Raw genomic sequence first — 144,179 nt, 5'->3', positions numbered from 1 at the left:
GTTCCTTGATGAGTGGTTTAAACACTGTTTTTATGAGGAGTTCAACAAAAGGTTTTTAGTACTATTAGCCACATAAGATTAAAATGCTTATATTCTAAGGAAAAGAAGATGTTGCTTGGAGTATGGATAAAAAACAGTGTAGTGCTGAGAATGTATGCACAATGCCATTTCATTGTGTTAAAACTACAGGTGTGAAGGGGCGCCTGGGTGGCACAGCGGTTAAGCGTCTGCCTTCGGCTCAGGGCGTGATCCCGGCGTTATGGGATCGAGCCCCACATCAGGCTCCTATGCTATGAGCCTGCTTCTTCCTCTCCCACTCCCCCTGCTTGTGTTCCCTCTCTCGCTGGCTGTCTCTATCTCTGTCAAATAAATAAATAAATAAATAAATAAATAAATAAATAAATAACTACAGGTGTGAAAACACTTCTTAACTTTGTGAAACTCTGGTGTTTCTTGAAGAGGTTTCAAAGACATCATAGTTTCAAGGAATGAAGTACAAGGTCAATTTCTAGGGCTTACACACATAAGTTCATGAACATATATGCGAAAAAGAAAATTGTTACCTAACCGATGCTTTAAGCACAGAGTAGTTTCAAGAAGCTAGGCACATTTTTTGTTGTTGTTTTTAATGTGTCTTCACATAAGGTTCAAATGAAAAGAAGATGTGAACTCAAGGACACTTTAAGCAGGAGTGCCTGGGTGGCTCAGTCATTAAGCGTCTGCCTTCGGCTCAGGGCATGATCCCAGAGTCCTGGGATCAAGCCCCACATCAGGCTCTCTGCTCCACTGGGAACCTGCTTCTTCCTCTCCCACTCCCCCTGCTTGTGTTCCCTCTCTCGCTGACTATCTCTCTCTCTGTCAAATAAATAAATAAAATATATTTAAAAAAAAAAAAGGACACTTTAAGCAGAGTGTAGTTTCAAGGAGGTAAACACATGGATTTTTCCTAGTTGTTCTACACATGATATCACTTATATCACATTTCAACACTCATATCTTAATGAAGGGAACATGTTACTTGACACATAGTTTAAAGCAGAGTGCAGTTTCAACTAGATGCAAAGTCTAGGACTTCCAGTACTATGTTAAATAATATGCAAAGGAACGAAACTGGACTCTTTCTTACAACATACACAAAAAATGAACTGCAAATAGATGAACAACCTAAATGTGAGACAGAGATCCATCAAAATCCTAGAGGAGAACAGAGGCAGCAACTTCTTTGAGGCCACAGCAACCTCTTCCTAGACACAGCTCCAAGGCAAGCGAAACAAAAGCAGAAATGACCTACTGGGACTTCATCAGGATATGAAGCATTGGCACAGCAAAGGAAATAGTCAACCAAACTAAAGGGCAACATATGCAATGGAAGGAGATATTTGCAAATGACTTACCAGATAAATGGCTAGTATCCAAAACCGGTAAAGAACTAATCAGACTCAACACCCAAAACCCAAAAACTCTGTTGAAGAAATGGGCAGAACACAGGAAAAGGCATTTCTCCAAAGAAGACATACAAATGGCCAACAGACACATGAAAAATGCTCAACATCACTTGGCATCAGGGAGCTACAAATTAAAACCGCAATGAGATACCACCACACACCAGTCAGAATGGCTAAAATGAACAACTCAGGAACAACAGCTGTTGGCAAGGATGTGGAGAAAGGGGTATACTCCTACACTGTTGGTGGGAATGCAAACTGGTGCAGCCACTCTGGAAAACATCATAGACGTCCCTCAAAAACATAAAAATAAAACTAGTCTACAACAGAGTGATTGCACTACTAGGTATTTATCTGAAAGATACAAAAGTGCTGATTCAAAGAGCCACATATACCCTAGTGCTTAGATCAGGAATGTCTACAATAGCCAAACTATGGAAAGAGCCCAGATGTCCATCAACAGATGAATGGATAAAGAAATTGTGAGACACAAACACACACACACACACACACACACACACACACACACACACACACACTGGAATACTACTCAGCCATAAAAAGGAATGACATCTTCCCATTTTATGCTAAGCAAAATAAGTCAGTTGGAGAAAGACAAATACATATGATTTCACTCATATGTGTAATTAAAGAAACAAAACAGATGAACATGGGGGAAGGGAATTAAAAATAAAATAAGATGAAAACAGTGAAGCAAACAGTAAGAGAACTGTACGAAACAAAGAGGGCTTGCCGGAAGGGAGGTGGGTGGGGGATGGGATAATTGGGTGATGGGTATTAAGGAGAGCACTTGATGTAGTGAGTTCTGGGTGTTATATGCAACTGAGGAATCACTAAATTCTACTCCTGAAACTAAATTGAACTAAACTAAACTAAACTAAACTAAACTAAACCAAACTAAAATCATAGAGGAGAACACAGGCAGTAACTTCTTTGTCTTTGGCTGTAGGAAAATCTTAATAAGTATGTCTCCTGAGGTAAGGGAAACAGATTAAAAATAAAGTATTTGGGCTTCATCACAAGGAAAATCTTCTGCACGTTGAAGGAAACAATCAATAAAACTAAAAGGTAACCTTTGGGATAGGAGAAGACATTTGCAAATGACCTATCCAGTAAAGGATAAGATCCAAAATATATATAAAGAACTTATAAAATGAACTCTCAAAAGACAAATAATCCAGTTTAAAAAATGGGCAAAAAAGCATGAATAGACTTCTTTCCAAAGAAGACATCCAGATGACCAACAGACCCATTGAAAGATGCTCAACACCACTCATCATCAGGAAAATACAAATCAAAAGTACAAGGGGATTTCACCTCTCTCCAGTCACAATGGCTAAAATTAACAACATAGGAAACCACAGGTGTTCGTGAGGATGCAGAGAAAGGGCAACTCACTTATATTGTTGGTGGGAATGAAAACTGGTGCAGCCACACTGGAAAACAGTGTGGAAATTTCTCAAACATTTAAAAATGGAACTACCCTACAACTCAGCAATTGCACCTCTAGGTACTTACCCAACGGATACAAAAATATAGACTCAAAGGGGCATATGCACCCCAATGTTTATAGCAGGCTTATCAACAATAGCCAAATGATAGAAAGAGATCAACTGTCCATCAATTGAGGAATGGAGAAAAGAGTTGTGACATATATAGACATATCTATAGAGTTGTGACATATGGAGCTTGAGTGTTGTGCTAATGAAATAAGTCAGTCAGAGAAAGACAAATAACATATGACGCAGAATTTAAGAAACAAAACAGATGAACATGTGGGAAAGAAAAAAAGGAGAGGGGGAAGCAAACCATGAGACACTCAACAATAGAGAACAAATGGGGTAGGTGGAGGGAGCTACATGGGGGATGGTCTAAATGGGTGATGGGTGAGCACTTGTCAGGATGAGCACAGGGTGCTGTAGGTAAGTGAAGAATCACTAAATTCTACTCCTGACAGGAATATTACACTAAATATTAACTAATTAGAATTTAAATAAAAATCTAAATAAACAGGGGTGCCTTGGTGGCACGGTTGTTAAGCGTCTGCCTTCGGCTCAGGGCGTGATCCCAGCATTTTGGGATCGAGCCCCGCATCAGGCTCCCTGCTCCCCTGGGAGCCTGCTTCTTCCTCTCCCACTCCCTCTGCTTGTGTTCCCTCTCACTGGCTGTCTCTCTGTCAAATAAATAAATAAAATCTTTTTTAAAAATCTAAATAAACAACAAGAAAGAAACTTGGGGGCCTGGTCATGCTGTTGTGAGCATGGGACAAGTTAGGCCACTGGACCACTCCAAATTTGGCTTGAGCACTATCTTGACATCAGGAGGCCTAGGGCATTTGACATTGCCCAGCAGAGAATGTTTGTGTGTAGGCTGGGCCATCCCTTTGGGAAAAGAGCTGCCCTCATCTCTGGGGCAAATGGACATGAAGACCTCTCCCTGATATTTCCCATTCCTCTTTGAAATGTAGAACTTCACTCTTTTTGTAGCCATTGCCATATTATTGTGTAATTTCTAACAAGGCCTCATTCCCATTCAGGGGTGATGGGGCTCCCATACAGCCAGCACCCAAGGATTGGTGTCAAGTACCCACTCTGATCCAGTGGTAAGGGAGAGCAATCAGTGTCTGATATCCCAAAAGAACAATGGCATTTGTGTTCCTGAGCACTTGCTCGGCCGGCTGGTCTAAGCATAGTGCTCAATAAGCAGTTTGCTTCCCTCCCCTGGCTGACCCAGGTGCCTTCATTATGAAGAGCAGGTAAGTCGTGCATGTGTAGTATGCTCCAGGATCTAGTGAGTGCAGAAAATGCCCTTTCAAGGCATACTGCACCAAGGTCCCATTCTAAACACTTGAGAATCAGTGTCAAGCACACACATGGTATGGTTAAACCCCTGCTGTCTCTATGCACCCTTGAGATGGGTAGAGAAAACAGCCAAGTCCAGAAGCTTTCCCTCTCTTTCTGAGGGGACAATGTAGGTCTCTTGCTGACGGGGCTCCTATATGTAAACAATGGAGATTTCTCTCTGCTCAAGTTCACAGCTGTTAACTATTCTGGAGATGGACTACTTGCCAGGAGATGGTGCAGCTCCATTCACCACATTAGCCCATTCTCATCTCTCATAATGAACTTTAACCTTCTGTGTATCCATTTTGACTCTTTGATTCTTTTTCAGGGTTTATTTATTTATTTGAGAGAGAGGGATAGAGTGCACAGGAGTTGTGGGAGGGCCGAATGAGAGAATCTTCAAGTAGACTCCCTGCTGAGCACAGAGCTGGACACAGGGCTCCATCCCCCAACCCATGAGATCGTGACCTCAGCTGTAACCAAGAGTTGGATGTTTAACCCAACTGAGCCAACTGGGTACCCCTACCGTTTTCTTTGTATCTGAAACTAGATTAACCCAAGGGACCATTCCAAGCCAGTGTCTCAGAGCAATATTCTCTGCTTGAAAGTGGAGACTCATGCTGAGTTCTTAGATTGTGGAATCTGTTGTGCCAAGGGGGCCCTAAAAATTGGGTTTCAGAACTATTTGGACATCAGGAAACTTCAGGTGTTTGAAAGGGCTCAGCAGAAAATGTTTGTGTGTAGGCCCAACTCTAGTGCTTGGGTGGGAGGTGGCCTCATTCCTGGGGCAAGGGGAAACAAAGTTAGTCCTCTCCTACCCAGGTTTTTTTCCCCCATTCCTGTGTGAAATGTAGAACATGGATCCTCTTAGTAGGCATTGCCATAATTTTCCGTATTTCTAACGAGGTCTTTGCTCACATTCAGGGGTGATGGAGTTCTCACACTGCCATCATCCAGAGATTTTGATGAGTTCTCACTTTGTTTCTGTGTTAAGTAGCATAATTGGTGTCTGATATCCCCCCAAACGATGGCCCTCCTGTCCCTGTACAGTTGCTGCTTAAAGTACTGTGGTCAGGAGGAAAAAAAGATGGTGGAGGAGTAGGGGACCTTTTTTCAGCTGGTCCCCTGAATCGAGCTGGATATCTACCAGACCATCCTGAACACCCACAAAATCAGCCCAAGACAGGAAGATGCATCTGGATCTCTACAAACGAACATTACCAGTGCTGAGTATTGAGGTACGAAGCGGGGAGCCATGAATCCGTGCACAGATATTGGAAGATAAATGGAAGGGGGAGGAAACTGCCGCACTCGGGGAGCCGGGAAGTGGTAGTCACCTGCACTGGGGAGCAGGCCAGTGACCACTCATGGACCGGCACCCGCAAGAGAGCCAACCGAGACCGTGAGCCCGGGAATTTGCGCATGACCAGACTGAAAACCGGAGCTCCGGAGTGCACATGAACCGCACTGAAAGAGGGAGCTCAGGAGCGCGCACGGGACCGGGGGCGGCTGGTGGTGTTAGAAACACAAAGGACAGAGACGTGCCATCCCTGGAAGTGAGGGCTGGGAGAGTGGCTGTGCGGTGCACAAACCGGGATGCTGCAGGGTTTTTAGCAGCACCAACAGAAACAGAGTTAAAGTGGTCAAGAGAGCTCAGTGGAGAGTGGACACCGATCTCTCTGTTCTGAGACAAAGGCTAGGATACGGCCACTGCTGCTCTGTCTCTCAGAAGAGCCACAGAAAACCACCAGGGAAAGCCACCAGAGAACAAAAGCCTGGAAATACCAGCTCACATTGTGCCCATCCCCATCACCCCTCGTGGGGGACAGGGCGACTCTACCCAAACAGGTTGCCTGAATATCAGTGTGGCAGTCGCCTCCCCCAGAAGGCAGGTGAAAAATCAAGAAGCCCGTATCTCTAAGGTCCCTATAAAATGAGTGCACCTTGCTTGGGTCCTGGTCAATAATTTGGGCTCTGTACATCTCCGCAAGCACTCCTCATCAGAATGACAATGAGGAGGAACCGTCAATAACGGAAAGAAACAAAGACTGTGGCCTCTGCCACAGAACTGATGGATATGGATATAACCAAACTGTCAGAAATGGAGTTCAGAGTAACAATGGTCAAGATGATGTGTAGGCTTGAAAAAAGTATTAATGAAAATATTAACGAGAATATAGAATCTGTAAGGGCAGAAATGAGAGCGAATCTGGCAGAAATTAAGAATGCTATGAATCAGGGGCGCCTGGGTGGCACAGCGGTTAAGCGCCTGCCTTTGGCTCAGGGCGTGATCCCAGCGTTATGGGATCAAGCCCCACATCAGGCTCCTCTGCTATGAGCCTGCTTCTTCCTCTCCCACTCCCCCTGCTTGTGTTCCTTCTCTCGCTGGCTGTCTCTATCTCTGTCAAATAAATAAATAAAATCTTTAAAAAAAAAAAAGAATGCTATGAATCAAATGCAGTCTAAACTAGATGCTCTGATGGCCAGGGTAAATGAGGCAGAAGAACGAATTAGTGAGTTGGAAAATGAGATAATAGAAAAGAAGAAAAAAGTGGGAAATTGGCTTAAAAAACTCCAATTTCAAGAATGTAGAATACGGGAGATTACTGACTCAACGAAATGTTCCAATGTCAGAATCATTGGCATCCCCAAGCGGGTGGAGAAAGAGAGAGATCTAGAAGAGATATTTGAACAAATTGTAGCTGAGAACTTCCCTAATCTGGCAAAGGAAACAAGCATTCGTGTACAAGAGGCAGAGAGGACCCCTCCCAAAATCAATGAGAACAGACCAACACCATGTCACATAATAGTACAATTTGCAAATCTTAGATCCAAGGAAACAACCTTGAAAGTGGCCAGGGGGAAGAGAATCCTCACCTACAGAAGGAGGAACATCAGAATAATGTCAGACCTGTCTACAAGACACCTGGCAAGCCAGAAAAAGCTGGCAAGACATATTCTGAGCACTAAGTGAGAATAACATGCAGCCAAGGATCCTTTATCCAGCAAGGCTGTCCTTCAGAATGGATGGAAAGACAAGGACCTACCAAGACTGGCAGAAACTGAAGGAATTCGTAACCACCAAACTAGCCCTACAAGAAATATTAAGGGGGGGTTCTATAAAAGTAAAAAGGCCCCAAGAGTGATACAGAACAGAAATTTACAATCTATAGAAAGAAAGACTTCACAGGCAGCATGACATCATTAAAATCATATCTCTCAATAATCACTCTCAATGTGAATGGCCTAAACACTCTGATAAATGCCACAGGGTTGCAGATTGGTTAAATAGACATGACCCATCCATATGCTGTCTACAAGAGATTAATTTGAACCTAAAGATACATCCAGATTGAAAGTGAAGGGATGGAAAACCATTTTTCATGCCAATGGATCTCAAAAGAAAGCTGGGGTAGCAATTCTCATATCAGACAGATTAGATTTTAAACTAAAGACTGTAGTTAGAGATACAGAAGGACATTATATTATTCTTAAAGGGTGAATCCAAAAAGAAGATCTAACAATTATAAATATCTATGCCCCCAACAGGGGAGCAGCCACGTACACAAGCCAACTCTTAACCAGAATAAAGAGACATATAGATAATAATACGTTAATAGTAGGGGACCTCAACACTCCACTCTCAACAATAGACAGATCATCTAAGCAGAAAAATCAACAAAGAAACCAGAGCTTTGAATGACATACTGGACCAGATGGACCTCATAGATATATACAGAACACTACACCCATTCTCATACTCATTCTTTTTGAACGCACATGGAACTTTCTCCAGAATAGACCATATACTGGGTCACAAAACAGGTCTCAACCGATACCAAAAGACTGGGATTATTCCCTGCATATTCTCAGACCACAATGCTTTGAAATTGGAACCCAATCACAAGGAAAAATTTGGAAGAAACTCAAACACTTGGAAACTAAGAACCATCCTGCTCAAGAATGATTGGGTAAACCAGGAAATTAAAAATCAATTTAAACAATTTATGGAGACCAACGAGAATGAAAACACAATGGTCCAAAAACCCATGGGACACTGCAAAGGCAGTCCTAGGGGAAAATACAGAGCCATCCAAGCCTCACTAGAAGGAATAGAAAAATCTAAAATGCAGTCTTTATATTCTCACCTTAAGAAGCTGGAGCCGGAACAGAAGAACAGGCCTAACCCAGGCACAAGAAGGCAGTTGATCAAGATTAGAGCAGAGATCAATGAACTAGAAACCAGGAGCACAGTAGAGCAGATCAACAGAACTAGAAGCTGGTTCCTTGAAAGAATAAATAAGATCAGTAAGCCACGGGCAAGAATTATTCAAAAGATTAGAGAAAGGACCCAAATTAATAAAATTATGAATGAAAGGGGAGAGATCATGACCAACACCAAGGAAATAGAAACAATCATTAGAAACTATTATCAACAACTATATGCCAATGCCTTCCTGGAAACCTATAAACTACCAAGACTGAAACAGGAAGAAATTGATTATTTAAACAGATCGATTAATCATGAAGAGATTGAAGCAGTGACCTAAAACCTTCCCAAAAACAAGAGTCAAGGGCCTGACGGACTGCCTGGGGGAATTCTACCTAACATTCAAAGAAGAAATAATACCTATCCTTCTGAAGCTGTTTCAAAAAATAGAAACAGAAGGAAAACTACCAAACTCAATCTATGAGGCCAGTATTACCTTGATCCCTAAACCAGGCAAAGACCCCATCAAAAAGGAGAATTACAGACCGATATCCCTGATGAATATGGATGCCAAAATTCTCAACAAGATCCTAGCTAATAGGATCCAACAGTACATTAAAAGGATTATCCATCAAGACCAAGTGGGATTCATCCCTGGGATGCAAGGGTGGTTCGACATTCACAAATCGATCAGTGTGATAGATCATATCAACACGAAAAGAGTCAAAAACCATATGATCCTCTCAACTGATGCAGAAAAAGCATTTGACAAAATACGGCATCCTTTCCTGGTTAAAACCCTTCAGAGTGTAGGGATAGAAGGTACATTCCTCAAGTTCATAAAAACCATCTATGAAAAGCCTACAGTGAATATCATTCTCAATGGGGAAAAACTGAAAGCCTTTCCCTTAAGATCAGGAACACGACAAGGATGCCCACTCTCAACATTATTGTTCAACATAGTACTAGAAGTCCTTGCAACAGCAATCAGACAACAAAAATGGATAAAACGTATCCAAATCGGCAAAGAATAAGTCAAACTGTCTCTCTTCGCAGATGACATGATACTCTATATGGAAAGCCCAAAAGACTCTACCCCAAAATTACTAGAACTTATAGAGCAATTCAGTAATGTGGCGGGATACAAAATCAATGCTCAGAAATCAGTTGCATTTCTATACACGAACAATGAGACTGAAGAAAGAGAAATTAGGGAATCCATCCCATTTACAATAGCACCAAAAAGCATACGTTATCTCAGAACTAACTTCACCAGAGAGGTAAAGGATCTATACTCTAGAAACTATACAACACTGATGAAAGACATTGAAGAAGACACAAAAAGATGGAAAAACATTCCATGCTCATGGATAGGAAGAATAAACATAGTTAAAATGTCTATGCTACCCAGAGCAATCTACATGTTCAACGCCATCCCAATCAAAATACCAATGACATTTTTCAAAGAGCTGAAACAAATAATCCTACAATTTGTGTGGAACCAGAAAAGGCCCTGAATGGCCAAGGAAATGTTGAAAAAGAAAAACAAAGCTAGGGGCATCACGTTGCCTGATTTCAAGCTGTACTACAAAGCTGTGATCACAAAGACAGCATGGTACTGGCACAAAAACAGACACATAGACCAATGGAACAGAATAGAGACTCCAGAAATGGACCTTCAGCTCTATGGGCAACTATTCTTTGACAAAGCAGGAAAATACATCCAGTGGAAAAAAGACAGTCTCTTCAATAAATGGTGCTGGGAAAATTGGACAGCTATATGCAAAAGAATGAAACTTGACCACTCTCTCACACCATACACAAAGATAAACTCCAAGTGGATGAAAGACCTCAACGTGAGACAGGAATCCATCAAAATCCTAGAGGAGAACATAGGCAGCAACCTCTTTGACATCAGCCACAGCAACTTTTTTCATGACACATCTCCAAAGGCAAGAGAAACAAAAGAAAAAATGAACTTGTGGGACTTCATCAAGATCAAAAGCTTCTGCACAGCCAAGGAAATAGTCAAAAAAACTAAGAGGCAGCCCACGGAATGGGAGAAGATATTTGCAAATGACACTACAGATAAAAGACTGGTATCCAAGATCTACAAAGAACTTCTCAAACTCAATAGGTGAGAAACAAATAATCAAATCAAAAAATGGGCAGAAGAACAGACACTTTTCCAATGAAGACATACAAATGGCTAACAGACACATGAAAAAATGTTCAACATCATTAGCCATCAGGGAAATTCAAATCAAAACCACATTGAGATTACCACCTTACACCAGTTAGAATGGCAAAAATTGACAAGGCAAGAAACAACAATTGTTGGAGAGGATGTGGAGAAAGGGGATCCCTCCTACATTGTTGGTGGGAATGCAAGTCGGTACAGCCACTTTGGAAAACAGTGTGGAGGTCCCTTAAAAAGTTAAAAATTGAGCTACCCTATGATCCAGCCATTGCACTACTGGGTATTTACCCCAAAGATACTGACGTAGTGAAGAGAAGGGCCATATGCACCCCAATGTTCATAGCAGCATTGTCCACAATAGCTAAATCATGGAAGGTACTAAGATGCCCTTCAACAGATGACTGGATTAAGAAGATGTGGTCCATATATACAATGGACTATTACTCAGCCATCAAAGGAACGATTTCCAATATTTGCTGCAACATGGACGGGAATGGAGGAGATAATGCTAAGCAAAATAAGTCAAGCAGAGAAAGACAATTATCATATGGTTTCACTCATTTATGGAACATAAGAACTAGGATGATTGGTAGGAGAAGGAAGGTGGGGTAAACAGAAGGGGGAATGAACCACGAGAGACTATGGACTGTGGGAAACAAACTGAGGGCTTTGGGGGTGGGGGTTGGGATAGACCCGTGATGGGTATTAAAGAGGGCACGTATTGCATGGTGCACTGGGTGTTATATGCAAGTAATGAATCACGGAACACGACATCAAAAACTAGGGATGTACTGTATGGTGACTAACATAACATAATAAAAAAATAAAAATAGAAAAGAAAGTACTGTGGTCAGTGCACTGACGGTTAGCTGTACAATCACCACACACATGCCACTCACACCTGCATATACCACATACAAATGCACACCCCACAGACCCCACAAAAACAACAGACACTGACATGCTTCCATCACATGCAAACAGTACAAACTACATACACATACACACCATGCCCAACACACAGACTGCAGACACAGTACCAACACATCACACATACATCACACACACCAAATACCTGCACACTTCACATAGAGCACACCCATATGAGACAAACACCATACACACACCACTCATACACAGAACACATACATAGACAGTGCACTCACACTTCAAACATAAAACACAAAGAATATACATACACCACACACACCACACCTACACCACACACACATAAACACATTACCACACAATCCCCACATACACAGTGCACATATGCAACACACACCACGCATGTGCCACACACAAACCTCTCATACAACACATGCAGCACACACATATAACAGAAATACAGAACACATACCAAATTCACTACACACACCCCATGCCACATGCATGCCACACACCTACTATACACACACCAGCCAAAAATCACACACAGCAGACATACACCACACATACACATTTCATTTACCTCCTACACAACACAGTCACACCAAAAATGCCTAATATATCGAACACATATACATCGCCTACACAGAACACAGACGTTACACACACAAGGCACACACAGCCCATATCCTACAGAAACTCACACACACCACAGACACCACACTCATACCTTATAAACGACACATTCACCACTCCCATACCACACAAATATATCACATACACCTCACACACATAACACATAGGTAACACACATACACACTGCCAGACCCCCACACACTGCCTACAGACATGCACGCTACAAATACTAAATACACACCACACATACCACACACAGAGACATCACATATGCACCACACAATGACACAAACACACAGAAACCCCACAAACACCACACAAATGCCTAACACACATCCCACAAAGAAATCCAGAAACGGAACACACATTACCCATAATAGTCACACCACACATACAACACCGACACATGTAAATAACACACAGACAGGTACCACCCATATGCCACACTCACATTCACCATGAAAACACACGAACACCACACACAACACTCATAGTACACACACACCGAAAGGACACCAAACCTACACCACACCTCCATCACAGACACATCACACTTACATGACACCCATACAATGCAAACACACACTACACACCATACAAACAATACACAACGAAGACATCAAACACATCCTACATTGAAACCACTTGTAAAACACACACACAACAGATTCATACCACACATCATTGACCCATTTAACACATGTACATCAGAAACAACACAAACATGACATATACAACCACACACCTACCCTCATCATATACACCACACAAGCCACCCTGTACAACACATACACTACACATATTCCTCACATAACACATATCTCAAACACACACCACACATCTACAAAACACAAACCCACCACCACACCACAAATACACTACAAACACCTATACACAAATATGCCACATATTCCCCTCATGCACAAAACACATTCAACAAAAAATAACCACACATACTACAGCCACACACTCTGCATATACCGTCTACATGGCACAACTCTACCACTCACCCATGCCCCACGTCACCACACACTTGCCACAGAAATTCAACATATTTATCTCACACACACACCAGACATACACCAAGTGCACACACAGAAACCACACAAAAACCAACATGCACATAAATACTTTATACAATATAATGCACATTGCACATGCAATATAAACTGTATGTACATACTACATATGCACAGGTCACATAACAACACACACCACTTATATACCAGAAACTCACAACACTTATTCCACAGAAAAGCACGCCAAACATACACAACACACACAACAAACACAGAGCATAATACACCACGCATACCACGCATCTCCCACCAACAGACCCCACATAGACCACATAAAAAGGCACTACACACACACACACACACACACACACCATGCACACACCATGGATACAACACACTCAGTACACAGATACCACCCAAAACTATACCACATGTGCACCAAGTACATAGCACACAGATAACACACACAACACATATACCACAAACACATATATCAGACACACACACCACACGTACCCCCACCCATATACATCATGCAATCACCAACCATACACCATACAAAACACATCTCCACCACACACAAACCGCACATACATCACATGAAACACACACCACATACACACCACTCAAGAACGGCACACACACACCACACCTCTACCACACAGCTACACCCACATATTCAACATACCTACAGATACCACACATACACCACACAAGCCAGAACACTGATCAGACCGTCATACTCAAACAACACCATCTACACACACACATACACCACACCACACACTACTCCTATAATGTACACAGACACACACACACACACACACACCTGCTTAGTCCTTGGTTGGCTGGTGTCAGCCTGCTGATACGTACCCAGCTTGTCTCCCTCCCCTGGCTGATTGACACGCCTTCATCACGAAGAGAAGGTGGTTCACCCATGCACAGAACTCTTCACGGCATGGCCCGCACAGAAAAAGCCCTTGCATAGAATAGATCACCGAGGCCCAGTTACAAACACTGGAAATTTGCCCCCAAAGCACCCCTGCTATCCCCAAGCCATTGCTACCTGTATTCACTGATGGGAAGGACAGGAAAAAGAGCCAAGGCCAGAAACTTTCTGTCTCTTTCAGCAGGAAGAATTTAGGCCTCTTGTTGACAGGGCTCCCAGGTGTAGCCAACAGAGGTTCCTTTTGCCCAAGCCCACAGGTGTTCCTTATTCCTGATAGGGTTAGCTCGCTAGGAAATTGTGCCAGTCACTTCATTTTCAACATTATCACATTCCCATTTCTGTTGAAGAACTCTGGCCCTCTGTATCCATTTCCATCCATAGGTTCTTTCTCCATACTAGGTTCTGCCTTGAGACCATTCAGATCCTGTGTCTCAGAGCAATATGCTCTCCTTTCAGCTGGGAGTCTGGCTGAGTCCTTGGGCCTGTGCATTAGGTTGGGCCACAGGATCACTTGCAATTTGGTCTCAGAAATATGTGGACATTGGGAGGGATAGGGTGTTTTAATATGCCAGCATAGGATGTTAGTGTGTAGGCTGGGCCAGAGGTTTTGAGAGGCAACTGGTCCCATTTCTGTAGCAAAAGGGAAACAAAGTGAAACTCTTGCCAGGTTTAGTTCATTCCCATTGGAATTCCCTTTGGCCCTCCTGGTAGCCATTCTTATAAGGTGGCTGTATTTCCAACTAGACCTTGGTTCCCATTCTTGGGATATGCAGATGTCCCTCACATGGCCCCCACTCAGTGCTTGGTGGCAAGTTTCCGTTCTGGTCCTGTCCTAGATGAGAGCAATCGGGATCTGCCATCGCCAAGGAAACTGGCGCTCTTTGTTCTCATCGCCGGCTGCTTCACTGGATGGGGAGTCCGCCGGCTCTGTTCTCGGACTGACTGAGATGCCTGGGCTCCGAAGACCAGATGGTGTGGGCAGGGGGAGCGCAGCAAGAGCACATTCGGTAACCGTTGGCTCAAGGCCCAGTTCCAAACACGTGAGCTTCAGATCTCACGTGATCTTGGGGCAGATCTCACGTGATCTCAGTCCAAATGTCGTGAGATGTCATTCAAGCCCCGTGAGACGTCGGACCAGGCAGCAAGATCTAGGGTCAAAACTCGTGAGGCGTTGGGCGGAGCTCTCAGGCCCTCAGAGGGAACTGGCACTCCCTAGCAGAGGCTGCTTTGTGCCCGTCAGGCAGGGAGGGATGGCCCGTGAAGCAGTGGCTCTTCCGATAATGAATCAAACACCTACCACGTGCTGATCATGAAAATGAAGCGATCGTTAGGCTTTTCTGTCAGTTTCAGTTTCGCGAAGCAGGACAAACCTGTCCTCGCTTAGAGCAAAACAGAATCTCTCGGGAGCAGGAATCTGGCGAGCCACGTGACGCAAAGTTTGCAGGGGTTGAATTTTAGAAATGTAAACCGGCAATAATTCTGGGGCTGGTGGAACTGCTGAGAGGTTTCGTCTAACAACTGACATCTACGAGTGTGCATAAGCGCAGCTGCTGTCACCCGGGGGCCATGCCTCCGTCAGCTGACTGCTCCTCCCCTGAGTGTGGACCTCCCAGGGGCCTGTGTTACTATCCCAGACGGAGCAGGCTGCGGTGGCTGTGTGGTTTCTAACTATCCTACCTTTCCATAGCTGGAATCAGCACAGAATAGGGTACCTGCCCGACCGAAGAGGACGGGGTGCTCATTCCCAGGAGAGGACCGGCAGGGATCTGTTGATCCAAACGAGCTCCTTACTGCCTTGGAAATCCTAGTCCTCTGGAGTGGAACACACATGCATTTTAGGGGGCCTGGTGCATGAGTGGGGTGTGGCAAAAGCCTGCAGGGTGGGCACGCTGTGGTCAGCAGGCCCCAGGCAGTTGCGCAGCTGGGGGATCCCGGATAGCTGCACCCTCAGCAGGGACAGGAAGTTCAGAGCTGGGAGAGATGCCTCATGGTCGTCGCACCTCAACAACAAGCCAAGGGGCAAAACAGATTTCCTTCCTTGGACTGCCTTCTCACACTTTATTTTTTATTTTTTTAAAGATTTCATTTATTTGACAGAGAGAGACAGCCAGCGAGAAAGGGAACACAAGCAGGGGGAGTGGGAGAGGAAGAAGCAGGCTCCCAGCGGAGGAGCCTGATGTGGGGCTCGATCCCAGAACCCCAGGATTACGCCCTGAGCCAAAGGCAGACGCTTAATGACTGAGCCACCCAGGCACCCTATTCTTCTCACACTTTAAATATTTGAAAGAATTTCTGAGGACAGCTGACAGATAATTTAAAAAAATAATAATTTCATGCAAATGTTTTATGTGTTTCCCCAAGAGCCAACTCTAAACTTTTAACCGTGTGCAGATAATGATCTGGGAAGGTCTATAACAACGCAGGAAGATCTCTGTCACCATGTTGGCCCTGCAGCATCCGATCTCCCTTCCCACATCGGGGAACTTCCTACTTTAGAAGATCCCACCATAAACACTGAAGATGCTAGACGCTTATGTTTCCAGCCACCACGGCTGCTAGGATGTGAGAACGTGGTCTAGGCTCTGCCAATCCGATGGCCTTGCCCCAGACTTTGAATTGGAAGTTCTTGACTCGAGAAGCATGAACTGCACCATCTTATTCCAGAGAGAGAGATTCCCTTGCCCAACGCCCTTTGCAACCCCTTTCCCTCGCCTGCCCTGCTATAGAGGCTGGTCATGCCAAATGTGCTTTCTCAGCTTTCTTCACATCACTAGATGAGTGTATGGCACACTTCTGGCCAGGGGAATACAGGTGGTTTGTCTCGAGATCTCTGGGAACAACCTCTTGCCTTCCTGCTATGGGAGTCACCCTTTCCTTCTTCTCCTCATTTCTGCCTTGACCGCGAATGTCTTATCTAGGGCTGCAGCAGCATGTGGCACAACTCTGAAGAGTTGTTAGAGCCAATATGCTGAGGGTAGTAGAGCAGCTCAAACAGCCGCAGAGTCCTTGACAGATTTTTTGGACAGTGGAATCCATGTTTGGCAACAACTGACTTCTAGATACGTGGGAAAAAGCAGCATTTCTTTTTAACCTATTTATTAACCAGGCTTTCTGTTCTCTGCAACTGTTTCCATTCCCAGCTGATACAAGCAGTTCCAGCGTCCAGCGCTGGTGTCGTCTGTGATGCAAAGGACCAGGTCAGAGCTGGTGGTGGTAGCACTCGATTGTTCCACAGCATTGTTTGGGGCGTCATTCCTCTCTCTTAGCCTCCACATTCCTTCAGAAGTCCTGAAGATTTTGTAAGCTGCATAATGTGCCTTTTGATACATTCTTTTTCTGCTTACACTAGCCAACGGTTAATAACAAATAAAAAAGATGAGGTCTTAGCCTGGATCATAATCCAATATGACTGGCGTCCTCATAAAAGGAGGAAAATTGTACTGAGATGTCCATTATTTCTATTGCTTGCAATCAAGAACCCTGAGAAATACAGAAATTGACACCAGGAGGGTTGGCAACAACCCACTCTCAGGAAATGGGAGGAAATTTGAGCTTGATTATCTAGCCTGGCTGGATTTAATGACAATGAAAATCCAAGCAGTATTAAGATGGTTCTTGCACAAAAGATTACTTGTGGTCGCTTGTAGCAATCACCCTCTACAATGAAGGTCCCACTGACTTTAGGACATTGAGAAACCAAGCGATTTCTTCCAGAGCACAGCATGAAGGGCACAGAGAAGTCAAGAACTGTGGGGCGGAGTGGTGGATCCCAATGGCTGGAAAGATGAAGGAGTGAATGGTCGAGTCTTAAATGATAGTTCAAGGCACAGTCTGAAAACAAGGGGCTTTCAATGGCTACTGAAAGAATATCTTATCTTTTGCATGAGCAACTAAAACCAAAAGGCAGATTCTGTGGGTTCCTGATTCATATCTGTTAGATTCGCAACCTCCTCTCGTCTCTCGGTGGTGGTTAGGGGACTGACTGGAAAGAGTGAGAAATGGGACACACGGGACTGAGGATTCACAGTGCACAAAGCGTCCCTTGTTTTAGGAAGTAGCCCCTTCTCCCTGCTGTTCTGCACTTGCTTGAAGACCTATAATGTTCTGGCTAAGAAAATTGCTTTGCAAGGTGGGGTCCAAGTCCCTTTATACCTCTCCTCTCCTCATTGTCTTCAGACCAAAACCAGAGCTAAATGCCAACATGTCCCTCATGTAATAAAGCCAAACCTAGATGGGGGAGACTTACACACCAAGGTAAATGCAAGAGTTTGCTCTTTATACTGGCAAAGGTCTTAGGGGTACATGTGGGAATCAATTCTGAGGGTGCTAAACCAGGGAGAGAAGAACAGGATATTACTTCCCAAGAGATTCTAGCTCGATGAGCTTCCTGGAGTGGGGGAGTGGTTCTGTTTGCTTACTTGCTTGGTTGAAAGAAACCTGGTGGCCCACACCGAGAGAAGCTGAAATGCATGAATTCCTTTGGCCTAATGGAGAAGCAGGACCCAAGGAAATAGGAATGCTGGTGTGGATTGTGTATGACCCATTCACCAATCCCCTAACTCTGTTCCCTGAGAGGGACCGGAAAGATGTTCCTTTCATCAAGGCATTGAGAAATCCATTGTTGAGGGAAATGCCACCATCTCTCAAAAGCACCGTCATGGCTGTTTCGTGTACATCAGGGATGCTGTCGAGAGCTGCTAGGGTTAAACAGACTCCCTCATATTCGCCAGGATTCCAGGTGCCAGAGGTCAGTGGTGGCACAACCACTGGGAGAGGCAAGGCCCTCTCAGTGGAAAGCATGCTGACTGTCACCATTCTCAGGGACTGTCTGGGAATCAGAATTGTCTGCACACCAGATATCTTTGGCAGAAACTAGTCGATCATGAGCCCTAGCACCAAAATAGACAGGCAGTTCTCTATGGCCCTGCATGATCCATATGATATAAGCAAATCAAAATGCTCCAGATCTGACAAGTCATCAACAGACAACTTATACCCATGTGCAATTCTGAGGCCTGACCTTGAATGCTACAGAAGTAGTAACTTCCTACAATGTCCACATTTAACTGTCCAGTTGATGCAGAAGATGAATGGGTCTTGGAGAGTGACAGTGGATATTATAAACTTAATAGGGTGGTAACTTTGTACAGCAAATCCATGCAGCCTAGGGAGGAAATGCTCTTTTCTCATTTCCCATTAAACAAAGAACTCCAAAGCCAATGTTGTCTCATTTGGCAAGGATGGCTTCCCATCTTGCTCCACTTATATCAACTCTGATTCCATGTCCCAGTCTGGTCTATAGAAATTGTAATCATCTCACCGTTCTTTAGGACATCACAGTGACTACAACATTGATGAGATCATGCTTGAGGACCTAAAGAGCATGCACTGTAGTTATTCTAGATATGTTAGTAAGAAACATGCAAATCATGGTGTGGGATATAAGTTTCATGAACCAACAGGGGCTTGTGACCTTAGGAGACAATTTTAGAGAGTCTAGTGATCTAGGTAGGTTAAAATAGCTTCTCCAAAGGAGGAGCTGTTGCACCTCGCACGATCTCCTACAGGAAAGACAGAGACAATGCTTCAAAGTCCTCTATGGAAGCAACATTTGTGATATTAGGTGTGCTTCTCTGACCTACTTACTGGGTGACTCAAAGGGTGCCAATTTTGAGGAATGACCCAGAGATAGAGAAGACTCTCCAGTATGTTCATGCCGCAGTGCAATCTGTTCTCCACCCAGTGGATCCGATGGTGCTCCAAGTGTCAATGGCGATTGGAAGCATGTGACAAACCCTATTAGGAGAATCACAGTGTCAACCGTCAGTGTTTTGGAGCAACCCCATACCTTCTTTCTGAAGTAACTAGTTTCCTCTTGAGAAAAAGACTTGGCCTGCTACTGGGCCATGGAGTACACTGAATGCCTTATCAGGAAAGTCAGTTTACCATGCAGTCCGAGCTGCCCGTCTTGAGCCTGATGTTATTTTGATCCATCAAGCCATCAAGTCAGGTCACCAAAAGACCCAGTGACACTGGAGACTCTCAGTATTCAAGAGGATAGGTTAACTTGTCCCATGGGTGTAAGCCAACTTCTCTCCCCAGCTAGCCTACTGCTTATTCAGTGGGTTCATGGACACAGTGACCAATTAGACAGAGACTGAAATTATCTAGGTTTTTGTTTTGTTTTGTTTTAACAATTTAGACTTCCCCTTCCAAGGCTGCTCTGGCTTCTTTCCTGCATCACCAACCAACTGTGAGTGTTCCAAAAGGTACCAGATTCAGAGGAGGTCCTACACAGCCACCTGGAAGCAGATTATATAGACTTCTGTACTCATGGAGGGGATCAGTAATTTGTGCTCATTGGAATAGACAATGTTTCTGAACTTGGATTTACTTTCTTTGCCCACCATGCCTGTGTTATCATGCTCAGACTTTCTGACCGCCTTGTTCATCACCATGGTATTCCACACAATATTGCTTCTATGGACGTCACGTTACACCAAAAGAAGAAATGAGGTGGGCTAATATCTGTCCCTTAGTAGGAGCTGGCTTATAGAATAATAGAATGATCAATTGTAGACTAAGTGCCTGCTGGAAGACACCTGTAAAGGCAACATGACTGCCCTGTATTCATAGGATATCTTCTGATCTCAAGGCCAATATATGGTGTTTCTCCTGCAGCCAGGATCCATGGGTACAGGATCCAAGAGGTTTACATCTCTATTGTGCCAAATGACCCATTTGCAAAGTTTTCATTTCTGTTCCCTTCTCCTTTGGGCTTTGCTAGTTTGAAGGTCACAGCAACCAAGGAGGAATTCTTCTAGCAGGGGACTCAAGCATAGTTCCTTTGAGATTGAAATGGAGACACTGGCTCTTTCAGACTCTTCATACCAGTGGTTGAGGTCGCAAAAAGGGGGAGTTAGTGTTGACTTTGATGACAGTGACGCTCAAGGGAACATAAGGTTGCAGTTATATTGGCAAGAGGAAGCCAATAGAATCTAGCGGTGATGGGCTCTCTTATACTGGTATGTCCAATGTGTTTTGTTAAAAAAAAAAAATTAACATACACAGATCCCTCAGGCATGAGGGTTATCTCCTGATTAGCTGAGATGCTAAATAAAAGGGAGATTTTATAATATGCATTTAAGAGAGGAGTCATAAATTGGTATAATTTTATACCACTTATAGTCTTGTGACCACTTGCAAAAATAAGGACTCTAACTTCTACTTATATTTTCTTTCTTGCTGCGTCCTATGTATATTTATGTCTACTTTAATTGCTTTTTACTTTTAATTTTCTTCTGTTTATATAGGATAAATTAGTGATATATAACTTAATATAAGGATCAGAATATTGAGATGGGGTCATGGCAGAATTAAAGGAGGAAGGACTATCACCCACAGGTCCTGGACTTCAAGCTGGACTCAGGAAATGATCCTTCAGTGTTACCCCTTTGTGGGGAGGAGTGAAGGTATTTTGCATGCGTACAAGGTATATTGCATTATATTAAGTGGAAGCATTTTTGTATGGTTTTTATTTTCAAAAATGTAAGAATAGTAAAAAGCACATCTGATGCTGGTAAAGAATGCTAGTTCCTCCCCAAATCCACTCTCCTCTTTGTCCATAATAACGGAACCTTGACTTTCAGCCATATGGAACAAAAACTACATTTCCTAATCTCTCTTGCAGTTGTCTCATTAAGGTAACCAAGTTCCAACAATGAGGTGAAAGTGGATGCATTCTGTGGTATTTCTGCCTCCATAAACAGGAAAGGACAAGTGCCCGCTAGTTCTGTCCTGTCCTTCCTAATGTCAGCCTGGGAGGCGGATGCAATGGTTGGAGAGCCAGTAGCCATCTTGGTCATAAGGTGGTCTTTTGAATAGAGGTCTTACACATGAGGAGAAATATCAGGGCCTGGGCCTCTGATGACAAATTACATTCTCTCAGTATAATAAAACATAAACAGATACTTTTTGAATGCCCAGGCAAGCACAGGGAAGACACTGGTAAACAAGGCATAGTTTGTAGCCTAAGGAAACTTAGAAACAAGTCCTGTGGCTGGCCAATTATGCAAGGTTGCTCTGTGAACACACAGGCACTCTAACCTAATCCGGAGTAGATGGCGGGTGGTGTAACCTGGAAAAACTTTCTGGAGGAAGTAACCTCCTTATAGATGACTAGGATTTGGCTGGTTGTTGGAGGAAGGGGTGGAAAGAGTTTTCTAGGCGTAGGGGAGTTAAGAGGTGTTTAACAGTCTGTAACACCTCTTAAGAGAAAGAAGACAGGGAGGTAAGCTACGGTAGGAATGTGGACTTTATCCTCAGAACGATGAGGGGCAAGCGAAAGCTATGAAGCGTGGTAATGACATGGTCAGACTTACTCTTCAGAAAGATCACTCCAAAAATAAAAAATAAAAAAAAAAGAAAAAGAAAGAAAAGAAAAGAAAGATCACTCCAGCTGCTTTGTGCAGAAGGGATAGAGGGGAACAAGATCTGAGGTGGAGGGATGTTTTCTCTTGGCGTGAGAAGAAAAAGAGGAACGAGAAAAGGAGATTGACACCAAGGGCACACTTGGTCTTGATGAAGCACCTGAAATGTATTGGGAAAGTGTAAACACTAATTTGGAGGAAAAACAGGACTGGATCCAGGCTCCACTTGGCCCGTTTTAGAAAAAACACACAGGCACGAAGCTGACTATAAAGATGAGAAAAGGAGTCAGAAGAAATTACTGGAGCCTCGGAGATTTGGGCCTCTTTCTTGCATATCCGAACTGCTTGTCCAAACTCGCCTCCAGAGGTCAGCCGGGCATCTCCTGTGTGCCTGGAGCGCTCTGCACCCTCCCCCCGGGCACCCGGGGTAACGCTCCAGAGACCGCCCTGCGGCGTCAACCAAGTCAAGTTTTCCGTCTGGGAGGAGCGACCCTCTCAGGCGCGGCAGAAGAGCAGTCTTGGAGTCTGGCGGACAGACCGCCCCCCTGGCTGGGCTGAATCCGAACGGGAGCCTGTATGCTCAGAGCGGTCACCCTTCGCTCTGGAGTCCTGTGGCCGCCGTGGCTCTGACCCCCTCCCCCAGCTCCTCGCGGTACTAACGCGGGGCTGGGACGTGAGGGGCGCAGCATGCACCGCGTGGATCTGCGGGAGAAAGATGTCCTGGTTACGGCCGAGCCGACGCAGTAGCCACAGGAACCATTTCTGTCCTCACTCTGAGTATACATGACCTCACAAACACAAACTCTGTCCTGGGCATTTCTGGGTTTAGCCATAAACAGCATCCCAGCCTGAGATTTCCAAGGAAAAACGCCGGCCACTTCATAGCCAGTTTTATTTTTAATGAAAAAAAAAAAAGGACTTACAAAGTTTGTTGTTTTGAAATAAAAGACTTAACTTCTGCAAAACAAGTAACTAATCCTCAGCAGACAGCGGGAGGCAGCGGGAAGCACCAAAGGAGGGCGGGCAGTTCCGGGGGCGTCAGGTGGTGCGCGGAGCGAGGTGTCTGACGTGGGGCAGTGCGGGGAGCGGTGGATGACGCGGGGGGCGGGGCGGCGCCCGGACGCGCAGTGCGGGGGCGAGGCGGGGGCCGCGGGGCGGGTGGGCGAGCGGCGCGGGGCCGCGGGGTGGGTGCCCGCTGGCGCACCGGGCAGGGCAGGGGCGCGCGCGGCTGGCGGGCGCGCGGGGGCGGCGGGCGCGGCGCTGCCAATCGCAGACAAAGGCCGCCCCAGTGGATCATGTGGTGCCGGGGGAGGAAGTGCGGCTTGTTTTCTTTCCTCCAGTCGCAGGGCTCGGGCGGAGCGCGATGCCGGGAGACCCCCACGGGGGCGGCGGCGGCGGTGGCGGCGGCGAGCCCAGATGACGCGCCCCCGCCCCGCTGCAGCGCCCCCAGCCCGATGGAGGCTCCGCCGTGGGACCCCCTCCGCAACGACTCGCTGCCGCCCACGCTGACCCCGGCCGTGCCCCCCTACGTGAAGCTCGGCCTCACCATCGTCTACACCGTGTTCTACTCGCTGCTTTTCGTGTTCATCTACGTACAGCTCTGGCTGGTGCTGCGCTACCGCCACAAGAGGCTGAGCTACCAGAGCGTCTTCCTCTTCCTCTGCCTCTTCTGGGCCTCCCTGCGGACGGTCCTCTTCTCCTTCTACTTCAGAGATTTCGTGGCGGCCAACGCGCTCAGCCCCTTCGTCTTCTGGCTGCTCTACTGCTTCCCCGTGTGCCTGCAGTTCTTCACCCTCACGCTCATGAACTTGTATTTCACGCAGGTGAGTCGCGGGAGGCACCTGGGACGGCGCTCACCTGGCGGTGCGACCCCCGCCCTGCGCGCGGCGCCAGCTGCGGGGGCCAAGGCTGCTGGGGGCGGTCACGGAGCCACGCGGCCCAGAGTGTGGGCAGAAGGCTCTGGCTCTGGGGTCGCCCGATCCCTGTCCTGCCTGCAGCCCTTTCTGTGAGGTCACGCCCTCCCATTCCCAAAAGAGGCGAAAGAACGAGAAAGTGTGGGCCGGAGCCACCAGTCGGTCTCTGCCCGTGTAACTCCGCATTATCCGGTGGGTTTGGGGCCCTCCCTGTCCCGGCACAGCGGTAGCCTCCCGCACACAGCAGAACGGGTACTGCTGGGCGGTGTGCCCACCAGGGAGGCTCGAACTCTAGAACTTCTCCTCCGTCCCCTCATCCCAGAGCATCTGGTCTGAGCCTGGACAGGTCATCTGCACGATGGCCTCCAGATTTGGGTCAGACACCGATATTTTTGAGCGACGGCGGGGCGGGACTGTCCCGTTTTGGATGAGATGTTTTTAATCTCCTGCTTCGGAGCCCTGCCGAATGATCTAGAGCTCACGAATTCATTTCTCAGGGTTGCTAAACAGCAGTCTGCTGTAGCACCCAGCTGGGGCAGCAGGAGGTCAGGCTGGCTGTCTGAGCTGGTCTGAGAGGCCCCAAGAAAAAGCCATGAAGTTTACTGAGGCTCTTTCACGGGCCAGAGGAGCCAGTTTATGGGGCATATTGTTAATAAGTGAATGGGAGAACATGTGAATGGGCTCAGCTGCTGTGACTTAAGGAAAGGACAGTAATTGTAAAGTGCTTTGCAAATACCGTGTAAAGTATTGCAAAAAGGCTTAATTAGACAACGCCATCATCGTCATCTCTGATTCTCATTAGCTTTCCAAGCACTAAAATGTCCATTTTCAGCAGGAGTCTACCCATGTCACCGGGTGAGGGTCATGTAAGAGCTCTCTCACGGAGAGAGGCATTCTGTGCAGCCAGGCATTCTGGTCCTTTTAGCAGTGTCCCTGTTTCTCTAAAGAATATGTCTTCAAAAAAGAAAGGCAAGAAGAGGTAGGAAATGATTGCCCTGATGTGGTGGGAGCCCGGGACTGAGAATCTGCAGAACCATGGCTACAAAATAGCGTTATGTACAAGTTAGTGGCTGTTGTAGTCCTACAGAAACAGCTCTACACTGGTAGCCTTCTGATAAGTCGGCCGTATCCTCATGTTTTCCAGTCCACGAGTCATGGGTATTATCTGTCCAAATACCACTTTTGAGCCCAAAAGCTAGTCAGGCAGTCATCAGCTCCATTGCAGACCCTCCAGCTTTTTAATCAGATCGAGGGAGGTAGTTCTAGCGAGATACACAGGTCAGGTAGGTTGATGTTACTACAAGAACTGTGACAGTGAGCATATTTTGTGTTGCGGTCTTTGTGTCCCTTTTTAAGAAAAAAAAAGGGTGGGGTGGGGGAAGGAAGACAAAAACTGAGGCCAGTGCCATGGCTCTCTGCTAATCACATGCAAATTGTGCACTAGCTGGATTACGGGCAGGGCTGCACATTTTCTGCACTGTCTGCTGGTTGGCAAGTAAATGCTGAGCGAGGGAAAGAGTGACCAGGCCGAGAGAGCCACTCCAGCCAAGCGGCCCCAAGCCCTTTGTATCTTCCAAGTCTTGTTTCCTGGGTGGCTGGCAGGAGAAGGTGGTACCTAAGTGCTGGCCTCCGAGACCCTGCAGGGCAAAGCCATGCCCTGGCTTCCTGACAAATACTCTGTTTCTGGGGGGGTTCTAGCGGGTCACCCCTTTGACTCTCAGCTCTGAGAGTTTCTCCTTTCCTTTCTCTCCCACGTGCCTTCTCTTAGACAAGGTTCTCAACCACTGGAATGGCCCGGGGAGCTTTATGGCCCCCCGCCCCCGGGCCCATCTCAGAACGAGTCCACCAGATTTGGGAGGGAGGGGGCAAGGCGCAAATCAGGAAGCACGCACTGGTGCTAGGCTCCGTTCTAATTGGTTTGTCCTGTTCTTCACAAGAGCCCTCTGACGAGAGTGATGTGACGGTCCCCATTTTGTGGAGGGCCAGAGAGGTTCAGTGGCTCACTCAAGGTTACGTGGTCAGGGCATGGAAGTGATGGGAGGCCCCCCACATCTCTGCGTCTGCGTGATGGCCCGTGCTCTGTGGTACAGTGTTCAGATGGGAAAGCAGTCTACGGTAGATGCAGCCCTGTCCTCTGGGAGCCGAATCCCCGGCTGGGGAGATAGGAACTGTATATGGCACAGCTAGGCGATAACTCAGGGCGCTTAGGGGTGTATGTTTAAGCTCTGAGAGGCTTGAGTGGGACCCGAGCCCTCAGAGAAGAGGCAGGTTTGTGGCAGCTCGGGAGGCCGGGTGGGAAGAAGGAGAGGGCAGAAGTTTGGGAGGAACTGGAAGGTGCTCCTGCAGCTGGGGGACATCGTACCGTCATTGTCCTGTGCTCGGCACCTGGCCCAGCGCCCGAGGCTGACCTACGTATCTCTGTGGAGCCTCCCTGATAAGCGGGGAGAAGGGTGTTATCATCTCCCCGCGGAGGGGCGGGTTGGTGAGGAGCTTGTCCAGGCGCCTGCAGCCTCTGTGGCACCTCCCGGCCCGGCTCCTGGGGGCCATGTCCCGTCCCTGCAGGGCCTGGGGTGGAAGGGTGCCTCCTGTGCTCTCGGCCTCTCCTCCTCCATCCTGGGAATCTGGCTCTTCCGGGCCTGGCCCGAGGAGGGGCAGCGTTGTCCCAAGTGACACTCTGCCTGTTCGGGTCCATCCTCTGGCTCTGTGGGTGACGCTGCCATGCAGCCGCATCTACATGGTGGACCCTACTTTATCCTGGCTCCCTCTGCCTGTCTGCCTTCTGTCCAACCCCTTCTTCAGGTGTGGCCACACAGGTCATGGGCTGGTGCCCCCCCGGGGTCTCCTCCCAGGTCCCCACCTGCCCCTTTCCTTCTCTGCTGCCTACAGAAACCCCAGGTGGAGACGGATACCGCCCCCCGAGGTCCGGGTGCCCTCAGACCTCCACTGCCCAGGTTGGCCTCTGCTGGGACTCTCCACAACCCACTTTGTTGTCCTGTCTACACCCCTTGGGTCTGAGCCTTCCCAGCTCAGCGAGCGCCTGTCCATGGAGTGGTGTGGTGAGGTCCCCTGCTTCCTAATCCCCCTGAGCAGTTCCCCTGGGGTTTTCTCCTCCGTGACCTGGGGTGAAGGTCGCACCTCCCACCACGCATGCTGCTCTCCTGCCAACAGGCTGATGTCTCCTCTTCTCCACTCTCTACCTTCTCAGACAGGCTGGAAGGTGGGGAGGAGGCTAGTGGTAGGACTGGTTCTGCTGACTCTTAGCAGGCCCTGTGTGAGGTGTGTGAACGGCTGTGTGAACGTCTGGCCCCAAATGTCTGGGGCTGTCTTTGGAACATGGAGTGTTGAGTACCTGCCGTTTCTGGCTCTGGTCCCCAGCATCAGTGCAGGGTACAGCCAAACTCCTGCTCAGTTCCTCGCTGTACCAGGAAGTGGTAGGGCCAAGGCTTGAACTGAGGTCTGTCCTCCTTGTGCATGGGGTGTTGGGGTGCCCTCCACCCCAGGCTGTGGGGTCGAGGCTCAGTAGCTGAGGCTGCCAGCATCTGTGTCAGGGCAGCCCCTGGGCGAGCAGGTCTATCTGTAGAGCTCCTGGTGTGGCCATGGGCTCAGCGGATACCAGGGCAGCCGTGCCTTCCAGCCATTTTCCCCTGAAATTACGGGTCTGGACCTCAGACTCTTGGGGCCCCCGAGTTGGGTGGGGTGGGGTGGAGTGGGGTCAACTTCTCACTGCTTCAGCTTTGTCTTGAGCCCGATGACAAATCCCTGCCATGACAGAAGGGCATTTTGAGGAAGGAAAAGGAGAAGTGAACTCCTGGGACAGCGGGGGGTAGGGAGGTGGGGGGACGTGGTGTGATTAATGGATGCTGACGCAGGAGCCGGGACTCCAGCACGTCTTAGAGGGCGGCCGGGAAGCTGCAGGACAGTTGCTTGGGGGGAAGGGGCAGAGCTGAGGCTCTGAGGGTGCTGGAGCATCTCGTGGGAGTCTGGGGGTCATGGGGTATGCGCAAAGGCCTATAGAGGAGGGGGCAACGCTGGGAATGGAAGGAGCAGGGCCTGTGTGGGCAAGACCGAGGTTGAATCCTGGCTTCACCCATAGTGCAGCTCCCTTGGCTGGTTACTGACCGTCCTCCCCAGGAAAGCACCAGCCACGGTGCTCCTTCCCCTCGTTGGAGCAGGTTAAAGGAGACACCGTCTGTGTTGTGACCCTTTGCACCTCAGTTAAGGTGCTCTTTCTACAGCTAACAGGAGGGACCCTGGCTCTTGCCCAGACACCAAACCGCAGTCTGGAAGGTCAGACCCCAGTACCGGCTCTGCCTTATCGCCCCACCGTGTCATCAAAATGACTTTTACTGCCACATTGCACTTGGCCCGCCTTAGGGGGCGTGTGGAACTGAGTGGCTCCCCACGGCTCCCGCTCCTAAAGCCCAGAGCTGGGGGAGTGGGAGGTCCAGCGGCCCAGCCCTTCATTTTGCAGATGAGCGACCAAGGCCAGGAGAATTCTAGTGACTTGTCCAAGGTCACCCAGGCTGGTGTGAAGAGCCGGGTCAAGACCCAGCTCCTGTGACCCTGTGCTTGCCGCACACGCCACCCCTAATTCGAAATGCACCCCCGTCCTCATCCTTGCTGATGGGGAACCAGGAGGCCGCCAAAATCGAATCCAAGGACCCTCTCCCCACCCCTACCAGGAAAAGGGAGGTGCTGATCTTAGGAATAAGTGAGTCTTGCTGTGGTTCTTGGCCGTCTGTTAATCAAGACGTGTTTACGAAATACTGTTGTGTGTCAGGTCCTAATCCAGGAGGTGTGAGGAGGGGCGCTTCTAGGCCTGTTGGTGATTATGAAGAAGTAAGAAGCTTAGGAACGCGCAAGGCAAGCCTTTGACAGTCCCTAAGTACCTTATTTCAGAGCTGGGACCAAACAGTCACACCAGGGCAGGGAGTATGCTCGGCCTCGCCTCTGTGCAGCACACCCATGACCTCTTGGTCCCTGGCACTGGCTCCTTGTGGTCACTCAGTGGGCTCCCAGCCTCCAGACCTGTGTGTGTGTGTGTGTGTGTGTGTGTGTGTGTATACCTGTGTGTGCTTCTCTGCAAGGGCCTGCACACATGGAACCCAGGAGAAGTTCCCTTATTTGCCTTCAGTCTACCGTCCAGCCCCAGCCCCTCCCAGGAAGTAGCTTCCCCATCTCACTTCTAAAAATTTCCCTCAGCAAAGGCCTTCTGATTCTACAGCCCAGTTGCCCAAGATCGCTCCTCCACGCACAAGCTTTTAATTCTCTCTGCTGCCGTTATTATTGCTTCAGTGCCGACCTAAGGTGAACCACGTTTCGTGAATGCCCTCAGCGCTCTCAGGAACGATTAGACTCTCACAGCGTGCCCGAAATCCAATGCCACTGACCACGAAGCCTTGATTTCCCAACAGCAGAAGCTGGGCTGAGCCTGCCGGCTGGGTCCTTGTGCACAGAGCACAGACCTGCGGCTCCTGTCCCCACCGGGAGCCTTGGTCTGGGTCCCACACACCGTGCCACCTATGGGGTTTTGTGGCATCTTTTAGTGCCCCCATCTTTCCCTGGGTCAGACAAGCAGGGACTAGTGGGGGCAGGGGGAGAGCACAGTCCCAGGGCTGGCTTATCCCCGGGGGGAGGGGGTTTACTCACAGCTGTGTCCAACACCACGTGCCCTCCCCAACCAGGGGGCCATCGTGCATCCCTCATCTTAGCCCCTAAAGGCCTCCAGTGCCAGGGAGGGGACCATCTGGGAGGTGACGTCATCAGGGCGATGAGGGACGGCCTGACCAGAGAAGGACGTGGGCAGAATGGAAGGCTGCTCGTCCCTGAGACATCACTCACAGACTCTCAGGTTTTTGAGACAGCAAATCATGTGCTCTGCGGAGTGGCTCTGGTCAGGGGGTTCCTGTTTTCCTTGTAGCTGTAGCCAGAAGAGAGCAGTCTCTTCCTGCTGTATGGGTCTGTGTCGGGCCTGACATTCTGGCAGGTTGGTTTTCTCGGGACAGAAATGGCCTCAGCCAACAGTCCCGACGATACCCGCCACACTGGCACTCAGAGGTCTGCAGAGACTTGTCGATATTTTACTTTTTATTTATCCCAGGCCTAAAGTTTAGAGTCTGTTCACCAGTGAGGACAGATGAAGCCCGAGTGGACTTTCTCTACTGGTGGGTTGATTTCCCCAAATTTGCGTGTGGCGAGCCGCAAGAGAGGAAGGAGTATGCGTACCCATGTCAGTGTCTTAGGCCTTGTGAGCCCCATATGATCTCTGCTGTGTTTTCTTTTTTTTTTTTTTTTTTTCATATGTCTCTTTTAAAAGATAAAAACAGCTCTTAGCTCGCAGCCCGTTCAGAAACAGGCTGTGGGCTGGATTGGTCCTCGGGGGACCAGGTTAGAACAAACCCAGCATTTCTCACCAAGCTCCCACCCCATCTTTGTCCTATTATTTTTGCTGGGACGAGTTGGAAACAGGCTTGGGTTTTCATCTCCTGCTTGGAGAGTGTCATTGGTTTTGAACAAATCTTATTGATCACCTATGCAGGTGCCTAAGGCCAGAGGCAGTAAGTTGGGATTTCTTCCCTGAAGGGCCACTGACTATGGGGAAGGACAGACAAACAGCAACGGAGTGCCCTGAGTCACATGCCACCCATAGCACACAGAAAGAAACCTGTCTCCTGCCGGCTGGGGGAAACACAGGTGAGGGCCCTGCACTGACCTGATGTCCTGTGACATCATCAGCCCTCTGCTCCTTTTGTGGCAGACACACTTGCTAAGCGTGATACTCAGGGAGTAGTCCCCACACACAATGGCATCAGCTCCCCAGGCTGCCCCCTGCCCCCTGCTGCCCTCGCCGGTTTCCAGATCCAAGAACTGCCGGGGGCTCTGTTGCCCATCAGGCATCGTGTGTGGCTGGTGGCAGATGGAGCAGGGAGAGAAGTGCGCAGAATGTGAGCTCCATGGCTCCCCGTGGGCTTGGCCCCACGTCAGGGCTGCACGCCTGTCCCAGGGGACAGTACAAGTGTCCACACACAGCTTTCACACGGTGACACCAGTTTCCACCGCAGCCTAGAGAATCATTCGCTCGTTCAACAAGTATGTTTTTAAAATTTAGGTGAAATTCACACAACATAAAATTACCGTTGTGTTGGGTACAGTTTAGTGGTACGTGGGCCCTTCACGCTCTGCAGCTATCACGTCTGTGTAATTCTTGGACGTTTCCATCCCCCCAAGTCCCTTCCCCCTCTCACCAGTCCTGGGCAGCCACGAATGTGCTCTGTGTCTCCATGCGGTGAACTGTTCTGGATATTTCACATCAAAGGAATCACACTGTCCATGGCCTGCTGTGCCTGGCGTCTCTCACCAAGCGTGATGTCTTCGAGGCTCCTCCGGTTCATGGCAGGTGTCACGACATCATTTCTCCTTGAGGCTGGATGATAGTCCATGGGCATCTGCCACAGGTGGCCATCCTTTCCCCCATTGACGGACATTGAGGTGGTGCTCTCTTGTGTTTCTGAGAGCCTGTTACTCTCCAGATGCTGTGTAGACAGGGTTAAGGGCACACATGGCTCCTGCCTGGATGGCAGTTGGTGTTGAGTGGATAAACAGACAAACAGACTACATTGTTGCCGTTGGCTGACATTGCTTGGTGACTGTCCTTACACTGGTGACACAAAGTAGGATGTTTCCAATGGAAGGTTGCGGGCTTAGGTCACTCCTTCATCTCTACGATTCTCCCTCTAGGGTGCATTTGCTTGTTTTTAAAAGAACCAGTGGCTTTTGTTACGATTTAAGTGTAAGGCAAATCCATTTGCTCTGGTGCGTGCCTGGCGACAACTTCCTGGGGTTCCGAGCGTTGAGATGGAAAGTTGGTGCTTGGGGGAAGTCTGGTTAGCTCCCTTTCCGTTCAGAGCAGATACGGTCCCTCCTCCCAGGACAGCTCTTCACAGATGTGGTGGCTGATGGATCCTCCCAGGTCCTGTCCGCATGGGGTGGGACATTCTCAGTTCCTTTCATTGTTTCTGATGGGATGTGGGTTTGTCCCTCACCATCCTGGTCCCTGTCCCTGGAGGCCCCACCCAGTGGCCTGCGGTGAGCCGGGGGCAGCTGCAGGAGCAGATGGAGGGCTCGCTGCTGGTGTCCCGCCACATTGCCTCCTCTCTGGGAAGGACCGAGGGCAGTTGCGTTGGCGGTGGATACAAGGAGTGTCGCCCATGCCGTCTTGGGCTGCGCGGGCTGCCCTAACACAATACCGTGGACTCTGTGGCTTCACGGCACGGGATTTCTCTTAGTTCCAGAGCTGGGAGTCTGAGATCAGGGTGTCACTACGGTTGGACTCCGGTGAGAGCCTCTTCCAGGTTGCAGATGGCAACTTCTCCTTGGGTCCCCACATGGCGGAGAGCAGAGAGCGCTCTCTGGGGCCCATTTTAGGAGGACACTGTTGCCCCTCTTCACCCTCCTGACCTGACTGCCTCCCGGAGGCCTCACCCGCTGACGCCATCACACTGAAGAGCAGGACTTCCGTGATTTGGGGGAACACCAGCAGCCGGTCCGTAGCAGGCACCACACTGCCCCCAGCCAGGGCACGTGTTCCCGGGAATGTCAGAGTTCTCCTCATTTCTGAGGCAGAAAAGGGCACGTATTGCATGGCGCACTGGGTGTTACACGCAAGTAATGAATCATGGAACATTACATCAAAAACTAGGGATGTGTACTGTATGGTGACTAACATAATATAATAAAAAATATTAGTATTAAAAAAAAAGTTATCTTGGGGGTGGTGAGGAAACACCGAGGCATTTTCACTGCTAACTTACACTGTAGTTCTGCGAAATTTGGTGCAAGGATCATTGCCGTGGTAAGACGTGGCCCTCTGTGGCCGCACGGGGCCTTCCTTCCTGGAGCCTTGGGGCCTGGCTGGCCGCTGACCCCCAAGCTAAGGTTCCTGTACTGGGGAAGGTCCGCTCCCTGCTGCGACGGTGTGGCTGTGTGTGTGTTGCTCGTCTGCAGCAGCTGCAGGCCGGGCCTTGACCAGCACATCGTGACCCGCGGTGGCCGTTGCCATAGGAGCGGCTCAGAAACATACGATCGTGGCACCTCGTGTGGTCAAGGTCCTTTCCACTCACGAGGCTGAAGAGAGAGAACCCTGCCGGGGCGATGATCTGCACGGTCAGTCTCCATCCGTCCCAGTGAGTCGGCAAGCGCTTCTCCCGTGGCCTCTGCCCGGGGGAGTCAGTGGGCCTGGGGCGGGACTGGGCTGCTGTGACCCAGGTGTTGTGGGGGCTGTTGGGCCCACCTCCTTCTGCCCCCTGAGAAGAAGGCTGCAGCAGGACAGGTGGGGCTTCCCAGGGCAGAGGCCACAGGCCCTTCAGGTCCTAGAGTTTTAAAGGTAGAAGGCACCTGAATATTGGGACTAACCCTTTTGTCTCACCAGTAGACACCAAGGCCCGGAAAGGCGAAGAGAGGTCCTCAGGGCTGAGCCGAGCAGGTTCATGGCTGTCTGGCCAGCCACAGCCCTGAATCCAGACACTCAGGTGCCCGACGACGACGACGAGAAGCAAGGAAACTGAAGGCCAGGCTCCGTGTGTTGCTGGTTGAATGTGAGGGGCACTCTCGGGGGCACCACTGCCCCTCCTGGGCTGTCTGCTGGCCTAGAGCCTTCTGGGGCAGCCTGGATGGTGTGGGCGCCGTCAGATGGAGCCCAGTTCTGTTGAGGAGGACAGGGAGATCCTCTGAGCCCCTGGAGGTGTGCAGGCAGGAGCAGAACTTGGCTGGACCGGTGGGAACTGGAAACAGGAGAGGACGGGAGGAAGCAAGTGCAGATGCCTCTTTCCTGTGAGGCCTTTTCTCTGTTCCCCGAGGGAGCCCTGAGAGTCAGGGACAGTTTGGGCGTGCGGCCCAGCTCTTGCTCCTAGTCCCACTGTGCGGTGACACGGACACACACGTGTGCACCCACGTGCGGGCGCCTGGAAGGGCATCTCGGGTGCTGGCTCAGCCTGACGGGACAGCACAGCATACTCTCCGGACGGCTGCAGACAGCTCACAGCACTTGCAGGGAAGTTCAGAGGGGAGGCAACATCACCGTCTGTCCCGGGATCCCATGCGAAAGCAGCTTACGCCAGTGCTGGGGACTCTGTCTGTGTCCTCGGGGCAGCACGAGGCCAGGACATGAGCAGGACTAGCTCCTTGCACGGTGAGCTCGCCAAGTTCAAAGGCAGGACTGGAAATGGTGAAGACCTGACCCTGGAGGCCCTGCACACGTGGCCAGCCCAGGACCCAGACAGAGCACACCTTGGCTTCAGGCTGCTGCACCCCAGAATTCTATGGCACGAACAGCTTCCACCTTTTTCCTTCCTGGGGTTCCATGGCTTTAAATCCAAGGTCAGGCTCCGCGCACATGAAGACACCATGCTTGCCCTCTCTTTCGTAGAGAGCTGACCTGAGGGCTGACCCCCTAGAGGTGTCTGATGCTCGTGCTCCGGGACTCCTGCAGAAGGGGGGAAATGCCACCTTGGTCTCAGGGACTCTGGTTGTCGTCCCTCCCTGCTCTGGTGAGTGAGGGTGCTCAGAGTGGGGCAATGCAGAGGCAGCTGACCACCGACCGTCACCTGGGGAGACCAGGGCCTCAGGCTTGCATAATTTCCCCGGTATATCAGGAAGTGGGCAGCACGGAGGGACCGTAAGGGCGAACAGCGAATGTGTCTTGGTTCGTAAACTTTGTGAGTGTGAAAGTTCCTTTTATGGTCAAGGAGGTCTCTGTGGTCACGGTTTAGTAGTTGTGCATTTAGAATCGTGGTCCGAGAACGTGCAAGGACTAATAGCAGCAGCAGGGGTGGCGAACTGCGTGTGTCTGAGTGCTGCATGTGTGCTAATTCACCTAATCCTCACAGAAACCTACGAGGTGGGTACTAGGATTAATTTCATTTGACAGGTGAGGTACGTGAGGCACAGAGAGGTTAGGTATCTTTCTCAAGAGTCACACAGCTGACTACTGGTGGAGCCAGGATTCAAGTCCAGGTGAGTCAGCTTGAGTCCACACTCTTAACCATCTTTACATGTCTCTGTGCCTGAGAAGGACCCACAGCTGTGGCCTGTGGACAGTGGGACCCCGGGCCTTAGTGAGAATGTGTGTTTCAACCTTCAGATGTTGTGAACACATCATGATGGGTGGACAAGCAAGTTGCACAAGGATGTGGAAAGTGTTAATATTGTTCAGATGAGCTGAAACACCGCACAAGCCAGTACTTGTATTTTTATATACAGTAGATTGATTTTCTGTGTGTTATTTGTGAACACACACATGCACAGTAGAAGTATAAGCCTTCCTGGGAAGGGTGAGGCTGGATTCAGAAAGTGATTACCTCTGCAGCGGACGGAGGGATTAGAACTGGGGAGACGGACGCCGGGGGCTTCAGTGATCTCGTTTTTATTGATTAAAAATAAAACAGAGCTGGAGCAAGAGCTGGAGCAAAGATGTCTGTGTTCGAGGTTGAACTGTGTGGGGGGCACATGAGTATGGGCTAGGTAATTTCTTTCTTTTTTTTTAGTTTTGTTTTTATTTGAGAGAAAGAGCACGCTTGCACACACACCTGCGAGGCAGGCAGAGGGAGATGCAGGCTCCCCACTGAGCTGGGAGCCTGACTGGGGACTCGATCCCAGGACTCCGGGATCGTGACCTGAGCCGAAGGCAGACACGTAACCGATGGAGCCACCCAGGCGTCCCTGGGCTAGGTATTTTCTTTCTTTGGGTTATACGTGACATACTTTATAATGACACTTAAACCTACCATAAATTTGTAACATTTCCAAGTGAATTTGCGTACATACGTTTACAGAGAGTGCGTGTGTGAGCGAGAGAGACATTAACATTTCCAAGTGAATTTGCGTACATACGTTTACAGAGAGTGCGTGTGTGAGCGAGAGAGACATACTGGTTTCCTTCGACTTCTCCTGCTTGGCGCGCACAGCCTCCGACCGCTCAGTTCCTGGGAGCATCTCCCGGGGCCTCAGCCCATGGCCGGACCTCGCACGGAGGTCGGGTGTGTGCAGCCTAGAGCCTGTGCGGGCTGGGACGGCTGGGGAGTGTCCGCTCGGCCTGTTCATTTCCAGGGAGCGGTGGCCCAGAAGGCAGGCCCAGAGAGCCGGGTGGTGTGGGGTGGGGGTTTCTAGAGCAGAATGGCTGCACACAGCGCCTCTGAATCAAGTGCGCGTCTGCAAGCACAGTGCTCCATTGAGTCCCCACAGACTGCCTCTGGGGACAGAGAGGTTACTTTTGTTTCGTTTTGCTGAATGCACAAGGGACACTGTCATACCCACAAAGAACAGCATGGGACATTTCTGCCAGAAGCAGCCAACATGACTTTAGGAAAAATGATCGTGAGGCAGCAAATGCCAGCTTGAGTCAGTAGGAGGGAAAACAGGCAGGCGGGAGTTCAGAGGGTAGAGCCGAGTTGGGGAGAAGGTCAGGGACTGTAATTTATGGGCGAAGGGAGGCCGAGGTCGGCAGCCGCTGTAGAGCCTCTCCGTCATCTGCTGGGCCCTCCTGCGTCATCTGAAAAGTGGTGCAAGGGGCCTGGGGTTACTGAGGGGACCCTGGGCAGGCCCACAGGTGGGGCAGGGGGTGGCTGACATTCCACCCCAGCCTCAGGGGTCAGCCTGGGCAGCTTCCAGCTCCACCTCATGCCTACCCAGAACTTGGTCTTAAATCAGAACCCAAGGAGCCAGATCACTCACAGTGACGTCCACAACCCTGGATGACCTTGAGAAATCACCTAGCTTTCTTCCCGTGGTACCAGTTTTGGGCAGGACTTTTCGCCACAGTGGAAGTGATGCTGAGACCGCGGGCGTCTGCGATGGGAAATGTTGTATTTCTGGGAGACAGCAGCAGTTTCCAAGGGAAGTGGCTTTGCACTCCCACCTTGCCCTGCCCTCCAGCCCTGACAGCCACAGCAGCTCCTGAAAACCCTGGTGTTCTCACCAACTGTGTAGAGACCAAAGGGATGGCAGGGGAAGGAGAACTGAGCCCTTCGTTCACCCTTCTGTTTCCCTAAGAAGCAGCTGGGACTCTCCCTTCCCGTGAGGGTTCCAGCCAGACCTCACAGTCCCCCAAGGCCATCTCTCCCTGCTGTCCCTGTGACCCCCTCTTGGGCCCTCCTTCCTGCCTCAGGTTCCCCACCGTCCGCCTCCCTCCAGGGACACCCTCCACCACGCCCTGCTGTCCAGCCTCTCCCTCCATCAGTCAGGGGCCCAGACCCCTTCTCTTTACGTCTGGGTCTCCCGATCTTAAAACCAAGGTCCCAGCCCTACTGAACGGCCCCCCTTTTCATTTCCCAAAGGCACCCTCCCACCTACAGTTCCCCACCCCGGGCCTGACCCCACCCAGGCCTCTCTCTCCCTGGCCTCTGCTCACTTCCCTCCTGTTCCTGCACATTCGTGGGGACATAACCCGCCTGCCAGGCGGTGCCCCATCTCGGGGCCACTGTACGCCCACCTTGTGCGGCCATCCCCACCGCCAGCTTGAGAGTTTTCTCACCCCAAAGAAACCCTGTAGTCACTCCCGGTGTCTCCCCAAACGCCCCTGACCTGAGTCACTACTCACCTACCTTCTGTCTTTGATTTGCCTTTAAACACACGCCTGTTTTTCACCTCCCTGCTCACCCCACAGCAGCCCTTTGCTTGTGCTCACCCCTGTGCCCTCTGGAAGCACCGCTCTGACTGCTGACTGTGCCACCTCCAGCCCACGCCTCCTGCACGCAGCTGCCCAGGGCCCGACAGGCCTTCCCCGCCTCAGGCGGCTGCCTCACGGCCCGGCCCTGCGGCTGTGACGCTGCCCTCCCCGCCAGGCAGTCGCCTCTCCTCACGCCTCCCCGCCTCCTGCCTCCCGTACCTTTTCACGCCTCCTCCTGCCGACCATGCCTCCTCACATTCCCTCACACCGCCCACACCTCCCATCTCACCCCTCCGCGCACCCCGTCACGCCCCCTCACACCTCCCTGCACCTCCCCACACCTCTGCACGCTCCCTCACATCTGTCCACATCTCCCCACACCCACTCACACCTCCTCAGATCACCTCACACCTCTCAACGCCTCTGCCCTCCTCACACCACTGGCATGTCTGTGTCTGGTTGTGAGTTTCTTGAGGTCAGAGACCAGCTCTTCCCCATTTTTACAGTTCTTGAGTCCAGTGTCAGTACACCATGTTGTTGACCTGATGTGAACCCCATCAGTCTGAATTGGGAATGATACGAATGTTTGGCCTCAAATTTTCCTTCACTTTTCACACGGTCTCTGTCTTCCTCCTCTCTGATTTTATGGGTCTGGTTTTGTACCGAGCAGGCAGAGCCCGTGCTGTCAGGAGCGCCATAAAATAGGAAAGGGTGATTAATCTTTTCTGCCTCCCCCACCAGAGCTGTCTCCTCCCAGCCGAGTTCCTGCTGAGGTCAGCGGGAGCCAGTGCAGACTGTAGGAGATGGGCAGCCAGATAAGGGATCCCTGGCAGGCCAGAGAGCAGGGCTTACCCAGGACATTTAGCTCCAGTTCTGGGCACGAATCAGCCTTTAATGACATCTCTTGAAGCACAGATTGGGGTAGGACTGGATAGGAGAGTTTGGATTTATTTTGCTGGAAACTTGATCCAGACATTTATACACATTAATTAATGGAGGCAAAAATTTTGTTGTAAAAAATGTGCATATGTATGTCTACATGTGTGTGGGCATGTGTACATGTATCTGTGTGTGTGTGTGTGTGTGTGTGTGTGTGTACAATAACAATGTATATATTGCAGTTTAAAATGCCAGGACTTTAAATGCAACTTTAGGGAACTTAACCTTGAGAATTAACGTGAAGGGTAAAGGAAGATTTTCTCAGCACAGCTTGAATAGATCCAATTGTATGGAAGACATAGATGGGTCACAGATGATCAGCAGTGGGCCGAGTTTTTACAAATCATGGTCAAGGCTTGTATTTTGATGTGGTTATCACTTTGGCTTTTTTTTCTTTTTATTTATTTTTATAATAATTTTTTTATTATATTATGTTAGTCACCATACGGTACGTACCTGGTTTCTGATGTAAAGTTCCATGATTCATTATTTGTGTATAACACCCAGTGCACCATGCAATACGTGCCCTCCTTACTACCCATCACCAGCCTATCCCATTCCCCACCCCCCTCCCCTCTGAAGCCCTCAGTTTGTTTCTCAGAGTCCATAGTCTCTCGTGGTTCATTCCCCCTTCTGATTACCCCCCCTTTCTTTATCCCTTTCTTCCCCTACCGATCATCCTAGTTCTTATGTTCCATAGATGAGAGAAATCATAGGATAATTGTCTTTCTCTGCTTGACTTATTTCACTTAGCATTATCTCCTCCAGGGCTGTCCATGTTGGCTTTGGCTTTTAGTTTAGAGAGAGTCAGATCATTTACTGAGGATCAGATCCTGCCTCTCCCTGGTGATGGCTTTTTCCCTCCAGGCAGGGATGAGTGTGAGCTCTGCGGGCTGGGGCCCGGGCCCCCCTCAGGGTGAGACACCTCACCCAGGGGCCCCTCGAGCTCTGTGAGCTGCATGGCTGGTGTCCCTGCGTCAGGCGGGAAGTCAGTATCGTTTTAAAGTTATCCTTGTTTGTTGTGTTGTAATGACTGTGACTCTGACTCAGGCCATGGGGAACAGTGTCCATCCATGCTTGGCACATAGGGCAGCGTCTCCCGAATTGTTCCTCAGAACACTCAGAAGACCATAGGCGGCCAAATAAGTTTGGAAACTGCAGCAAGCTGTATGTTTTGCTTGAAGGTTTACAGCAGGTATTAGTCTTTTAAAGACTGGGAAATTCCTGCGGGGAAAAACGTTTAGCCTAGCAGTTTCTAAATTTATTTGATCATGTGACACTTATTTCCAGTAACATTTATTAGTTCTCAATTCTGTAGGAACACCTTGAGAAACCTGCTTCAGAATAAATTTGTAAGAGTGGAGCTATTGGGGCAAAGCACGGGATTGCTCCGAAGGCTTAAATACTAGACCAAATATTTGATGGTCACGGCTGGAAACCCCATCCTTCACCATGTTCCAGGAAGGGTGTTCTGGGTCCAGGCTGGCCTTGGACACCATCCTCCCATACCGGGCTCTGTCCAGCCCCCTCCCAACCGAACGTGTGCAGGTGGAGCTGCAGAGGCTGGGGGCTGCGGGAAGTCCAGAAGGGTCTGTTGTTGGGTTTATAAAGAAGGTTGTGTTTCCTTCCTTGCTCAGCCATTGGGGGGGGGGGGTGTCTTTCATTCTGCGCATCCCGGCCCTGAAGACCCAGCACTGGCAGGTGGGGGGAGCAAGCAGGGAGCCTGATTCGCCGTGAGTCTACCCTGATCCACCCATACTCCTCCTTCCTGACGTCTTCAGGTGACCAGGAGCTGCAAGTGTCAGAGTGTGGCAGTACGGGACTGAGGAGCAGAGGAGTCCCAGGTGCCCACCACGAGGTAGAGCCCGTGGCTTGCTTATTGGCTGGCTGCCTGAGCTAGGACCAGCTTAGGCTGGAGCCTTTCTGGTCGGTGTCCTGTCTTGTCTCCTCTAGGTCTCTCCTCTTCAGCTGTAGGCCTGTTGAAGGCAGGACTGCTCGTATTTTTCTACCCCATGGAGTGCCCTTGGGCCCTACCTGGGAGCACCGGGATAGGCCTGGTGTATATGAGTAAACTGAGTCACTGGGGCTAAAGTTACCTGCCACTGACCAAGCTTCATTAAGTGTGGCCCAGTATTTGTTTTTTTGCTGTTGTTTTATTTTTTTAATGTAATGTTCCATGATTCACTGTTTGCGTATAACACCCAGTGCACCATGCAATACGTGCCCTCCTTAATCCCATCACCAGCCTGTCCCAGTTCCTCACCCTCCTCCCCTCTGAAGCCCTCAGTTTGTTTCCCAGAGTCCATAGTCTCTCATGCTTCATTCCCTCTTCTGTTTACCCCCCTTCCTTCTTCCCTTTCTTCTCCTACCTATCTCCCCGCTATTTTTTATGTTCCATAAATGAGTGAAGCCATATGATAATTGTCTTTCTCTGCCTGACTTATTTCATTTAGCATAATCTCCTCCAGTCCCGTCCATGTTGCTGCAAATGTGTAATCATTCTTTCTGATGGCTGAGTAATATTGCATTGTATATATGGACCACAACTTCTTAATCCAGTCATCTGTTGAAGGGCATCTCGGTTCCTTCCACAGTTTAGCTATTGTGGACAATGCTGCTATGAACATTGGGGTGCATATAGCCCTTCTCTTCACTACATCTGTGTCTTTGGGGTAAATACCCAGTAGTGCAATGGCTGGATCATAGGGTAGCTCAATTTTTAACTTTTTAAGGGACCTCCACACTGTTTTCCAGAGTGGCTGTACCAACTTGCATTCCCACCAACAATGTAGGAGGGATCCCCTTTCTCCACATCCTCTCCAACAATTGTTGTTTCTTGCCTTGTCAATTTTTGCCATTCTAACTGGCGTAAGGTGGTATCTCAATGCGGTTTTGATTTGAATTTCCCTGATGGCTAATGATTTTGAACATTTTTTTCTGTGTGTGTTAGCCATTTGTATGTCTTCATTGAAAAAGTTTCTATTCATATCTTCTGCCCATTTTTTGATTTGATTATTTGTTTCTCGTGTATTGAGTTTGAGAAGTTCTTTATAGATCTTGGATACCAGTCTTTTATCTGTGGTGTCATTTGCAAATATCTTCTCCCATTCCGTGGAGTATCTTTGTTTTGATGACTCTTTCCTTTGCTGTGCAGAAACTTTTTATCTTGATGAAGTCCCACATGTTCATTTTATCTTTTGTTTCTCTTGCCTTTGGAGGTGTGTCATGAAAGAAGTTGCTGTGGCCAATATCAAAGAGGTTGCTGCCTATGTTCTCCTCTAGGATTTTGATGGATTCCTGTCTCATGTCGAGGTCTTTCATCCACTTGGAGTTTCTCTTTGTGTATGGTGTGAGAGAGTGGTCAAGTTTCATTCTTTTGCATGTAGCTGTCCAATTTTCCCAGCACCATTTATTGAAGAGACTGTCTTTTTTCCACTGGATGTTTTTTCCTGCTTTGTCGAAGATTAGTTGCCCAAAGAGCCGAGGGTCCATTTCTGGGTTCTCTATTCTGTTCCATTGGTCTATGTGTCTGTTTTTGTGCCAGTACCATGCTGTCCTGGTGATCACAGCTTTGTAGTACAGCTCGAAATCCGGCTACATGATGCCCCCAGCTTTGTTTTTCTTTTTCAACATTTCCTTGGCGATTCGGGGTCTTTTCTGGTTCCACACAAATTGTAGGATTGTTTGTTCCAGTTCTTTGAAAAACGTCATTGGTATTTTGATCGGGATAGCATTGAAAGTGTGGATTGCTCTGGGTAGCATAGACATTTTAATTAACTATGTTTATTCTTCCGATCCATGAGCGTGGAATATTTTTCCATCTTTTTGTGTCTTCTTCAATGTCTTTCATTAGTGTTCTGTAGTTTCTAGAGTATAGATCCTTTACCTCTCCGGTTAAGTTTCTTCCAAGATAACATGATTTTTGGTGCTATTGTAAATGGGATCTATTCCCTAATTTCTCTTTCTTCAGTCTCATTTTTCATGTATAGAAATGATTTCTGAGCATTGATTTTGTATCCCGCCACATTACTGAATTGTTGTATGAGTTCTAGTAATTTGGGGGTGGAGTCTTTTGGGTTTTCCATATAAAATATCATGTCATTTGCAAAGAGAGAGAGTTTGACTTCTTCTTTGCCAGTTTGAATACCTTTTATTCTTTTTTGTTGTCTGATTGCTCTTGCTGGGACTTCTAATACTATGTTGAATAATAATGGCGAGAGTGGGCATCCTTGTCGTGTTCCTGATCTTAAGGGAAAGGGGCTCAGCTTTTTCCCATTGAGAATGATATTGAAGTGTGGCCCAGTATTAAAAATATTTGTGTATTGACAAGGTCAAGCACTTTTTAAAAAAAATACTGTAGTTTCTTCTCTACCCTTTGATATCTGTGAATTCCTAATTAAGAATTATTAAAATATTTAAATAATTAAGAATTATTAAAAGCGAGGTCCCAAGTACTATTTAAGGAGCATTTCCTCAAAATCGTTGTTCTATGTTTGGTGAATCAGTCACATTTTGTAGCAAAATTTTGGAGTCATGTATTAATCTGTTCCTTAATCTGAAGAGAGGTTGTTTTGTAGTATTTCTCCTTATGGGCTGCAGAGAGACACCGAAGGGCTCGAAAAAAGTGTTTAAGGAAGGGAGGTTGTAGATTTGCTTCCTGTAAGTCTGTGGGAATCCCTGCGCTTCCCCCTCCCCCAGATAGGAAGTCTGTTCCTGAGACATGGGAGGGAGGGCAGGGGTGTGTGTGTCTGGGGGGCTGTCTGTAGACCTCCAGCATCCCCTGACCTCTGTTCTTTGCATCATGCCCTGCCCTGACTCTCAGTGTGGTCTGATTATTTTGATCGCCTCTTTCAGCGTGTTCTAAGTGAGTGATTGCAAAGCCCTTCAAGAGGAGCCTGTTTCTCAGGAGGCGGTCCTTGGACTAGCTGAGTCACAATCACCTGGGCTGGGAGCTCTTTAGCATACAGATTCCTGCGCCCCTCCCCAGACCCAGGAGGTCGGCCTCTCTGAAGGTGGGGCTGTGGGATTTGCATCTTAGCAAGTTCCCCAGGTGATTCGTTATTTTTTTCAATTGTAGCGTAATTCACACACAGTGTTATAATAGTTCCGGGTGTACAGCATAGTGGTCGGACACGTCTAGGTGTTACTCAGCTCTCACCATGATGAGTGAGGTCACCGTCTGTCACCATACCACGTTATGACAGTACTGAGTATCTTCCCTGTGCTGTACTTTTCATCCCTGTGACTTATTTACTGTATAACTGGAAGCTTGTACCTCTTCATCCCTTTCACCTGTTTTGCCCATCCCCCCAGCCACCTCTCCACTGGCCCCCACCAGTTTGCTGCATTTCGGAATCTGCTTGTTTGTTTTTGTTTGTTTTGTTTTTTTCAGATTCCCCATCAATGTGAAATCATATGGTAGTTGTCTTTCTCCGACTTATCTCACTTAGCACAATACCCCGTAGGTCCATCCATGTTGTTGCAAATGGCAACATCTCATTCTTTTTTAACCAAGTAATATTCCACTGTATGTACATACCCCGTCGTCTTTATCCATTCATCTATCGGGGGACACTTGGATGGCTTCCATACGTTGGCTGTCGGAAATAATGCTGCAGTAAACATAGGGGTGCAGATATCTTTCAAATTAGTGTTTTCGTTTTCTTTGGGTAAATACACCGTAAGGGAATTACTGGATTGTATGCTATTTCTCTTTTTTTTTTTTTTTTTTAAGATTTTATTTATTTATTTGTCAGAGAAAGAGAGAGAGCAAGAGAGCACAAGCAGGGGGAGCAGCAGGCAGATGGAGAGGGAGAAGCAGGCTCCCTGCTGAAAGAGGAGCCAGATGTAGGACTCGATCCCACGACCCTGAGATCATGACCTGAGCCAAAAGCAGAGACTTCACCAGCTGAGTCACCCAGGCGCCCCCAATATTTCTTTTTTTAATGTTTTGAAGGTTCTTCATATGGTTTTCCGCAGTGGGTCTTACGCACATGTAGTCTGAGAATTACCTACTGAAGGTCCTCAGGAGAATGCCTTTTAGAAGGCTCCCAGAGGAAAATGGCTTCTCTTGTTGCATATGTGTTCTGGGAACTGACCCATACAGTCCCCATGGAGGCTCCCTTGTGACATCTGCATCAGCACACTTAGCCACGAACTTGGGATCCGCTGTAGGATTTCCTGGGGTTACTTTCAGATATCCCTCTTGCACACGGATTTCTCACCGCGTCTTCCCCAGGCAAGGAGGCAATGATACTGTGTGGCCTCAGAGGCCCTGGAGCTGCCTGTTGTCTCCTCCCCTCCCCCAGGAACCATGCTCACGCTGCCCATCCTGTTCTGCCTTGTCCTTCACTCTGTCCAGCTCAGGCAACGTAACTGCCCCTTAGACACATATTTTCAGGGGCTGAGCAAAATCTGGGAGAAGCAACAAATGCAAAGGGAGCTGAGAAGCAGGAGAGTGTGCGAGGGGTTGGCGGGGAGAGGTGAGACCGCAGACCAGGCTGAGGCTGGGAGCGTGCTTAGGCGCTCCGTGCAGAGGAGCTTGCCGGGCAGCAGGGGATGCAGGTCCTGACACCATCCACAGCAAGGGCATCGCCCTTCTTGCAGTGTTGCCCCCTCCCCTGGACACCAGGGATCCGGGAGAGCACGGGCATGAGCACGTGTATTGCTGCTCTACCGTACCCCATCCCAGTTCCCTAGCCAGCCCCCCGACACCCCTGTGGGCCACCTGCGCTCGCCTCAGAAGCCCCCGTGTGCACGTGGTGTGGGCACAGCAGTCACGTCACAGTTGGGGCTGGAGCGTGAGCTGCCACCTACCTTTTCTCTCCTCTTCGCCTTCTCAGAGGCTCTGCCAGGTCGGCCGCCGCACCCTGCGTGGACACGTTAGTAATTGTGCAGGATACAAAAGATATGGAGAAATTCCCACACACAACATTTCTCCTGTAGATAATGGTCGTTTGATGCTTCTATGGCTTGGAGACATTGCAGATGGGCCGCAAAATTTGAGGCCTGGGTGGATGGGCACTTACATAGTCAAACAACATGGATTTGGTGCCAGTGAAAATTCTAAGAAAGGGTGAGGGCAGACTGTTGATCTCTACAGGAAGTACGGGTTGACATACGAATCTTTTTTTTTTTTTTTTTAAGATTTTATTTATTGATTCGACAGAGATAGAGACAGCCAGCGAGAGAGGGAACACAAGCAGGGGGAGTGGGAGAGGAAGAAGCAGGCTCATAGCGGAAGAGCCTGACGTGGGGCTCGATCCCATAACGCTGGGATCACGCCTGGAGCCAAAGGCAGACGCTTAACCTCTGGGCCACCCAGGCGCCCCGACATACGAATCTTATAAGAGAAATACTTGTCAGTGGTAGACCAGTAATACCTTTCCTCTTTTTTTTTTTTTTAAGATTTTATTTATTTATTCGACAGAGATAGAGACAGCCAGCGAGAGAGGGAACACAAGCAGGGGGAGTGGGAGAGGAAGAAGCAGGCTCCCAGCGGAGGAGCCTGATGTGGGGCTCGATCCCAGAACGCTGGCATCATGCCCTGAGCCGAAGGCAGACGCTTAACGACTGAGCCACCCAGGCGCCCCTCTTTTTCCCCTTTTTTATCCGTTTTCATCATTTTTTAAATATCTTTACTTTTGAAATTGTGTGGATAGCTTGAAAAATCTTTAGCTTAACAAACATTCTCACCTAGCAGGCATCTGGGTTTCAGAACCTGGGCCCTGGCACCTGGGTATAAAGGGGAAGAGGAGTTCCAAGTGATGATGTTGGTTTGTTGATAACAGTATACTGTACCCCCAACCCCCGTGTTGTTCTGTCATTGCAGGTGATTTTCAAAGCCAAGTCAAAATATTCTCCAGAATTACTCAAATACCGGTAAGTACCCTGGGGGGGATTTCCATCCTCATTCGGCAAATATATTTTTGACTGTTGAGGACTTGGTTAGGCACCCAGAGGCAGAAATGTAATCTGTGTCCTTGAGAAACAAACACTCTGTAAAGATGTCCTGAACAACACAAAAACTCACAGAATCCGGCAAAATAGCAGACGTTGGGGAGCATGAGCAATTTCTGCCCTGGGCTGCCGTGTGCTGTGCGAGTCACAGGAATTTTGTGGAAGAAGTCAGTCAGTGCTGGGCTGAAAGGAGAGGCTCGCAGTCTGGAAGGGAATGCCTTAAATCACATGCCAAGTTTACATGACGAGGTGGATAGGCATGTTTTTCCTGTGGTGGAGAGGGTTCATCGATGTCCCCAAATTTTCAGAGGTCTGTGACCCCAGCACCCTTAAGAGCAAGGAACCAGTGGCTTAAAAAAGGGTCAGACTTGGTCAGAGGATGGGGAGACAAGGCATTCAGAAGATAAGGGGCAGATGCATGGTGTCCTGATGTCCCTGCCCAGGACAGCTCCAATTGGGCATGGCAGACATGCCATGGGCAGACATTTCTGGAAAGGCGATTTTGGCCACTTACCTTCTTGAATCAAAATGAAAATTTAATTATTTTGTGACTTTAAAAATATGTAATAATGTATACATATTGTATTTTATTTAAACATATAATTTTAAATTTATAAACAGTTTTTATTTAAAATTCTGAAAGTGTATTTTTCTCAAGATATAATTGACATATAAGATTATATTAGTTTCAGGTATACCACAGAATGATTTGATATTGGCGTATTGCAAAATGGTCACCTTAGTAAGTCCAGTCAGCATCCATCACCATCTATGGTCATAAAAACTGTTGTTTCTTGTGATGAGAAGTTTTAAGATCATGAAAATGTATATTTTGATCTCCATTTTCTGTCCAGGAAAACTGAAATTCAGAAGGTATACAACAGCACTCGGGCCAAGAGACAGGTCATGAGACTCATGGTGTCGGTATTTGTTTTTTTCACTGATCTTGAAGTCTTTGTTCACTACTTTTTGGGTAGTTGAGTTTTGGTTTCTACCAGAGCACTCAACTGGGACTTCAGGGTCCACCATGAAAAAGTATTGGTCCTAAGGAGAGCCCTTTAAAGGAGCAGTTCCAAGTACACAGTCCCCTCCCTTCTCTGGTAACAAAGTAGCGGCCTTTCCTCTGCACCCATGATCTCTGCCTCCATCCTCTTTTTTTTTTTTTTTTAAAGATTTTATTTATTGATTCGACAGAGATAGAGACAGCCAGCGAGAGAGGGAACACAAGCAGGGGGAGTGGGAGAGGAGGAAGCAGGCTCATAGCGGAGGAGCCTGATGTGGGGCTCGATCCCATAACGCCGGGATCACGCCCTGAGCCGAAGGCAGACGCTTAACCGCTGTGCCACCCAGGCGCCCCATCTGCCTCCATCCTCTTGACTAAACATGTAGATCAGCCAGGGGAACTGGGGAGCCAAGAATGGGGGAAGACTGGGAGGAGGAAGAATATTCTGATTGGATCGTGGAGCTGATCTTATCTTGGAAGTGGTTGGTTGAGGCTGGGGTAATGAGGTCTCTTATAGAAGTGATATATGAAAGCACTGGTCAGAAAGGAAGGCTGTTTCAAAAGTTTTCAACCTCTGAGCCCTTGGGGGACAGGGTCTATGAGATGAGGGGGGGGGGCAGTACTTGATCCTTGAATCAAAGTGCAAACAGCAGGATGGGATGATTTTAGTGGGAGGGGATTTGCAGAGTTGAAGGTAGAAGACCAGGGGAAATTCGGTTGGATGGGATGTTGGGGCTGGAGAAGATGGAAGAGTTTCTTGAAGACAAGAGGGTGAGGTTTCAACGGGAGAAGCCTATTAACTCCGATGTAATAATAAACCCTCAGATTATTCAGGTTTACGCCCATCTTCTGTCTTCTCTGTTCAGTTCCCCATTTCTCTTAAGCCAGATGCTACTGCAGACATTTCAGGCCATGATTTATCCCTTGAGATGCTTCTGCATGTTGGCTTTTAAATAGACCGGCTTCCCTAACTGAACCACAACTCATTTGAAAACAAACACAAGCCATCAGTGTAGAACTAGTTGAAACTTCTCACCCCAAGCTCCTCCTGTAGCCGCTCAGTGTTTTTGAAGATGGTTTCTATTCAGCCCAACCAAGAACCACCCCATTTCCCAGTGCGGTCCCCCTGCTCCCTGACACACCTGCGAACTCTCGGCTTTGCTCTAGTTGGTGCCCCACTTGATTCAGTTTTTCTCTTAGCCTATATTGTTCCATCTTTGGCTTGGGAAGGTTGAATACTGGGCAGGGGGAGCTCAAGGACACCTTGATTTTAAGCATTTTTATCTGTTTTCCCTCTATCTTTGATTTTTTGGTGAGTAAAAGACATAACAAACCAGGCTTTGCTTTTCCTGTTCTGTAAGGAATCTAAGATCTCAGAAGGGAAATTTAAGCAACGCTCTACAAGCCATTGGTACCATCCCCTCACTGTAGGAGGCAGCAGAGCTCTTGCCTGTTGAGTGAGCTGGCAGCCCGCAGGCCTGGCACTTCTGTCCCCAGGCCGGTGGTCAGCTGCCTTGGAGTCTCCTCTCTGTGCCTGCGGACCAGCCAGAAGCCGATCCTTCTGGGCTCACAAGCAAAGTCATCTTCTCAGATGTGGAGTCCCATCGGTTTTCTTTTCCTTTGGTCTTGTTTTCTCATTATAGGCTGTTTATCCTGACCTTATGGTTTGAGCTGAGAAGAAGTAATTCTGGCACAGAGTGTCAAACACTGTTGCCATGGAAACGCACCCTTGCCATAGGATCGGTTCTGCACCCCCCCACCCCCACCCTGCAGGTTCTCTCTCTCTCCACACCTCCAAATCTCTCCCTTTCTTCCAGAGCCGCAGGCCCAGGGGGAAACGTTAAGTTTTGCAAGGTATTCTTTCTCATTATAAAAGTTCTATAAGCTCATTAGAAAAAGTTATAAAATAGAAAAAGGTTAGAAGCTTGTGAATATAGACATGTGGACAGCAAGAAACCAAATCTAGTGAACTCCCCCCTCCTGCCCCACAGAAACCCCCTCCAACTCTGAGGAGACACAGTGATGTTTTCTATTACAGGTTTTCACATGTATCTCCCAGGACAGTTGTTTGCCACATTTGTGAATTTGCTTTCTGACTTTGACCTTAATGTTAGATGACAAATACTTTGCCCATGTTGTTTCAAGTCTCACAACACAGCCGATTTCTGTAAGATAATAGCAGGCAGTTCAGCTCAGGTCGTGATCTTGGGGTCCTGGGATCGAGCCCCATGTCGTCATCCTCGGGCTCCCTGCTCAGCGGGGAGCCTGCTTCTCCTTCTCTTTCTGCCCCTCCCCTGTTTGTGTGTGTGCACGCTCACGCGCGCTCTCTCTGTCAAATAAATAAATAAAATCTTTTAAAAAAAGACAATACCAGGCAGAATTCTGTTTAGCAGGGGTCCTAGAGGCTCACCGAGTAGGATAGGATAGAAGTGGAAGGGCAGGAAGGTTTTAGGCAGAAAGAGCAGCTTGTGTAAAGACAGGGAGGTGGGGACACCCGGATGGGCTTCGGGCCAGCACACAGACTGGCTTAATTAGCGTGTGGGGCGCCCATCGATCGGCCTGGCTCCGTAGACTGACTGGAAGTGCAGGGGACTGGAGGGTGCGAGGGTGAGGTTGAGGGTGGGGGTCGGTCTGGACACCATCATATTGGGTTTAGGCAGAAGCGTGAGGCTGTGTGGTTGGTGACAATGGGAAAGGGGGCCTACAACTAGCGGAGCAGGAATAAAGAATCTGTTGAATGTGACAGCTGGTTAAACTGGGGGTGAGATCGATGATCTTTACGGTGTAGGAGTCTGCAAAAAATTGTGCCTGTCAGAGAAATAGGAAGACCGAGAGGAGTGCTGGAGGAGGAACATCGCGAACTAGGCTTGGGCGTGGTCTGAGGTGACAGCCTTGGCGCAGGCTGTTTGGAACGTGAGTCTGAATGTGGGACAGCGGCTGTGGCTCAAGACGAGCTTCATGAACTTAGTCGTCCGAGGCTGTGACTGAAGCTGTGAGAGTAAAGGTGTTTCCCAGGGGGTAGAGGACAGAGCCAAGGGTGTCGTCACTTTGGGGGAGGAAGAGGAACCAGGGGCTATCCAGGGGCAGCTCAGAGGAATGGGAGGCAGGAGTAGGGCTGTGGTGCGATGGACAAGGGAGCTCTGGAAGGCAGGGAAAGATGGCGGCCAAGAGTTGACACCTTTCCATCTGGGAGTAGGTCATGGGGGCCTGGGAGAATGTGGGGTCGGCAGGGGAGTACCTGTGGAGGAAGGAAAGACGGGACGAGCTGAAGACTTTCTAGAAGTTGCTGTTAACCAAAGGAGAAGCTGGGGTGAGACCTTGAGGCTCCGTGGGGTGAGGACAGAGGAGTAACAAGACAAGAAGGCACAGGGCCCACTGGATTCTCACAGCGGCTCTTTGAGGCAGGATGGGAGTCCTCATCTCTCTCTTTTATAAATAAGGACACACAGCCCAGAGTGACCGAGAGTCTGGCCCGATGTCTCAGGTCCGTGTGTCTCTGGGTCACACCGGGCAGATGAGAGCAAAGGGGGGGAAGGAAGGAGGGTGGGACAGAGGCTTGGTTGCCATTGTGTGAAAATCCAAGATGGAAAGGCACGGCAGGGGGCCAATCATACTAGCTGTCGTGGGTGCTGCACGGTCCGTGTCAAGGTATGCCTGGCTTCGTCACCCTTGACTTCCATGTTCTCTTTCTCCCTGTGCTCCAACCCCCACGGGTCCTGTCAGTGACATGATGTCTGGAGCTGGGACTGTCATCCAGGAACCTTTTTTTTTTTTTTTTAAGATTTTTGTTGGAGAGTGGGAGCACGAGCAGGGGGGAGGGGTAGAGGGAGAGGGAGAAGCAGAGGGGTAGAGGGAGAGGGAGAAGCAGAGTCCTTGCCGAGCAAGGAGCCCAATGTGGGACTTGATCCCCAGACCCTGAGATCATGACCTGAAGATCATGAGCTGAAGGCAGACGCTTCACAGACTGAGCCCCCCAGGCGCCCTGTCACCCAGGTTTCTATGTCCCGATCTGTTACAGCTTTGGAAGACAGTCTAGCTTCAAAACCGGTTTTAGTTGACAGTTTTCATATTTGGATTTACAAACGTAGGCAGCTTAGACCCAGTCTGTTTTTGAGCCAAGCAAATCTCTTCTTTATTTGCATGTTTATTGAAGGAAGTCAACAACATGGACAGTCCTGAAGAGAAGCTTGAGGCTGCCGACTTTAGTTTTAGTAAATCCAAGAAGTCTTTCTGTAGACCTTGCTCTACTCACTAAGGAAGTCTACAGGCTGAAAATGGCCTGGGACCCAGCCAGCCTGCGTCCGTTCAGCCTCGGGCAGGGGGCTGTGGCAGACGGCACCACCTCCCAGAGGCAGGAGACACGAGGCTCCCAGGGCACCTTCTGGAGGGCACCGTTCGTAGCTGATCTGTAATCTGGATCTGGGAACAGCTACCTCCAAAACGTGCACGCTTAGGTGTTAACGTTGGCACGTTCTGCTTCCAGCGCTTGCCCCCAAAATACTGCATTTCTCTGGTCCTTTCCAGGTTGCCCCTCTACCTGGCCTCACTCTTCATCAGCCTCGTTTTCCTGTTGGTGAATTTAACCTGTGCAGTGCTGGTGAAGACAGGAAATTGGGAGAGGAAGGTCATCGTCTCCGTGCGTGTGGCCATTAATGACACGCTCTTTGTGCTGTGTGCCGTCTCCCTCTCCATCTGTCTCTACAAAATCTCTAAGATGTCCTTGGCCAACATTTACTTGGAGTCAAAGGTAGGTGGGAATGCGGTCAGGATCCCTTATTAAACTGACTCTGAAAATAGTTTCCTGGTTGCAAACAGGACTCAGCACATACCTCTCACACCTGACCTCCTACAAATGATTCGCCATACTGCGCTTGCCAAAACACAGAGCTATGTAGTTTGTTGAACTTTGTACGCAAGAAGACTTCCATTCGAGGTGGCTCCGAGGGTACTGGAGTGTGCAGAATTACGGGCCGGGAGGTGACCTCTGGTTTATAGATACAGTGTTTAACCAACATTTTAAAGGACTTGCAGGATTGCTTGTGCTGATGATACTAGTAGAAAGACACACCCAGTGTCCCCTGTGTTCCAGGCACGTTGAGATCAGCATTCTGCATGCGTAAGCTCATGGAGTCCTCCCAAATCTCTGGGAGTAGGTATCACCCCCACTTGGGAGACCGGGAGACCGGGGCACAGAGGTCAGTAGCTTGCCCTGGGTTGCCCCACGCAGCCCGTGGATGGAGAGCCCGGCTTCGGACTCAGCAGTCTGGCTGCAGGCTCTGTCAGATTCGGATGGAGGCTCACCCCGGACGGACCGACGTGCCCGTGAGAGGACAGTGGACATGCCATTGTGGGCACTGCCCCCTGGAGTTGAGGACAGCGATCGTCTCTTGCCGATGGGTCAGAGATGGAGCCAGACGGGACGAGAGGCAAGCTCGGTTTGCTGCTGTGCCACACAGCCCGGAATCTGGCTTCTCCTTCCCTTCCCCAGAGTTGTAGGGAAGGGCAGACACACTCATGGCCCCCGGTCGGCCTCATCCCAAGTCTCCCGTGGTTGGGAAGCCTGGGGAAGTGTGGAGGCCGCAGAGGGGCCTTGGTTTTCTCACTTAGGCAATGATTGAGAGATTTCTGTAGCTGCTCTGCATCTCACCTCTGGAACCCACGCGGCCCATGTGGCTGTAATCAGTCTTGCACCTGGAGACTGTGAGGAGCTCTGTCTCCCACGATACTGTGTCTGAAATCTGGGCCTCTGACTTCAGGATCACAGAGCCTCAGCGAGGCATCCCGTGACCTGGCTGACCTCTGGCAAGGTCCCAAGAGACTTGACTAGGGCAGGAGTAGTTTTCTCGTTCATGAGTTTTGACAGATTTTAGACTTGATTGTCCCTTAACATTGTCTGTTGTTTATCTTATCTCCCATGTGCGGGAGATCCAAGGGTCTTGAAAACAGAATGGTGGCTTTACAGGAAGGGTTACTTTTCACTTACCAAATGACCATTTAGATCACCCCTCTGGCAAACAAGGTGTTAAACTGCTACTGGCAAAATAAAATATCTTGTTAATGAGTGACTTCCAAGTGAAAATCTCACAAATCACTTTCAGCTTTTTGGTCACGTTAACTCTGCGTTTCTAGCTAGGGGCCCTTTAACTGGCTGTAAATTGATAGCTTCATAGATGGGGGACGAGTCACCGATTGCCATGTAATTCTAAGTCTGGAGTGATACTGGGATTTCCAGCCTAGAAGATTCTAGAATTTGAGGACGCCCTCCCTGCCTGGATCCACGGTCTACTGGGATCCCAGCCGCCACCCTGGTGGGGTCAGTTGTCCCCAGGCCAGGGGCTGGGCAGTGGGCTCCTAAGTCGGGAGGTCGTCTTGGGAGATTGAAGAGCATAAGCCACCCGGCCTTCTCATTCTTACAAACCTGGGCTGTAGGCAAATGGCCCATGTTTTAAGGCATCTCCAAATCACCTCCCAGATTTTGAACCATCTATACGAAGATCATCTGAAATTTTAGGAGGGGGTGTGGTATTAGGTGAGGCTTGGGTGTGGGTTTACCGTCTGAGGGCAGACGCTGCAGTGCGTCCCCGAGGGCTGAAGGGTTTACGAGGTCTGAACCCAGGCCGGGTTCTGGGACAAGGCTGGTGTCTTGGACCTCCAATGGGCGCCCCCTTCATGGCTCCCTCTTTTCCAGGGCTCCTCTGTGTGTCAAGTGACAGCCATCGGTGTGACCGTCATCCTGCTTTACACCTCCCGAGCCTGCTACAACCTGTTCATCCTGTCGTTTTCCCAAAGCAAAAACGTCCATTCCTTTGACTACGACTGGTACAATGTATCAGACCAGGTCAGTGGCCGCCAGGGATGGGTCCCCTGAACGGCGAGTCTGCTTCACAGCAGCCCACGCAGCAGAGAGGGGTGAGCTCCTTGCTTCTGCTGCTAGATTCCTGGGTGACCTTGACCGTCACTCACCTGTGTGGCGTCTGCATCCTCATCTGGAAAATGGGGTCATAGTATCTGCCTTGTTCCACCCCATGTCTTCTGAGAAAACTAGGGTCTGTGTGTACACACACACACACATACACATACACACACGCACAAACCTCTAGTTTCTGGGGCTCTGGACAAGCAGTACTTAAAAAGCTTTCAAGTGCTTCTGTATAAATGTAAGATGGTTTTAATAAGGGTGAAATTTTCCAAGGTAAAACAGATTATATACAGGTTTCAGAAAATACGTATAATTGGCTTTTTTATTTTTAATTTTTTTAAGATTTTATTTATTTGTCAGAGAAAGAGAGCACAAGCAGGGGGTAGGAGGAGGGGCAGAGGAAGAAGCAGGCTCGCTGCTGAGCAGGGACCCCAAGGCAGGACTTGATCCCAGGATTCTGACATCATGACCTGAGCCGAAGGCAGACCCCTCACCGACTGAGCCTCCCAGGCGTCTCTAAAACTATGGCTTTTTAAAAATGGAGCATGGAGACAGGATTTGAGGAAATCGAGACAAAAATGACTAGGAGTTTAAAGGTGTTGGTAAAAGCTCCTTTACCCAATGGTCCCCCTATGACATTCTCTCCTACTTAATATATTCTAGAAACTCATGAACTATAAGTTATAAAGCAGTGAACAAAGGTAGTGACCTATCATCTGGCATTCTTTTTTTTTTTTTTTTTAAAGATTTTATTTATTTATTCGACAGAGATAGAGACAGCCAGCGAGAGAGGGAACACAAGCAGGGGGAGTGGGAGAGGAAGAAGCAGGCTCATAACGGAGGAGCCTGATGTGGGGCTCGATCCCATAACGCCGGGATCACGCCCTGAGCCGAAGGCAGACGCTTAACCGCTGTGCCACCCAGGCGCCCCTCATCTGGCATTCTTGTTCACAAAAGCTGAAAATAAAAGCATGGGAATGAGTGGCATCCTCTCATTTGAGAAATACTGATTCTTTGTCACGCTGGACAGAGTGCTGGGGATACAAACACGCACAGACTGCGCCCTGCCCGCAGCCGGAGTTTATGTCCCCGAGGAAAACAGACACACAGATCAGCCCTTACAATAAACAGAACTTCTGTTTTATAATAGGAGTCTGCTGGATTGAATTGTAAAAGGCTCCTTAACTTTTCCTGGAAAAATGCTGAATACTCAACTATATATAAATGCACTTCTAAAATCCCAATAGTTCTTGCTCCCTGGACCGGATCAGCACTCGAGAAGAAGGCATTAAATGCCCCCGATAAGCATGTGAGGACAAGGTGAAATCCAGAGGGCCACGGGGAAGGTGTTAGAATTAGGAAGGATTAAAAGCACCACCATCACCCAAACCGCTCCCACATACAGGATGGGAGAAATCTGGGCCAGGCGCTGCTGAAGGTGTGCCCTGTTTCGAGAAAATCAAATATATAAAAATTGAAACTTGAAACAATAAATTAGAGACTTATTCATAAGACCGAAGGATTTCCTTGCAGTAAAATATCCATCATACCTGCTGTCGTAACCACTTGCACGTGTATCGCGGCTCCCTGGCATTGGGCACGGTCCCCTTGCTGGGCAGCGTCACCGCCGTCCGTCCCAGAACTTGCTCTTCTCCCAGCCTGAAACTCCGTACCCATCAAACAGTAGAGGTTAGGCTTTAACAAAATAATTAGTTCAGCTTTTCTTTCAGGTAAGGGCTTATAATGATAACAAATTTTTTTTTTCAGATTTTATTTATTTGACAGAGAGAGAGGCAGCGAGAGAGGAACACAAGCAGGGGGAGTGGGAGAGGGAGAAGCAGGCTCCCAGTGGAGCAGGGAGCCCAATGCAGGCCTCCATCCCGGAACCCTGGGATCACACCCCGAGCCGAAGGCAGGTGCTTAACGACTGAGCCACCCAGGCGCCCCAATGATAACAAATTTATAACGCAAAATGATAATGCAATTTAAAAAATTCTGTTGTTTTTAGGGGGATATTTATTTATGAATATCTAGACCTGTTGTGTTGCAACCAAAATAACCTGGAGCAAACCCTACAGACGGCCACGCACAGCATGTTATCTGTGTAGGAGGGAGGAGGGGCAGCGTGGTCTGAGCTGAGTGAGAGACGGGATGCGAGGTGCAGAGCTGGGGAGGCGGTTCCTGCAGTGGCCAGGCGATGCACCTCGGACACGACACCCTGGAGGGGGCAGGAGGATCCACTTCGGCCATCAGCCCCTCGCGGCTTGGTTTTGGTGCACCTCGTCTGAAACGCTGCCCTTTGTGGCGAGCTGTGCAGACGCGACCGTGCACACGCGCCCCGGGCCCTGCGGGAGGGGGCCAGACTTCGCAGCAGGCTGGTTCGGCCGTCTCACTGTCCTGACAAACATCCGGGACTCCGAACAGCTTTCTTCCAGACGATGTAGCCAGGAGCAAGCTTTAAAGGATAAAGAATAGGATATGAGGACTATGAAGAGAAGTTTGATGTGTTTATGCCAGGGATGAGACAGAGGGTCACGGTTATAGGCTGTTCTCAAAAATTTGGGAGGGAGTGACCTAACATCACCTTATGTGATTGTTGAAAGAAAGAAAATCAACTTAAACTTGAGAGACTTAACTTGGACCTAAGGAAGGTTTTGGAGGTGAAGTAATAGCATCAGAGATGGGCAGTCTCTGTCTTTGACTGTTTTGAAGATGAGAGTATCTGCCCTGTGCGGTTGGAGTAACTCCCCACCTGAGGTCCTGACCATGGGTAGTACTTGATACTTGATTTCAGTGTACACGTTGTAGGGAAGGAACCACACCCTATTAGACTTGGTCTCTGTTCCCATTAGGAAGAATCAAATCACACTGCTTTCCTCCCCTCGCTTCTCAACAGGCGGATCTGAAGAATCAGCTCGGAGATGCGGGATACGTGGTATTTGGAGTGGTCCTTTTCGTCTGGGAGCTCTTACCTACCACCTTAGTCGTTTACTTCTTCCGCGTTAGAAACCCTACAAAGGACCTTGTAAGTAACCCATCTTCTAGTTGCGGAAAGTATCTCCTGCTTCTCATCATAAAACATACAGTCGGGTTTTGTCCTCAGATTTTCAGGAGCGTGTCTCTTCCATGCTGTTGTGATGTAGAAAGTTCCCTTGTCTGTCTGAGACAGTCTTTTCCTTAACTCTTTGTGAGGGGAATTGTTTTTTTCAGCATCGGTTTTAGAGAAGAAATGAAAGTTGCATCTCAAGGCCTGGAGAGAGTGATTAACTGTTTTTCCTAATTCAACAACAGTCTCACTGGTATCTCATCCTTGACTTGGGGAAAACTATATAAGCTTTTATTTTAGGAAAGGGAAATAGAAAATGGCACTTGAGTTCTTCTGCCCCGCGTTATGCTGGACAGTGAGTTGGGAACTCGGTGAGATGGAAATAAAAACATCATGAGGGATGCCAACCCCACTCCCCTGCTTCAGCCAGCTTTGCATAAATGTCCTATGAGGACAGGACAGAAAATGCACAACTTGGGAGAGTGAGGAAACTGCTGGGAACTTTTGCTCCGTAAATTATTCCAGCCACATTAACGAGTGGCGGAATTTTGAGTCACTGATCTGTGAAACCCACAGAAAAGTGTAGTGAGTAGTTTTTGGCCAGTGTGAGCCAAGTGTGGGTGGGCGGTAAGGAAAACACAGATATATAACCAACCTGATGTATTCCACCTGGTTTCTTCTTTCTTTTTTTTTTTCAGAGTTATATATTTGAGAGAGAATGCTAGCGGCAGGGAGGGGGAGAGGGAAAGAGAGAATCTCAAGCACACACCGGCTGAGTGTGGAGCCCAGTGTGGGACTTGATCTCATGACCCTGAGATCATGACCTGAGCCGGAATCAGGAGTTGGCCGCTGAACCGACAGAGCCATCTAGGCGCCCCTACCCTGTTTTCTTCTTATTCATCTCTGGATAGTCACTCATGAGCCAGAAACAGAAGAAATAAATAAATAAGGGCAAGCCTGGCCTGGGGCGGGTGGGGCAGCACAGCCCCACCGGGGGCCCTTGCAGGGAATGCGGTAGGCAGCATTTTCTAGATCTCAGGATCCGTTTCTTCCCTTCCATTATTTTGCGCTGTGGGACGGGGGCCCTGCACTTCATCTGACCTCTGCTTGTTTTGGGGACAGCTGGAGGCGTCTGTAAAGTCAGACCCTCAGCACTCTGGCCCAGTAGCGCAGAAGTGGGACAGATAGGCGGCGGGTTCCAGGCCGTGAGTCCGGGTGCCTTGTTTTCCTTCCTTCCCTGAAGTTTGCGGGCACCTCGCTGGGGCAGGGGATTGGGAGGGGGTGGACTCCCCCAGCTCTGCGTGCACCTTTCCGTCAGCTGTCAGCATGGGCTCCGGGAACCTAAGGCAGCCTGAAGGAGAGTAGATTTCCGCATTTAATGAGAAAGGCTCGTGTGATGCTGTTCAAAGTACTGTTTTACTGAACGAATACAGGATGATGGTTGTGCGCCCGCAGGTCTCATTGTCCAGGGAAACCTGTCCTCCCTAACGCACCCCGTGTAGATGCAGTCACTTCGTTCTTGTGCTTGAATAGACCTGCTGTTCTCAAGCTTTTATGTCTCAGGACACCTCCCAGCCATTGCTCTTTTGTACTGAGCTGTAACTGACGTGGTAGTTCCGGGCGTACGATGTCGTGATTGGGTATCTGCAGCTATTACGAAGCGATCCTGTAAGTCCAGCCGTCAGCCATCACTACACAGCCATGATTTTCTCTCTTGTGGTGAGAACTTTCAGGGTCTGCTCTCCTAGCTACTTTCAAATATGCAGAACACTATTATTAACTGCAGTCAGCATGCTGTACGTGACACCCCAGGACTTCGTCATTTTATAACCGGAAACTTGTACCTTTTTCCCCCTTCCACCCATTTCACCCAGTCCCCATCCCCCACCTCAGGCGACCACCCATCAGTTCTCTGTGCCCGTGCTGGGGTTTTCTCTGTTTGCTCTTCGATTCCACATAAGTGAGATCATACAGTATTTATCTTATTCTGTGTGACTTATTTCACTTAGCACAACGTCCTCAAGGTTTATCCATGTTGTGATAAAGGGCAGGATCTGGGTGGGGTTTTTGTGGTTGAGTAGTGTTCCATTATAGATGTATTTTCTCTGCCCTCTCATCCATCCATGAACTCTCAGGTTGTCCCCACGTCTTGGCTCTTGTAAGTAACACTACAGTGAACATGAGGGTGCAGACATCTCGTCAGATTAATGCTTTCATTTTCTTCAGATAAATATGCAGAAGTGTGATTGCTGGATCATAAGACAGTTCTACTTTTACTCTTTTGAGGAGCCCCATGCTGTTTTCCCCAGCGGCTGCACCCATGTACGTTCCCAGCCGCAGTGAGTGAACAAGGGCTCCCTTGTCTGCACATCCTCGCCAACACGTATTTGCCGTCCTGTTGAGGTCAGCCATCCTGACAGGTGCGAGGTATAGCTCAGGGCAGTTTTCATTCGCGTTTCCCTGATGATGAGTGACGTTGAGCATCTTTTCCTGTTACCTGTTGGCCGTCTGTAGGCCTTTGGGAAAATGTCTGTTCGGGTCCTTTGCCTATTTTTTGATTGGATTGTATTTTGCTGTCGGGTTGTAGGAGTTCTTCGTGTATTTTGGCTGTTGACCCCTATCAGATACATGATTTGCGAACATCTATTCAGTCGGTTGCCTTTTCATTTTGTTGATGGTTTCCTTTGCTGTGTGGAACCGTTTTCCATTTGACGTGCCCCCCTTGTTTATTCTTGCTTTTGTTGCCTTTACTTTTGGTGTCAAATCCAAATCATCATCACCAGGTTTTCTTTTAGGGGTTTTATGGTTTCAGTTCTTACGTATTTAAGTATTTAATCCGTGTTGAATTAATTTTTGTGTGTGGTGTAAGACAGTCGTCCAATTTCACTCTTTTCCATGTGGCTGTCCAGTTTTTTCCAGACTGTTTATTGAACAGACTGTCATTTTTCCCATTGTGTATTCATAGCTGCTTTGTTGTAAAGAACTTGACCATATAAGTATGGGTTTCTTCTGGGCTCTCTATTCTGTTCCATTGATTTATGTGTCTGGTTTTATGCCACTATCATACTGTTTGGATTACTACTGCTTTGTGATATAGTTTGAGATCAGGGAGCGTGATGCCTCCAGCTTTGTTCTTCTTTTTCTAGACTCTTTGACTCTTCACAGTTACACTGATAAATTATTGAGCAGCTGCAAAAGCTCTTGTTTGGAGGGGTGTGTGTGTGTGTGTGTGTGTGTGTGTGTGTGTAAAAATTTTTTTAGAAAAATTCACTATACATAATAAATCCATTACATGTTGCCATAAAAATGTTTTCTGAGAAAGAACATTTTCCAAAACAAAATAGGAGAGTAGCATTGTTTTGAAATTTTCAGATTTTTTGTACCTGGTTTAGTAGAAGACCGCTGGGTTCTATGTGCTTCTGCATTCAACCTGTTGTGAGACATTGTTTTGGTTGAGTAAAGAATGTAAAGAAAATTCAGCCTCACAGAAATATATATTTGCAGGAAAGTGGAGTGATTTAATACCTTTTAACATAATTGTGGATATTTTTCTTTGATATCAAAAAGTGAACAAGTTGTGGTTTCTTAAAGGTTAGTTGCAATATGGAATCTAACACCACACCAGTAAACTCTTCACATTGTGTCAAACGTTAACATCCATCCGTTTATTGTGCACTTTGAATGGATCTTTTCCCCATGCGTGGCCTTTTTTATTGGTTACTTGGAAAAGACTGGTTTACTGAGTTATGCAGATCTTCCAAATGTTAAAATTTACTCATTAAATATCACCACTGATCATTTCAGGAAAATCTTTAAAGTATTGGGATGCCATCAAGCTCATGGTGGGGGATACCAGTTTTCTAAAGCTTTAATTTTTGCTTAAAAGCTCAAATTTGATAAATGATAAATGCTATCTCTCCATTTGACAGTTCAATTACTTTCAAGTAATGGTGTGTCTGCCAAACAGCCATGTCCGAAAAAGCGTGGTTTGTCTGAGATGTGAAGTTGCATGAAAAAAGGTAGCTGCCACTCAGACAGCTGTGCGGGTCTTTCCCTGAAACAGCTGTCTCACAGCAGATGTGCTGTGTGCTTGCTTCCCACTCTGTCACAGAACATATTAAAAAGACCCAAGGACTGAGATTTCATAAAACTAATAACTTTTACTGCTTTGTCACAGAGATTTTTTTTTTTAAAGATTTTATTTATTTATTCGACAGAGATAGAGACAGCCAGAGAGAGAGGGAACACGAGCAGGGGGAGTGGGAGAGGAAGAAGCAGGCTCATAGCGGAGGAGCCTGATGTGGGGCTCGATCCCACAACGCCGGGATCACGCCCCGAGCCGAAGGCAAACGCTTAACCGCTGTGCCACCCAGGCACCCCGAGATTCTTTTTTTTTTTAAGATTTCTTTTTGACAGAGAGAGAGAAAGCAAGCAGGTGGTGGGCAGGAGCAGAGGGAGAGGGAGCGATAGTCCAGGCAGACTCCCTGCTGACCGTGGAGCCCAACGTGGGGCTCGATCTCATGACCCGGAGATCACGACCTCGGCCAAAACCAAGTCAGATGCTTAACTGACGGCTCCACCCGGGTGCCCCTGTCAAAGCCATTCTTCAGTGAAGCGGATTGTAACTGGTTCGCAGTGGTGGTGACTACAGTGGCTGCCGGGTGTTGGTGCCGCTGCTTGAAAACCTGCCAGAGCAGGAGGCTTTCGCACAGTTAGTGCTGGTGTTGAGAGCGGGACAAGGCAAGTACATCTCAACACCAGTCGTGAAGTCATCACCGTGCAGATCCCTGAGAAGATCTCAGGGACCACACTGAGGACAAGCACTCATCAGCAGCACAGCCGTGAATTAAAATGATTCTTATGCCCTGAACAATGTTCTCTCCTAATTTACTACAAGGAAGTGGCTTCAGTAGGAAGGCTGCGTCATCCTAAATAGAAAAACATTTTCCCTTTTCTGCTCATGAAGGAACTCTCATTAGCAGAGAATGTGGGTGTCAGATTTGGCTTGGGAGACACCAGTGTTCGGAAAATATCCTCAGGCAAGACCGCCAGCGTTAATGCCGTCTGTGCATGCAGAATTCGGTAAACTCAGCCAAGCACCGTGTAGTGCTTACACGCACTAGGAGCTGTTCTCCACGGCACTTAAATACGTTCTGTTCTTGAATCCTCACACTAAGCCTCTGAGATAGAAACTGTTATCACACTTAGATGAGGGGACAGGCTCCGGATCACGTGGCTCCCTGGCGACGGAGCTGGGATCAAACCAAGGCAGTCTGGCTCCCAAGGCCGTAACATTAATTACTGGGCTATGCTGTGGCTTTCCTTGGCATAAAGTTTGAAGACACTAAATTGCTAATATGTATGACTCAGTAATAATCTTATTGCTATCTGTAATTCCTATAAGTGCTCGGAGAAAAAAAATAGTCTGATACTCCTTTGCGTAAGTGAGGGGGAATTTATAACCCATCTCCTATTCATTGACTTTAAAAGAGCACATTGCAGCTGGGAATTTCTTTAAACTGTTATCTACCCTTTGGATCCATAATGTAATCGGCATAAACAAGCCTCTCCCTCCACCTGGCAGTGTAACTGTAGTCCAAGTGTGGCTCTCTGCCACCCAGCTCAGAACCCCGAGGGTACTTGGTGTCAGGACTGATTCCCAGATCAGAATCTCCAGGGAGGTTCTGGGAATCACATTTTAAATACTAAGCACCCCAGGCGATTTGAATGCAGTGTGAAGTTTGAGAATCTCCATGTTTTTGGTTGTTGTTGCTTAAACAGCTTTATTGGGCTACAACGCCCATACCATGCAACTCACCCATGTCCTGTGTGCAGCTCAGTGGTTTGGGGTGTACGCAGATATGGACAAGCATCACCCAGTTTGAGAACATTTTTTATCACCTCAAACAGAAACCCATACCCATTAGCTATCACTTCCCCTCCCCCAGCCCCTGAGCAACTATTCATCTGTGTCTGTCGATTTTCCATGCTGGAATTCCACAGGAATAGGACTGTCCAGCGTGTGGTTTTCTGTGACTGGCTTCTTTCACTTAACATACGGTTTTCAGGGTTCATCCGTGTTGTAGTGTGCATTAGTGCTTTATTCCTTTTTATGGCTGAATAATATTTCATTGTGTGGCTATGTCCCATCTTGTTCCCATTTCTTAGCTCTTATGAACAGTGCCGCTATGAACATCAGTGTATAGGTTTCTGTGTGAACAAGCCTTCAAAGGCGCCTGGGTGGCTCAGTTGGTTAAGCGTCTGACATGATCTCAGGGTCCCAGGATCGACCCCTGCCTCAGGCTCCCTGCTCAGCGTGGAGTCTACTTGAGATTGTCTCTCCTCCTCCCTCTGCCCCTTTCCCCTCCACAAGCATGCGCTCACTCGCTCGCTCTCTCTCAAATCTTTTTAGGAAGTCTCCATTTCTCTTAGGTATCTGTCTAGGAGTGCAGTTGCTAGGTCATATGGTAACTCTACGTTGAACATTTTTTTAAATTCTAGTGTAGTTAGCATACAGTGTTGTATTCGTTTCAGGTGTACGATATGGTGACTCAGCACTCGCGTGTGTGTCTCAGTGCTCATCAGGATAACCATGCTCCCAATTCTCTTCACCTACCTCCCCTCTGGTGACCCTCTCTCTGTTCTCTATACATGAAGAGTCTGTTTTTTGGGTTGTCATTCTTTTTTTTTTTTCCCCTTTGCTCATTTGTTTTGTTTCTTAAATTCTACATGAGTGAAATCACATGGTATTTGTCTTTCTCTGACTTATTTCGCTTAAGATTATACTCTCTAGCTCCATCCATGTCATTGCAAATGGCAAGATTTCATTCTTTTTATGGCTGTGTAGTATTCCATTGTATGTGTACACCACTTCTTCTTTATCCATCCATCTATCAGTGGACACTGGAGCTCCTTCCATATCTTGGCTACTGTAAATAATGCTGCTATAAACATAGGGGTACGTGTATCCCTTCAAATTAGTGTTTCTGTATTAATTTGGTAAATGCCCAGTAGTGCAGTTACTGGATTTATAGGGTAGCTCTATTTTTAACTTCTTGAGGACCCTCCATACTGTTTTCCACAGTGGCTGCACCAGTTTGCACTCCCATTAACAGTGCATGAGGCTTCCTTTTTCTCCACATCCTTATCAACAGTTGTTGTTTCCTGTGTTGTTAGTTTTAGACATTCTGACAGGTGTGAGGTGATGTCTCACTGTGGTTTTGATTTGCATTTCCCTGATGATGAGTGATGTTGAGTATCTTTTCATGTGTCTGTTGGTCATCTGTATGTCTTCTTTGGAGAAATATCTGTTCATGTCTTCTGCCCATTTTTTAATTGGTTATTTGTTCTTTGGGATGTTGAGTTGTATAAATTCTTTATATATTTTAGGTAGTAGCCCTTTATTGGATGTGTCATTTGTGACTATCTTCTCCCAATCAGTAGGTTGTCTTTTAGTTTTGTTGATTTCCTTTGCTGTGCAGAAGCTTTTTATTTTGATGAAGTCCCTATAGTTTATTTTTGCTTTTCTTTCCCTTGCCAAAGGAGACCTATCTAGAAAAATGTTGCTGTGGTCAGTGTCAGAGAAAATACTGCCTGTGCTCTCTTCAAGGATTTTTATGGTTTCAGGTCTCACATTTAGGTCTTTAATCCATTTTGAGCATTTAGTGTGTCGTATAAGAAAGTGGCCAGTTCTCCTAATACCATTTGTTGAAGAGACTTTTTCTCATTGCATATTCTTGCCTTCCTTGTTGGAGAGTGATTTACCATATAATTGTGGGTTTGTTTCTGGATTTTCTGTTCTATTCCATTGACCTATGTGGTTTGTTTTGTTTTGTTGGTGGTGGTTTTTTCTTTTTTTTGAGAGAGAGAGAGAGAGAAGAGAGAGTAAGCAGATGTGAGCAGAGGGAGGAGCAGAAAGGGAAGGAGAGGAAGGGGGAAAGAATCTGAAGCAGACTCCACACTGAGCGCAGAGCCTGATGTGGGGCTTGATCCCACAACCCTGAGATCATGACCTGAGCTGAAACCAAGAGTCGGTTGCTTAACCGACTGAGCCACCCAGAGCCCCAATCTATGTGTATTTTGTGCCAGTACCATAGTTTTGATTACTACAACTTTTGTTATAGAACTGTGAAGTCTGGAATTGTGATACCTACGGTTTTTCTTTTTCAAGACTGCATTGACTATTTGGGGTCATTTGTGGTTCCATTCAAATTTTGGGATTGTTTGTATTCTTAGCCGCAGATTTTTCCCTTTCAGCACTTTGAATGTATCATGCCACTTTCTTCTGGCATGGTTTCTGCTGAAAAAGCAGCTGATAGCCTTAGGGGGTTTCTCTTATACATAACGGTCTTTTTTCTCTTGCTGTTTTTAAATTTTTTTTCTTGACCACTATTTTTTGCCATTTTAATTACTATGTATCATGGTGCAGATCACCTTGGGTTGATTTTTTCGAGGGATTTCTGTGCCTCCCGGATCTGGATATGTCTCTTTCCTCAGAGTAGGGAGGTTTCAGCTATTATTTCTTCAAATAAATTTTCTGCTCCCTTTTCTCTTTCTTCTTCTTCTGGGATCCCTATAGTGTAACGGTTCTTATGCTTGATGGAGTCACTGAGCGTCAAAGTCTATTCTCATTTTGCATCATTTTTTTCTCTCACCGGCTCAGATTGCTTTCCATGACGCTGCCCTCCAGGTCATGAATGCGTTCCTCTGCTTTGTCCTCTAGTCTGCTGTGTATTACATCTAGTGTATTTTAAATCCCAGTTATTATTTCTGACTGGTTCTTTTTCTCTCTGCGTTAAGGGTCTCACTGATGTCCTCCACTCTTTTCTCAAGTCCAGTGAGTACTTTATGATCATTACTTTGAATTCTCTGTCAGTCATATTACTTTTGTTTCACTTTGGTCTTTTGTTGTGGTTTCGTCCTGTTCTTTCATTTGGGACATAGTCCTCTGTCTGCTCATTTTGCCTAACTCTCTGTTTCTGTTAGGAAAGTCCGCTACCTATCCAGCTCCTGAAAGTAGTAGGTGGGGTGCACACTTTTAACGAGGTGGCACTGGTTCTTTTACAGAGGGGTGGTGCCTGCACTGTTACGACCCGGGCCAGCCCGGAGTGCTCCACGAAGCATGTGGGTGGGATGTGTGGTGCCGGCCAGTTCTGCGTGCCAGTCCTCTCGCACAGGTGACACAGCCTCGAGGAGACAGGTGGGCCAGGGCCACTCTGTAATGTGCAGGCAGGGCACGCAGTTTTAAGCGGCAGCGAGCAGAGCACCCTCCACAGGGGCGGCCCACTGCTGCTGCCAGGACTGAGGCCCCGCAATACTCACAGCAGGGACACACCGTGCTGGCAGGGTTTGCCAGGGGCCTCTGGGGAGGGGACCCACAGCACCAGGGCTGAGGCAGGCCCGGTGCCCCGTCAGCAAGTTATGTAATGAATGCTGGCACCTCCCTGGTTCTGCTGGGGGCCGGGCGGGGAAGCGGAGCCTGCCAGCACCTCTGTTCCTGGAGGGGTCTCCCAGTGAAATCGGTCCCCCTGGTACAGGCTCTGAGAGGTCAGTAACTCCCCCACATGCCCCAGGCATCTTTCAAACTGCCCTTCCGGCTGTGTCTCTGCAGGCAGCTTGTTGGGCTGTCTCTTTAAGAGACAGGTTTCCTCTCTCCCAGCAGCGTCCCCTGGAACTGAGCCTGCTGATTTTTAAAGTTCCAGCCTTTAAGTTGCAGCTGGTTGTAGGAACTCGGGAAATTTGGCCCCTTTGGTGTGCAGAGCCAAATGTTATGGGGATTCATGCCCTGCAGGCTCCCAGGTGTGAGGATCTGTTTATCTCCGTGCTCTGCAAGCTCTGGTCCTTCCGGCTGCAGGTGGCCAAGGCCGCCTCGTTGGCAACCATGTCTCCACTCTCCCTCCCCTCACTGAGGCAGCCTCTTCTCCACACTTAGTTGTGGAGTTTGTTCTGCCATCATCAGGTCGTTTTCCAGGCCATTCACACTCATGTGCTATCCAGGTGTATCCCTGCGATGAGGTGTGCGTAGGGCCCTCCTCTGGCATCGTCCCTGGAGTCAAGGTCGCACTACCTGCCAGACTGTTTCCACGGTGGGTGTGCCATTTGACACACGTGCCAGGAGTGCGGGAGGGCTCTGCTCCCTCCACATCTTCCCAGCACTCATTACGGGTGTTTGGATTCCAGAGTCCTGGGTGGGTGTGCCTTTTGTCCTGATCACTAATGATGTCAAGCATCTTTTCATGTGCTTATTGGACATTTGTATCTTTTCCTGGAAGAAATGTCTATCCAGGTCTTTTGCACATTTTTAAATTGTCTTTTTGTTGAGTTTTAAGAGTGCTTTATATATTTTAGATCTAAGTCCCTTGTCCGATAGGTGATTTTGCAAATATTTTCTCCCATTTTTGTGGCTGTTCTTTCACTCTCTTGATGGTATCTGTTGAAGTTTTTAATTTTGATGAATTTTATGTTTTTCATTGCTCATGCTTTTGGCATCATATTTAAGAACCCTTTGCCAAATCCTGGGCCACAATCTGTCCCTATATTTTTCTTCTCAGAGTTTGATAGTTTTTATTCTTATGTTTAGGTCTTTATTTTGAGTTACTTTTTGTATAGGTGTGAGTTTAGGATCCAGCTTCATTCTTTTGCATAAACATTCTTGAACTGCTACAAATAATAAATTTTAAGGCATCCCACCTTATCTGGGTTTTACTTTATTTCCTGTATTTGGCTGGATTAGCCTTAGAAAAGGAGGAATTTACATATAAATACCCATGATACAGCAAGCAACCTCATTTCACACTCTTAACATAGACCACTGACGATAGGTACAAGGATGTCAACAAATTCTGGATTTTATGCCAGCCTTGGTTTGCCATATAATACAGTTCTGATCGTCTCCTTACTTGAAATCAGTCATTTGAAATTTTTTGTATGGTGAACTCAGCTTGAGGACAGAAACAGGAGGAAATGATCACAGAAGTGGGATATGGAAACTTATCATTATCACGATCATTTCATTATATTAGCTTGTAAAGATCCACATTATTATTACACAGTTTTATATCAAATTTGGGACTATCTAATTTGGTTAATTTGGGCATTGCCTAGTGTTTCCATAAGGGATTAAAACAAGGATAATTCATTGCTGTCAGAACTCTGAAAGAAGATTTTGTCCATACTGAGAAAAAAGTTAACACCTCTTAAGTATAAAAGCAACTGGAACGAACCCTGCAGCTGAGCAAGTACCTCCTCCTTTCACACGAGTTACAGCACCTTCAGTCTCCGACGAGAGACATCATTTGTCTAGAGGAAGGCACAGTCTCAGAGTATACTGAACAATTAATTGTCTTTCTAGACCAACCCTGGAATGGTCCCCAGCCATGGATTCAGCCCCAGATCTTATTTTTTTGACAACCCTCGAAGATATGATAGTGATGATGACCTTGCCTGGAACATTGCCCCTCAGGGACTTCAGGGAAGGTAAGCCCCTACTTCATGGTTAGGAGACTGAGGACTGCACCAGTGGAATCCATTCAATCCCAGAGAAAATGCTTCCCTAGAAACCCTGGAGTCAGAGGGACTGTGAGGCACATAGGAAATGGAGAATGAGGGACAAAGTGTGGCCAGAGTAGAGCCCACTCCCGGGATTCTGCTTCCTTACCTGGGTGGCAGACAGAAGGGGTGGGAGCCTCTGGGGTTCCCTGCCCTCTTCTGTGATGCTTCAGCCCCCCTCCATGGCCCCGTTATCATCACGTCCCCTCTTTCTGCCTGTGAATCTGGGCCTTCAGGGCCAGCAGGGGTGAGAGAAGCAACAGGGCCGACCTAGTGTTACTGAGCCCCCGCCACTCTGTGCTTACGCTCCCAGGACCTGATGCAGGTCCTGTGAAAGGGAGGCTTTGGGCTGTGTTTCTTGGCAGTCAAAGCTTATTTTTTGTAATCCTTTGTACATTTAAAGGCAGTCATTAACAAAACTACCCCCAACCCTGGATGGAATGATAGAAGATAGGTTTTCCAGCTTTTCTACTCCTTATTCTGGACAATAAATGTCCTTGAAAAACGAAAAAGAAAAGAGCCCTTGTTTGGCAGCAAGAGAACGGAGGAGAAGCTGGGAGGATATACTGCTTTCTCAATGGACGAGGGAGCAAGGGAACCAGATAGAATAAAAGATGGTGTTGGGGAAGAGAAAATGCAGCACTCCACAAGCAATCCACCAAGCCAACAGATGTGAAGAACATAGAAGTCTTGAAGGGAGCCAATCAACAAGGACTTCCTGAGGTCCAGAGTTGTTCTCACCCTCACCCCTAACATTGCTGTCTTAGCCAGTTACCCCCTGCATGTCCCTCCAGAGCCCACGGGAGCAGCCCTGGCCCTGCACCTGCCAAAGGCAGCACAGAGCTGAGTGCCTCACTCCCTAAGTGGAGGGAGACCCCTCTTCCACTGCATACAGGAGGAGAATAAAATGTACATTAGTGAGTGCTTACTGTATATTAAGGTACTGTTCTAAGCACTGTTTGTAGGTATTAACTCACAGAAGCCCAACAAGGCAGTTACTGGTATCACTGGCATTCCACGGATGACAGCGTTGGTGCACAGAAGTTACCTGTCCAGAGGTTTCAGATACAATTTGCTGGCAAAATATTTTGTTACACATAATGATTGGTTTATGGTTCTAGTAATACTATGCTTCTGGGCTCTGGGGAGTTCAGGGTTTTTTGTTTTGTTTTTTTAGAGCAAGCAAGCAAGCCTGAGTGGGGGGAGGTGGGAGAGGGAGGGAGAATCTTAAGCAGGCTCCACACTCAGAGCCCAACGCAAGGCTTTATCTCACAGCTCTGAGACCAGGACTTGAGCTGAAAACCGACTGAGCCACCCGGGGGCCCCGAGTTCAGTCATTTTTGTGGGTGAACTTGTAGCCGCTGAACCTGGGCTTCAAGAAGCCACTTTAAAAACTGGGAATCTCTACAGTTTATACAAAATCCCAGTTCTGTCCATGTAAAATAGACATGTCATCAATAGGGAGTATGATGTTTCAAGTCACCAACTATCTCTTTTTTTCTTTTTAAGCTTTGCTCCAGACTATTATGATTGGGGACAACAAACTAACAGCTTCCTGGCACCAGTGGGAACTTTCCAGCCAGACTCAGTTTTGGACCCTGACAAACCAAGCCAGGGGTAGCATCAGTCAACAGTTTCATGGAAGATTCCTCAAGTGAAGAGCTTCAAAGAGACTAGCTTAATGACAGCTGAATTTTTAAGGCACTTTTCCTTAAGAAATAGGACTTGATTTTTAATTGTTACAGGTCTCTAATGGACTCTAGGACTAAGCAATAATCTAGATTGATAAAACTTATTTTAGTACTAAAAAGTGAGCCTGGCTGCCTATTTCAGTGGGTATAACTTAAACTTTAAAAGAAATTCTGTACCTTTATAAAGATGTATTTTATATAACTTAAATAATAATGCTAAAATATATAGTAGGATTTTTGGAGGATGTTACTGCACTATATGTTTGTAGTTTGCACGGACTTTTATGCATAATTCACTTTAAAAGTATACAGTACGTGGTCTGATGGTTGTCTCAGGCTTTTGGACTAAAGCATTCTTCAGATCCTTACCTCTTCAGGTCGTGCAGATGCTGGCAGTTGACATCTAGAAAGCGAGTTACGGCTCCAGTGTTACAATGTAGCAGAGGATCAACAGACCACATATGAGGTAACTGGTTCCTTCCTTCCAGTTCCTTAAGGTCCAGACAGTTGTTATCTCAATCTCCTAAGTTTTGCCAAAAACGTGGTACTCCTTTCAGCAGGGCGCTGACGTATACACTTCAGTGTGTGCACTCAGTGGGAAGTGGCTGCGTTGAAAGCACGCATCGAGCCACCTTTGCTGCTAACCCTTCTCTGCTGTATTCAGAAACCCTGCAGAGATTTTTCAGCCCAGTGAGAGCTAGCATCTCTTACCTCAGTACCTCCCAAATCACGGACCAGTCATTACATTGAAGGAACAGAGGAGAGGTTCTCAAAAGGGGGTGAATAATAAATGCCCTTGATCCAGAAGACTGTATGGAGTCCTGACGGTCTTCCTGGATTTCCCACCATACTTAAAAGAAAGAATGCCTTGTATTTTTAAATAGCTCTGAAGGCAGGCTCGTGAGGCAGCAGCTTTAGAACCGGAGTAGTGTCACAGTATCCTGTGGCATCATTCCTGTCCCTTGCCACGTCAGGACGCATGGTCCAGACAAGCGTGGCTCCGTCGTCTTTCGCTTCAATGAAATCAGCCAGCTCTCCAGCCACGCGTGCGACCCTGAAACTTCCCAGGTCTATGCAGGTAAAACTGGCTGTGATAGAAAACTGTCAGGGAGGACAAAAGCTCTTATTTTCTGTAAAACAGAGAGAAGGTACTAGAGGGAGGACCATCAGCAGAGATGCAGTATCTTCTCTGCCTAGAAAGTGTCAGCTCTCGGGACAGGAGGGGGAGGAGGGGCAGATGAAGAGACAGTGATGTTAGTAAATTCTGCCTTCATGATGAAACCCATTTCCAATGTCTCCGATTTCCCGTTTTGGTCTTCAGAAAGGATTTATCTCTGGGCATTGATTTAACAGATGTCAAGTCTACTTTTCTTGATGTAATTAAGTTTTAAATGGCTTGTGATTGGGTTTTTCATTTGTACAGATCCCTTTATCCTACATAATCCCACATAACAGTGTTCTTGCCTCTCAGTATATGGAAGAATTGGGGTCACATATCATTGAAAATAGTTACTGTCAGGGACAATTCTAGACTGAAGCAAAATTTGCACAGATTATTTGGGTTGCCTTAAAATATTTTAAGTTGTTGTTATTCTAAATAGCTTTAAGAACACCCTACTTGTCATGTGATCTTTGTTACTAATACTTAGAAGAATTTAAACGCAGACCCAGCATACACTTAAAACTTTAAATCATGCTTTCAGAAAGTACTTCAATTAGGTCATTCAAGGGTAGATATATTTTTTAAAATACAGTAATAAAAAAAGATCACTAAAATCATCCAATTATATTCATGCTGTAGCAACACATTATTATCCTGTTATTACTGGCAGGAAAATTGAAATAACCAGCATTAAGTGATAAAAGCCATAATCTATTTTTATGATAAAGCTGCTACTATTTGAGCTTTTTTATTGGAAAGGATAAAAATGTTCTAAGACCCTATTTTTCTCTTCTTCCCCTTTTTAAAAAGTTTTGCTAAAGCACAAGTATTGTAAACACATCTAGAATATAAAAAATAGGATTGTATTAAATGGTCTTTCTCTCATAGTAAGTGACCACAGATACCCTGTGAAACATGATAGGTATGGTAGATATGAAAAGGGAAATTAAAATTTCTTCAGTTTTCTAATTGTGTTGTGCTGTTCAATTAGGTACACTAACAAAGCTCCTTGGGTGAGATATTAAAGGCTCAAAGAAGGCAAAGAATGGGGATTACCAGTTATAAAATACCCAAATGTCCTTCTGTTTTAAGGCAACATAATGAAATTAAAACCCTGGGTATTTGAAAGTTAAAAATGTATGGGGAAGAGGGGCGCCTGGGTGGCACAGCGGTTAAGCGTCTGCCTTCGGCTCAGGGCGTGATCCCGGTGTTATGGGATCGAGCCCCACATCAGGCTTCTCCGCTATGAGCCTGCTTCTTCCTCTCCCACTCCCCCTGCTTGTGTTCCCTCTCTCGCTGGCTGTCTCTCTCTCTGTCAAATAAATAAATAAAATCTTTAAAAAAAAAAATGTATGGGGAAGAGGCAGTGTCACTGAAAATTTTGTACTAAGTCTGATTCAACACTAGAGGCTGCACATGAGTGTTCTGGGCACCTAGTGGAAATATGCAGAAGAGGCATCTCCTTCTGCAGGTAACTAAAAATGCCAACCGATCTGTGTAGATAGCTTGCACTGGCTCTTTTTTCTACAAGTAACCCATTTAACTGAGCCACTGATGACAACGTCCAGGCGTATGTTACCCACGGAGCTGTGAACTGTAAGGAGTTTTTTGCCTCTTACAGTCTACACATCAGTGATAGTTATGCCAGGTCTGTCTGGGATGTAGCAGGCGTGTTGTTAAAACTATGCTGGTCACCAGATTTAGCGGTGTGCACTCAGTAGTGCGTCCCCAAATAGTCTCTTTTCCCAAAATCCAATAGAACTACTCTTTGTTAATTCCTTGAACACTTAATTCCTACTAAGAGGAAATAAGCATTAAAAAATCCCAGAGCATGAAAAGTACTTAGAGAAAAAGGTTCTCATTTATATTTACATAGTAGATATTACCAGAATATTTTTAATTTTTTAGAATTCTTTTTTAATCAAAGTAAACTTACCTTAAAATTAAATGTGTCTACGTATCTGAGTTTTTAAGATTTCCAAATGAAGAAACTTTGTTTTTTAAAAAAAAAACTTCACTTTGGAGTACTGTATGATAAAATCTAGACGAGTGTAGGTCTAATATGTCTTTCCATTTTTTGTCCCAGGGGAGAATTTTATTTAAAAAAAAAAAAATCTAACTATACATAATACTATTTAAGACTTCTCATGGTCCAAGGGAGCTGCTGGAAAGGGTCAGGCTAAAAAGTGGAATTCTCATCAAAAACTATAAAGTGATCAAAGTGAGGAAACATTTAAAAAGGAATGAAGGGAGCGGAGTTCAGTCAGTGTCTACTGAGTGCCTGTTACCTGCTAGACACTGGGACGACTAGCTATTTGCCAGTCTGTGGGTCCAGTCTGTAAACTCAGCCACAGCCTTTCACCCTACTCTAGGCCCCTACTAGGGATCTATGAAAAACCCTTGCACCAGTGGGTCCCAATGGCGGGATGCTAAAGCTGTCCCGTGAGGATTCCCCATACCTGTCGTGCGGCTCTCCAAGCCCAGGCACTGAGGTGGGTTCCTTCATGTGCAGTTCTGCCCAGGTCATCATCAAGTAGGGGGTCAACGTCCTCGGATTCAAATTCAGTGACTCAGCAGCTACAAAGCTGGATTCCTCTATTCCTGGACCTGGGGCTACACCTATCCTCTGTTTTCCCAGAAACGGTTATACCTTGCCAAGATTAATTCCGGTGTAGCCTCCAAACTGGTCTTCCCTTTTGCAACGTGGTTGCCCTTCCACTTAGAACATACTTCCTGCCTCTGAACGTCAGTGTAGTCAGAACGGGAGATCAGATGCCTCCCGGCCCTGGATTTGTAACCTCTTTCTCTTCAGTCCATGTGAGCCTCAAAATCCTTCCCTTTCTCTGAACCTCTATTTCCCACGCATCTTTCTAACCTACAACTGTCCCTCTGGTCCCTTTGCAGTCTCAAGTCATGGTGCTCCTTGAAGGCATTAATGAAGACATGAAGAGGCATATTTAGGATAAACTAATGTTTTGCCAGGGCCATCCACTTTGTGTCGCTGAGTACCCTTGGCTGTCCCCTTGCTGAATTCACTAGCCCAGAGCCTAGGCATAGTTTGTAGACTTAATCCCTACCCAAGGGAGCAGAACACTTACCCATTAGAGGAAGGAAATCCGTATGGAAAGTGAAATAATGTATCCAAGTGCTGCCTGAGAATGCAGACCCCGCCCCAGGGGTGTTAGCTGTGTGATTTTACTCTGTGACAACCCGATGGCACCATCAAGTAGACACTAAGATTTGTTCACGCTGAGGGCATCATCCCCACTAGACAGGTTTCTATGGTAGCTGTTCTACTCCAACTGGTATATTCTCTCTCTGGGTGAATTCTCACTGCAAACTAGATACAGCCTAGTTAGGCTGTAGAATTCATAAGTTGCCTGATGTCAGGGAGAGCTGTGTTTTTGTTCACTGCTATGTTCCCAGCATCTTCAGTGGTGAATGGTCAAATCCTGTTCTTGTGGTAGACTTTGTCTTTAAAGGTAACTTCTTTTCATTTGCACTTTCGTCCACTGTGTATGGATTTGACAAATATAATACTCATGTGAGGACCTATCCCTGTTTTCTCAGATATCCAACTTTTGGGTAGAGAATTCATAGTGGAATAAAAAAGGAAAGAAGGATTTTACGTAAGGATAGTCTCCATGAATGATGTGAGAACTCAATCTTAGAAGCACGGAGATGAAATTCTGTCTACACAGGCATTACACGCCCTGTCTCTTTGCCCTCACGCGTGCAGGCTCTGGCAAACAGAATACTGAAATGGGCACAGCGGGCAGTAAAACGTAGGTCTTTATCAGATAAAGTGTAAAATTAAAAGATTAGGGTTAAAAGTGGTTAAAAGTGCAACTCTCAAGAGAAAACACTGAACTGGGCAGAGTTTCAGCATGATCTGTATGTTAAAAGAATTTTTTTTAAGCTCATATGGAATAAACAAGCACAGCTAAAGAAAACTGTTTTTAAAAAGGGCGGGGGTTGGGGAGAAAAGGGGACAAACACACGAGGTATTAACACAGACCCTGAGTAATTAAAATAGCTGTGGTCCTGGTGTCTGAGTAAACAGACCAATGAAACACAAAGAGAACCCAGATATGGAGCTAACTCCATGCGTGATGTCAGGAATGATAAATGTAGCATCCCCAACTAGAGAGGGCAAGACACACCGTCCAGTCAATGGTACTGGAATAATGGGGTGATCACCCAGAAGAAATCAGGCTGGATCCATTCCTGATACCCTACACCAGGACACACTCCAATGATCAAAACTTAGATCTAAAAACCCACAAAAGCTCTAAACGAAAACTAGGTGAACTGCTGCCGTGCAAGCAAGAAGGTGTATGAACTATAACTCAAAGTCCGGAAACCACTGAGAAACTGAGAAATTTGAAAAAAACAAAAATTGCATGGCAAAACCACCATAAGCCAAGTCAAAAGACAGACACCAAATCAAAAAAAACTTTAGAGCTCATCACAAAGGATTGGTATCTGTAACCAAGCACTCCTAGAAACTGATAAAAGATCAACAATGCAGTAGAAAAATGGGCAACAGACACGAACCTGAGGAAATACAAGTGGATCTGAGACATGTTAAAGGGAGTCAAGCTCACTTGTAAGAAAAGTAGAAACTGAAACCTGTGGCCCTGTAGTTTTGTATCTATCAGAATGGCAAATGTCAAAGCCACAACTACACAGTTATGGCAGTGGGTGGCAGGCACGGTCTCACATGCTAGTGGTACGTGAGTCGGGTTACTGCCTGTACGTAGGGGGTATGCTACTGTCATGGTCTGTGGCCCCAGAATTCCATTTTGGGGAATTTATTCTACAAGTACATATTTATGCCTGTGTGAAGTGGCACACACACAAGGTCTGGAGACAATCCAAATGCCCATAATAGGGGATTGCTTAAACACATGTACATTCATGTAATGGAATACCAAGCAGTGACTAAGAAAAAGACTTTAACGAGTAAGCTATCTAGGGATGTGAGAAGACTAACAAGAACAGTGAATACAAGCACATGGTATGGACAGGATGTGACTCTTTGGGTAAAAATGAGAGGAAAAATTAAGACTTTACATTTGTATTTGTTTGTATATGCCTGAAAAAAGTATGGATGGAAACATAAGCAACCAAGATCAGAGGTTATGGGATGAGGGGCAGGGGAGGATTTGCAGTACGGACAGGTGGGCCGAGGGCAGGTAGAAGACATTCCACTGTATAGCCTTGCATATGTTTTGGTTTTTGAACCATGTGAATGTATTACCTATTTGAAAAATAAAGATTTAAAAAGACTTATTGACTCGGTACAAGTCAGAAGACGCGAAAAGTCCCCAGTTTTTAGTTGAACAGTAATAAGCCAACTTAGGTAGTAACACAGACACACGACATGCTGAGCGAAGGATCTGGAGTCAGACTTTCTGATTTTAAACTCAAGCCGCACCACCTAGAATTTGTGACTATAGACGAGTTAGCCACTCCTATCCTCAGTTTTCTTATTTATAAAATGGGTAATTCCACCTAAGAGTTAATGCTGCTGTGAAGAGTAAGGAATCCATGGAAAGCCCTCAACACAGTGGCTGCCGATCTTGCCATTGTAAGAAACAAGCTCACGCTCCTTATGTATTCCACAAATTATAACCAAATCCTCAGCTCATAAAGGGAAACGTTTCAAAGGCGCGGGGAGGGGAACAAGAAAGAAAGATAGCAGAAACATTTATTTAACTCCTATTCGCTACAGTCTGGTAGGCACAACAACAAATTATTTGGAATGGTGTTCAGAATCGAAGCCGCACCTGTAGATATTAAACTAGAACACCTGTCCGCCTGTGTGTGCATCTGTGGGTGTTTGGTTTTACCAGATGACTGCCATGGTACCACGTAACCAGTCTGTGTGTTCGGTGAACAGCTGTGGTTTCTGCAGGTACTTGAGTTTGTAGACTGCTGAGACGTCTACTGTGAACTGTGCCCAAACTTCCAGCTGAAGGCAATGCTGATGAAGATGGAAATAACTGTCCTTTCTCATTTACACTGGCACCTAGGTAAAGCTGGAGAATACGGCAGTGTTTCACAGACACACAGAGACTACAAGTATCGAGTAAATTCACGGTGTTACAATGTCACAATGCTTGACTTAATCAAATTTCAAAACTGGGAAAACTATTAACTACTCTGATCCTCTTTATAATCTAAGAATCAACACAGGAGAAACATTCAAATTTTACCAATTTTAATATATAGTATATCTAACTTACATAGATGCCACTTAAGGGAAAAAAAATAAACTCATGCCATTGAAGGAAGGAATTCTTTTCCTTTTCTTCATTTTCATTACTTCATCAGCTGGTACAATCATTTCTGTCAGTTCTATTATCAAGTGCTGCACTTTAAAATTAGGTGATGAGATAAAGACAAAACGAGAGAGGAATTACCAGCCAAGCGTTTTCACAAGGCAGTCAGTCCCCTAGTGACCCTGCACGACAAGGGGGCTGGGACTTGGAAAAACAGGTTATATCACAAATATCATACAGTATCACCAGGCTCACAAAACAAAGGTTCCTACACCTTATACAATTATTTATGAAATACACACAGACACAAAAATGTAGGCTGCTCCCTGCCCCCGGAATCCAATTTGTGATAAAATCAAGTTAAATAAATTTCAGCTTAAGAATATTTCATTTGTTTATTTTCTTGGTGGTGCAAAAATTCATTAAAACCTTGAAAAGAACTTTTTATACTAACCTTTTAGTTTCCTAGAACTCACTCTGAATATACAATCTTTCCCAAGCTTGAAACAAATCACAGTAAAGAAAAAAACAAAAAACACTGGAAATGACCAAGGATTTTCTCCAGTAAACAGAATTTAAATAATAGCTTTTAACTGAGAGAACAGTGAAGTAACACTACCAAAAAGATTTTTGAACTTACAGTAATAATAGACAAAGTGCAAAACTTTCACATTTTCTTAAACTCTGAATGAACACTAAGAATAATTCTTACTAATTTATCAAGAAGATTACTTACTCACTTTTTAGACAAGTTCACCTTAAGGTCCCCCTCTCCTACCATACAATACTTACATCCCTAGAAATGAAAAGTGGAGAGGGCTCCAATCAAGCCGGCCTGTTTTATTTGACAACCAAAAAAAAAAAAAAAAAGTCACCACCATCAACAACAAAAAACCCCTGGGTCTATAAATGTTAAAATTGGGTAGGAAAATAATTAATTAGTGAGAACTTACTCCTTTCAACCATATCCCTCTCCTAGGGATGACCAAATATTTTTAAAAGAGGGGTGAGCTAACTAAATACAGTTTAAAATACGCCACTAAATCATCGATGAACACATTTCAGACTCTGGCAGGTAAGGTGTGGGTTTAAGAGCACTTACTTCATAAAAGACTGAAGAGTTGAAGGAGAAACTCTAGGTTTTGTACCCGTATTACTTCTACACAGATGCCTCCTTCCAAGTTAATCACATTCTATCTCTAACAGCTTTTAAAAGAATATTTTAAATATTGGAGGATATTTAAATCCCAGCTTTAGAAAATGAGCTTAGGACGTGAAGGTCATCTGTTGGTACAAGTCACACAAAGTACCATTTATATACAATGAACCGAAATGAAAGGAAAGGTAGGGAGAGGGAAGCTTCACAAGGCTCGAACTCACCTGCCTGTTTAAATAACCTACCGAAGAAATTCCGGTTGAGAGAGGATTGCATAGACTGTATTCTAAAATAAAATCCTTTAAAAATGTTTAATTTAAAAGAGTAAATTTTGTGTGTATCGTTTTAAAGTGGCATTATAAATCCATATAATCCCAAATTCTATCAAAGTGAAACGTAAGTATTTATGCAAATTTTTCTTCTCAAAGTAAACAAAAATTTTCTAAAATTGGAGTAAAGACAAAGAAATGCAAAATCAAAAGAAACAGATACACAGGATAGGTTCTAAGTAGAGAATCCTCTGGAGCCAGCCCACGACACACGGGCAATCTGGCTGGGCAGCTAGCGGAGGGGACAGTACACACTCACCTTTACTGAAGGCAGGCCTTTATACCAAAACAAAACAGCAACAACAACAGCAACTGAAAATCTTAAATAAAAACCAATGAAACTGAAGCTGAAGTCCTGGGGATGCTTCAGTCCCTTCTGTAACTATGCACTGAAAGGGCCGTTCATCACACTGACACTTCCCGGTTATAGAAAGTGACATCAGGTAAGACTAACAACACATTTGAAAAATTACTGATAAATTTTTATCACTGATCCTAGCCCAAAGCAGCAATGTTTGTTCTCTAGCTCTCCTTTTCTATAGCAGACTGCTAACAGTGTTTATTAGGATGGTCATTTAAGTCCGACAACTGGAAATAAAGAACAGAATAAGAAAAAAACCAATTCTAAACAGAATAGCAGAATATTCAACAGATGGAAACATACGAAATTAAACACAGAATTAGTATAACTTACATGTTTTAAAAGTATATACTTCATTTATAAATATCTCTAATTGACAATCTATTAAGAATCATAAATATTCAAGTGAACATTTGAATTTTCTCTTTAAGAGTTGAGAGTTCTTCCTTCAGGTCTTTGAAGATCAGCCCCCTTTCGCTGAACGTCCAAGACTGACAGGCTTCACACAGTCAGATTATGTCTCTAACTAGACATATAAAAGCCTTTATTACCTACTGTGTTGTAGTAAGACTTTAAAATTCTGTAACTCTCTTATACTTGTAGAAAGCCTACAGAAGAAAAAAAAGAACATATTAGTTCATATGTGCACATATTTCAAATTACTGATACCATTCCATGAGCTGTAATTTGAAAGCAAAATCCAAAATAAAAGAATATAAACACCACTGGCCAATGAGTTTGCTGTGATTACTTAGTAAAGACTGTGCTGTGCACAGCTACAGTTCTTCACTCTTGGGTCAGAAGGGGCAAAGGGAGCCAGTCACTTATTATCAACACATTCTGGATTAATGATGGCAACAGCAATATGAGTAACTCATTACAATAAAGAAACTCTAATCATTTACAACTGGTCTTATAAGTTCATTTTGCACATTCCTCTCCAAATGTCCACTCCTTCCTCGTTATTCCCCAAACACACTACAGATGACCCTTAAACATCAAGGCTTTGAACCGTGGGGGGGTCACATACACAGGTCTTTTTTTCAATAAAGATAGTTCTGTAAATGTATTTTCTCTTATGATTTTCTTGACGCTTTCTTTTCCCCAGCTTATGTTGTTGTATGAATGTGGTAAATGATACATGTGACATATGGAATATGTGCTAAATGACTGCTTATGTTATCGGTAAGGCTTTTCCAATCAACAGTAAGCTATTAGACATTAAGTTATCGGGGAATCATAGTTACACATGGAGGTTTGACTACATGGGGGTAATGTTAGCTCCACACGGGTAACTATCGTTTACATACCTGTGCCCTACATCCACCACTATTTACGGCGTTCAAAAAGTAAGTAATTATTGAACAAGTGAATGAACGCATGCATGCTTCTGGGCCCAGGCCCAGAAGTAAAACTCTGGGATGGGAGCCACAAAAAAATAGTTCTATAAGCTCAGTTAGCCTTACATACAATTCAGGTTGGTATGATAAAAATCTAATGTTTTTCTTTCTATAAAATAAGATGATGTAGTATGCAGTATTAAGCTTCTTTCTTTACTCTAAATACTTAGTAAACAAGAACTTTTCTTATATTGAGAGCTTAGTATGCCAGGCAACGGCCCAAGCACATCACACACATATTCTCAGTCATTGTAAAAAAAAAATTCTCCAAGGTAGATAAAATTAACCCTGATGTTCCAATTTGAGGAAAACCGAGACTGACATAAATCAAGTAATTTTTCAGGGTCACCCAGCTAATAGATGGGTTCCAACCAGTTCATCATATCTCATGACTACATAACTTCTCAAAAAGTCCAAGCTCTCTAGAGTCTCAACATTTTTTTGTTACTCTTGCAAGTTGTGGGATTAGTAGAAAATGAATTCTTACTCTAATCCTCAGAATATTAAAGGACCGAAACAGTTTTTAATTATTAGGAAAAAAACAGAATATGATTATCAAATAAATGTGTAAAATCATATGCTGTACATTAAAGTACCTATTAAAAAAAAAACCCCACAAACTTGTGTCAAATATGTACGAAGATACGGTGAAGAGACCATGGCCTGAAAGGAAAAGAAAGAGAGCCAAGCAAACAGCAGGTGTGCTCGGAACGAAAAAGCGCTAAGTCTGACTTAGACACGAAAGGGAGAGGGATCAGAGAACTCAAAGGTCACACACAAATTAACTACAGGTATGTCGCCCTTACCCAGAGACCCCACACTGACCGTCACTACTGGGACCGTGGGAGCACAGTCTCCGTGGAAACACGAGCCAGACCTCACAGCTGACCCCCCAACAGAGCAGTGGCAGGGGAAGGGGGGGGCCACTTGCCCTGACCTACTGCTTCTCTCTTAGAGGGGCACTGCGGGACACGGTCACATCTAACAGGGACAGCAATGCCGTATCTATTTGTATGCTGGAAAAGAAACCATTTCCTATGAATGCTGGAACTATCAGAAAATGGCTGTTCCTGTAGAAACAGGTAAAGAAGCCCCATGTTGCAGGATTCAGTGGCCAGAACTGCCCACTAGCATCAGGTGACAAAGCGACGTGGGGCTGGGTGCTCTTAGGTAAAACTGTATACAACAGGCCATCAGAGAAAATGACTAAAGACTAATTCACTGCAGAAAAGCTAATGCACGAACTCGCTGAGGTGTCACACAATAATTTTACGTGTTAATGCAGTCAGAGTCATTTACTACTTAAATGGACTGATAATCAGGTAGAAGATACAATGAAAAGATCCCATCAACAATTATTAAGAAAAACTCTAACAAAAAAACCTGTAACATTCTCTAAAGAAAAAGTAAATGTACAGAATCCATATAAATTAAAAAATCGGGCTCAACTAAGATTAAAAGGAGCGTGGCTACATAAATTGTGGTATGTCCTTGTAACAGAATATGGCATATATTGAAAAAAGAGTGAGGCAAACCAAGAAACAGACCCTTATCCACAGAGAACGCACTGATGGTCACTGGAGGGGCGGTGGGTGGGGGGAAGGGGGAAACGGGATGGGGATGAAGGCGGGCACTTGTCCCAATGAGCACAGGCGATGTACCGAACTGCTGAGTCACTAAGCTGTACAGCCGGATCTAATATTACACCGTATGTTAAATATACTGGAATTTAAAAACTTAAATAAAAAATAAAATGCTGCTTATGTATTTGGAAGTGGCTAAGAAAGTAAACGCTTATCACAAGGACAAGAATTCTGTAACTGGGTGGTGATGATGTTAACTAGTCTTACTGTGGCAAAAATTCTGCAATATATATACAAATATCAAATCATTATGTTGTGCACCTGAAACTAATATAATGTCACAGTTTCTTCTCAAAAAACAAAATAATCCTTATGAAAAAAATTTAATAATATCAAGACATGATTATAATACAATGCCAAGTAAAAAAGAACAGGAAAGTACACAAAAATACGCTTTCAACTCTGTTAACACATAGATAAACACACGCACACATGTAAATATTTTACTTACAAGTCGAGGAAAAATACACATTTTAAAAGTACATCGAATGTTGAAACAGTCCTGGGTAGTGGGGATAGCGGTGACTTTTAAATTTATTTTTAAAATTATACTTCCATGTTTTTCCAAATTTTTTACAATGACCACGAATTATTTTTATAATTGGGGGGGGCAGGGAAAGAGGATTATTTTAAGAGCTTTAATTAGCACATGGATAAACTGGTGTTTGTTTTTCTGTAGAGGGGGAAAAAGGAGATTAAATTAGGCTATACCCTTACTTGTGTAAGGATCCCACCCCAAGTGTCACTGCCCTCAGGAGAAGAACAGTTTCCACATCTAGTTTAGTCAGAAACAAAAAGACAGTTTTTGTCTACTGAAAAACAAGAGCACTAACCATCCAGCGGTTTGTAAACCACCATCACTAGCACCAGCTGCCACGGAATCCCGGGAGCAGCTCAGTGTAGGAAGCGCAGTCACGTCTAAGCTCAGGTCACCTTCACGTTAGCTCTGGAGAAGGGTTTCTTTTTTTTTTTTTTTTTTTTAAGATTTTATTTATTTATTTATTTGAGAGAGATAGAGACAGCCAGCAAGAGAGGGAACACAAGCAGGGGGAGTGGGAGAGGAAGAAGCAGGCTCACAGCAGAGGAGCCTGATGTGGGGCTCGATCCCATAACGCCGGGATCACGCCCTGAGCTGAAGGCAGACGCCCAACAGCTGTGCCACCCAGGCGCCCCTGGAGAAGGGTTTCTATCAGCCGCACTTCACAGAGAAAGGAAGGAAGCTGAAGGAACCGGGTGAAGTGCCTGAGCTCATGCAGACAGGACACAGCAGGCCCGGGATTCCTGAGCTCCAGGACCGCAGGCTCAGAATCCAGTTCTCTTCACAGAACAGTAAAGCAAATACCAGGCTCCAGACAGAGAACTGAAGCCGACAGGCCTGCCTTTATGATAGTCTCTGAGACTCAGAGACATTTTGAGGAGGTCAACATTCGTTTTCTTCTCAATTTTATTTGGATCTAAAATGTGTAAATTGTTTAAAATACTTTTCATTTAAATTTCACTGAAATACTCTAAATTTAATTCAGTTTCTCCTGTTTTATCTTATTTACAGGCCTCGTAAGTGGGTGAACTAAATTCTTCACGAAGTACTAATTCCTGATGGACATCCTATGTCTAGCTTATGCTTGAAACCCCAACCTACACAGTCATCTGTCAGTACATGGGAACAACAGGTGACATCTTCTAAGATGGGGAAGGAACAATTTATTTTTCTCTTAACTGCCCCCTTTTTAACTTAAAAATGCACGTTAAGAAAACATAAGAAATAATCTCTGTATCACCTGCCCCCCCCTTTTTATTTTAAACAGTTCTTCCTTGACTTTGTATTTTCCAGGGCAGCCCAGTTTTATTGTCTCTTATTTTCTAGGATTCTTTTCCTTCCACTCTGTATTCCTTAGTTGGTACCACACGTGGTACAAATTCTGTTTGAAACCACCTGTGGCATAAACCAAAAGCAAACTATAGGTCTATGCAGGGAAAAATGGGGTAAGAATGAATGGAGGGAAAATGCCTCCTCAGCTTAAGAAATAAAAAGCTGGGGCACCCGGGTGGTTCAGTGGGTTAAGCTTCCGACTCTTGGTTTTGGCTCAGGTCATAATGATCTCAGTCTCATAGGATAGAGACCCACATTGGGCTGGATGGAATCTGCTTCAGATTCTCGCTCTCCCTCCTCATCCACCCCTCCTCCCTGCTCCTACATGCACCTGCTACGACTCTCTCAAATAAAATCTTAAAAAAAAAGAAAAAAGGCAGTGAGAAGGTTTAATCTCTTTTTCTTTCATCACATCTCAACCAAGCTCTCCTTTCCTTACTCCTGCTACTGTAGTTGACCAAGCTATAGCCAGCTGAATATTAGAATATTTTCCCCACAAAACTGAGAAGGCAAATAGAAACACTGCCAATCTGACCCTATTAATTTTTCCTGTGACCTGTTGAGACCCTGGCTTGTGAGTACAAATATGACAGTATATAATTCTTTCTCTTTGTTGACCAAACAAAGCAAAACAAAGTACTTAAGGAGAGAAGATGATCTTTGAAGTTTGCTGAAACCAGCAAAACCCAGCAAGTCTTCACTGTGAAAACCATTCTTACCTTCCGAAAGCATTTAAAAGAGCAACTATTTCCTGTCGAGTGAGTTGGAAGCCTTTAGATGGGCTGTTCTCTGGAAGTTTTTGGATTTCTTTTTCAGAGAATAGTATCTTCAGGGCAGTTCCTAAACCTTGAGTCTAAAGAAAATAGTCATACACGTAACAATTAAATTAATGTAATAACAATTACTATAAAGGTTGAAAGGAATATGCAGTCACTGTGATGACAGTCAAGAAATTCACACGAACTGAACTTTTCACCAAAATGTTAAACTGCAAAATACAGTTTCTACTTCCTCACACATTATGCATATGATAAATTTACCTTAACTGTTAAGGAACCTGAATAGTTTAACATTTGTTGGACATAAATTACTAAAATGCTTTTTCTTAACCTAGAAAATATCACATTAGGATTACAATGTTCAATATGTAACCCTGAAAGCATTCTTTACAGACCCTAGCAATTCAAAACTTAGAAATTATTAGTGATAACTACACTTAAAAATTTATCAATTAGAACTAGAGAAAAAGAAACATCTGATTTCAGTGTAGTCTCCATTAAAATAATTGTCTCCTGATTTTCTGAATTATCATCTTTGTAAAAAAAAATAAATAAAATATCAAACCATCCTTTATATACTAAATATACAGAGAGAGAAATGGGCCTGCTTGGCAGAACCTTCTTTTTTGTGACTAGGTGGTCTTCTTTTGACCACTGAAACAAATTTAGTGAACAAAGTTTGATAATTAAGACTTTTTATATCTTATTTTTTATATGGGTCTACAAAATACTAATATACTATTTATAACCACCTTCAGAAATGAATCTCAGATTGTACCAACAGAAACAGATACAATAAAACCAAAATGAATGTTAATGAACATAGATTATAGGAAAAACATTCTTACACATATAACACAGATTTAATATATTCATCTTTTTCATCAATAAAGCAGAAAAGCCACACTTCAGATCTTCTGTTTCAATGAACAGTGAGGGTTACTGTAATAAAAACTTGCAACATTCCAGTAGGAAAATTTAAGGTTAGTAATAGTTTTAAAACAGAAGACAAAACACAAACCTGCAATTTCCCCCATAATCTGCATTTGTCACATCCAACACAGTCCATTATACGGGAAATATTCTTGAAATGTAAGCGGAATTCCTCCTAACATACAGAAAATATTTTTACTCTCATTAGAGGCTTGAAAACTAAACTGCGTTTGTATGAATTATAAGAAATAAAAGTTCTGAAGCTTATTAATGAATGGCTTGTGTTTTTCAACAGTGAAGAAGAAAACTGACGGGATTTGTATGGCATAACATGGCCCCTAAAACCACCATGGAAATTTATAAAATTCATTCCACATATTAATTCAGCCAACTTTTTATTGAGGTGCTACTCTATGCAAAGCACCAACACAGGCACTAAGGGAGAAACAGGTAAGTGATACATGGTTTTAAGTCTGAAGGAGCTTAACTGCTGCCTCCATCTCATACCCGCATATAGCCAGTGGTAAATGTGTCTATATTAGGCTTGGTTTATTTTTCATGTATTGCTTGTGTGAGTCCAAATCAGAAAGCCGGTCTTAGACCAACGATCAATTTTCATCTCTCCTCAGTGCCACAGGCTGCTTGTAATGGGTGCTCCATCAGCACCGATGCTCACAGGGCGGTAGGAAGGTGTGGCCTCGAGTCCCGCACCTGCCAGCCAGCTTCTCCAGGGATGCTTGCTAACTGAATCGCTGGGCTGCGCTGCAATTGCTTCCTACGCAGCAGGGATTCTTCTGCCTGTGAGCATCGGGCATGGCTGCTAGGACTCTAAGGCCAGGCTCATCTGAGGCTAACAGTAGCTACCAGAGTTTCCTCATCTTTTTCATGTGGCAAACACAGACAATAAGTTTCATTTTATTGTACTGAGGTGAACATTTTATTGCATGAAGCTAGAGGCAAGCAGCCTGAAAACTCCGGCCATGAGAAGCCCTGTCGGCTGCTTTCCAAAGGTTCCACCAAAGAAACAGCACCCTGGCTGAAAGACAAAATAAAGAACACCAAAGTCCTGTGCTCTCCATTTCATGTAACTCATGTTCTTGGGAGGAGATGGAGAAACAGACTTGAGTTCTCCTTCATACACCTTTGAAAAACAGCAAAAAGAATTTCCAGCAATTCATAGATGACAGCTACTTCTTTTCTCACTCGCACCATCCTCCTCCACAAAAAGAACCACAGAGCCTCCCAAAAGTATACTACTTGTATAAATAGTTAAAAAATAGGAACACTACAAAAATAAATTAACATTATAGTAAACACCACAACAGCAATATGCCCTTAAAATAATCATAAAACAGGGGCGCCTGGGTGGCTCAGTGGTTAAGCGTCTGCCTTCGGCTCAGGTCATGATCTCAGGGTCCTGGGATCGAGCCCCACATCGGGCTCCCTGCTCAGCGGGAAGCCTGCTTCTTCCTCTCCCACTCCCCCTGCTTGTGTTCCCTCTGTCGCTGTGTCTCTCTCTGTCAAATAAATAAAATCTTAAATAATAATAATCATAAAATACAACAACCTTCCAAAACTAAGATACAGTTGTGACTAAGTTACTTCACCTGAGAAGCACCAAGAGACTCTTACTCGGTGCTCGCTTATCAGGGAGCATCTAGAGCGTCTCAGGGCCAAATGTGTTTCAGAATTCCAAATTCTCCACACTTTAGAAATGCAGTACATACATTATTTATCATAAAATACCCCCACCGGCATGTGTGGCAACACCTAGTAATCATATACATTCATGGTTCTGTAGCAAAATGTAAGAATATTTAAACAAAGCAAAATTTTTTAAAAGCACTACAAATACTCTTATGTCAGTACAGGTCAGGTTTTACTAACAAATTAATTTGTACCAAACATAAGAAAAATGTTTCCGTTTTTGGAGCTTTCTGGATTTCTGAATTACATATAAAAGACTGTGGAGCAGCACTAGAAGACTGTTTGCCAGTCAATTTCAAATACTTTTATGAACATTTTAAGGGTACAATGTATTCCTTAATACGCTGTAGGCAAATGAAAACAAAGAGCTCTCAAGTTAGCTCCCTAAAATACATTCTCTGATATCACGGGGGTAACAGGTAATTTTTGCCTTTTATGTTAGTCCATAAAGACAAATGTTCCAGAAACTGGAACTTTCCGTAAATATTCCATAAAACAAACTTTAGGAAAATATAGTATTTATTGCCTTCAGAGTGGCAAACAGTCATGATTTTTAAAATCAAAACAACAATACACATTGTGATTTTAAAGTAAGAAAACTTTCTCTCAAAATAAGACCTTTATAAAGGTGCCATATTCATCGGTCAGTTAACAGAGACTTCGCTAAGAGCTGACCAAGCCAGAAAGGAGAAAGGAACTGAAAAGTATGGAGAAGGGGCTTTCTGTGCCATTTCTAGTAAAATCCAGTCAGACCAACTTCAACAAGATGGAGGGCTGGGCAAGAAGAGTTTAGATGGAGGGGATTAAGACACAGCCCGTCATCTGCTCCCCCACCCTGTCCCCCAGTCAAGAACTTTTTACCTTTAATGACTTGGCCCCCTTTTTGTCACCTGCAAACATGGATTTCTCGTCAAAGTGCATGGGAAAGGACCTGATGAAATGACAACACTACAAGTTACAGACAAAACATTCACGTACTAGGTAGTAGAGCTCTGACAAAATTTTCTATCCCCACAAATATCTGTAATTTTTAATTTACTCATGTGTAAAGTTTAATAACACAGGAAGGTGGCAAATAATTCACATGTAAACTACTCAATAAAAGAGTAAAGCAACATAAGAATGGCTTTATAATTTACAAGACTAATGTTTTAAAGAAATTACATGATAAAAATCATCTAAAAATTGAACTTAAAAGCAATTTATGTGAAAAATGCGCAACACTCTATTACAGAGGTTTTGCATAATTTAAACACTTCTTAATCCAACTTTGGTTCATGCTCATGTTAACCACCAGTAAACTCAAATTTTATAGACCCAGCATTTTTTAAAAGAATTTATAGTCTAGAAGATAAAGCTAATGTTCCCTTATCTATCTACCTTCATGGGAGCACACTTATAGCACCAGAATTTAAACAGCAACTGGAAGAATATGAACTTGGTTAAAAAAAAAAAAGAAAAAGGAAAAAAACCGTTAAAATAGCGTTAAACTCTGGGGCACCTGGGCCGCGCATTTAGGTCAGCGTCCAGCTCTCGGGTTCGGCTCAGGTCATGATCTCAGGGTTGGGGGATCGAGCCTCGCAGAGTCGGGCTCTGCAGTCTGCCCAGAGTCTGCTTCGGACTCTTTCTCTCCCTCTCCCCCATCCCTTCCCCCCACTTACTCTCTCTCTCTAAATAAATCTTTAAAATAAAATAGCATCAAACTTTGATACTACATAAAATGCAAAGTTCTGTTTGAAAACAGAGCCTGTTCTCAAGTGTGACTAGGCCGTCCTACTGACCACGCTCCTTCTCAGTTCTAATTCTCCCTCTTCCTAACTTGTAGCAGTCAGTTTCTGTTGTATTTCAAGGGCTACATCATTCATACAGTGTGGAATTTCAGATTACTGATACTCAATTCTTACTTTGTATCTTGAAAGATATTCAGTAAAAGGGTTTTTGTGTCAGCATCTTCTTCTACATTTCCAGTGTAAAGATCGACAATTGAGCGCTCAAAATATGGGGCCACCTTTGATAAAGCTCGAAGCTCAATTAAGTATAAAAAGTATAGATTCTTAAGCCTCCTTGGACCTTCTCCCTTAGTTTCCACAGGGTCAAAGCGCCGTTTAAATTCTTTCATATTAGGTCCCCAGCTAGGTTTACCCCAGGTTTCTAAAGAGAAAGAGAAATACATAATACAGCTTTAATAAATAGGATTTTTTTTCTCTATAGAGAATATATATTCCTCCCCCAATTTTTACACTAATAGAAGGCAAGATCTCTACATAAAAATGTGATTACCTTCTAAAAGATAATTTGCACATAGATGTAAATTGATACTAGCATGAAGTCCAGATATAAGCTTATAGAAGACTCTCTTCTCCAGACACAAGCCTATTCAGAAAAATATTGAAAAAGAAATCACATCCATTTAGATAACAGAAATATTGAATCAAGAAGATTCAGTACACAGGCTTAAAGTTAAGGCTCAAGGACATTAAAAATAATCAAGGAATAATATAAAATGATTAGATCAAGATTCTCTCACTAGAAGACAAAATAAGATTCTGACTTCAGAATGGAGTTATGAATATGATAACAATGCAGAATGAGGCAGAGAATGTTGGGCTCTGGAGGTCTAAGCACTATGGACGGACTTGGCAAGTTCCTGTGCTACCCAGAGGGCAACAGCACAGATTTTTCATGGTCAGGCTAAACTAAAGCAAATGTAATTCAGAGTCACTGCTTTGGCTTAACAATAGCGGTTTCTCCTTTTCTCTTCCCTAGGGATGTCCTTTCTTTGAACCTACTTTATCGTGGAGGAAGAAGAAACTGCATTCCATTTCTCGTCTTCCTCCAGATTCTTTAGTGTGTCTTACTAATCCTCTGCCCTAGAATTCTCCAGTTCTACTTAAATGGTGTGCTTGTAAGGAGCAAAACCTGCAAAACAGTCACTGAGGAATTTCAACCAATAAACAATGTACGTTGACTTTTTACTGTGTGACCAGAATCTTTATCAGATGGAGTGTAGGAATATGATGGAAAATTATTTTATGTAGCCATACAGTGTTACTTACTGTGTTACTTAACACTTTCGCCAACGTACACTGTTTATTGGTTGAAATTCCTGGATGACTCTTAAGTAACATCTGCAAAAGCTGATTTACAAAGGCAAAATCTACCAACTTCTATTTCTTTTTTTCCCCCTGATTAATAATATTTATTTTTATTATGTTAGTCACCATACAGTACATCATTAGTTTTTGATGTAGTGTTCTGTGATTATTAGCATATAGCACCCAGTGCTCATTGCAACACAGACCTTCCTTAATACCCATCACCGGAATAACCTGTCCCTCACCCCCCTCCCCTCCAAAACCCCCAGTTTGTTTCCTGGGGTCCATAGTTTCTCATGGTTCATCTCCCTCTGTGATTCCCAACCCCCTTCAGTTTTCCCTCCTTTCCCCTATGGTCCTCTGCTCTATTCTTTATGTTCCACATATGAGTGAAGCCATATGATAATTGTCTTTCTCTGCCTGACTTATTTTACTTAGCATAATCCCCTCCAGTTCCATCCATGTCGATGCATATGGTGGGTATTCATCCTTTCTGATGGCTGAGTAATATTCCATTGTATATATGGACCACAACATCTTTATCCATTCATCTGTTGAAGGGCATCTCGGCTCCTTCCACGATTTCGCTATTGTGATCAATGCTGCTATGAACACTGGGGTGCATATGGCCCTTCTCTTCACTATGTCTGTGCCTTTGGGGTAAATACCCAGTAGTACAATTGCTGGGTCATAGGGTAGCCCTATTTTTAACTTTTTGAGGGACCTCCATACTGTTTTCTAAAATGGCTGTACCAACTTGCATTCCCACCAACAGTGTAAGAGTGTTTCCCCTTCTCCACATCCCCTCCAACACTTGCTGTTTTCTGTCTTGTTAATTTTTGCCACTCTAACTGGCGTAAGGTATCTCAATGTGGTTTGGATTTGTATTTCCCTGATGGTTAATGATGTTGAACATTTTTTCATGTGTCTGTTAGCCATTTGTATATCTTCTTTGGAGAAGTGTCTATTCATGTCCGCCCATTTTTTGACTGGATTGTTGTTTTTTGGGTGTTGAGTCTGAGAAGTTCTTTATTTCGCCTTCTAACAATACAGAGCAAATTCAACTATCCAATTTAGAGAGTGGGTCTCTTGCTTTCGGATTTAATTTCATTCAAATTCACGTTCATCAAGTGACACTGTCTATAACTTCTTCTCTCATAATAGGGCCAGATTTACTGTAACAGGATTATGTGACACTTGGACACTGTTCGGTGATTTTCAAAGGCATTTTTACAGGCATCATCTATACTCACAGTATAGGTAAAATGGTTGGCTATTGCCAGTCTCATGACCCAGATGAGGAAACTGAATCTCAGAAAAGTTGAGTCAGTTGCCTATAAAAATAGGAGTGTTCTCTGAAACCATGTATCAATATTCAGGGGCTCCCATCAGTAGGATACTACAAAAGTGGTTAATACAGAATACCCTAGATTTCAGTATTGCCCATACAGTTCACTCCCATCCTCTACTGTCAATATTCAGAGTCTCTCACCACCTCTTTTAACTGAAATACTACTTTTCACAATTTGTATCTTTACAATACAGCTAATGAAGCAAAGTGAAGAATCATCTTCCACATAGGCCATTTATCAATATCATTCCTAATAGCATGGGCACATCAATAACGTTCACCTTAGTAATGGCCATTATACGTACACACTTCATTAAAAACAAAGAGAAATCATGTTCATAAGATAATATCACCGATTAGCAAACACAAAATAGAATTAAGTAGTTTTACTCTGTAGAGTTCCTATAAGGTTATGATCTCCTGTATCATTCAACTTGCTGATCTTTCATTAATACATCTTAACTTTTAATAAATGAATGGCAATTTGGCAAATTTTTTAAAAGCATCATATATCCAGTTTTTAAATAAGGCTGTTAAAATCCTAGAGTGTTTCAGCTTTCCACTAATAGCATTTATATTTTCAACACTAGAAAATATAAGAATGCAAAGTATCTACTGGGATCTATATTGCTTTATCCTTTAATTAGACAAGTTTAGGCTACAGAAACATGTGTAAACACTGCTTAAAATCTTCTGAAATCATGGGGGTGCCTGGGTGGCTCAGTGGTTAAGCTTCTGCCTTTGGCTCAGGTCATGATCCCAGGGTCCCGGGATCGAGCCCCGCATTGGGCTCCCTGCTCAGCAGGAAGCCTGCTTCTCCCTCTCCCACTCCCCCTGCTTGTGTTCCCTCTCTCACTGTCTCTCTGTCAAATAAATAAATAAAATCTTAAAAAAAAAATCTTCTGAAACCAAATTTACCTTCCCTCAATTTCATATATATGTATATAAAAAGTACTTCCTTCCAAAAAGAAGGTCTCTACTTACAAAGTAGTGTGGATAATGGTTACTAGAAAGCAGTCTGGATGAGTGGTACATACAGAATGAAAATAACACGGAGAAGCCAGTTACAAAAACCAGAGGCCAAAATCTGCCCTATTTCCCTAATGCTGATTATTCTTGGCTGACCAATAGCCTCAAAATTTTCAAATCATTGTATCCTAAAATACAGTGACTTAAAATGTTATTTTTTTTCAAACACTATAACAATTAGTTGTCTAGGTAATGAATGTTGAATTACAAAAATATATTAAATAAATCCATACATTTCTTACAAGAAACCAGTAAATTCAAAATGCAGACATATAAGTTTACCTTCCAGCCATGTGTAGAATGATTCACCTTTAAAAAACAAAACAAAACACAGACACACACACACACACACAGATTTGGGTTAAAATATTTTGAACAGTCATTTACAAATCAGAATAAATTAAGTATATAAAATATTTCCTATGACAGACTAAGGAATATCTCTAGAAATGGCCACTGCGTCATGTGAAGTAGAGAAATAGGCATATGGTTCTAGAAAATAAAACCCCAAAGTAATTTAAGTAACTTTTGGACAATCTTCTTATAAATAATATTTAAGCAAAAAATTTTAAGAAAACATTTCAAAATATTATATAAAATATCTTATTCATTAGAAGGCTTAAACAAGTATAGAGGGTGAAAGAGCTTAAAAATCTTAAATTTGCTTTTGATAACCACCACAGAACTCCTTAAAAATTCTAGAAAAAACACTGAATTATAATACAAAAATCAAATTAGTAATTATTCCATTTTTTCCTGAGCAGTAAAGCTATGTATATCTCCTCAATTATCTAAGACTACTAAATTTCAAGGGGTAATTTTTAAATCCCTTAATTTTCAAGATAATTTTTCAGAAAAGTCAATGACTAGAATACAGAGGGACCTGACTTAACTATGTACTAATGTTAAAAGATCTATTTCTAGATCAGTACTGTTCTGAGCGGAACAAAAATGACGGTCAGTACAGATCAAAACAGTTAATGCACTTTGTGAGTTACTTATCTTTATTTTAATTAAGAAAAGCAAAGCCTAAGAAAAACGCAACACATAGATGAGCCGAGCCAGGAGTCTAGGGGATAAATGAGATGGTAGAGAATTGCTTTGTTTCCTGAGAGTCCTCACACTTTGCAGATCTACACAAACATCTTCCCACAGATTAATGCCTTCAAGATACTCTTCCTAAGGGCCATTCATCATGATCTCACTTGTTTACCTGAGAAACCCCAAATGCTATCAGGAAAAGTCGAGCTCCCAAGGCCTCAATAATCTGGCCTCCCATGTTTCTAACTTAAACCACTGCTATTTAAAGTCTTCCCTACTGCTAACGGGGTCTCCCCAAACATGCTTGATTCTTCCCTTTGCAACTCCGTGGTCCATGCCATCTTCTCCTAATAGCCCACAGGATCCAATCCTACCAGCCTACATCTGTCCCCTTACTCAAAACTCCTCTCCATCGCCACTTTCCGTAGTAAGCTCTGCAGACCCCTCCCGTGAGACAGGATCTGTCCACCACCTACTGCTCTAACTACGTATGTGCGGCACTTCCTATCACCACGTGCAGTGCTGATCCTTCTGCCATACACCGCCAGCTCCGGGAGCGAAGGCGTCGTGTTGTACACATATTTCTATCCCGCACAATGCCCATCACTGTATCCCTGAACACAGAGTAAGTAAACATCCATTTGAAATAACTATTTTGACTGTTTTGGGGCAATTTATTATGACTGATACTCATCTGGTAACCTGGAGTAACCAACTGTTGATAAATCACTATTCACCAGATTAAGTATTACAATAACTGAGGTTATAAATTACAAAGTCAGTAAGAAAATAAAGTCACAAGACAAATTATCTGGTAAAACTATCTTACCTTCTCTCCATTTCTTCACAACATATTTTAGTAGATTATAATAACCAGACAATGGGGAAGCTGGAATGTAATCCTGGTTTCTATGCTAAATATTTAAGTAAAAGGGAATTTATAGTTTTTTTTAAACATAGGGTAAATTTACATTATAAATCTCTTCTTTATTTTTTGTCACAAGTGATTGGTAGCTATTTCTGAAAAAAATAGGATAAACATTTTCTTTTGAATTAAACAGAGGAAAAATCAAATTTTGATCATTAAAAACATTTCCTCTGCACTGGCGGCATACCCAAACACAAGAGTTTTAACTCACCATCATCTTCTCCTGAAAAAAGAAAACAGTAAACAAGATTTTAGAAACCGTCCCCCACAGTTCAGATTCCAATTCTATTTACTTTAATATGGGATTAAAACTTACTGTGTGTTAAACTATTAATTATACCACGAACCTTGGTCAGGGTGATGAGGGAACAGAAGGCAAGCTGAGGACAGAGAAGAAGCTGACACCCCAAAACCCCCCACTCCAGATAGGATATATGTGACATTCCTCGGGCAATAGTTAACTTATGGAGATCACAATCCTGCAGGACCTGACTCTCCCTCAGTTTACAAAGGTCTTAGCAATCTACAAAAACAAAGCATTTCTATCAATAACCTAGCTTCCGGAAGGAAATGTAAATACAATTAAATGTCCTTACAACCGGCAGCCCATTGACAGATAATTGAAGCAGGACAAATATAATGCTCCTTCGGGAAACTCCCAACTATCTTCATGCTAATGCCTTGCTAGTGGGGGAAAGAACCTTAACCTGACAATGGCCAGGCCTTCAGTATCCTGTGAGTCTTCTTTAACATATGAAAATCCTTTTGAAACCTCCCTTTTTCCTTACCTCCACAAACTCCATAGTATATAATCAGCCACCCCTCACAACCCCGGGGCAGCAGCTCTTTCTGCTCACGGGTCCTGACCCTGTGCTTTAATAAACCACCATTTTGCACCAAAGACACCTCAAGAATTCTTTCTTGGTCGTGGGCTCTGGACTCCACCCCACTGAACCTCACCTGTATTCCAAAACCACACCAAGGGTGTTATCACCCTGCAAATGAGACTTCTCAGTAAGAATATAGGCCCAAAGTACAAGACCTTCATATGTTTTATACAGTACATAATAGCAGAAAGCATCTAAAAATACTCCTAAAGATCGCTAGTTTCAATAACTAACAAATGGACACAGGCACTCCTTTCATCGTTAAGTACACAACCCCCTCTTTCTTACTGCTCCTCGGCCTCTAAGGCACCTCAAGAAAGTACTTCCCAAACTGTGATCAGTGAAACCGTCAGTGGGGGGCGCCACAGAGCTGCCCAGACCAGGCGAAGAAGCCAGAGGTCGGGCTCTAGGGAACCACAGCTGCTCTGCCTTTATCTGCTTTGTGTGTGCACTTCTGGATGCCAGGTTTCATTTCGGAAGAAAGGGTCTGTTGTTGGAAAGGTGCTGGAAAGCCAGCTCGGCAAGGGCGTGCGCGCGGCTGAGCTGAGGCTGCTGAGGAGCTGGGAGCCAATGCCAGCACCTCCAGCGGAGACAGCTTCTTCATTACCGCAACCAGGACCCCTGCTCTCCCCTCACCTGGTCCTCTGCCTCCCTTCTCTTAGTACGGTTTTCTTCTCCCCCCACCCCTTCTGCCTCTGTCTTTTCCTACGTGGCACTCTCCTTCCTCCCATCTTTCCAGCGGTCTCACTCTCTAATTTTTCACAGCATGGACGTTAGGTATTTCTTAGGATGTGATGGTTTCATTAAATGAACCGTATTTTCTGCTTTCAAAGGAAGTGATATTATTCTGCCATAAAAAAGAAGGAAATTCTGCCACTGGCGACCACAGGGATGGACCCTGAGGACCTCAGGCTGAGGGCAGTCAGTCAGAGAAGGACACATACTGTAGGAGCCCATTTGCATGTGGAATCTGAAAACAAAACAAAAGTCCCCGAGCTCACAGATTCAGAGAACAGATGGGTGGTTGCCAGAGGCAGGGGCTGAGGAGTAGGCAAGACGCATAAAGGGCATCAAAAGGTACCAGCTTGTAAGTCCTGGGATTGTCATGTACAGCCTGTCAGCTACAGTTAATAACACTGTGATTTAAAGTTGGTACCAGAGTAGATCTTAAAAGTTCTCATCACAAGAATAAAAATTCTGTAATTATTATGGTCACAGATATTTAACTAGACTTACTGTGATCATTTTGCAATATACACAAATATCTAAACATCATATTGAACACCCAAAACTCATATAATGTTGTATGTCAATTATACCTCTATTTTAAAAAATATTTTAACTCCAATCCTAAAAAAAAAAAAGTGATCATAGAAAAGATCTGGAAAAATACCTACTGAACTCTGTACTATGGAACAGAGGTCTTCGTGAAGGCAGGTGGGTATGGGGGCAGGGAGGGGGGCTTTCTCTCTCTATTTTATGTAACTTGTGTTGTTTCCATTGTGTGTGTGTGGTTTCCATTTTTATAATAATAAGTTATAAGGGTAAAAGCAGCAAAAGAGACAAAGGAAAAGAAACCATGAACACCTTTTTCAGGACCCAATCCCTTTCCAGCAGTATCAGAATGAATTTAAGGAAGAACATCTGCCGCATCGTAAGACCATGAGCATCTACAAGCAGTCCCTTTAGTAAACCTTTCTGTGTCTCTGGCTCTCAGAAATGCCTTAAAGGTACAAATCTAGACCAGGAAATTCAAGTTCTTAAATCAACCCTGGTCTAAAGAAAACATGAGAATGTCAAGTCAATTACAGGGCTGCTCCCAGGGTTTGGCTCCTTGCTGACAAGAGACTGAGGATGTGCCCAATGAGTTTTACGTTGATTAACCTCCGGAAATGCTGTACCACAGAAATATGCCAGCCACATATGTAATTTCAGATTTTTTCCTAACGGAAATTTCTAGGAAAGTTTTTTCTAGTATCCATGTTTTAAAAAGTGAAAAGTATACATGCGGTACAATGCAACAATGATACACTGTGTGAGGCCAGAGTAAAAACAGTCCTATCAAAAACAATAAAGTTCTGTTTAATGACAGAACTATATTACACTGCTTCAGTTCTTAAATTTAAACAAATTCAGTAAAGTTTGGTTCTGCACCAGCCGTATCTCATGTGCTCAACAGCCCAACGTGGCAAGCGGCGACCTTGCTGGACAAGGCACATTTACCGCAGTGCTCCAGGCAACCTGTCTTCAGCAAGGCTGCATCCTTAGCACTCAAACATGGTCGTGGATCAGCCAGCACACCGGGCATCGCCTGGGAGCGCATGAGAATCCCGGGGCTCATGCAAGACCCACAGAATCAAAACCTGTATTTCCACAAGGCTCCGAGGTAATCTGTATGCACACTCAACTTTGAGAAGCCTGTTGTGAGCCAGTGGTTCTCAAACGTGCCTGCATACTGGAATCATCTGGACAGTTAAAAAAATGGCAACACTTGGCACTAATCCCACAGATTCTGACTTAATTAGTATGGGATAGGGCCTGGGCATCCAGATGTTTAAGAATTCCCCAGGTAACCTCTGCCATCTATGGATTACTCATATATTTTCATTTATTTTCCATAGAACTCCTGTTTTATTTAGGGCCTGGCACATATCAGGCACTCAATCAATGCCGGTAATTATATAAAACACGAAGAAAACTTTAGACAACTATGAACTAACCTTACACTTTTAGATCATTCAAACTGAAGAAAATATAAAATAGTTGCAAATTCACTCAGATTTAGTTTAGTTACAAAGACATTTTGTAAATAATCTCTAAAAGCATGAAAATGTATGAAAAACCCACCTCGGCTAGGTGCCAGAGGATTTAAAGGACGATAAACAGATCGAGGCCTGAAAGAGCAAGTGCAAAACTCAAACATAAAATGGTTTGGCTTTTTTTACGTCATTTTCCCCCCCAACAGAATCCTACCCCTCTCCCTCCGCCCTCCCTTTGGCCATTCCTCCTCCTTCCCCGACCCCCTCCAGTTACTTGAAACAGTTTTCCTCGTAGATGCTGTTCCACACTCTCCACGCGGAAGACCCTTTATAGCCAGTGTAGCGCTCCGGGTTCAGCAGCAGGTCTACATACTGAGCCGCTGGCGATCGCTCATCTGAACAAGAAACAATTCATAAAAACCACCCACACGCCACCAGTTGTCTGAAATGGAACATTTTAATGCAAACATAACTACCAAAAGATCAGAGAAAGGCTGCACTTTTCAAGTAATCTCCAACTTAAAGGGTAGAGCGGTTAGCACACTGGGGACTGTGCTTGACCTGGGATAACTCACACTTGTGAGAGAGGAAAAAACAACTCCTCCCTTTCCTTTGGATGCTCAGTGCTCTCAAGTACACAACACCCCTCCCCTACTTAGGGGCATTCATCATTCTTAAATTTTAACCACACAGGATTGAAAAAACCTAACAGAATCATAACCTGTTCTAATGTTGGATTTGCTTTCTTCCCTATGCAGACACCTACCTAAACACATGCTTAGACACATTTTTGTTTAGCGTATACTGTACTAAAAAGAGATTTTTCTTCTATTCTCTACTTTGGACTTAAGAAATAAATGGCTCAGTAACTTCGTGATTCAGATTTGATCACAGAGTTACACAATGCTCTAATTTAAAAAAAAATACACATTACGGTTTTGTTTTGTTTTTTAAGATTTTATTTATTTATTTGACACAGAGACAGCCAGTGAGAGAGACAGCCAGTGAGAGAGAGACAAGCAGGGGGAGTGGGAGAGGAAGAAGCAGGCTCCCAGCGGAGGAGCCCCATGCGGGGCTCGATCCCAGAAGGCCTGGATCACGCCTGAGCCGAAGGAAGACGCTTAATGACTGAGCCACCCAGGCGCCCCTACGGTTTATTTTTATCGCTGTTAACATACAGAAGTGCTTTTTTCCCTCTCAAGCCAATATATAGCAGGCACACCTTCAGCAACTTGTTAAGACATTTAGAATTAAATAACCATTTCCTTTTTTTTTTTTTTTAAGATTTTATTTTAGGGAGAGAAAGAGAACACAAGCAGGGAGGGGTAAAGGGGGAGGGGGAGGGAGAAAGAATCTGAAGTAGACTCTCACTGAGCTCAGAGCCCCACGAGGGGCTCCACCCCCACGGCGGTGAGACCACCACCTGAGCGGGAACCAAGAGTTGGACGCTTAACCGAATGAGGCACCCAGGCACCCATAAATGACTATTTTCTGTGTTGAAATCCAAGCGAGTGTTTACCAGATCCCCACTATTTGGACATTGTATCTCTGAGGGATACAAAAGATAATGAAAATGGTCTTAATTATTAAGGCTTAAATTCTGGATAGGAAAGGCAAATAGTTTAAACCAATAGTATGCAGGCACCTGACTTAAAACAGTGGCCAAATATGGTCACTAAAATATGGTCCCTCTTTTTTTCATTACTAATAGTATATTTTCCTGTCAACCAACAATATTCAAAGCCTAAAATATTTACTATCTGTCCATTTACAGAAGAAAACGTTTGTCAATCCCTGACCTACACCGACAAGAGTTTCATGGCATCAAGATGAGGAAGCGGGGGGTCGGGGGGGCATACACAGGTTGAGCCCCCCTGCAAACACACCGGTGCTGGTACCCCCATCCTTTCCCTGGGGCCACCTATCACATGATTTTAATTAATTTGCTCATAAACTACAAATTCTTTCCATTTGCATGACTAGCATTCATTTGGATAATGCTCTTTGGACCCCTAATACTTCCTCCTCCCCAAAAGCTTTCTCTTCTTCCTCCCTTTATAAAGCCCTTCTAAAGTTGTTCTATTTGACCATTCTAACCGTTACCTAAGGATTCAAAAAATTTTCACTGAATCAAAATACCTAATTCTGGGGATTCATCAATTTGAACTGTTTTTTCTTCAAGTATACCTTTTTTCCCCAACTGAATTTCCTTTTCACTGTCTTAACTGAATATTAGTGTTAGGTGGCTACACTGCATGTTCTAGAATGCGAGCCAGTCCTCCACACCTCCTAACCCAAATATCTCTTCAAACACAGCACAGACCAACTTAGCATGCAGGCTTTCTGTTTACAGATACACATAAAGAATATTGCTGTAGACTCAGGATTGAGCCTACAATCCTCCATCACCAACTCTATCCCGATTGCTAGTAATGCATTATTAAAATAGAATTTACTCAGATGAGGAGAATCTATAGTTTATAAAGCTCCCAAGTAATTTTGATACTCAGCCAGGTTTAGAAACTACTGTTTTAAACAATATTTTAAATTTATTAATGAACATGTTTTAAGGGAAAATAGAAAAGTAAAAATCTGTCATACTATTTAGGTTATTTCTGGACCAACAACTTCATTCAGCAAACACTTACTGAGCAAGTACCATGTCAGGCACTGTTCTAGGCACTAGGGATAAAGCAGTGAACCAGAAAGACAAAGCCCGTACCCTCAGGTGGCTGACAACCCAGCTGGAGCAGACAGACACAAACAGATACACTAAAGAACCCATCCTGCACTCTGAGAGTTCTCGGTGCTGCGAGCCCGCAGCAGTGCCAACACACAGAGAGACAGTCATTGCTATTTTCTACAGGCAGGTGACAGCAGGCTTCTCTGATGACGTGACATTTGAGCAGAAACCTGAACCAAACGAAGCCACGCGTAAAGAACAGCAACAATGACAACAAAATAGGAGTAGGGAAAGCAGCTTACCTTAAACTGCTAAATTATTTAAAAATTATTTGATCTATAAGGATCACCTTCCTTTCAAATAAAGACAGAACAACAAAACAGAGAACAGGGGTGTACAGATATATTCCAATAAACTGGGGTGAACATTCTTTAGACTGTTTTAATCCAATGGTTTTAAATAACTGAAATAACTAAACAATGACTCTAAAGCTACTCTGATGTGTTTTTAAAAACTGTACATATAAATCATCAGCACACACATGAACATTACTACCCAGAGGAGTAGGTAAACCAGCTAGTAGAATGGTTTTAGATGTTTAAGGACTACACAAAATATAAAAATCACTAATTTTTTAAAATTATGAAATCCTAAAAATCTTATGGGATGATTTTATGTAAATTTTTATAGGACATCTTTTCCATTTTTACAATATAAGAAGCAAATGTTAAAAAATTAGTTAACACTGTACTGATGAGAGGTAACGGAGTACATCATTGATCATACTAAGTGATCTCTGTGATTGAGTAGCATTTTTTGTTAAATACCTATAAAATAAATATTTACATTTTTTCCTATAAGAGAAATATTCACAGAAATGGATTCAGAGGGGAGGGGGGTGGGGGAATGGGATAGACTGCTGATGGGTAGTAAGGAGGGCACGTATTGCATGGTGCACTGGGTGTTATACGCAACTAATGAATCATTGAACTTTACATCAAAAACCAGGGATGTACTGTATGGTGACTAACATAATAAAAAAATATTATTATAAAAAAAAATAATAAAAATCTGTTAACTAAGCACTACTAAAAAATTTTTATTTTAGTCAAAGAATAGGTAAAATGGTGAGTTGGCAAGAAGTGCCCATGAGTGTTGAACACTAAATATAACTAGAATGATAACCAAAGAGCAAATGAAAGGTAAGCAGTGATGTCAATACGTAAGCTAGGTACAACAGCTTGCTTTGATGAAACCTTTGCCAATTCTAAATACCGTAACAGGAGTATTTAATTTCCATTATATACAGATACCCAAAGAAACTTTTTTTCAGATCTCTTAAAAATATCCTTGCTCTGGGGCACCTGGTGGCTCAGTCAGTTAAGCGTCTGCCTTCGGCTCAGGTCATGAGCCCAAGGTCCTGGAATCGAGCCCCGCGTCGGGCTCCCTGCTCAGCAGAGAGCCTGCTTCTCCCTCTCCCTCTGCTGCTCCCTCTGCTGTGTGCCCACCCTCTCTCTGTCAAATAAATAAAATCTAAAAAAAAAAAAAAAAAATCCTTGCTGGGGACACACGGGTGGCTCAGTGGGTTGAGCATCCGACCCTTGATTTTGGCTCAGGTCATGATCTCAGGGTGGTGAGATCGAGCCCTGAATCAGGCTCCATGCTCAGCCCTGAGACTGCTTAGGATTCTCTCTTTCCCTCTCCCTTTGCCTACGCCCCACACCCCACTCATGCTCTCTAAATAAATAAATAAAGTCTTGAAAAAACCAAAGCTACCCTTGCTGAAACCACATAAACTATGGTGACAACACCGCACCTCCTGGCATCTTCTCACCTTGCCGTACCACTGCAGCGGCTCACAGTGACTGATCCCGCTGTGCACCGGCTTAACAGCACAACAGCACAGGTGAACCTTCTAAAACCAGCCACGCAGGCCTGAGCCCCGAATTCTCTTCCACCACCCAAGATATAAACATAAAAAGTGAACAGAGGCCAAATGAATGATGTAAGCCTACTCAGCATAATTCTTGGGAATATTCTCCTTAGATCAAAAATTTTGTGTCACTTCCATTACCTTCTGAAGGAAGACTCACGGTAGTTACTGTTCCACAGCGCCCTCTCCTTGTACTATTCCAGGGGACTCTTGGATGGAGGGTTGTGGGGAAGTCAAATTAGAGTCCTCCCCAATACTGCAAGGTGTCTTTATGTTAGTTTGTTGGGGCCTCCAGAAAATTCCAGTGTGAACATGTTTATATGTTCACAGACCTAAACTAAGTGGCTTAAAATAGAGGTCCATAGGAGACGGTGTCATGATGGAAAAATACAGGTATGGGGTCCAGTCAGCTCTGGGGTTGAATCCTGCCTCAGCCTCTTGCTACTGTGTGATCCTGGGCAAGTCAGTCCTTTTGAGACTCTGTTTCCTCAGATATGAAATAATACATACTTATTAAAGTAACTGTAAAGATTAGAAATAACGTACTTAAGGCACTCAGCACAGAATCTAGAACATAAGCTCTCAATAAACACCATTATGAATAATAAGATCCACATAGCAACACCCAGTGTATCTGAGTTATAACTGATGATACTTTCCTTGATTTCAATTTCTTATAAAAGGATTAAGGCTAAAATAACTGAATTAAAATAGTCTATTTTATTACCATCAAGTTCACAAAAGTGATCCTGTGAATCATCATATCTTGCCCAATCAATGAAAGCTTCTTTGCTTTGATTACTAGGGGAAGGAGGGAATAAAAAAGAAAAATGATTAAATCTGGAGTTGAAAATGTTTACATTGTATCTTCTATAATTAAAAATAGAACATCTGAGGTCATGTCTTTAATTTAGATAGTTCATAAATTCAATCAGTGGTTACCCGAAGGAATGATAACAAGTTATACGAAAAACACAGATATTAACTTCCGTGAAGGATTTCTACTTAATGATACTAAAACTATTATTAGCCCTAGTTCATTCAATAATTTCTTTAACTAGAAAATTAATTCACAAACATATAGGAGGTGTAGTTAAAGGCAGAAGTCAAGCTAGCTTTTTCAATTGACTTAGAAATTGCAGGAATCATTTTTTTCTAAATAGGAATTAAATTTACATTCATAATTCCTTTAATTTAAATGGCTTCTTTATTTATAGGACAAAAATACCAAAAACTGCATTTGTAGGAACTCTCTTTCTACGTGGTATTCACTGGTAACACCAATGTCACTTTAATCATGGCATATCATTCGTCTTCCATACTACCTCACTTTTAATAAAATCTATGATCAAGAGCTCTACTCGGAGAATTGATAAAGGAACAGCTACAGTCATTCGAAAACTTTGACTTATATTTACTTTAACCAATATTCAGACCTTCTCCGTCTTAAATATATAATGGCAACACCTATAAGAGAACTATTCTTCTTCTTTATTTATGACACAGTAAGAAAAAAAGAAGGTAAATTATTTGTGTACCAAGTACAAATCACGTAGTTCCTAAATATGTTACCGTCATAGCCAAGAATTTATTCTGTATTTGAGAAACTGCTGCATGACGTAACCACTAGGAGAAGTAGGTAAGGCTGGCTGCACTACATCAACTTTATCAATAAATGTGTCCAATTTAACTCGTGGGGGGATTTTCTTTCTCCTATGGGAATATTTAATTTAATAATGCAATTTAATGGCAATACCTGTATCATAATTGGCTCAGCTGGAATACAGGACGCCGTAAAACAAGAATGCCTAAGTTCGAATTACAGCTAAGACAGTAACTAGTTATGTTTAGTTAGAAAGTCTTCTGTTGAAAATAGTCAACAACAAAGCAACTGTGACATAAATTCCTATCTTCTTGTTAACAATATGACTAACTTAGAGGAACTTTTTCTTTGTGCAATCTTGTGTGATGATGCTTTGCTGATTGTTTCATCCTAAACCCTGCCTGGGAGCCACGGTGGCAGAAAAGACAGGGAAGGCTAATCTAACGCTGACAGAGCTGGCCCAATCTGGCTGACAAAGAAGTCAGAAGGAACCTAGTCCAGCTCTTCTACAAGCCAGTTTGAAGATGGATGCCAAGCTACTTAAATAAGAATTTCCGGGGCTTACCCCAGGGCTTCTTGTCAAGATGGCGCTGTGAGCTAAGGCAGGAGCCTTCGAAGTGGGAGATGCAGGGGCAGGAAAGAATGGGGTAGGGTGATTTCCAAAGGGCACGAGAAAACTTTTCAGGGTGGTAGACAGGATAACTATCTTGATTATGCTGATTTTCATGACTGTACACTTGTCAAAACATCGAATGGTAGATTTAAATAGGTGCAGAATACTGCATGTCCATTAAACTTCAAGAGAACTATTTAAAAATTACAGTGCCAATTGTGGCAGAAGTTATGGAATGAGGAACACTTGTACGCTACTAGTGGCAATGTATTTTAGGAGTCATTTTGGAAAACCACTTGGCAGTATTACTTAATTCTACTTCTAGGTATATTCTACACAGAAATCCATACCAAATGCACCTCCAAACGTCCACCACAATATTTTCTGAAATCGCTGCAAGTGGAAAACTCCAACTATCAAAGATAGGATGGAAACACTCTGGTACAGTCTTATCTATGGAGTACTATACCAATGAAAAAAGAATTAAATGCTACTACTAAGTTCAAGAACATGAAGGACTCTCATGACATGATGTTTAATAAGCCAGACACATAAAAATACATTCCATATAATTTCATTTTTTATAGGTAGGCAAAATTAATCTCTGCTACTGTAATTCAAAATCATGGTTAACTTCAGACGGTGGTAATGACCAGGAAAGTACACACAGCCGTCTTCGTGGTAGCAAGTACGCTGTTCTGGATGGGCATGCAGAGTTGAGTTCACTCTGGAAAATTAAACTGACCTTTATGTTTAAGATTTGTAGACTTCATTACATTTGTGTTATATCTGAATTTAAAAGTTTAAAAACTAACTTCTGGTCAACAAAATATCTTTAAGCAAAATTAAAAGACAAGCCCTAACAACCCATATATCTGACAAAGATTATTATCAGATTATATGAAGAATGCCTACTAATAATTTAAAAGTACACACCATCCCACCTCCACACCCCACCCCACCCCCATGGAGAAACAACAGCAAAGAATACAAATAGGCACTTTACCTTAAAATCTTATAATGACTTAATAAGGCCCAATCCCTGGATGACTTCTCTATAGTTATAGTCTTTCCTGGGTAATCTCATTCAGGCTTATGGTTCTTAAATACCATATATTCACCTATGGCTCCCACATTTTCTCTCTCTCCTGAAACTGAGACTTGTGGGTCCAACTGCCTGCTCAACATCTCCAACTGGATGTCTTACAAGCAGCTCAAACGCAACAAGTCAAAGGTTGAACTATAATTTTCCATCAAACTCCTTCCTCCTGCAAGTACATCCAGTTTAGTAAATGGCAACTCCCGTTTTTCTAGTTCCAAATCTTGTAGTCATTCATACCTATCTTTTTTCATACCCCACATCAAATCCTTCAGCAAATCCCATCAGCTCTATCTTTAAGATCTATCCAGAATCTGACCACTTCTCATCATTTCTACTGCTATCACCCTAGTCTAAACTAAACTACCACCCTGTCTTATCTGGATTACTACAATAATCATATAACAAGGCTTCCACAACCTAACACCTGGCCCCCTCAATGCATTCTCTCAAAATCTTCCAATGACTTTTCATTCCACTCAGTTTAAAAGCAGTACTCGTAACTGTCTTCAAGATCTCCACCGTGCCACCCTACCCCTGCCCCCATCCCTAGCATCTTCTGACTCTGTCTTCTACTACTTTGCCCTTGACCACTGTATTCCAGCCACCCTGGCCTTCTTGTGATTCCTCAAATAATCTAGGCATGCTCCTGCCACAGATCCTTTTTACTAACAATTATACATGCCTAGAATACTCCTCCCCCAGGCAGCCATATTATGACTTATTACTTACGCCTTCATGGGCATTTTGTTCAAATATCCCATTATCACTGTGGCTTTCTCTCGCCATTCAATTTAAAACAGTGCAACTCCCCCCAACCCCCAAGCCCCAACACGGCTAGCCCCCTGTCATTCTTCTCTGCTTTATTTTTCTCCTGGGCACTCATCATCACTTTACTTACTTCTTATTTACTGCATATCTCCAACAAGGATTAAGCTTCACAAGAAAAAGAATTTTGTCATGTACACTGCTATATGCTTAATACTCTAGAACAGTGCTTGACATATTGTAGGCATTCATTTATTAAGAAACATGAATATTCAATAAACAGATGAAAAATGCTCAAACTCACAAGAAATCAACAAAATATAAATTAAACCAAAGTGAGATGCTACTTCAATTTTTGGCACGGATGAGGAGAACAAAACAAGTTCTCAGCCCTGGAGGCAGTACACAGCCATACAAGTGCCTTGGAAAACCATCAGGCAATATCAAGAACAGGTAAATGTGGGCAATCCCTAAGACTCAGCAGCTTTACTAGTGTATGACAAATTTCCTAGTGTACACCAAAAAAATTATCAAAAGTGCTCAAAGTAGCATAATTTGTAGAAGTAAAAAATTTGAATAATTCAAATGTCTATCAGTAGGGGAACACATAAGTAAAATATGGTATAGTCATATGATAAAAACCATTCATCAGTTGAAAGAATGAGACAAATCTCCATGCTTTAATGTAGATAAATCTAGAAATCAAAATGTATAGTGTAAAAATGAAGTAGAAGAATGTTAAATATAGTATTATTTAATATAAGGGAAAAACAAAATCATATATAAAATAACCACCGTTATATATATTATAAAAACAAAAGCATACATGGATATACAGCAAATTCATGATAGTAGTTACCTCTAAGAAAGAAGGAAAGAAAATAGGATTGGGAAATAGGACATAGGGGATTTCAAATTTATCCTTGATATCTCTCTTAAAAACGTGAAGGAAAAAATTAACATCTATTCACTTGGAGTGAAGGATATGTATTTATTATACTATCTTCTCTAGTTTTCTATGTTAAAAATTTTCTTCAATAAATACTAAGACTGATAACTTTATTAAGTCTTTAACAATTATAGTATGCAAATGCTAACCTAAACAAACAGGGTAATTAAAAAGACTATTAGTAAAAAAGTATTCCCTACTCCCAACTGTAGACATGCTCAGTCATTTCAGAGTGCATAATCTGAGACCACTCACAAATTACGTTGGCCTTCACAAGCAGGTTTTTACTTAGAGCAAACAAGGAAAAGTCAATAGGAAAAAAAAATCTATGAAATTTAATAGTTACGGTAATAACTTCTCCTGTTCAAAATGTAACATACAGATTGAATTACTATTTACAAAAAACTTAGAGGTTCCAGTTCCTTTTACTATAATAACCAAGAAGAATGGATTCAACTGCTAGTTGAACAATCTTCTATATTTTTACATTTTTATAAAGTCACTATTGATGGTACATTCTAGAAATTTAAGAACAAATCCACTAAGAGGAGGAAGCAAAGCCCAATGGAATTTAGGATGAAGAATAACTTCTTCCTTTTAAGAATGACTTGAAACTTTACTGATCCATCAAAATCACAAGAAACACATAAGATTTCTGATATACTAAATAAAAGTATTTTTTATACTACTAAATAAAACTTGCCTTAGTGTGCTGTTAACTGCTCCCAGTTTATTAGCTTGCTCACAATCTTCTAATTCTTTGGTACTGTTTGCCACTTTCAAGTACTGAAAGGAAGTTCACAGTAAGTTTAGTAATAACTATTACCTTTCCCTTTAAGTTCCACTGGCAATCTGTCAATGATGACACAGATACATCCTATTATCAAAATCTCTCACACATGTAAGAAATACAAATCAAAATGAGTCACAAATTCCCACCAACTAAATAAGACATTAAAAACAATGAGCACTGGTAGGCTGGTGATGATGTAAACTGAGAAAACCCTCTTGGGAAAGTAATTTGACAGTATTTATCTAGAGCTGTAAAAATGCATAAACCCTTGAACCAGCAGGCTTACAACCGAAACCATACCCAGAGCAATACTTGAAACCAAGAACAAGGTACGACCACTTTAGAAAGGTATTTGGTACTATCTCATCATGTTGAGATAGGCATAACCAACGGCCCAGCAACCTTACTTCCAAATATCAACCTAGGAAAACTCTTCCATGTGTACACAAAAATGCTGATGCATCACCGTTCTTAACAGCAAAAAACTCGTAACAGTTAAAATGTCCATCAACAGAGGAAGAGCTAACCAGTGATAGACAATCGAAAACTACACAACTATTAAAATGAACAAAGCCACATATATCAACAGACACAGAATTTCAAAAGCACAATGCAGAATAAAAAAATAACTGAAAAAATGTTTTTAAAATGAAAAAATTTAAAAATATATAATCTTAATGTTTTAAAACTTCCTATTAAAAATCTATACATTACTTGTGGACACATGTGCAATAGAAGTATAAAAGTAAGAAGTATCACAGAAGGACACACATCGATTTCAAAAAAGTGGCTATCTTCAGGGAGGGAGGAAACAGAATGGGATTGGGAAGGAGTCCAGAAGGGATGTCAAATGTCCCTAATACTCTTATTTTAGATCTGAAACAAAAATAAAAGAGAGTGAACACAAACAAAAAACCACACGAGAAAACTAAAAAAGAAGAAGGAGCGAGGAAGCAGAGGGAGAGGGTATGACGATCTTGATTACGCATACAGAAAACCTAGAAGTAAACTGTTATCTAAAAACATGCACAGCTAAGTAAATTATGGCATGCTTGTAAGAGGAAAAGGGTAATCTTTAACACAGTTATATTCTAACGCCATTTAAAAGTACTATGCTCAAAATATCTTGATAACTGTTTACACAATATAATCCTGAATACGACAGGCTGACTAGTTGGGACACAAGACTACAACTACACGCATGGTAAACACCTGCGCACAGGCCATGTGCCATGTGACACTGCAGTTACACTACTACAGCCATTCTAGAGAAAACAGAATGGAAGTATATCGCAAAAGCAGCTGTATAGTGTAACTGTAAAAACACACAAGCTCTGTCCCCGCTGCAAGAATTAGAAGTTGGGGCTGTGGGGCAAAACGTGCCCATTCCCAACGAACCCGAGTACAGTTCTCTTCCACAACCACTGTCAAGCAGCAAATGTAAGTGACAATGGAAAGCAAAAAGAGTCAAGGAAGAAAAGGGACTCACCTTAGTAGAACTCCCAGCTTTAATTCCGACTGGAATTTTGCTCTTAAAAGAATAACAACAAGAAAAATTTAGGAAAGATTTTTTTTTTTAGATTTCTAAATTAGTAATGCCATTGCTCAAATACAAAGGCTATTTTATTCTATGATGAAAAAATGAACATCTATTCAAATTCTGTTTTCATACTACCTCTTTAAGATAAACAGTAAAGAATTATACCAATTACAGACTTGTAAATCATAGTTCAGCAAACTGAATGACATATACAAAATAAGAGTGTCAAAATCAGCTATAATTTAAACTCTTCAATGCAATATTGAATAGTTTACCTAATTTTCAGGTTTAAAAAAAAACTTACCACAGAAACAGAAGCTTTGAAATTTTCAAAGATCTTTGGAATATTTTATGCTCAATCTTAATTTCTGCTCTAAATTGACATTTAAAGTGAAGGCAGTTTGGGATTAATACCAAAAGAATTAGTTCTTTGGTCCACAGGATTCACCTAGGGTTTACCAACCTAGGCAATCAGGGTTTACTAACAGAAAACCACACAGAGATCCAGCTTTCTTTTCTAAAAGCCAATAATTAGTTTTAGGCTTTAAAAAGCAAATCTAGAAATCATTACAACTGGTTTATCAAACACGATTTTAAGCAAAAAATCGTATCTGAAAGCAGAAAATCACAGGTTGATCCTCTCATCAATCCAGGGCACCGATTTCCAACATCTGAATCTATGGTATAGCAAATTACCTATTAAAATCCTTTCATGTTTCAAGATAAATTTAAACATAGGTAAATTTAACCAAATATTCAGAATAAATATCTTCCTGTCAGGTGGAAGAATATAAATAATAATGATGATGATGAGATATTTCCCTAACAAATAAAAAGATTAGCAGATTAAAATGTTACTTGCTGCCAATATTTTGATTTCAGCATTTGCTAAAACATCTAACAGAAGGCAGAAGAGAGAAGACTAAAACTCAAGCCAAATCTAGCAGCCACGCACCCTGAATTTAAAACGTGGAATAAATACTAACCAGAAGTGACTGCTGGCTGCAGTGTGTCCTCTGACTAGTATAGTATAATGTGCTAAAATCAAAATCTTTAGCAGCTTTTTTAAAGGTTTGATGCTAAATGCAGTAACCTGACTTACGCAAATCTTAGTAACAAGGCTTTTGGAAATACTGGGGTAGGCATCACAGAGGACTGTCATGGATAACACATAACAATCACAAAAGAGAATTATTAGAAGTAGTGATAAATATAAAACTAATAACTAAAATCAAGCATGAAATAAACCTAGCTGGGACTGAGGCAGGGAAGATGGCGGGGTAGGAGGACCCTAGGCTCACCTCATCCCATGGATACAACTAGATAACACAAACATCAGCACGAATAATCCAGAAAACAACCCAAAGACTGGCAGAACAAAAACTCCACAACTAAAGGTTGAGAAGACGCCACATTGAATTGGGTAGGAAGGGTAGAGATGCAGTGGAGAACGAAACAGGCCTTGACTGTCCAATCAAGAGATGGAGGCACGGAGAAGGGTGAGAAACAGACTACATAACACCTGCACGGGGAAGACCAATCCCCATAACTTTCGGCTTTGAAAGCCAGAGGGTCCAAATCATGAGTTCCTACAACCAGTGGGACTTGAAGCCTGGAATTTTAAAAGTCAGCAGCTCCACTCTGGGAGAGCCTGAAAGGCATTAGGAAGTGGAGTTCCTGCCCTTAAAAAAGACAGTATGACACACAGCCCAGGTAGCTACAGCATAGAAGCAGCAATTTGAAAAAATGCCTAGGGCATAAGGGAGGGAGATTTACTTACTAATCTCAGAGCAGGTCCAGAGAGGCAGGGATCACAGGGAGGCCCTTCCAGAATAGAGGGGGCAGGCACCATTTCCCCCACCCCCACCCTCAACATAGACACATAGGCACCTGCAGGAACAGCACTATGCAACACTCCCCACCTAATTGCTTACACTGAGGCCCTACCCACCCACGCTTGGGCAGATCCCCTTTTCACCAGGTATGCCTCAGTTCTGGCTACGGATCCCTTCCCACAGAAGACCAGCATCAACATTGCCAACGCAGCTTCTCCTGACCCACACGTTTTGCAGGGCCTCAGTCCTGGCAGCTGTGGGCCCTGCAGAAGGTCAAGGCACACCCTGTTAAAAATGGTACCCCACCCACACAGCCTCCCATCCGCCAGTGCAGGCAACAGGTCTCGTTTCATAAACAGATCAGCACAGACCTTGTTAAAATGTGCCGCACCCCAGCAGGGGGCCAAACACAGCCCACAACGGGCTAAGAGAGCCTCTGCAGACAACTGGACTAAAGGAGAAAGTGGCTAGGATACACGAGCAGAGCATATGCAACACACACAGGAGACAGTCCCTGAAGTGCCAGGTCCTGGAGAGCAGGGGACAACTGTACTGCAGGGCACTACAGGACCTCTTCTTCACAAGGCCACGACCCTCAAGAGGAGGATGCAGAGCTGACTTTCCTAACACACAGAAACAGATACAGAGAGTTAGACAAAATGAGGAGATAAGGATTATGTCCCAAATGAAAGTACAGGACAAAACCACAGCAAGAGACCAAAGTGAAATGGAGAAAATTAGTATGACTGATAGAGAATTCAAAGTAATGATCATAAACATACTCACTGGACTTGAGAAAAGAGTGGAGGACATCAGTGAGACCCTTAACACAGAGATAAAAAGAGAACACATCAGAGATGAAGAACACAATAAATGAAATTAAAATATACTAAACAGAATAAACAGTAGGCTAAAGGAAACAGGCAAATGAATTAACAACCTGGGAGACAGAGTAATGGAAAGTAATAAAGCTGAGCTTGTTATAGAAAAAAAAATTATACAAAATGAGAATAGACTTAGGGAACTCAGTGACTCCATTAAGCGTAATAATATTCAAATTACAGGGATCCTGGAAGTAGAAGAGAAAAGACAGCAGAAATTTTATTTGAAGAAATAATAGCTAAAAAACTTCCTGACTCTCGGGAAGGAAACAGATATTGAGATCCCAAAGGCACAGAGTCCCCTGACAAAATCAACCCAAGGTGATCCATACCATGACACATAGTAATTAAAAGGGCAAAAAGTAGTGATAAAAGAACAAATTTTATTTTTTTTTAAAGATTTTATTTATTTATTTGACAGAGATAGAGACAGCCAGCGAGAGAGGGAACATAAGCAGGGGGAGTGGGAGAGGAAGAAGCAGGCTCATAGCGGAGGAGCCTGATGTGGGGCTTGATCCCATAACGCCGGGATCATGCCCTGAGCCGAAGGCAGACGCTTAACCGCTGTGCCACCCAGGCGCCCCAAAAGAACAAATTTTAAAAACAGCAAGAGAAAAGAAAACCATTACATACAAGGGAAAGCCCCAAAAAGCTATCAGCTATTTTTTTTTAGCATAAACTTTTTCAGCCAGAAGAGAGTGGCATGATATATTCAAAGTGCTGAAAAGAAAAAATATGCAGCGAAGAATACTCTATCCAGCGAGGCTATCATTCATAATAGAAGAAAAGATAAAGAGTTTCTCAAACAAAAACTAAAGGAGTTTATGACCACTACACCAGCCATACAAATGTTAAAGAGGACTCTTTGAGTGGAAAGAAAAAAACCACAAGTAAAAGTATGAAAAGTAGGAAACACAAAAGCAGTAAAAGTAAGTATATCTGTAAATATCAGTCAAGAGATTCACAAAGCATATGAAGTATGACACCATATACCTAAAACATTGGGCAGAAAGGAATAAGAAACGGGTTAAACTCAAGCGACCATCAACTTAACACAGACTGCTATATGCAGAAGATGTTATATACAAACTGAATGGTAACCACAAATCAAAAACCAGCAACTGATATGTAAGGAATAAAGAGAAAGGAATCCAAGTATATCACTAAAGAAAGCCAAAACACGGTGAAAGAGGGCAAGAGAAGAAAGAATCAGAGAAAAACTACAAAACAATCACAAAGCAAATAACAACTTGGTAATAAATTTTATCTATCAATAACTACTTTGAACGTAAATGGACTAGATGGTCTAATCCAAAGACATAGGGTGGTTGTCTTTAGATTACACAGAGTGGATAAAAACAAGACCCATCTATAATGTTACCTATAAGAGACTCATTTCAGACCTAAAAACAACTGCAGATTGAAGTGAGGCAATGAAGAAACATTTGTCATGCAAATGGATGTCAAAAGAAAGCCAGAGTATCAATACTTATATCAAACAAAATAGACTTTAAAACAGACTGTAGCAAGAGACAAGGAAACAGACTGAAGCAAGACACTATACAACAATGAAGGGGAGAATCCAACAAAAAGATATAACAATATCTATGTACCCAACATGGGAGCACCCAAATACACAAAACAGTTAACAACAAACATAAAAAAAAACTAATCGATAGGAATAGAATAACAGTAGGGGACTGTAACACCCCTCTTACATCAATGGACACATTGACGAACAGTGGCTTTGAATGACACACTGGACCAGATGGATTTAAGAGATATTTTCAGAACATTCCAACCTAAAACAGCAGATACATATTCTTTGCAACTGCACACAGAACATTCTCCAGAACAGATCACATACTAGCCCATAAAACAAGCCGCAACAAATTCAAGAAGATCGAAGTCATACCAAGCATCTTTTCTGACCACAACACTAAGAAACTAGAAGTCAACCACAAGAAAAAATCTGGTAAGAGCACAAATTCATCGAGGTTAAATATCACGCTACTAAACAATGAATGAGTCATCCAAGACATCAAAGAAGAAATAAAAAATTACATGGAAACAAATGAAAATGAAAACACAATAGTCCAAAATCTTGGTGATGCAGCAAAAGCAGTTCTAAGAGGGAAGTTTAGAGCAATACAGGCCTACCCCAAGAGGCAGGAAAAGTATCAAACAACCTAAACTTACACATAAAGAAGCTAGAAAAAGAATAACAAAACCCAAAACCAGCAGAAGGCAATAATAAAAATTAGAGTACAAATAAATGATATAGAAAACTTTTAAAAATGAAATAGATCTACGAAATCAGGAGCTAGTTCCTGGAAAAGATCAACAAAACCTCTAGCCAGGCTCATTTAAAAAAAGGGAGAAAAAGAGAGAAAGAGGGAGGACCCAAACAAAATTGCAAATGAATGGACACCACAGAAATACAAACAACTGTAGGAGAATATTATAAAAAATTATATATTAAAAAATTGGACAACCTAGAAGAAATGGACAAATTCCTAGAAACACATGATCTACCAAAATAGCAACAGGAAGAAAGAAAATTTGAACAGACTGATAACCAGCAATGAAATTGAATCAGTAATCAAAAAATTCCCAACAAACAAAACTCCAGGACCAGACGGCTTCACAGGTAAATTCTACCAAACATTCCAAGAAGAATTAACACCTAATCTTCTCAAACTATTTCAAAAAAAACAGAAGACGAAGGAAAATTTCCAAATTCAGTCTCTGAGGCCAGCATAATTCTGATATCGAAACCAGATAAAGACACCGCTAAAAAACATAACTAAAAAAAAAAAAAAATAGTTAAAAAGATTTTTTTAATTAAAAAAAAAAGCAACTACGGGCCAATACCTCTGATGAACATAGACGCAAAAATCCTCTACAAAATATTAGCAAACCAAGTCCAACAATCCATTAAAAAAATAAAAATTATTCACCATGATCAAATGGGATTTACTCATGGGTTGCAAGGGTGGTTCCATATTTGCAAATCAATCAATGTGATATTTCATATCAATAAGAGAAAGGAAAAGAACCTTAGGATCATTTCAACAGATGCAGAAAAAGCATCCAATAAAATACAGCATCCAGGCATGATAAATAAACCTCAACAAAGTAGATTTAGAGGAAACACACCTCAACTATAATAAAGGCCTTGTACAGAAAACATTATACTCAATGGGGAAAAACTGAGAGCTTTTCCCCTAATATTCAACATATTACTGGACGTCCTACTCACAGAGATCAGACAACAAAAAGGAATAAAAGGCAACCAAACTGGTAAGGAAGAAGTCAAACTTTCACTATTTGCAGATGACATGATAATCTATGTAGAAAACCCTAAAGCCTCCACCAAAAAACTATTAGACCTGAAAAATGAATTCAGTAAAGTTTCAGGACAGAAAACTAATGTACAAAAATCTGTTGCATTTCTATACACTAATAAGGAAGCAACGGAAAGAGAAATTAAGAAAACAATCCCATTTACAACTGCACCAAAAATAGTAAAACAGCCATGAATAAACTTGGCAAAGAGGTAAAAGACATGTACTGTGAAAACTATAAAACACTGATGGAAGAAGCTGAAGGTGATACAAAGAAATGGCAAGACTTTCCACGCTCATGGATTATGAGAACAAATATTGTTAAAATGCCTACACTACCCAAAGCAAGCTACACATTTAATGCAATCCATATCAAAACGCTAACAGCATTTTTCATAGAACTAGAAAAAACACATCCTAAAATTTGTATGGAACCACAAAAGACCCTGAATAGCCAAGGCAATCTTGAAAAAGAAAATCAAAACTGGAGAGAACATTATTCCAGACATCAAATTATATTACAAATCTGTAGTAATCAAATCGTATGGTACCAGCACAAAAATAGACACATAGATCAACAGAACAGAATACAAAGCACAGAAATAAACCCACAATGCTAATGTAAATTAATCTTTGACAAAGGAGGCAAGAATATTTAATATTTATATTTAATGTCTCTTCAACAAAGAGTAACTGTACGGCTACATGCAAAAGAATGAAACTGGAATTCTTACACTGTGCACAAAAACTCAAAATGGATTAGGGACCTAAATGTGAGACCTAACACCATAAAATTCTTAGAAGAGAGCATAGGCAGTAATTTCTCTGACACTGACCATAGCAATATCTTTCTAGGTATGTCTCCTGAGGCAAGTAAAACAAAAGCAAAAATAAACTATTGAGATTACACTAAAATAAAAGGCTTCTGCACAGCAAAGGAAACAACCAATAAAACTAAAAGACAACCTACTAATTGGGAGAAGATATTTGCAAATGACATACCCAATTAAGGGTTACTATCCAAATTATATAAAGAACTTCTACAACTCAACGCCAAAAAATCCCAAATAACCCAATTAAAAAACGGGCTGAAGACATACAGATGGCCAACAGACACATGACAAGATGCTCAACATCACTCATCATCAAGGAAATGCAAATCAAAAACACAATGAGCTATCACCTCACACCTGTTAGAATGACTAAACTCAAAAACTCAAGAAACAAGTGTTGGCGAGGATGTGGAGAAAAAGGAACACTCATGCACTGTTGGTGGGAATGCAAACTGGTGCAGCACTGTGGAAAACAGCATGCAGGTTCCTTGAAAAATTAAAAATACAGCTACCCTATGATCCAACAATTACAGTACTAGGTATTTACCCAAAGAACACAAAAACACTAATTCAAAGGGATACATGCACCCCTATGTTTATAGCAGCATTATTTATAATACACAAACCACGGAAGCTGTCCGAGTGTCCATCGATAGATGAACGGATAAAGAAGATGTGCTGTATACATTCACAATGGAATATTATTCAGCCATAAAGAAAGAGTGAAGTTCTGCCACTTGCAAAAACATGGATGGATCTAGAGAGTATAATGCTTAGGGAGCTAAACCAGTCAGAGAAAGATAATTACCACACGGTTTCACTCATATGTGGAATTTAAGAAGCAAAACAAACAAAAGAACAAAAGAGAGAGAGAGAGGGACAAACCAAATAACAAACTCTTAACCATAGAGAATGGTTCTCCATACAGAATATTCTCCATAGAGAATAAACAGATGGTCACCAGAGAGGAGGTGGGAGGGGGCGATGCTGAAACAGGCGAAGTGGATTAAGAGGACACTTACCTTGATGAGCTGAGTAATATATGGAACTACCGAGTCACTATTCTGTACACATGAAACGAATATAACACTATATTTTAACACTTTTCTTAAGCTATATAGTCCATTAAGTCATCTGAAAATATATGACTAAGTCTACAGATTAGATGTTAGTATTATAATTAATGTTAATTTCCTGATTTTGCTAATTACATTGTGGTGAGATAAGAGAATCATCTTGTTTTTAAGGAACCACACTCAAGTAATTAGGGGTAAAGTATCACCATGTTGGTAACTTACACTCAAATAGTTCAGAAAATATTAACATGTACATATACAGAGAATAATAAACCAAACGTGATAAACATTAGGGAATCTAAATAAAAAGTAAATGAGGACTGTTGGTATTATTCTCCCAATTTTTCTGTAGGTCTGAAATTATTTCAAACTAAAAAGTAAAAACAAAAACAAAACCATTTTATTCTTAAAGGAAAATGAAGAGAATTTTTTTAATTGTCCCTTTAGAAAGGGCATTGGTTAAGATGGGTTTTTTCCCCCCATTTTTAAGGATAACAAACTAGAGTAACTGATTAAGAAAAGCAAAACGTTAAATAAAAACAGAGCTTATAATGAATTACTGTTCAAGAAAAATTAATTATGCTAGATGTCAAAAAACAAAATCTAAAATGTAAGTATAGCTTTTTTAAACGTAAGACCAAGTGAAGACCTCATACCAAGCCTGAAATTGCTCTATTTTACCTACTCTAATTCCCACTCTAAATGTAAAATTTAAGGTCCAGTAGCATCACTTTTCTTATGAAACAATATGCATATTCAATAAAGCATGAAATAAGAGCCAACTATAGATCCTGTGCCAGCACAGGCCCCCAATTTTCCATCTTAGAGTCATACTATACTTTCACAACCAATCAATATTACTGAATACAAAAGTGTCTTCAAACCCATTTTGGTGACAAGTATAAGTCTTCAATAATCCGGTTAAAAAAGAGCTGACAGCACATGAATTTGAGGACAAGTCAAATGGATTTACATCAACAGTGGCCTAAAATATAAATTCACACTTATCTAAGAGCCCAAGAGGAAGCAATGTTGTCCTTATTATTTTTTTAAATTTATTTTACCTCTGGACAGGGCTCCACGTGGCAGTCTTTTATAGAACAATGGCCATCTTCTGCCCAGAAAGGACATGGTCGCTTCAGATTGACCTTGAGAGAAAGATTGGATTAACATTAGTCCAGCTGTGGGCTGGTTCTGCAACACTCGCTCCGTGACCCTGTGCTCGGCACCAGGACGTGGTGGTGGGAAGAAGAGGAAGCTTCCTATCCTGTGGCATCGACTGAGTTCAGAATTTTAAACAACTGCAGTTTTTCAGACACCCAAATGTAATATTAATTTTTTAAAATAACTGTTATTAGTCCTCCGACACTTCAAAAAAGGAATGAAGTCCAAGTACACTGCTCATCTGCAGACGCTGGAAAGCACTTTACTTTAATGTCTGTCAGCACCTTACTGTCACCTTACTCATTAGAGTTCTCTCGCACACCCACCCACTTCAATGTGTACTGAGCACCCACTATCTATCTGCCTGGCAATGTGTAGGGTCTAGGGCAAAAGGAGACATAAAAAAGCACTTTCCCCCCTGGAACTCAGAGCCTACAGGAGGGAACAGAAATTATATGCCTGTATGTTTGTTTAAGCACAAACTGTGTTAAATGCTACAAAGGAATATCCAGAGTTCTGTGATGGAAAATAATGGGGCTGGTGGATGGTGGCCTCTGAGGAGGTATATTTTAGGATGGATGAATGTTGGGAAAAACATGCATTTGGATAAAGTGATAGAGCTTGAGCGGTTGTGAGAACTGAAAAAAACAAAAACCAATTTAGCTGAATTTTAGTGGGGGAATGACAGTAGACATAGGACGGGGAAAGACCCTTTTAACCATAGTTAAATACTCTGGATTTTCTTACTTTGAACTTGCCCAAGCCAAAACTCCTTTTCTATCTCCTGCAAACAATTCATTATCCACTTCATCCCACCACCTCCACGGCCACAGCTCCCTTCCTGTCTAGACCCCGCCAAGTACCATCTGTGGTCCACACAGCAGCCACACTCATCTCCCTTCTGTTTCGGGGCCTTTACAGTGGCTCTGCTCTTTGCCCGTACCGTCGCACCCGATCTTATGACCCACTCCCTTCACCTCATTCAGGACTCTCTCAGACGGCACCTCAGCAGAGACCTGCCCTGACCAGACTCTCCAAAGCATGTTCAATATGCACCCCACACCCTGTTTTACATTCTTCTATAGCACTTAACACTGCCTGAATATTACTGGCTTATTTATCAATTGTCTGCATCCCCCACTGACAGGATTGACATGTTGCCTTATTTATTCTTTTATCCCCAGTGCCTAGGACACATAATAGACACCTCAATAGGAACACCTGGGTGGCTCGGTCAGTTAAGCATCTAACTCTTGATTTCGGCTCAGGTCATGATCTCAGGGTTGTGAGACTGAGCCCCATGTTGGGCTCTGCACTGGGTGTGGAACCTGCTTGGGATTCTCTCTCTCCCTCTCTCTCTGCCCCTCCCTCTCTGACAGGCACGCTCGTGCTCTCTTAAAAAAAAAAAAGACATCTCAATAAATAGACACAAAATGAAATAAATAACACTACACTACAGAGGAAGAGGTACCATACGTAGAGACTGGCAACAGGAGGAGAGAGTGGTCCACTCTCACTATGGAGTTGTGAGGGAAGGCCTCCTATTGGTAATATGTAAAATGGGTAGGACTAGAAGTTTCCTAGAGAAGGAGATTTCCAGGCAGAGGGATAAGGATGTTTGTTTGGGAACTGGAGGTTTCTTGAACTCCTGGCTTGTATGTCCAACACCTCACTGATATCTCCATGGGACATTCTTACTGCCATCTCAGTAAATAGCAACTCCATTATTCTAGATCCTCAGGCCAAAATCCTGGCATCATCCTTGACTCCTTGCTCTCTCAGCCCACATACAATACCTCTGAAAATTCAGTCAGTTCAAAATCCAAGTCCCCGTAATGGCCAAGAATGCCTCCCATGGTCTGGCTCCTCTGCTCTCTACCTCTTCTTCCCTGGCCTCCATGTTGTTCTTCCAATACACGAGACACACTGCGATCTCAGGGCCTTTGTTCCTGCTGTTCACTCTGCCTGAAGTGTGCTTGTTCCAAATATAAACATGGCTTGCTTTCTTACTCCCTGTAGATCTTCCCCAAATGCCACCTTCTCAGTGTGCTGTTTTAAGTTGCTACATTTTAGGCTAATTTGTAATGCAGTGGTAGAAAACTAATACACGGTGCAAGGAGTGGACTGGAGTGGACACTGTACCGTGCTGCTCACATCACCCTTCAGGAATAAGGGTTTATTACCCCAGCTTCTGGAAACGTTAGCTTCTGAAATTCTGGAAATGAGGCAGCCAACCTCAGCTGAACACAGCCACTTTGCCCAAGGTCACACCACCCCTTCCAACGGTGGCCTTCATCAAATAACTGATGTAGGGCTGCAAGGCGCAGACCTCCCCTGCAAGTGGGGACAGTTCTGGAGTGCCATCCCATCTGAAGGACTCCCAGATGCTCACCTGACGTTTCCTCAGAAGCTGACTCACAGCTTTACCTCTCCCTCTGCTCTTTTCACTCCCTGGGCTGTCGGAGCCACAAGCAGTCCCTAATTAACCTCTTGTCCATTAACCATTGTCTCAGAATCTGCTTCCCAGAGAACTTCGGCTATAGCAACTTGTCCAGCTCCAGCAGAAAACTGGTACTTTTATGAGGATCACATTAAATCTATACGTTAAGGTGGAGAGAGTTAACATCTTTATGCTACAAAGACATCCGTCCATTTCTTGAAGCCTCCTTTTGTGCCTCAGTACTGTTTTGAAGCTTTCCTCCTCTAGGTTGTGCAGATTTACTGATTCATTTACTCCTATATATTTCATCTTTTTTCACTGCTTAATGTAAAGGGGGATTTTGTTTCTGTCATACCTTCTTATTGTTCATATTTATGAAGATATGAATTTTTGTATATTAAGTTTATAGCCTGCTATCTTAATGCATTTTTTTATCACTTTTGTTCATTACTTGAGTTTTCTAGTATACTTTTTGTCATTTATAAACGAAGATAGTTTTACTTAGCTTACTCTTCAAAAATGTTTATGCCCCCAGTTGCTGCTTCTTGTTTGATACACTAATTAGTACTGCCAGCCCTAAAGAAGATAGTGGGTACCCTTGTCTTGGTCCCTCATCTAAGTGAGAATTCCTCTACTATTTCCCAACAAGCAAGATGGTGGCAATGCTAACGTCAGGATTAAAATTATCATGTTAAGGAAGTGTCCATCATTTCTATTAAATTTTTTAAAAATTAGGAATGTGTGCTGAATTGTGTTGAAGACCTAAAAGCCTTGTCCTTGCATTCTTAAAATAAGATTAACTTGGTCAGGATATATTTTTTTGCAATATGCTCAAAGCGCTGCATCATCTTTGACTTCATTCCTACCCTCACAGTTTACATTCACTCCACCAGATAAGTCTGCTGGTGTTACCTCTTACATACAATGCTCATTTGCTCACCTGTCACCTCTTCCAGCTCTACTGCCCTATCCCAAACCCCTACCACCTTCCATCTGGTCTCATGCAAAAACCTCCTCCATGGCTTCTCTATTTCCTGTCTCACACCCGGAGAGTTTATTTTGTACACATCCCACCAAAAGTTTATCGCACTAACATTAAAATCCAACATCTTTTTATGCTGAATAAGGCCCACTATAATTTTTTTTTAATCTGGCTCCTACCTATCTTTCCAACTCTCCATATCTCACTCACTTTGCTCCAGCTATATCCGTCTTCTTATTCCTCAAACACGCTAAACCTTTATGCCCGCATTCAAGACCTTTACACCTGTAATTCTACTCCCCTTCCCTGGAATGTTCTCTCTCCATGTCTTGTTATGGCTTTCACATTATGTAGGTCTTTACTCAAATGGCACAGCATGAATGCCTTCCTTTCCTGATCACCTTCTTTAAAAATAAACCTACCTACCCTCTCTACCCCATTAATTTACTCTTTAAATCTCCTACTTTTTCTCCATAGCCCTTACTTTATAACCATACGAAATTATATTTTACTGTTTATTGCTTGCCTTCCTAATCAGAATAAAAGCTTCATGAAGTCAGTCTGTGTGTTATTCATTACTTTACCCAGAGCACTTAGAATAGCGCCTACTGCGGGACGCCTAGGGGGCTCAATCAGTGAAGCGTCTGCCTTCGGCTCAGGTCATGATCCCAGGGTCCTGGGATGGAGTCCCGTGTCAGCCTCCCTGCTCAGCGGGGAGCCTGCTTCTTCCTTCGCCTGCCACTCCCCCCCTGCTTGTGCTCTCTGACAAATAAATAAAATCTTTAAAAAAAAATAAAAATAGGAAAGTTCTTTAAGAAAAAAAAAAAAGAATAGTGCCTACTGCAAAGTAATCATTCAATAACTATTTGGTGAATAAAGGAATGGACAGTACAAGAGACTGTAAACTCCGGCTATAGCAGCCGACTGAGCAGTTAACAGGGGGACTGCTGCTCCTACCTGTGTGTCCTCGCTTGCCCCGTCATAAGTTTGTATGCACATGTTTAAAATTAACCTATTCTCTCTGCTTTCCTTTTCTGCCACTAGTGTGTGGAGGGTACACTGGTGGTGGTTAAATGTCCTTTTTGTTTGATTCACAGGTTGGCAGAACTAGAAAAGGAGTAGATGTCACCTGAATACCCTTGACTTGGAGACAAATGCATTAACTGGATCACAGCACTACCCTCCCCTGGCAGAGTAGGATACTCCCGTTACACACGGAGTAATTTCATTAAATTGGTTAGAACGTGTTCTTAGGATATTGTTATTTTTGCCTACCCAACTTTCATTTTTCCTTCTTCTGTAATATCCCCTAATATTCCTTTGAGAAACAATCACTCAGCCTTCTATTTATGCAAATCGGATTGTTAACCAAAATGTCTTTTCCTCTTTTGGTCAATTAGACCAATTAGATACCTGTATAAGTGTTTTTCCAGAAATCTGGGAGAAATTTCTCCCAGAAATTTGGCACCTGTATAAAGTATTGCAAAAATACAGGAAATGGCTGAGCCAAAATTTTGGTGGTGACATAAAAAGAATGGCCATTAGTTCCTGCTCTGATTTTTCTTATCCTCAGAAATATATAAAGACTAAGATAGCTATATAGAATCAGGATTAAAAAAGAAAATCATGCTCAATTTTTTAAATAAACTAAAAATGAAAATCAAAGAAATTATAAACCCAATTGAATACTGAGAGCAGAAGCACAGCAAAGCATAACAGCAGCATTTACCATATTGTTCTTAAACTTAAAATACTGCTCTTTTGAATATTGCGTTATTGTTGCTACCTTTAAACTGTCATTGGTTACTCTGTAAAGGTCTAGAGTAGAGGTCAGATTTAAGAACCAACTCTGCAGTATTACTCTGAAGGGTGTTCTGCTCTCTCCCCAGCCTGGTTTGGCAGCCCTTCCAGTGAGCTCCCCAGGAAATGTCTGCGGCTGTGGTACTTACACTGCGAACAGCACTAACACAGGACACGGCCGGCCGTCAGCACAACACAGAGCCCGGGTAGCAGTCTACACGGCAGAGCCTAACTTACAACCAAGGCTGACAAATAAGTCTGTGGCAATTTCAGCTTCTGTAAAAGGAGTCTCTGTCTCAAAACCAAAACTGAAAGATGAGGCATTCCCCAAACATAGGAAGAGGGTTCAGGTTCCTTGTGTTCAAAAAGACAATCAGGTTTCACTACAATACTTGATATGTTCCACAGATAAAAAACACATAGAGTGCTGAGAGTCAAAACGGGTTTTCAAAAGGGTCATACAGTCACATCTGTAGACAGCTATGTAAAAAACTTTTTCTACTAACAGAATCAAAAATTATAACTATACCTTGTAATAACGGAAGTAGTCTCGCTCTTGCAATTTTTTTATTTTGGGGAAGATTTTGAAGGTGTTAAAGTTATCAATGCTATCAATATCGCACAGGCAATCATCCAGGACTCCGGTGACCTAGGGTGAAATACATATATATACAGATACATATAAAATTTAAAATATGTAAATTATAGCTATTTCAACCTTAACAAATCTGTACTATTATATAAAAAGATCATTCATTCATTCAAGGTAACTAGCCTTTGTTAAGATACGTAACATTAAAGGGGTGCCTGGGTGGCTCAGTTAGTTAAGCCTCTGCCTTCAGCTCGGGTGGTGATCCCAGGGTCCTGGGATTGAGCCCTGTGTCAGGCTCCCTGCTCAGTGGGGAGCCTGCTTCTCCCTCTCTCTCTGCCACTCTCTCATTCATTCTCTCTCTCTCAAATAAAATCCTTAAAAAAAAAAAGATACATAACATTAAAGCAATCATTTACTTTTTACTATGGCCCATTAAGTAAAAAACAATAGAGGGATTAGATATACCTAATCTGAAGAACTAAGCATTATTGTTTAGAGGCTAGAGAAATATATTGAATGTTCCTTCCCGTCCCCAAACATACATAAAATCCAAGAAGTAGTTGCAATGCTAAAGCAATTTCTTCCAAGACTAACCTAAAAGTCATAGACTGTAATAATATTGCTGTGTAACCTATCTTTCTTTTCTATTGCCATTTATGGAACGCTTATGTGATAGGCATAGTGCTAAGAACATTTCATGTTACCTCATTTATTCTTTAAAAATTCTATGAAATAGGTATTATTATCCTCATTTTATACATAAGAAAATTAAGGCTGAGCATGGTTAAAATAATTTTTCCAAAGTAGAAATGAGACTTAGTCCCAAGTCAATCCCACTTAAAAATACATGCTGTATCCACTACTCAAGGTATACACTAACTAATATTTACAAAATGAGTTCAGAATCCAAAACTTCCATAAAACATTCTTTAGGTAAATTAAAAAATGGGACTCACTGACATCCACATCTTGGATGAATCTTCAGGGAATCAGGCTGAGTGAAAAAAGCCAACCCCAAAAGGCTACATACTATGATTTCATTTATACAACATTTTTTAAGTGGAGAACAGTTTATTGGTTGCCAGGGCTTAAGGACTGGAGTAGATATAGGAATTGGAGACAGGGAGAAGGGTAGAAAGGAGGTAAGTGTGGTTATAAAAGGGCAAGAGGAGGAGAGCCTGGGTGGCTCAGTCTGTTGAGCTTCCGACTCTTGGTTTTGGCTCAAGTGGGGATCTCAGGGTTGTGAGACCAAGCCTCACAGTGAGCAACCTGCCCTGTGCTCAGTGGGGGGTCTGTCTGAGAGTCTCTCTCTCTCTCTCCCTATTCCTCTGCCCCTCCCCACTCCCTCTCTAAAAAATTAATTAAATGTCTTAATAAAGGGCAAGAGGAAGGACCCTTGTGGTGATAAAATTGTTCAGGATCTTGACTCTGGTGGTGGATACACAAACCTAAAGGTGGGATGAAAGGGAACCGCATACACACAGACACAAGTGAGACGAGGGGGGATCTGAGTAAGACCAGCAGTGCGTCAACGTCCTGGTGATGATACTGCACTATATGTGGGAAACCTAGACACAGTGTAGGTGGCATTTTTTGCTATTATTTCTTACAACTTAATGGAACCTACAATTATATCAATTAAAATTAAAATTAAAAAAATAAAATAAAAATAAAAACAAAAATGGGACCCAGGTTGTTAAAGATCATTCTTGTGATCCATTGGAGGGATCTATGCAAAGATGATCAGAAAACGGAACTTCCCAGTTGCTGCTTTGTCAAGCTTTTCCCCTAGGAATGCAAATGTGTCCCCACCTACAACAGAAAGAGTCAGAGGTATATTATCTTTGAAGAACAAAGGAAGTGTAGATTGCTCTGGGTAGCATGGACATTTTAACTATGTTAATTCTTCCAATCCATGATCATGGAATATTTTTCCATCTTTTTATGTCTTCCTCAATGTCTTTCAAGAATGATTTACAGTTTCTAGAATATAGGTCCTTTACGTCTCTGGTTAAGTTAATTCCAAGGTAACTTATGGTTTTTGGTGCTATTGTAAATGGGATGGATTCCATAATTTCTCTTTCTTCAGTCTCATTATTCGTGTATAGAAATGCAACTGATTTCTGGGCATTGATTTTGTATCCCGCCACACTACTGAATTGCTCTATAACTTCTAATAGTTTGGGAGTGGATTCTTTTGGGTTTTCCATATAGAGTATCATGTCATCTGCGAAGAGAGACATTTTGACTTCTTCTTTGCTGATTTGGATACCTTCGATCCCTTTTCGTTGTCTGATTGCTGTTGCAAGGACTTCTAGTACTATGTTGAATAATAGTGGCGAGAGTGGGCATCCTTGTCGTGTTCCTGATCTTAAGGGAAAGACTTCCAGCTTTTCCCCATTGAGAATAATATGTGCAGTAGGCTTTTCATAGATGGCTTTTATGAGATTGAGAAATGTACCCTCTATCCCTACACTCTGAAGGGTTTTAATCAGGAAAGGATGCTGTATTTTGTCAAATGCTTTCTCAGCATCAATTGAGAGGATCATATGGTTCCTGAGTATTTTCTTGTTGATATAATGTATCACGCTGATTGATTTGTGAATATTGAACCACGCTTGCATCCCAGGTATGAATCCCACTTGATCATGATGGATAATCCTTTTAATGTACTGTTGGATTCTATTAGCAAGTATCTTGTTGAGGATTTTGGCGTCCATATTCATCAGGGAAATCGGTCTGTAATTCTCCTTTTTGATGGGGTCTTTGCCTGGTTTGGGGATCAAGGTAATATTGGCCTCATAGAATGAGTTTGGTAGCTTTCCTTCTGTTTCTATTTTTTGAAATAGCTTTAGGAGAATAGGTATTATTTCTTCTTTGAATGTTTGGTAGAATTCCCCAGGAAAACCGTCGGGCCTGGAGTTTTGTTATTTGGAAGGTTGTTTATCACTAACTCAATTTCTTCATAATTAATTGGCCTGTTTAAGAAATCAATTTCTTCCTGTTTCAGTCTTGGTAGTTTATAGGTTTCCAGGAAGGCCTCCATCTCTTCCAGATTGCTTAGTTTATTGGCATATAGCTGTTGATAAAAGTTTCTAATAATCCTTCCAATTTCAATGGTGTTGGTCATGACCTCTCCTTTTTCATTCATAATTTTAATAATTTGGGTCCTTTCTCTTTTCTTTTGATAAGTCTTGCCAGTGGTCTGTCAATTTTATTGATTCTCTCAAAGAACCAGTTTCTAGTCCTGTTGATCTGCTCTACTGTACTTCTGGTTTCTGATTCATTGATTTCAGCTCTAATTTTGGTCAACTGCTTCCTCGTGCGTGGATTAGGCCTGTCCCTCTGTTGCTGTTCCAGCTTCCTGAGGTGAGAATATAAAAACTGCATTTTAGATTTTTTTAGATTTTTCTATTCTTTTGAGTGAGGCTTGGATGGCTATGTATTTCCCCCTTAGGACTGCCTTTGCAGTATCCCATAGGTTTTGGACCATTGTGTTTTCATACTTGTTGGTCTCCATAAATTGTTTAAATTGAGTTTTGATTTCCTGGTTTATCGAGTCATTCCTGAGCAGGATGGTTCTTAGTCTCCAAGTGTTTGAGTTTCTTCCAAATTTTTCCTTGTGGTTGAGTTCCAATTTCAGAGCGTTGTGGTCTGAGAATATGCAGGGGATAATTTCAATCTTTTGGTATCGGTTGAGACCTGTTTTGTGCCCCAGAACATGGTCTGTTCTTGAGAATGTTGCATGGGCATTAGAATAGAATGAGTATTCTTTGGTTCTGGGGTGTAGTGTTCTATATATATCTATGAGGTCCAACTCGTCGAGGTTGGCATTCAAAGCCTTTGATTCTTTGCTTAGTTTTTGCCAGGGTGTTCTATTTCTGATAGTGGAGTGTTGAGGTCCCCTACTATTAATGTATTTTTATCTATATGTCTCTTTATTGTGGTTAAGAGTTGGCTTGTGTATCCTGCTGCTCCCCTGTTGGGGGCATAGATATTTATAATTGTCATATCCACTTGTTGAATACTTCCTTTAAGAATAATATAGTGCCCTTCTGCGTCTCTAACTATAGTCTCTAGTTTAAAATCCAGTTTATCTGATATGAGAATTGCTACCCCAGCTTTCTTTTGAGGTCCATTTGTGGGAAAGATGGTACTCCATCCCCTTACTCTCAGTCTGAATGCATCTTTGGGATCGAAATGAGTCTCTTGTAGACAGCAAATGGATGGGTCATGTCTTTTTATCCAATCTGCAACCCTGTGCCTTTATGGGAGCGTTTAAACCATTTACATTGGCACTAAGAACTGAAAGATAGAATTTTAATGATGCCATGTTGCCAGTAAAGTCTTTGTTTGTATCGGTTGTAACTTTCTTTTCTGTATCACTCCTGGGGCCTTTTTACCTTTATAGAACCCCCGTTAATATCTCCTGTAGGGCTGGTTTCGTGGTTACGAAATTGGTTAATGACTGGCGATTCTGAAATGTCTTTATTTCTCCATCAATTCTGAATGACAACCTTGCTGGATCAAAATACCAAGTTCAGGTCATGATCTCTAGGGAAGAAGCAGGCTCATAGCGGAGGAGCCTGATGTGGGGCTCGATCCCATAACGCTGGGATCACGCCCTGAGCTGAAGGCAGACGCTTAACCGCTGTGCCACCCAGGCGCCCCAAGATAAAAAGCTTCTGCACAGCCAAGGAAACAATCAAAAAAACTAAGAGGCAGCCCACGGAATGGTAGAATATATTTGCAAAGGACACTACAGATAAAGGACTGGTATCCAAGATCTACAAAGAACTTCTCAAACTCAATACACGAGAAACAAATAAACAAATCAAAAAATGGGCAGAAGATATGAACAGACACTTTTCCAATGAAGACATACAAATGGCTAACAGACACATGAAAAAATGTTCAACATCATTAGCCATCAGGGAAATTCAAATCAAAACCACACTGAGATACCACCTTACGCCAGTTAGAATGGCAAAAATAGACAAGGCAAGAAACAACAATTGTTGGAGAGGATGTGGAGAAAGGGGATCCCTCCTACATTGTTGGTGGGAATGCAAGTTAGTACAGCCACTCTGGAAAACAGTGTGGAGGTCCCTTAAAAAGTTAAAAATTGAGCTACCCTATGATCCAGCCATTGCACTACTGGGTGTTTACCCCAAAGATACAGACGTAGTGAAGAGAAGGGCCATATGCACCCCAATGTTCATAGCAGCATTGTCCACAATAGCTAAATCGTGGAAGGAGCCGAGATGTCCTTCAACAGACGAATGGATTAAGAAGCTGTGGTCCAAATATACAATGGAGTATTACTCAGCTATCAGAAAGAACGAATTCTCAACATTTGCTGCAACATGGATGGCACTGGAGGAGATAATGCTAAGTGAAATAAGTCAAGCAGAGAAAGACAATTATCATATGATTTCTCTCATCTATGGAACATAAGAACTAGGATGATCGGTAGGGGAAGAAAGGGATAAAGAAGGGGGGGTAATCAGAAGGGGGAATGAAACATGAGAGACTATGGACTCTGAGAAACAAACTGAGGGCCTCAGCGGGGAGGGGGGTGGGGGACTGGGATAGACCGGTGATGGGTAGTAAGGAGGGCACGTATTGCATGGTGCACTGGGTGTTATACGCAACTAATGAAGCATCGAACTTTACATCGGAATCCGGGGATGTACTGTATGGTGACTAACACAATATAATAAAAAATCATTAAAAAAAAAAAAGAACAAAGGATCGTTAACAACAATTTTGGCTCTAGAATTCCAGATGCTTTACTATCCTAGTTACTAAGATCCTGTCACTAACTCCACTGAATTTCATTCCATTTCTCTAGCTTACTATTTATAAAACTTCAAATTCTAAGTATTGCAGGGGGTAGGGGGAGCAGAAATACCAACTGACAACTTTCCAGGTTTTAAAAATATTTTATCCAGTGATTGCTCTTACAAATTTTTCTTAAATTCTTCCTTTTTAGTAAACCACCATATTCTGGGTTTTTTGTTTGGTTTTTTAAAATATCTTAATTGTGGTAGAGGCTGGGGTAAGGTATACAAAATTATCATGTATTTATTTCTAACTCTTAAAGACAACTACTAAGACAAAAACCTGCATATCACCAAAAATTTTTAAAAACATTAATAGAGGGGTACCTGGATGCCTCATAGGTTGAGCACCTGACTTGGTTTCAGTTCAGGTCATGATCTCAGGGTCCTGAGATGGAGGCTCAGGCTGTCCCTTCAGGCTTCCTGCTCAGCAGGGAACCTGCTTCTCTCCTTCTCCCCACCCTCCACCCCTTCTCTTTCTAAAATAAATAATCTTGAAAAAAAATAGAAATAGAATAGAAATAGAATAGAAAAAGAATTATCTTTTAAGTCCCTTTCTAAATACCCCCCCCTTGAGGTAGAATATCTTATTTTTGTTAATTTCTTTACTCTTCCTTGCAATTTCATCACATATGCTATATCCCTAAACAATATAGAGGGTTTTTTTTTTAACTTTAATATTAATGGCATCTATTGTGTGAATTATATTGTGATGTGCTTCTTTTGCTAATATGTTGACAGCTACCCATCATGAGTTTTATGCTCATTCATTTTCCCTGCTATAAATGTTGCATTATATGAAAATATCACAATGTATTTGTTCTGTTGTTGACCTGGAAGGTAGGCAGAATAATGCCCCTCAAGGATATCCATGCCCTAGTTCCTGAAGCCCGTGAATATGTTACAGTACACAGCAAAAGTGACTGTGCAGACATGATTAAGGATCTTGAGATGTAAGATTACACTGGATTATTTAAGTGGACTCAACACTAAGACCCTTGTAAGAGGAAGACAAGAGTGTCAGAGTCAGACTGGAAGATGCTATACTACTGGCTTTTAAGACCGTGGAAAAGGACACATGGCAGAACACGGCAGCCTCTAGAAGCCTGCAAAAGGGAAGGAAGGATTGTCCACTAGAGCCTCCAGAAGAAATGCAGCCTTGCTGATTCCTTGATTTGATCCAGTAGAAACCGCTTGCAGACTTGTGGCCTATAGATCATGCGATCATAAACTTGTATTGTTTTAAGCCACAAATCTGTGGTAATTTGTTAGAGCAGCAATAGGAAACGGATGCCACCCATAGTCACGCTGTTTCCAGATTAAGTTAAAGAACAAGGCTACACAAACATATTTTTCATTATCTCCCTATATATGTAAGAGTTTCTCCAGCTTATATGCTTACAAGTGGAATTACTACAGCTCATTTCTGAAATAGGTATACCAGTTTACAATCCTACCAACCGCAGACAGAAGTTATGCTAAACCATATCCTTACCAATAGTTGATGCTTTTTTAATTTTTACCAACCTAGTAAGCATGAAAGGGTATCTAATTTTTGTACTAATGAAGTATAATATTTTATGGTCTATAAGACATTTGTATTTCTTCTTGTGTGAAATACCTGTCTTTCATTTTTCTACTGAGTTGTCTTTTTCATATTAACAGGCAGGAATCAATACTTTTTCCCTCTGCTGGTACATTCTTCCAGGAACTCCAACCAGACATATTATATTAAACCATGTCTCTTAATTAAGCTTTAAAATTTACTATCCCATTATCTCTCTGAGCTTCATTCTGAATAATTAATTTGCTTTTATTTTTCATTCATTCATTCATTCATTCATTCAACATATTTGAGGATCTACCTAACGTAAGCCTTGCACTGTTCTAACTGCTGGGAGTGCAGAAGTGAAAGAAAAAAGAAAAGAAAAGAAAAAAGAAAAGAAAAGAAAAGAAAAGAAAAGAAAAGAAAAGAAAAGAAAAGAAAAAAACAGACAAAAATCTCTGCCCTCCATGAGCTTATATTCTCACAGGAAAGGGGGGGAAAAAAAAAAGAATGAGCCAAGTACAGAGTCTGTCAGAAGGTAATAAAGTAATAGGAAAACGAGGGAATGGAGACAGGCATTGCAGGACTGAGTTGTTACTGTTTGTTTTTGCCTTTTTGGGGTAAGATTTTATTTATTTATTTGATAGAGAGCACAAGAAGGCAGAATGGCAGACAGAGGGGCAGGGAGAGGGAGAGGAGAAGCAGGCTCCCCGCTGAGCAGAGGGCCCCTTGCCGTGAGGAGCTCGATCCCCAGCCAAAAGTGGATGCTTAACCAACTAAGCCACCCAGGTGCCCTGATACTATTTTCAAAAGGAGAGTTATAAAAGGTCTCAGTGAATTTTTGGCAATACTTAAAGGAGGAAAAGGAACAAGCCACCCAATTGGGGGGGGGGAGCATTCTAGATACCGGGAACACAAAATATAAATGCCCCAAGGCAGTCAGCTTGCCCAAAGTTTCTGAGGAACAATAAGGAGGACTATGTAGTAGGTGAAAAGGAGAAACAGGAGACGATTATAAGACTCCGGCTTTACTGGAACTTGGGGTTTTCTCACACCAACCAATTTTCCAACTCTCCAACACCAACTGGATGCCCAATTCAGTTCTGATACCACCTGGAGTTAGAGCAGACCTCACAGAATTAAAGGCTCAAATCATACAGACTGTCCTCACCTTAGATATCAGTCTCAATTTCCAAGCCACCTGTACTTCTGACTGACCAGCTATAAATTGGGGCTTCCCACTACTCTCCAGCTCAGTAATTTGCAATGGCTTACAAAACCAGGAAAACACTTATGTTTAGTGGTTTACTGTGAAAAATACAACTCAGAAGGCCAAATAGAATAGACAGGGGCATAGGGTACTGGGAGGTGCAAGTACAGACCTTCCCTGCCTCCGAGCCACCCTCCCAGTAAGGGTCTGTATTTACCCACCCGGAAACTCATCAATCTTGTTTTAAGAGCTTTTACAGAGCTCAATCTCTAGCACCCCTCTCCCTATCCCAGGGGTCATCGGTGCAGCTGAAAGAGGAGAAATAAGCAAAGGATACCAGAAAGACTAGCCTGAAAGGATGAAAATCAAAAAAGTACAGCATCCTGCAAGCCCAAAGAAAAAAAGTATTTCAAGGAGAGTAATGGGGGAGGGGGGAAATGTGGGGAAAAAATGCTTCTATAGGTAAAGCTAAGGTTTAAAAACTAACTACTGGCTTTAATGACAAGAAAGACATTAGTGATCTTGACAAGAGCAGTTTCTGAGGAGCGGAAGGGGCAAAAGTCTGACTGGAGCAGGCTGAAGAGAGGACCAGAATGGAAGGAATAAGGATAATTCCTTTGAGGAGTTTTTCCTATGGAGGAGAACAGAAAAATGGAGCTGAGTCAGGAGAGATGAACGGGTCGAGAGAGACTGTAAATTAGAATTAACACTATGTTTTAGAATGACAGTTAACAGTCCATCAGACAAGGAAAAATTAAATGATCCAGGAGAGAAAGGGAAGATCTGCTTGAGCCATGTCCTTGAAAGAAGGAATGGAACCTAATATACAAGAGAGGGATTGGCCTTTGATAAGAGTTCAGTTCATCAACGATAATCCACTGAAAGTCATGATGCGTGGGTACAAAGACTAATAGGTAAACACATATGGATTACATTGATTACTCCAATTTTGTTAGTGAAGTATGAAGCTTAGAAAAGGGAAAGTATTGGAGGATTAAGTAGAAAAAGACATAAAATGGTTGCCTGATTCAGTAATCATTTCTTCTGCTGGATATAATCAGCTATCTAATCCATCCACTGAGTTTTTAATTTCAGCTCTAGAAATTCCATCACATTATGTTTTAATTTTTTTTATCATTCTTTAAAATCCTTTCAGGTCAGGGTCTTTCTGTCTCTGCCCCCCAGCCCTTGGTATTTAATGTGTTTAAACTGGGTCTGATAGTTTCAGAATCTAAGGTCATCACAGGTCTTTTTCCATAGTCTATATTTCTAGTACCTCATTCACGGTGCCTCATGTTTGGTGAATTTTTCAGGGCCTGGGTTGAAAATAAATTCCTCCAGAGGGGATGGATATTTACTTTTATCAGTAAACTGGGGGCATACCAACCTGGGTCTGCTGTAAATTAAATTTTCCACTAGAAGTTTTTCCCAGCATAGGTGCCATGAATTTGGCCTGTAAACCTTTGTAAGGGCTGGCTCGTGGTTATAGATTCTCAAGGGAGTCTCTTCCCCCTTCCCTAGCAAGTTTCTTACTTTTCCCTTATTACTGGTAGGATTCATATCCCACATTGAGAATGTAGCTCTTTGGAGTTCAAGCTTTATGGCGCAGTCTCCTTTTAGTTTCCTCTCTTTGGGCACACAAAGAGTGTTTTATTTCTTGTCCATATCGCACCAAGGATCACAGCAGAAAGTCAAGATCTTCAGGGTTGGGGGGAAATCCTCAGGGTTATGGACTGGAACACACTTTTTGAGTCTCAAGATCAGCTTTCCATCGGGAATGGGGGGGGGCCTCTATGTATTCCCTGATTTCATACCACCTCAGATGCATTTAGAAAGACCTAAAAACACATCTGACTAAAATTACTTCTTTACAGGAAGATTAACTCATCATACCATTTGTATACACTAGGTCTTTCATTCGTAGTGCTTCCCAGACTACAAAGCACATTTGCATTTAATTTATAAGAAAACAGGGTATGAGAGATGCCTGGGTGGCTCAGTTGGTTAAGCATCTGACTTTGGCTCAGGTCATGGTCTCCAGGTCCTGGGATCAAGCCCCGAGTTGGTCTCGCTCTGCTTTCCCCCTACCCCTGCTCATGCTATATCACATAAATAAAATCTTAAAAAAAAAAAAAGAAAAAGAAAAGGAAAGAAAAAAGAAAATGGGGTATGAGATATACAAATGCCTATCATTTTATGTGCTCAAAAATAACTTTATGCTTTCATTGCAAGGAGACATATTCAATATATTCCTCTTCTTAAATGATTTCTTATAAATACAGGTATTTAAAAAAAAACAAATTTTTCCCTTTATACTTTAGCGGAATTTTTTCTCCCCCCTCCCAATTTAGTATATGTAAGAGAAGTGAAAGAACTTATTTCCACTTTTTTGTTTTCCTGGATCTCCCTCTGCTTTATTTCGATACCCTAAAGAAGCAAGCATACGGAGATATACTGTACAGAAGAAAAAGGTGCCTACTAGGGCTCCAGTTTAATCTTGTTCACTTGAGAAGTGATATTAGTCATGTAAGCTGTCTCAACTTCAGTTACCTCAATAGCTCCACCTCTGGGAGGCAGATCCAATAAAATGAGATAATATATATTTAAACATGTTAGAAATTAAAATACTATTTATAATATGCTCCAACACTATATTAGAAAATACGACCGGAAACAAAAACTAAATGTATCCACTTCTGAGGATTGTTTGGCACCATGCTACTTTGAATATGCACAAATCTTTAATTTCTGAACTATATGTATTCATTTGGACATGATAAAATGACATATATTCATTTGGGTATAATAAAAGTAAACATGCAATTGTAAAACAGTAACATATGTAATTAGTAGATGAAAAAAACCTAAAGTTTCCAGATTGATGACAAAGTATACAATATGTACTATAAAAAGAAAAAAATGAGAAAAATCTCCTTTTAGAAAAATATCTAAATGTATATTCCACCCAAAAACTATCACCCAACCAATAGCTAGAAAATAATTTTGCTAAAGACAATTTGGAAAATTTACTTTTTAGAAGATTTCCAGTTTTCCACTATTTCAGTGTTTTCTAAGCAGGGTTCAAAAGGTAGTTCAGAGGATAAATGCATTACAGTTACTTACAAACAAGTCTTGTTTAAAATTGCTGCCCCCTGGGTCACTTGCAGATCCACTACATCAGAACATGTGGCAGTGGGGCCAGAGAATCTGCATTTTTAACATGCTCACCAATACCAAAACCAAAACTCTGCCCCTTTTATTTTTATCAGATCATTTAAAAAATCATTTAAAAAATATTTTACACAAATAGCATACTCGGGCTTTCTGGGATTTAGTGCACAACACCATGCATGAAAAAAGTATGTGAATAAAGTCAGAAAAACATGTTTACTCATAGCTTCAGTTTTTCTCAGCAGTGAGCATTAATTGCTTCAAATGACATCTCCCCTCATTATCGCGCCACCTGAGACACTTCTCTCTCTCCCTCTCAGCAGTTTTGCCACTTTGCAGACAAGGCACAGCAGCACCTGGCAGGCTATTCCAATTCTTCTGTAGAAAGAAGCAAACAGGGCTCTCAAGGCAAAAAGCTCTGGTTTCCAAAACCCTCCATTTCCAGAGAAGTGAGAACACTTCTGCAATAAAGGTTTCACAGAGGCAGCCCCTAAATTCTAGTTTACTCTCCAGCCATCACCTCACTGACAGGCCTTGTAAGGCCAGACACAGCCCTCCGCCCCCGTCCTGGAGATGCCACCTAGCAGACAGGGCACAAGTTGGGTAAAAAACAGCAGTCCCAAGCAAGGAAAGACGCTAGGGCAAGGGCAGAAGCCGAGGGGCTCTCTAGTCCAGAAGTTCAAGGAAGTCAAGTCTTGTCCCCCACCCGATCCACTCCACTTCTGCGGGGCGCGGGCATCCACCTGCACCTCCCCTCCCTCCCTGTTGGGGAGGGTTTCACCATTTCTACGCGTGTTCTCCTCCCAAAACCGCTGAAGACGTTTTCATTCCCATCTCATCTCCCGCCACACTCCCAGCCACTTAAAAAATCAGAAAGAAAACCGAAAACACCTCAGGGGACCGTCACCATCTTCCTCTTTTTACGGCCCCCACCCCACGAGCGTCGCCATCCCCGCTCACCACGCTAGGGGTTCGCAGACGTTTCCTGGACGTGGCGGTTCGGGTTCCAGCCCCCAGCCCTCTCCCCTCCCCAGAAGCCCCTCGTGGTCCGGCCCCGGCCCTCCCCGCGCCCCAGCTGCGGCCCGGGCCGTTCGCCGCTACCGCCGCTGTTCGGCCGGGCGTCCCCGCCCCGCCATCACTCGGGCTCACCTGGGCCTCGACGACGCTCGGGAGGAAGCTCAGGGTGACCAGCAGCTGCACTGCGGCCGCCGCCCCCTGCCCAGCGCCGGCCCGCCGGGCCCCCCGGCTCATGCTGACCTCTCCCCCCACCGCGGCCGGCCGGGCCCCTCGGGGCCGGGCAACGGCGGGCGGCCCGGGCGACGACCCACGGGGACGGCTCCCGGCGGCTGAGAGACTCCAGGGTCAGAGGTCTGCACGCCCGTCCGGAGGCGGGGGCCGCTCTCCCCAGCTCCCGGCAGCTGCGAGTGAGGCTGAAGAGCCGAGCGCCCCCACCTCATCCCCTAGGCGGCCCCGCCTCCGGCTTCCCCTTCGCCCCGGCCACGCCCCCTCCGAGCACGGGGCCTTGTGGGAGTTGTGGTCCCGCGCAGCCGCGAGCCGGCCTCCTCCCGGAAGGCGGGGCCGGCGGCCGGGAAAACCCGGGAACTACAGCAGCGGAGGCTGCTCCGCCTCCCCGGGCCTCGGGCTCGAAGGCGGCCAATGAGGCAGGACCACGCGGGCCTCCAAAACAAGAGGCGGTGCGGGCCCTGCGGGCGGTGCGGGCGTGCGGACGGGGCTGTCTGCCCCTGCGCCGCCCGCAGTGCCGCGCCCCTCCCCCGGCAGTTGCTCCTGGAAACCGGGCGGGGTTTTTCCCTGTGTGGCAGTTCCCTGACACCGCACCGCCGGGAGGCTCCAGGATGCGCCCGGTGTGCGTTCTTTGTCTCGTTCAGTGTTCTGTAGCCTCCGATCTCCTGCAGGTACGTTAGTAAGCCCCCTGCGACCTGGGCAGGCGGCTCCGGCTCTTTCATTTCATACCCCGCAGAGGTGGACGTCATCCTCTTCCTCGTCCCACTCCCGCTCCTCTGCTGAGACAAACATAATGCACGTTGCAGAATGGGAACAAACCCAAACATTTATAATAATGTATGGGAATGGGGATAAACGCACAGAAGATCTTGGAGTGATACAGACTGGCTTCAGCTCCCACCTCTGAAACATCCTAGTTTATTATGGGCTTCAGACTTACTGATGTTACTTAACCTCTGTGAGCCTTCATTTGTTCATCTGTAAGTGAATAATACCCACCTCGAACACTGTTTTAGGATTACAGAAGATTGTATACATAAAGGGCTTAGTATGGTGCCTAGCATAGAGGAAGTGTTCAATCAATGATAGCTGTTATTTATTAATAGCCTTGATTTCTGGAAAACTAGCAATACATCAGCTTACATATATGTAGTGTGTATTAGATTCCCATTGCTTCTATAACAAATTACCATAAATTTAGTGGCTTAAAACAAAACAAATCTATTATCTTAGAGTTCTGAAAATCAGAAGTCCAAATTAGATCAGCAGGGAGCATCTTCTAAAGGCTTTAGGTGATAATATGTTTCTTTGCCTTTCCCAGCTTCTAGAAGACACCTGCATTCCTTAACAGCTCGTAACTGTGTACCACATTGTCACATCTTCACTCCCTCACTTCTATTGTCACATGCCTTCTCTTGCTTACTCTAACCCTACTGCCTCCCTCTCATAAAGACCCCTGTGATTACATAGGGCCCACCCAGATAATCCAGAATCATCTCTCCACCTCAAAATTCTTAAGCACATCTGCAAACTCCTTTTTCCCATATAGGGTAACACACTGACAGGTTTTGGGGATGAGGGTGTGCACATCTTTGGGGGATAGTAATCAACCAACAAGTAGTGTGTTATACCTTTCTGAGCTTTTTTATAATTTGAGGGGCCTATGCAAAATGAAAATGCAGGGTCCTGTTTCAAAAGATGGTAAGAATTTCAAGACAGTGACAGCAGAGCATTAAACCAGGTGCGGGGCCTTTCTGAGCACAGAGCCCTGAGTGACCGCTCAGGCAGCATGCCCAGAAGCCAGTCACTTCAGTCTTCTTCCTCTTCTGCAGCTTAAAAACAAAAAGAATTTTTGCTTGACTCTTCCGGCGACTTTTCCAGGTTTCCTCTTCTTTGCCAAATCTCTATGTTCTATCCTCCCATTTCCTTCTGCCCCTCATGTAAATGTGCTCTATCCCCATCCTTCTGCTGAAGCTTTTCTCTTATCAAATCCAGTGGAATTTTGTTGTTTTTTTTTTCAAGATGCCTCATCTCTGCACTGTGTTTGATTTTATTGGCAACACATACTTTGTGGAATCATGTTATTTAAAAATTCTGGGAATTTTTTATAGTGGTTTAAAAAAAAGACTAAGTTATAAATTTTCTTATAAAATCTCAGGTCCTTTAGCGGACCTTTTATCTCGGGTCCTCAGTGCTTGTGAAATCAAGGGCAGCAACCACGGTCTGTAGTTAGAGCCCTTCTAGATTTGTCCCTGCAGAACAATTTGTCCCTGCCATTCACCCATCAATGCTGATTGCTTTTAGTCCTTTGTCCTTCCTATCAAAATTCAAATTCCTTCTAGAATTTAGCTTGGAGGGAGGGAGCAAGCCCCTTGACTGACAACCCTACAAGTGTACAGGGAATGAGCAAGAGGTTACACAAATGAACAGTGAGTGTCACTGCCTTCAATCCTTAATAGAAAGGAAAGGGGGGTTGGGGCGCCTGGGTAGCGCAGTCGTTAAAGCGTCTGCCTTCGGCTCAGGGCGTGATCCCGGCTTACCGGGATCGAGTCCCACATCGGGCTCCTCCGCTATGAGCCTGCTTTTTTCTCTCCCACTCCCCCTGCTGTGTTCCCTCTCTCGCTGGCTGTCTCTCTGTCACATAAATAAATAAAATCTTAAAAAAAAAAAAAAAGAAAGAAAGGGAGGGGGGGCGCTCTGGGTGGCTCAGTCAACTGAGCTCTGACTCTTGATCTCGACTCAGATCGTGATGTCAGGGTCATGAGATCAAGCCCGGCCTTGGCTCCACACTGTGTGGAGCCCGCTTGAGATTCTCTCTCTCCCGCTCCCTCTGCCCCTCCCCCTGCTCACGCAGGTGCCCTTCCCTTCAGGAAGAAGTGGTTGTATTGAGGTACTCCATTTGCACTTACATTTTTTTTTTTTTAGCTTCAGCTTGTATTCCCACATTAAGTCGTCACAGGTGTCCTGAGCATGGAACACCAAACCCACACATCTGGACACTGGCAGCCTGGAAATAGCAACAATTTGCCTTTTGTAGTTTATATAATTTATGATTTTCCAACCGCACCTGGATCAGGTGGACCTAATTGTCAGGAACGAAGGTATTTTAAAATTGACAACATTTTTCGAATGGAAGAATTTATGGGCCTCCCAGATCTATTAATCTGAGAAGGGTCAGGGCCAGCTACGAAGCCAGTCGGTACAATGCTCTCATGGCAAACAATGATCATTTATCATTGACGTGGTTGGGACGGATGATGGGAGGGGGGTTAGCCTGGAGGAACAATCTTAGCACAGATGGTAGTTCCACTAGGGCTAGCCACGACTTGATTTCCCGTGATTCTTAAGGGAGCCAAACAGAATCAGCCTATGTGTGCTGAGAACTACCTGTGTGCTTCAGATTTTCAATGAGTAGTGTCAAAATGAGCTTAAGGTTAATCTTATTCATATTCGAAATGTAGACACACTGACAACATGCACAAAAATTTATATTTGTTGCAGATTCTCTCCATTTATTCTCAAAAACAAATGATTTCCCATCCCTCTTTATCCTTCATTTTCCTCCCCTCCTTTGCACTCCATACCTGTCCCTTGTCTGAGAGGATGGCCTAATTATCTTATCCCGTAATCTAGAGTGAGTCTTCTAGAGCCCTATTGCTGTTCCTACCCCTGACATTCATTTAGCGCTAACAATCTGCTATTCTGTATTAGGAGTCAGCTTTTGCTGTGTAAATGCGTATTATAGACATCTAGAGTGTAAAGTTTCAGAAGACTCTGTCTTCTTATACCATATTCTCTTTAGTGGTTATCTCAGTTCCCATGAACAGTAGTTGATAAATATTTGTTGATTGGTTAATATTCCTTACAATCTCAATTTATCTTAGAAGACATCTGTCTCAGAACCAATCCTGGATGGGGTACCCCTGAACGTTTTCTGTGGACAGCTGGGAAGTAGATTCATTGGACTGGAACATTCCTGAAGGCAGTAAGATGAAACTGACAGCCTTTCATTAAGGCAAGAGATTCTAGTTCCTTAAACAGAGGTGTATTTGGGCAGTATCAAAAAGACTGAAGACAGTAACAGACTTGTCAGAGGATTGGTTGAAACCAATTACTGGACATTCATTACTGTCAGCATTTTGGTTTTTTCTCAAACACTATTTGCAATGTCTATACCCACGGTTGTTGAAGCAATGGCATGA

General features: G+C 43.8%; 2 protein-coding genes across 2 annotated transcripts; one reads left to right on the top strand and one right to left on the bottom strand.

Annotated features, from left to right (window-relative positions):
• Positions 1-23,879: 23,879 nt before the first annotated feature.
• On the top strand, positions 23,880-77,770 carry GPR137B (G protein-coupled receptor 137B). The gene is made up of 7 exons (XM_045802317.2): positions 23,880-24,463; positions 46,984-47,033; positions 52,639-52,861; positions 54,803-54,952; positions 57,930-58,058; positions 69,430-69,554; positions 71,136-77,770. The coding sequence occupies exons 1-7, from the start codon at positions 23,936-23,938 to the stop codon at positions 71,245-71,247; spliced, it is 1,317 nt and encodes a 438-aa protein (XP_045658273.1). The 5' UTR covers positions 23,880-23,935; the 3' UTR covers positions 71,248-77,770.
• A 918-nt stretch (positions 77,771-78,688) lies between these two features.
• Positions 78,689-140,217, bottom strand: ERO1B (endoplasmic reticulum oxidoreductase 1 beta). The gene is made up of 16 exons (XM_045802319.2): positions 139,885-140,217; positions 126,903-127,022; positions 121,052-121,135; positions 111,965-112,006; positions 110,386-110,468; positions 105,378-105,451; positions 100,309-100,429; positions 100,123-100,169; positions 96,600-96,611; positions 94,702-94,728; positions 91,225-91,317; positions 90,849-91,095; positions 89,806-89,875; positions 87,326-87,412; positions 86,245-86,378; positions 78,689-81,220 (listed from the first exon to the last, which is right to left on the bottom strand). Exons 1-16 carry the CDS (start codon positions 139,984-139,986, stop codon positions 81,160-81,162), a joined length of 1,404 nt encoding a protein of 467 aa, XP_045658275.1. The 5' UTR covers positions 139,987-140,217; the 3' UTR covers positions 78,689-81,159.
• Between the last annotated feature and the right edge of the window lie 3,962 nt (positions 140,218-144,179).

The sequence above is a fragment of the Ursus americanus genome, chromosome 6 (genome assembly GCF_024610735.1).
Source record: "Ursus americanus isolate L20-20 chromosome 6, mUrsAme1.1.p, whole genome shotgun sequence".
Lineage (NCBI taxonomy): Eukaryota > Metazoa > Chordata > Mammalia > Carnivora > Ursidae > Ursus > Ursus americanus.
Note: the sequence above shows the minus strand (reverse complement) of the source record. Positions and strands in the feature narration are given on the sequence as shown.

Excerpts from the sequence above, each read along its gene's own strand:
- GPR137B (XM_045802317.2), top strand. The coding sequence starts at position 23,936 with ATGTGGTGCCGGGGGAGGAAGTGCGGCTTGTTTTCTTTCCTCCAGTCG. Across the intron at positions 47,034-52,638 it reads CCAGAATTACTCAAATACCG|GTTGCCCCTCTACCTGGCCT; the intron begins GTAAGTACCCTG and ends GGTCCTTTCCAG. Across the intron at positions 69,555-71,135 it reads CCTCAGGGACTTCAGGGAAG|CTTTGCTCCAGACTATTATG; the intron begins GTAAGCCCCTAC and ends TTTCTTTTTAAG.
- ERO1B (XM_045802319.2), bottom strand. The coding sequence starts at position 139,986 with ATGAGCCGGGGGGCCCGGCGGGCCGGCGCTGGGCAGGGGGCGGCGGCC. Across the intron at positions 91,318-94,701 it reads ATTCTACACATGGCTGGAAG|GCTTGTGTCTGGAGAAGAGA; the intron begins GTAAACTTATAT and ends TTTTCTGAATAG. Across the intron at positions 91,096-91,224 it reads TGCAAATTATCTTTTAGAAG|AAACCTGGGGTAAACCTAGC; the intron begins GTAATCACATTT and ends CTTTCTCTTTAG.